The sequence below is a fragment of the Manihot esculenta genome, chromosome 13, assembly GCF_001659605.2.
Source record: "Manihot esculenta cultivar AM560-2 chromosome 13, M.esculenta_v8, whole genome shotgun sequence".
NCBI classification, from domain to species: domain Eukaryota; kingdom Viridiplantae; phylum Streptophyta; class Magnoliopsida; order Malpighiales; family Euphorbiaceae; genus Manihot; species Manihot esculenta.
In genome coordinates this window covers 36284276-36416706 of record NC_035173.2, presented here as the reverse complement: position 1 = coordinate 36416706, position 132431 = coordinate 36284276, and the positions used below count along the sequence as shown (strand labels likewise).

The 132431-nt window shown below is 38.0% G+C and overlaps 9 protein-coding genes and 1 non-coding gene across 16 annotated transcripts; 5 read left to right on the top strand and 5 right to left on the bottom strand.

The window, feature by feature from the left end:
- The first annotated feature begins 9794 nt into the window (after positions 1 to 9794).
- LOC110630213 (probable polyol transporter 4) lies at positions 9795 to 12747 on the top strand. Its single transcript, XM_021777583.2, has 2 exons — positions 9795 to 10214; positions 10866 to 12747. Exons 1-2 carry the CDS (start codon positions 10010 to 10012, stop codon positions 12227 to 12229), a joined length of 1569 nt encoding a protein of 522 aa, XP_021633275.1. The 5' UTR covers positions 9795 to 10009; the 3' UTR covers positions 12230 to 12747.
- Positions 12748 to 35674: 22927 nt separating this feature from the next.
- Positions 35675 to 38165, top strand: LOC110630384 (epoxide hydrolase A). The gene is made up of 5 exons (XM_021777860.1): positions 35675 to 35864; positions 35961 to 36175; positions 36483 to 36653; positions 36737 to 36972; positions 37739 to 38165. Exons 1-5 carry the CDS (start codon positions 35750 to 35752, stop codon positions 37986 to 37988), a joined length of 987 nt encoding a protein of 328 aa, XP_021633552.1. The 5' UTR covers positions 35675 to 35749; the 3' UTR covers positions 37989 to 38165.
- A 2428-nt stretch (positions 38166 to 40593) lies between these two features.
- Positions 40594 to 42736, bottom strand: LOC110630532 (lanC-like protein GCL2). The gene is made up of 6 exons (XM_021778068.2): positions 42435 to 42736; positions 42161 to 42339; positions 41927 to 42038; positions 41711 to 41827; positions 41308 to 41625; positions 40594 to 41095 (listed from the first exon to the last, which is right to left on the bottom strand). Exons 1-6 carry the CDS (start codon positions 42618 to 42620, stop codon positions 40757 to 40759), a joined length of 1251 nt encoding a protein of 416 aa, XP_021633760.1. The 5' UTR covers positions 42621 to 42736; the 3' UTR covers positions 40594 to 40756.
- Positions 42737 to 53485: 10749 nt separating this feature from the next.
- Positions 53486 to 55995, bottom strand: LOC110629377 (expansin-B3). Its single transcript, XM_043949276.1, has 5 exons — positions 55645 to 55995; positions 55155 to 55461; positions 54820 to 54949; positions 53770 to 54210; positions 53486 to 53736 (listed from the first exon to the last, which is right to left on the bottom strand). The coding sequence occupies exons 1-4, from the start codon at positions 55802 to 55804 to the stop codon at positions 54013 to 54015; spliced, it is 795 nt and encodes a 264-aa protein (XP_043805211.1). The 5' UTR covers positions 55805 to 55995; the 3' UTR covers positions 53486 to 53736; positions 53770 to 54012.
- A 6681-nt stretch (positions 55996 to 62676) lies between these two features.
- Positions 62677 to 67350, bottom strand: LOC110629952 (tetraspanin-19). Its single transcript, XM_021777177.2, has 6 exons — positions 66907 to 67350; positions 65928 to 66027; positions 65115 to 65195; positions 64885 to 64989; positions 64175 to 64363; positions 62677 to 62934 (listed from the first exon to the last, which is right to left on the bottom strand). Exons 1-6 carry the CDS (start codon positions 67071 to 67073, stop codon positions 62923 to 62925), a joined length of 654 nt encoding a protein of 217 aa, XP_021632869.1. The 5' UTR covers positions 67074 to 67350; the 3' UTR covers positions 62677 to 62922.
- A 77-nt stretch (positions 67351 to 67427) lies between these two features.
- Positions 67428 to 67500, top strand: TRNAV-UAC. The gene has a single exon. It is a non-coding gene; the product is annotated as a tRNA-Val (tRNA).
- On the top strand, positions 67444 to 73525 carry LOC110629950 (mitotic checkpoint serine/threonine-protein kinase BUB1). Of its 4 annotated transcripts, none has more exons than XM_043949623.1 (15): positions 67444 to 67972; positions 68083 to 68218; positions 68821 to 68978; positions 69113 to 69203; positions 69882 to 69992; positions 70090 to 70177; positions 71074 to 71177; positions 71253 to 71324; positions 71408 to 71497; positions 71579 to 71736; positions 72243 to 72297; positions 72369 to 72503; positions 72586 to 72707; positions 72899 to 73113; positions 73216 to 73525. In XM_043949623.1, exons 1-14 carry the CDS (start codon positions 67905 to 67907, stop codon positions 72945 to 72947), a joined length of 1437 nt encoding a protein of 478 aa, XP_043805558.1. In that variant the 5' UTR covers positions 67444 to 67904; the 3' UTR covers positions 72948 to 73113; positions 73216 to 73525. The 4 variants fall into 4 exon arrangements, with proteins under 4 accessions (XP_043805558.1, XP_043805557.1, XP_021632867.1 ...); XM_043949622.1 differs by having other exon boundaries at positions 67447 to 67972; positions 72859 to 73113; positions 73224 to 73525; XM_021777175.2 differs by having other exon boundaries at positions 67448 to 67972; positions 72859 to 73113.
- Positions 73526 to 77657: 4132 nt separating this feature from the next.
- LOC110629991 lies at positions 77658 to 81013 on the top strand. Of its 2 annotated transcripts, XM_043949832.1 has the most exons (5): positions 77658 to 77923; positions 78378 to 79538; positions 79716 to 79979; positions 80314 to 80433; positions 80515 to 81013. In XM_043949832.1, the coding sequence occupies exons 2-5, from the start codon at positions 78432 to 78434 to the stop codon at positions 80563 to 80565; spliced, it is 1542 nt and encodes a 513-aa protein (XP_043805767.1). In that variant the 5' UTR covers positions 77658 to 77923; positions 78378 to 78431; the 3' UTR covers positions 80566 to 81013. The 2 variants fall into 2 exon arrangements, with proteins under 2 accessions (XP_043805767.1, XP_021632952.1); XM_021777260.2 differs by having other exon boundaries at positions 77658 to 79538.
- A 6714-nt stretch (positions 81014 to 87727) lies between these two features.
- On the bottom strand, positions 87728 to 90866 carry LOC110630125 (E3 ubiquitin-protein ligase RMA1H1). 2 transcript variants are annotated; one of them, XM_021777451.2, is made up of 2 exons: positions 90639 to 90866; positions 87728 to 88718 (listed from the first exon to the last, which is right to left on the bottom strand). In XM_021777451.2, exon 2 carries the CDS (start codon positions 88683 to 88685, stop codon positions 87891 to 87893), a length of 795 nt encoding a protein of 264 aa, XP_021633143.1. In that variant the 5' UTR covers positions 88686 to 88718; positions 90639 to 90866; the 3' UTR covers positions 87728 to 87890. The 2 variants fall into 2 exon arrangements, with proteins under 2 accessions (XP_021633143.1, XP_021633142.1); XM_021777450.2 differs by having other exon boundaries at positions 87728 to 88714; positions 90639 to 90865.
- Positions 90867 to 98931: 8065 nt separating this feature from the next.
- LOC110630492 (thioredoxin 1) lies at positions 98932 to 103451 on the bottom strand. Of its 2 annotated transcripts, XM_021778013.2 has the most exons (3): positions 102899 to 103447; positions 99144 to 99463; positions 98932 to 99069 (listed from the first exon to the last, which is right to left on the bottom strand). In XM_021778013.2, the coding sequence occupies exons 1-2, from the start codon at positions 103155 to 103157 to the stop codon at positions 99150 to 99152; spliced, it is 573 nt and encodes a 190-aa protein (XP_021633705.1). In that variant the 5' UTR covers positions 103158 to 103447; the 3' UTR covers positions 98932 to 99069; positions 99144 to 99149. The 2 variants fall into 2 exon arrangements, with proteins under 2 accessions (XP_021633705.1, XP_021633704.1); XM_021778012.2 differs by having other exon boundaries at positions 98932 to 99463; positions 102899 to 103451.
- Positions 103452 to 132431: the final 28980 nt, after the last annotated feature.

Genomic DNA, 132431 nt, shown 5'->3' with positions numbered 1-132431 from the left:
GCAATGAGGAAAAGTGATTTGGCCAAGTGATTTGCCCAAATCACTAGCCCAAATCATCCTGTCAAAGAATCCAGAGGACCAGCAATTAATGATCAGGGCAGTTCAACCGCCCAAATCACTTTAAGTAATTTCTCTTTCATTTTATTTCTTTTTCCTTACGCAATCTTTGTTTCCTCTTCTCCTTCTCTTTCAAGATCCTACCCACCGGCGACATCAAGAAGCACCATGGCCCGTAGCAAGATGATGGCCACCGGCGGCCCCGGAATGTGGAGGCGACGCGGAATGCCTAGGCCCGTCCGCCTCCCCACTGACAGCGACGAGGAAGCAATGGACAGCCCTCCATCAGTGCCAAACGACGACGACGTCAACATCGGAGTGACAGTCGAAGCAAGAAACTCAGAAAGCCCAGTGGCACAGACCTACCGCCGCCGGACTAGGTCGCCATTGAAGTCACCACCACCACCTCCTTCCCCACCAGTTGCGACGGACATTCAAGAAGGCAAAACGCCTCAAGAGACCACGCCTTCCACCACCAGTGGTCCGAAAAGACTCAGGACACCGTCACCACCACCGCCTGACACCGAGCAACATTCAGACATCCACATTGGTACACCTCCCGCAATCAGTGAAGGGGACGAATTACCCAGTGACTTGCCCAAGCCGTCATGCCCTGATCACATCAGCAAGGCACTCACATTCAACAAAGCCTCAGAAAGGGCCAGGCTTGCCAGAATCTCGTCCCTACCACACCATCCAGGTAAATGCCTTCATCATGACACTCTTGCCACCCTGAGACTCCATGCCCAGGTACGCTCTCTAATCACTGCCATTGGTTGGGACAGGTTCTTCTACCTTCACCTCCCTTCTTTCACTGAACTCACGCAAGAGTTCTACACTACATTTTACTTTGATAAGCATGCAATGCACAATCTGTACACACATGATGTAATTGGATTCAGACTTTTGGGACAGCGATTTTGCTTGTCCATGCATGAGTTTGGCGTTGCCATGGGCTCTGAATGCCCTGGATCCACCTGGGATTTTCCTACTGACTTCAATCCCAGCAATGCCTATCTGGAGTTATGTGATAACCCTCCAGATTCTTACCTGCCCACCAGGTCCAAAGACCTGTACCTGAGGAATCCCAGCCTCAAATACCTGCACAGATTCTTGGCCTATACCTTTTCTGGGAGAAAGGATGCACCTAACGTCCTAACCAAAACAGAACTTTACATTCTGTGGTGTATGCACACACAACAGAAAATTCACTTAGGATATTGGGTAGCAACACAAATCTCAAGCATCATACAATACAATAGGCCACTGATCTTTGGGCATCTGATCACTGCCATAGCAGTGAATCAGAAGCTGTTACACCCTGCCCATACTGACCTCACCCCCACTGGTAAGCAAACTCCACTGGACCTTCGATCATTAGATGATATGGGGTTGCTACGCCAAGTGGGGGGCATTTTTTCTCTTTCCCATGCAGGACCACTCACACCACGCCATGAGCGTGTGTTCAGGAAAAGGAAAGCCAGTCAACCATCCACTTCTCAGCATCCTGCACCTCACGAAGCAACAGCAGAAGTGAGAATCAATGAACCAGCACAAGAAGCACCTCCAGAAGCACCACAGCAGGAACAGAATCAAGTCCATGAAGACGTAGCCCCTAACCAGTCAATACAGGCTCGTCTTGATAGAATTGAGACCAGAATGAACAATGTGGAGCACTTGCTTCAAATACTGGTGAACCACTTCCTGCCCACAGAACAGCAAAGACAGTGATTTGGCTGGGTGATTTGCCCAAATCACTGGGGCACTTTGCCCAAATCACCCACATCCCAGGCAGTCCCTTTCCTTCTCCTTATTAATTTTTTCATATTTATGTTTAAACATTGAGGACAATGTTTGGGATAGGTGTGGGGGTATTTACTGCTAGGTTATATTTTTGCATTGATTACATTATATTTTTGCTTTCTTTTTTGTTTCATTTTGCATCTTTTTGCCCCATAAACACACACCAAAATTTTTCACACATTTTTTCACTTTTTGCACACACACACACAGAATTTTGACTTAGCTTTTGCTCTACTCAGCATAGATAACAAGGTTAAAAGAGCTTCCTATCTCATGACCCCATTGATTATCCAACCCTTTAAACCTAAATTGAACCATGCACAGTGTGTAGCCTTTACTTAGGAAGTTTTTCTTCTTGAATTGAGTTCTTGAAACTGCTGTGGCCAATAGGAAAGGAAAATAAAATACATGCAATAAAAGTTAGTGTAATTCTCTTTGAGTTGATTTGCCCAAATTGATATAAAAAGGAAAAAGAAAAAAAAAAAAAAAAAAAAAAAAAAAAGAAACTCAGCAAATCAAAAAGCACAACCTGTTCCTATGATCTAAGGCTATGAACTGAGCTAATAGTCACTTGGACAAGTGACCAACTGAGTAACCGGAGGTGTATTACCCATGTGCACCGTCGCGTAAAAAGGTTGGTGACTTTTCAAGCATAAAATAAAGTTTCGATGGTCTAAGATTATGAACAGAGCTAGTAGCCACTTGGACAAGTGACCAACTGAGTAACCGGGGGTGTATCACCCATATGCACCATCGCGTAAAAAGGTTGGTGATTTTTTCAGGCAAGGATAAAAAGTGCTGGTAATTAAAAATACTTAAGATAGGGCAAGTCACTCTTAAGGGATTGCATTAAGCCTAATATAAATTAATAAGCATGATCAAATAAAAAAACTTTCCCTTGGCCATGGTGTGTGATAGGAAACAAGGAAAGAAGGGGGCAACCTTAGTACATGCATCCTACACTGTAGTGTTTCAAATTAGGAGTCTAGGGGGGCTGATTAAGTGGTACTTAGGATCAAAAGAAAAAGGGGCTTGATTGACTAAAGTTGTTTGTTGCTTGAGGACAAGCAAAAAGCTAGGTGTGGGGGTATTTGATCAAGCATAATTTAGCCACATTTTTATTATATTTATTACTGTTTATTTACACATTTTTCTAGCTTAATTTGTGTTTTTGTCATGTTTTTGCAGAAAAGGAAGAAATTGGAAAGTTGGAGAAAAAGTGAAGAAAAAGCTGGAAAAGTGATTGGGTCTGAGTGATTTGGCCAAATCACTCGCAGGAACTGGCCAAATCACTCGCAGAGACAGAGACAGAAACTGGACTGAACCCCAGGAAGCGATTGGGGCAAAATGGGCAAGTGACTTGCCCAAGTCACTCGCAGGATTTGCCCAAGTCACTTTAATAGCAGAAAATACAGAAGAGGCGGGAAAAGAGCAGAAATTAGAAATTCAAAGAAAAGAAGTCCAAGTCCACTTCAAACACCACAAGATCAGTCCCAAGAGCCACGCCCTTCACTTAGAGAGTTCCATTCTCAATCAAATACAAAATCCAAAGAGGAATCAAAGACTACAAAGAAGACCAAATCAAATTGAGATTCCAAAACCCTAATCAAATTGGAATTGGGATTCTCCAGCTATATAAGGGCAACATCCAAACCAGCATAGCATCATCTTTCAGCATCTGCCATCATCGGAAATTCTCCAGCAACACAGCAGAAACTTTCTTTCTTTCTTTTCTTCTTTATTTTGTGTATTTTAGTCACCATGAGTGGCTAAATTCATTATTTTCTAGTTGAAGTTGAGAATATTCAGATTTGTGATGAATTGGGAGGTTTAATACTCCATTGTTGAACTCTTGTTTGTTTCAATATTTATGCAATCTGACCTTTTCTTTAAATATTACTTTGCTTTTAGAATCAATAAGGGCCCATTGCTTTTAAATTGCTTAGTAATATTGTTTGAATGATTTAGGTCCGTAATTGCTTAGATTGTTCAAATACACATTTAATCAGGTTGTATGATCTAAACTTGACCACGCGGTTGGCAAGGATAGAATTGGGTTTCTCTAAGTCTTAATGCAATCAACAGTTGTTCGATGCTACAATGCCCCAAGGACGTTCCTTGGCAACTTGTTGATTAGTGTTTGATTAGCGAACGTTTCCTAATCAAACTAGAACTAAGGAGAAATTTGGATTGTGAGAAGCGTCTTCCACAACCAAAACTAATTTATTGAAGTCAAACAGGAGTCTTTAATAATCAATGATCAATTCTGAACAAACTGAATTAGGCTCATACTTCAGCTAGAATCACTTTCCCATTGATATTCTCACTTATTTAAATTATTGTTCTCTTTTGCTTTTAGTTTTTAAACTCATCAAAACAAACCCCCTCTTTTACTTATTTGTTATTACTTGCCTTAGTCATTATTAGGAAGATACTTGGTGTCAATTCCCTGTGGTTCGACCCTATTGCCACTATCTACAAATTTATTTGTTGATTGATAATAGGTTATTTTTGACGGCTTCGACAACCGCTTATCACTGGCACTATGTAAGAGAAAGACCAGGATCCATTCTACGTTCTGGCACAGTTGGACTGTTATGTTATGCTATGTAAGAGAAAGACCAGGACCCATTCTACGTTCTGGCACAGTTGGACTATGTAGAGGGCTATTGGTGACAAGTTCATCCTTGATGTGATTAGCTGTGATGTGATGCATTCCATGTTATCATATGTTTTGAATGTTTTATTATTCTGCTCACTGGGCTCTAGTAGCTCACCCCTCTCCCTAATCCCCCAGGTTTCCAGGTACAGGGTAGACCAGGAGGTCGGCAAGAGTCATGAAGTCATGTGTTGTAATAGATAGTGTGGACATGATAAATGTATTTGATGTTATGTAAAAGTATAGTTAGACATGAAATATAATGAGGCTTATGGATGATAGAGGTGTGCTTGACCATAGAGTATTGTTATCCCTTTTAATACATGATCTTAGATGTTTTATGATGTTTATGTAAACCAACTCAACATATGTTGTACCGCCCTTTGGGGCATTGATGAGATCCCACAGAGGGGTCATAGTTATGATTATGATTATGTTCAGTGCATGCACAGGTTGAGTTTGGTGTATGAGAGAATGTATGAAAGAAAAGTTTTAATTTTTATGTATGTTCTTGATCATGTATGGGATTAAACAGGTTTTTAGGTTTTATGTCAGGCTTGCTACGGGTTCCGGCGGCCTTAAGCCGACCTGGATCCTAGCGCCGGTAGCGGTCCGATTTTCGGGTCGTTACAATTATGGTCACAAATCATGGAGATGCGCATTGGCTCTCGTAATAAGGCTAGATATCTCACTAGAGAAGCGAAGAAGCCACCATCCGAAAATCCTAGTTACGCAATATAGATCACCGAAAATCACAAAGTGAAAAGTTGACTTATTGATTCAATGAATCCATTGCTGATGCAGCGGTTCATTCGTCTTTCCATGGCCAAGGAAATTTGGAAAACTGTTGCAAAGACCTTCTATGACGGATCATATGAGACTTGTCTCTTTGAATTGAATCAGAAATCCTTCTCCACTACACAGAATGGTAGACCATTATCAAAATATTATAATGAACTTGTTGCTATTTTCCAGGAAATAGATCACAGGATGAACTCTAAGGAAGAAACCGTTGAAGGGGTGGTCCAATTGCATTCCGCAATGGCTAGGCTTCGAGTTCATATTTTTTGAAGTGGGCTTGATCCTGAGTTTGATCATGTTCATGGAGAAGTCCTTCGAAAAGACCTCAAACTTAATCTAGAAAGCACTTATGCATATGTACGAAGAGAATACCAGCAAAGAAAGACAATGGGAGGTTCTCGACCTATCTCTAAAAACTCTGTTATGGTAGCCAAACGAACTCAGCACGGACCATCATCTGGCTCATCAAAAACTCAAAATGCCCAGTCTAATAATTTTGTCTGTAGTTATTGTGGCAAGACAGGACATTCAAAACAAAGATATTATGAAATCATAGGCTATCCTGAATAGTGGGACTTTACAAAAAAACCAAGGAAGAAGGTTTCAGGAAAGCCTACGATGGTAGCCACAACAGAGGTCCAAAAAAATATGGAGGACAAATCACAACCTACAGCTAACGTTACCCATCCAGGTATTGTTGGTAAGGTAAATGTACTCTCTGCAACTTCTAAGAATAGTACTTGGATTATTGATACAGGTGCATCTGATCATATGACTAGAGATTCAAGGCAATTACAATCCATTCTTGCTTCTTCACAATCTGTTATATCTACAGCTAATGGTGGTACTTCTCAAATTACTGGAGAAGAATGAGTCATCTTGTCTAATACTCTTACTCTAGATACTGTCTTGATTGTTCCATCTCTTGAATATAACCATTTGTCGGTTAACCAAATAATCTCTTTTCTTGCGTGTACTGTAACTTTTTTGCCCTCATTTTGTGTTTTTTAGGATATTCTGACCCGGCAGATTCTTGGTTATGATGTTAAAAGGGGAAAACTCTATTACTTGGATCTGACAGAGAATGGAAAACAGAAAAATAACATTACATGTCAAATGAGTAGTAGAGACAAAACTCAAGCAACTGTTTGGTTATGGCATTGGCGATTAGGACATATTTCATTTGGATATCTTAAGAAATTGCAACCACATCTTTTTTCAAATTTGAATATTTCAGACTTTCATTGTGATATTTGTGAACTGGCCAAAAGTCACCGTATCTCTTATTTACCATGCTTAAATAAATGTTCTGAACCATTTATGATTATACATTCGGATGTTTGGGGCCCTGCAAAGATTTCTTCTATTTCTAAAGTATGATATTTTGTTACATTCATTGATGAGTGCACACGAATGACTTGGGTGTCTCTACTTCACAAAAAAAATGATGTTCTTACAGCATTTCAGGAATTCTACAATAGGGTGGGCACTCAATATCAAAGGCAGATTCGTGTTTGGCAAACTAATAACGCACTAGAGTTTTTGGATACAAACTGTGGGAAGTTCCTAAGCGAAAAATGGATTCAACATCATACTTCTAACACCTATACTCCACAACAAAATGGCTAAGCAGAAATGAAAAATAGGCAAATCATAGAAGTTGTTCGTGCTTCTCTCTTTGGCATGAATATGCCTCGGGTCTACTGGGGAGAAGCAGTGAAGTCTGCTATTTATCTAATTAATCTAGTCCCCTCTCGCGTACTTGATTTTTAAGCTCCTCAATAAAAGATGCAAGCTTTCTTCTCACTATCACATGTCCCAAATTTTGAACTAAGGGTTTTTGGTTGCACAGTATATATCCATATTCCAAAAATTTTGCGGAATAAACTTGATCCTTGTGCTAAACGATGTGTATTTGTTGGCTACTCCGATTTTCAGAAGGGATACCGATGCTATGATCCACATACAAAAAGATTACATATGACCTTAGATATGTCATTTCGTAAATCAGAACTATACTATTCAGGGGGAGTCACACTTCCTTCTCTTCAGGGAGAGAGTTTTAGTGAAGAGAATATGCCACAAGAAAACATGATAGATTTCTTAGAACTAGAGAAAGTAAGTAAAAGTTTTCAGCATAACAGTCAGCAAGGTCTCCCTGAAAGATGTGATGAAGATTTATTAATTCCTTCTAGAAAATTACAAATACCAACGTCTGCTGAAGAATCACCAACATCTGAGGAGTTGCCCATGATAATACCCGCTGAAGAATCACCAACATCTGAAAAGTTGCCCATGATAACACCATTGACCAAAGAATCAACTCAGAATGCCCTAGACACCAACATTTCTACTCAGGTAAATCCGAGTCCTATACTTGATGAGTGTAATAAAACAAATAACTCTTGTGACAATTTGACTCCTAAATATCCACAAAGATCAAATAAGGGTGTACCAAGGAAACAGTATGAACCTGACCTTAAAATTAATGTCAAGTATTCAATTAGTAATTATCTTTCTATTCATAGATTGTCCAAGTCGTATGCACTTATTATTAATCAATTATCTAAAGTATCTATTCCTAGTAGTGTGCTGGATGCCTTAGCAGATCTAAAATGGACAAAGGCTGCAATTGAGATTATACAGAATCTCGAACAACACGATCACACATAATACCCGCTGAAGAATCACCAACATCTGAAAAGTTACCCATGATAACACCATTGACCAAAGAATCAACTCAGAATGCCCTAGACACCAACATTTCTACTCAGGTAAATCCGAGTCCTATACTTGATGAGTGTAATGAAACAAATAACTCTTGTGACAATTTGGCTCCTAAATATCCACAAAGATCAAATAAGGGTGTACCAAGGAAACAGTATGAACCTGACTTTAAAATTAATGTCAAGTATTCAATTAGTAATTATCTTTCTATTCATAGATTGTCCAAGTCGTATGCACTTACTATTAATCAATTATCCAAAGTATCTATTCCTAGTAGTGTGTTGGATGCCTTAGCAGATCTAAAATGGACAAAGGCTGCAATTGAGATTGTATAGAATCTCGAACAACACGATCACACCAAACATGTTAAAGTTAATCGGCATTTCATCAAGGAAAACCTAGACCAAAAGATTATATAGTTCCCGTTTGTCAAGTCAAAAGACCAATTAGCTGATAAACTCACAAAAGCAGTGTCTGGAAAGATATTATATGATATAGTTGACAAGTTGGGCATGATAGATATCCATACTCCAACTTGAGGGAGAGTGTTGGAATGAACTGCCTAATTAAGAGTAAATTACGTAATCATAGGGATTTACACAATTAACAGATCTGATATATATTATTTCTTGTATAGTCTTATCCTGTTTCCTAAGAATAAAATTACTTTCTTTTTCTCTCCTGATTTTGTATTATAAATGTATCTATATATAACCTCCTTTCCGGAGAAAAATACACAACAATCGAATTATTCACAGATTCTATCATTCAACAAATCAAATTATATAAATTTTATTAATTTATTCGTTAAAATATTAGCAACACGTGAAACTTGATGTAAAGAAAGTTGCCGCATGTTTCAAGAAATCTGTCAGGATAAATAAGACAATACTAAAAATAGAATAGTAGAATCAACCTCACAAATCACATAATAGAGTCATAATATTTCCAATTGTCGTTGAGTAATACCAAATTTGTTTAACCAATCATCAACTATATGACTAGAGACAGTTTGCACATTCAAGAAAATATTGATTTCACCAAAGACATATCACAATTAAGTTTTAGAAAATAGGAGGAAGAGATTGTTATATTAAAAAATTATTATCATGAGTGATGGAGGGAGTGAATCCAAAAAACATTACAATATTGCAAAACAGAAATTTCAAAATTACAAATCTGATCGTACAAGCAAGATCAAGTTGAAGATTAGAAAAAACATACTGATTATGAGATTTCTAAACATGTCAAAAGCATCAAAGATATTAAAGCTAAAATATAATCCTTATCATATGACCAAAACAATTCCAAACTTTGGCTCATTAATGAGAGAAGCCTGGAAAATTTGTTACATTTGGCTTGTATCCGTAATAACTAAGAAACGAGGTGGCTAAAGTATGTGAACGCTAAAATAAAGTATGTTTAAAAGACTTTGAGCTGATATAACACAAAGTACACTAAGAGAAAAGAGGAGTACCCATATATTTATTAATTTGAAAAGTTAATTATAAGAATTTCAAAATAAAAATAGTTTGATTTAAATAATTTTTTAAAAAACCTTTTTTTTAACCCGAAAACCTCGACTGCTAAAACGGACTTAATATTCTTTATCATTTCTAAATTAATTAATATACTGTGTCTTTGCTTTTAAAAAAAAAATCCATTTTTCAGAACACCTGTGCATTTTTGCTGTTAGCTTAAGAGCGCCAGTAATTCTAATATTTAAAGTAAGAGGTCAATTCAAGACTTAGCTTAGTTTTTAGCAATTGGCTTGCGTGCTTAACAAAAAGAAAGACCCCACTGGCTCAAGACTTGTCTTCCTCCTCCCCCCTGTTCAGTTTCAGATCTAAAACCACCAACCCAAATCCTTGTTTCAGTCAAAACCCACCAAGAATTCTTTCTGGGTGTGTTTTGTTTCTGTGTCGTTTGATTGCTTTTACACAGAAAAGAAACGAAGCAGGGATGGGCTTGATGGGTGTCCAAGAAAATGGGAATGGGGAAATGGATGTGTCTTTGGGAGGGAAGAACAAGTACAAGAGAATGGATTCTGAATTCACGCAGGATATTGATGATGCTTCACATCATCAAGATAGGAGTTCAAGTACTAGAAAATATGTTCTTGCCTGTGCCATTTTTGCCTCTCTAAACTCTGTTCTTCTTGGCTATGGTAAAAGAATATTTTCTTTTGACTGCTCATGAGTAAATGATTGTGGTTGCTATTGCTGTTGCTACTGTCTTACAATTTTTTAATTGTGTTGGTTCTATATTTGATCTACCTTTATTTTTTGGGTCCCGCCATTGGCTGTTGTGCTTAGCAGTTGGATTGTTTTCTCATTTACTGGAAATTTCCCAGATTTCTGTAATTCTTATGTGGCCTAGAATTAGTTTAGAATGCTTTCCAAGCAACCTAAATGCTTGCGATTTGAACAATATTGATGTTGTTTTGGGGGCGCCCGAAAGGGGGGGGGGTCTTTCCGCATGATTGATCTATGATAAATGAAATGGTTTTTAATTGTTGGATGAAGTGGTAATTAGAATTTGTATTAGAGGATGATTAGTGCAACCAAATCTTCCATCATTACAATGCAAATTGATTTAGGGATCACATAGCCCTGATTGTGTCAAATTTTGATCAACATGTTTGTTTCTGGTTATGGTAGTTAGAAGAGGCATTTTGACTCTTTTCAGCTTCAAAATCTTGAATTTTTCCAGGCATATATTTTGAGACTCATCTTGGAACAAACTCCTACAGAAATGACATTATTACTATCTTTGAAACCTCTACTTGTAGTTATAAGCTAACACTTATAATCTACAGATGTAGGTGTCATGAGTGGAGCAATCATATTCATCCAAGAAGATTTGAACATAACTGAGGTGCAGGAAGAAGTTCTGGTTGGTTGTTTGAGCATCGTCTCAATTTTTGGTAGTTTAGCTGGAGGAAGAACATCAGATGCAATTGGTAGAAAATGGACAATGGGCTTAGCTGCTGTTGTCTTTCAGTGTGGTGCAGCTATGATGGCACTTGCTCCTTCGTTCCAAATACTTATGGTTGGAAGAATTTTGGCTGGGATAGGAATCGGCTTTGGAGTCATGATTGCCCCTGTATATATTGCAGAGATTTCACCAACTATTGCAAGAGGCTCTCTCACCTCCTTCCCTGAAATTTTCATAAATCTTGGAATTTTACTTGGTTATGTTTCAAATTATGCATTTTCAAATCTTCCTGTGCACACATGTTGGAGGGTAATGCTTGCTGTTGGAATTTTGCCCTCAGTCTTCATTGCAGTTGCCCTTTTCATAATCCCCGAGTCCCCAAGGTGGTTGGTCATGCAAGATCGAGTTGAAGAAGCAAGATCAGTGCTCTTAAAAACAAATGAGAATGAGAGAGAGGTAGAGGAGAGACTTGAAGAAATACAAAAAGCTGCAGGAAATACCAATGGAGATAAGTATGAAGAAAAAGCTGTGTGGCGTGAACTGCTCAGCCCTTCTCCTGCACTTCGACGAATGTTGGTGACTGGTTTTGGAATTCAATGCTTCCAACAAATCACAGGAATAGATGCAACTGTCTATTACAGCCCTGAAATCTTAAAAGGTGCTGGGATTCAGGATAATTCAAAGCTTCTTGCTGCAACAGTTGCAGTGGGCATTTCAAAGACTGTTTTCATATTGGTTGCTATACTTCTAATTGACAAACTTGGAAGAAAGCCCTTGCTATATTTGAGTACAGTTGGAATGACTATTTGTTTGTTTAGCTTGGCTGCTACACTCACATTTCTTGGGGAAGGACACGTCGGGATTGCGTTGTCAATCTTATTCATTTGTGCAAATGTAGCTTTCTTTTCAGTGGGAATTGGTCCTATATGCTGGGTTTTGACAACTGAAATCTTCCCTCTGAGGCTGCGTGCTCAAGCAGGTGCACTTGGGGCAGTGGGTAACAGGGTGAGCAGTGGTTTGGTTGCAATGTCTTTCCTCTCTATTTCCCGTGCAATTTCTATGGGTGGAACTTTTTTTATTTTTTCAGCAGTTTCAGCACTTTCTGTTATCTTTGTTCATATGCTTGTCCCAGAGACAAAAGGAAAGTCATTAGAACAGATTGAGCAGTTGTTTCAAAATGAACGCGAATGGCAAGGGGGTGAAGTGGAGCTGGGAGATGTTGAGCATCTTGTGCAGAAAGAATGACTCGTCCTTGATTGGAAAAGCTAATTAAACAGGCCTTAATATTCCAACTTTTGCCTGTCAGAAACCATTGTAGTTGATGCATTATTTGCTAAGTACCTAGCTACTCACTGGTGTTGGATCAACACCTGCAAGTGTTTGCAACCAGAGTTCGCAGCAGGGGAGCATTTATAACATGGAATTCAAGTTGCATTTTTTGTAATCCAAGTGAGATTCAGTCCTGAAATTAGTTTGATCTGTACATCTTTCTTATAGGATTGATTCATTTGAATTCCACGAGGAAATCATATTGATAAGAGAATTACAGAATTGCATCCTAGGCAGAATTATTTATTGTATTGTTATCTGGAATATTCTAAGTTGAATCTAAACAAAGTTCACAACTACAAATGAGGGAGGCTGAGATGTAGAAATTTTTCCAGGTTTGCATTTCTTTAGGGTTGTCTGAACTATATCTTGCTTAGACTTTCTTGAATGTGTTGGAGTTACTTGTGCTACAGTAAACTTGGGAATTCATTGTAGATTTTATGTGCTGAGGTTTATTTTTAAAATTTTTTTCCTGCATGGTCAGTTATTGATTGCTGTAAAAAACTTGGGATTCAAAATCTCCAATTAGAACTGTTTGGTTCAATTATTGTGGTCAGCGGTTAGCAGTTTACAGTTGAAGGGTCAAAACTGGCATTAAAATCTCAACCTTTGACAAGCATATCCAAAAGTTGTGTTTACCGAACATAGCAGTTGGAAGCTAGCTTTCAGCTTTCTTAGGCTTTCAACGTGTAGCTCTCTAAAATTTTCAATCAGAATATTAGATGCAGAGAACATGTGCAGACCTTTAAAAAAAAGAAGAAGGAATAGGTGAAAACAGATGTTCAGCTATGAAAACAGTTGAAATCATTTACAGAAACATATGGCATATGTAAGTGGAAAGGGTCAAAACTACAAACAACCATGGACTCCAGGCCCTTGAACTCTTCTTCTCTTGCTCACCCCACCTTTCAGCCATGGAACAGATCAAGCACAACCATATACAAGTAAAATGATTGAAGCTACATGTAGCAGAGATTGGATCTGGTAATACGCTTATATGGATCATTCTTCTAGATCTTGTTATTTTCTTGCTTGTTTATTTCCATATGCAAAATCATATGGGCACGTAGGTATACAATGGATTCTCTAAGCTTTATCCAGGTCCAAAGGTGGCGTTATTCCTTCATAGATACCCAGAAGTCTGGTGTGCATGGAAATGGAGGCATCAGATGATTGTTGTTGATTGTTGCTGATGCTGGTTACTGAGCAATTGCTGTTGACATAAGGGGCTATGGAATCTTATAACACCTTGATGATAGGTGATTTATTTTCACCATAATATGTATTTATACTGTTTTTGGGACAGCGCTTGATACAGATAGCCCAAAGCCTTTGGGCGTAGTCAGGTGGTCATCCTTTAGGTTAGTTCTGCACATGTGTATGACCAGTATTTTATTAGCTTTTGGGCCAAAATTGTCATCATAGAGCTTAAGATACCAACATTGCTCTCAGGTCGTCATTATTTTTTACAGTTTATTTGTATTAATTTAGAATAAACCTATGAAAACTCATCGATCTAAAAAGAAATATATAATTCCATTAATTGGATGTAACTAAAACTTATTTTTTTTTATTCTCAAATCACCAAAAATCACAGAAAAAATAAATTATATCATAATAATTCGAGGAAAATGGATAAAACTCACCTACTCAAGTTTGGAGCATTATTAAATTTTTGAACAGGATATTAATTTAAAATAGGATCTAACAGAGAATTTTAAAAGTTTATGAGTTGATTGGGTTGAGGAGAGGAGATTTGGGTTAAAAGAGAAAATTTTTTTTTTTTAATAACAGAGGTTGTTTTGTTTCTGCTTTCTTTGGGAGGAAGAGAGCTTGCTCTGGTTTCGGGACGGAACTTTCCCGAAACCAGAGTTTTTTAATACTCTCTATTTTATTTTATTTTATTAATTATTTTTATTATTTTATTCATAATAATTTTATATATATATATATTTGTAAGTTATGGGCCTTCTCTTCATTTTTTTTTCTTTTTAATTTTTATGGGCTGGGCGTGATACAGAGAAAGGGTCTGGAGTCTGGACCTTGTTAATGCTTTTACACTCTTGGCATAGATAAGGTTAGTGGAATTTCCCCCAGCGCCCACTCCTTTTATTGGTAGTGCTTTTGAATTTTGGTTCAAATTTACAAAGAAATGCTAAAATTGGTGCTTTCAGTTATTCTGGTATCCTGTCAGAATATTCAAAGTTATTGGAATCCAATGTGTTGCGCAAATGACACACATCAAGATTTTACCAATTGACTAAACGAAAGAAAACAAAACAATGGCAAAATAAAACAACTAAACCTCCCCTGACAAGAAAGAGCTACCTACTCTTCTTCCCCTGCAAGTGTGTTCAGTATCCGTACCATTCTAATCAGGTCTATGGTCGGTCATGCCACAAGTACTAACTTGTCAAAGAGGGAGTTTCTTTAGCCGTATTCAAAGATTTTCAAAAGGTGATTATCGAAAGAGATTGACAAGTTCTCATTTTATTATTTAAATGACAAGATTTAATTCAGTTTCATTAGAAATTCAACATATTCTCAATAATGTCAAAATTATTAAATTATAATTGTACTAAATTTGTGGACTGATTTTAGTTATTATTAATGAAGTTTTCCTTCGATTAAAAAAATCTATATATTTACAATTTCTAATTTAATTGATTTTTTTATCATTTTTAACAAGTTAATATATTCCTTTTAATTTAAAATAACTTATTTATTTAAATGAAATTCTTTTTAAAAAAGTCATGGGCGTAAAACTTGAGTTTTTTTTTTTCTTTTTTCTATACAACTTATAAGAAAACCTACAAGAATTTATATTCGATTGTCAAAATTATGCCCGTAAAAAAAAAATTGTGCTATAAAATGAATGATTTTATAACAAAGCTAAGAACTATCTGACCAGATTGTCATGTTGTGTTGGATGTAATGGAATCTTTGTACAATTATGTCATTAAAGAACTAAATCACCACATGCTACATCCAGTGGTAATACAAAGTTGGTAATATTTTTTCAATTTTTTAATTAATAATTGATAGCTGGCACAGATTCATCTGCCAATCATCACGTGGATAATTTTTTATATTTATTATTATTATTATATAATATATTATATTAATATTTATTTTCATAAAAATTAAATTTTATTTAATAATGTTATTTATAATTTTAATAAAAAATTACTTTTTCATCACAAAATGATAAATAAATGTGTGCTAATATTTTTAAAACTAAATATTTTAATATTCAAGTTTTAAATCCGTCTTCATTTTTTTTCTATTAAATCAATGAAGCCCGCAAAGTAAAAAGTGAGAAATTATATTTTATTAATGAAAATGCATTATTTTGATTTCCTTTCTCCCGTTTTCTTTTCTCATTTTTATGTTAAATCAATGTTGTTCTTTCCTTCCTTCTTTTCTCCTTTCTTCTTCTTCACTCTAAGCTATAACAGGCAACAAGTATTAATAAATATCTAATTAAGGTAGTGGAGCTTTACCACGTGGCTTCACCGATGGGCTTCATTACTCTATTCGACATCTTCTGATTTCATCATCATAATCTAAGATTGAAACCGTCACTACATGTCTTTCACTGGCCTCTTCAATATTTTTAAATTACTTAGGAGTACTTAAGTCATTTTCTAAGAAAAATTATTAATAAATTTCTAAATTTTTTAACAATTCATTATTTCATCCTGTTTGAAAATTATATAATTAAAATTTTGATTTATTATTAACATTTTTTTGCACATTTGCTGAGAGTGAAAATCTCAGGTGGCCTACGATCGATTGGAGAGTTTGTTATGAAATAATCATTAATTGTGATTTTTGTGGAATTAATTTTTTTATTTCTTTTGGAATTGATTTGTAATTACTTGATTTTGTAGCATAGGAAATCACCACTGTTCTTGGGGATGGTGTTTATATCATTTTGTGTTGGTAACGAAGTAAAAAAAATTGATATATTGCAACTGAGGAAAATATTAAAACATAGTTTTTTATATGAAAATTGGTTTTAGATTTGGGATTTCACAATTTGTTTTTTCTTGTCATGCTCTTCTTCGCTGTAAATCGGAAAATTTATAAAAAATAATAATGGATATTTTATTATAAAATTATTATTTAAAACTACAATAACTAAATAATATTATTTAAAATTATAAAAACTAAATAATATTAAGCAGTAGAAACAAAAACGGAAAATGGTTGGATACAATAATGCAACCCACTTCAGTTTGAAAGAAAAATTCATATTCAATTCCCTTAACATGGTAAAGCTTAAGCTACGCAAAACTTTTTATCCATTTTTTTTTTTAATAATACAAAACTTACATTTTATATTGTTTTGATACATTTTTTCTGACTAATGATTGCATAAGAAAATTAATTTATTTTGAAAATTATTTTTTTTAATATAAAAAATATATTATTATAATAAAATTGATTGTGAGTAGTAGTTATAAAATATATTTTATTATAAAAATTATTTTATTTTTCTCTATCTTTCAATAAAAAAGCTATTTAGGAAAAAAAATTATATAGTAAAACATTATATCACATAATATGCTTATATAATATAATAAATAAATATAAAAAATACACTAATAGATTTAACCCGATAATAAGTGTATTTGAGTAAATTTGACTCAGATTTTAGTTCTGACTCAGATTCGACTTCTCTAATTTTCAGTTAAAATAAATAAATAAATAAATATGAAAAATATTTAATTTTTTAAAAAAAAATTATATTTATCCTATTTTAGAAAAATTATATTTATCCTATTTTAGAATTTATTTATCAATTTTATTTATTTATTTATTTTTATTACTTTATTATATTATGCAAACAATTCTCTATAGTACAACGGCTTTTGTGTATAATTTCTGTTAGGAGTGAAACAAAAGGGCCGCTTTCTACCAATCCATTAGTCATCGGTCCTTGTCTTCGATGGCTGCTAACTGTTGTGAAAAAACAGGGCAATCGATAAGGACTAGCCGCTAACTCTGAAAGTTGAATCCAAAGATGGAAAAATCATGCAAGCAATAAAATCTTGCAAGATGTTTCAAGATTATATAATTAAATCTGGGTATTATATTGTGATTCATTTATTGAGGAATTAAGCGGTCCAAAACGCAGCAGGGGCTGAGATTATCAACCGTTAATAATCTTGAGGATTTGTGGCAATTAATTTGAAAACTGAAGCTTCCCCTCTAGCAACCACCTCCACATAATTTGAAAACTGAAGCTTCCCTATTTGACGAGTATAGCAATCGCATGTTGACTTTAAATGTCTTAACGATAGAATTCACCTTTACGCGACGTCACGCTAATCAAGAAGCACATTTCTTGGTTTTATATCTATCAAAAACCCAATTTTTCTTTTGAATCCAATATACTAATTTTTAATACTCTTGTTTATGGAAGTAACTTTTATCTTTCAAAAAAAAAAAAGTTTCAAAATAAAAGAAAAAAAAATCTTGTCCACCGACACATTATTGGTTAAAATGTGTCATAAAAAGTATTATTTTAAAATTATTAAATAGAAATTAAAAATTATTCTTTATTTTAAATAGAAAAAATTATTTTTTAGTTTTTAAAATATAATATAATTAATTGATTTATTTTTTTATTTTTAAAATCCAACAATTTTATTTTTAAGTTTAATTATGTCAAAATTTAAATTTACTCTATCACAAATTTCTATTACGTAAATTATTTCCATATGGATAAAGAAAACAGAATAAATATATTTTTAAACATACTTTTATTAATAATAAAATAAAAAAATTACTACTTAATTCTTATAATATAAAAAATTATTATTTAATTCTTCAATTTTAAAAATATATTAAAATATTTTTTATATTTTAAAAAGTCTACTAATTAATTTTTTTATTAATTTTATTATTAAATATTTTATTATTTATGTAATATCCGGCTCGAGTCCGGCACCGGAATTCCAATTGTCTGATGGAATCCAGGGTGCTGGGAGTCGAGAAAAAGGGTAGGAGTTTTGTTTGCTAAGTGTTATGATGTGTTTTATGAGATGTTTTAAGGGTAAGGGAAGTGAGTAATGAGTTGACATGACCTAAGGCAATTGAGCCAAGTTCGGCCGCCGAAAGTAAGTTCGGCCGCCGAAAGTGTTTGGCTTCCGAAGGGAAGTTCGGCCTCCGAAGGTTTCATGGTCTTGCCTGTGATTGGGCAGCCGACGATGAGTTGGCCAGTGAGCTGAGTCATGGTTTTTGACAGGTGTTGGCTTCAGATTCTTGCCATGAGTTAGCCACGTCTGCTATGACTCCTCAGTAAGTGTTTTGAGCAGCTCATGCAGGAGTTTGCTCATTTACCACGTTTTTGAGAGGTTTAGCAAAAAGTGGGTTTGAGAGAGAGTTTGAGAGTGTGAGAAGAGGTGATCCGTTTTCCCTTGGTCAGAGTGTGTAACTACAGAGGTAAGTGATGCTTCTGACCATGGTTTTATGTGTTCTGAAGGTTTTATGGACGTTAAGGGAGAGAGATGCATGTTGACGTGAGAAGTAGTGTTTTTGATGATTTATGCATGATTATATGTGTCTGTGTTATGTTTGATTTGTTGTTTGGGGTATTAGATAGTTTTGGACCCCTGTGATCTTCTACATGAGTATATGTATGTTGAGTAGATGAGATATGCATGTTTTGAGAGTTTGAAGGGAAGGAGAAGATGGTTTGCCGTTGAAACTGAGTTCTGGATGAACTCAGGTTCGGCAGCCGAAAGTTCATTCGGCCGCCGAACCTCCTGCATGGTAGCTGTAATACCCGGCTAGACTCCGGTATCGGAATCCCTACCGCCCGGTGGGACCTCAGATGTCGGAAACCTCTAGAAGGGTAAAACTCTGATTTTATGAAATGTTTTCATGAATTTCATGTTTTTAAGTAAGAAATTAAATGAGTTTTTGCATGAATGTAGCTTGAAGGAAAACCCAGGTTCGGCCGCCGAACTTGACTTTCGGCCGCCGAACATGCATGTGATTAGGAGGCACGTTAGGCCCCCGAAAGCATGAGTGAGGGAAGTGCAGGTTCGGCCGCCGAACCTTATGTTCGGCCGCCGAACATTGCATGGATACGGAGGCACATTCGGCCCCCGAACGTGGCCTGGCCAGCCACATATAAAAGGGTCCCTTTGGTCCGCACGGGTGAGCTTTTTCTCTCCCATTGTCGGCCAAGGTGAGTCTCCGCCGCTCCTCCCTCAATCTTGAATGTTTTCCCTAGATCTTTCATGGTTTTCACGAGTTTTAACTTCCATTTTGAAGATTTGTGAGCTAAGAGCAAGTTTGGAGCTTGGAAGTCTTGGAGCTAAATCCCTCCATTTTCCGAGCTAGGGTCGTTCTTCCTCTCGATCTTCAAGAGGTAAGCTTCGATCTATGCTTCTTTTATGTTTTATGAAAGTTTTATGCAAGTTGATGGGGTAGAATGCATGTTTAGGCTTGTTGTTAGGTTTATGGGTTTATGTTGTGATTTGAACAATGTATGTTGATGTTTGTGTGTTTGAAGTGTTGTAGTTGGGGTATATTATAGTTTGAGACCCCTAGGTGTGATGTATGATGTGTATGCATGTGTAGAAACAAGTTTATGCATGTTTTGAGGCGTTTTGGAGGCTGTGGACACAAGGGAACCAAGTTTCTGCCCTTCGGCAGAAACTCAGGTTCGGCCGCCGAACCCCCTTGTGGAGGCAGTTTCGGCTGCCGAAGCCTGCCCCCGAAACTCAAGGTTCGTCTCTGTCTGGGAGGTTCGGCCGCCGAAGGTGCCGCCGAACCTGCATGACCTTCGGCTGCAGAGGGACTTTCGGCCGCCGAACCTGCCGCCGAAAGTGCCCTGTTCAGCCATTTCTTGCATGTTTTCATGTGATGTTTTCAGGATGTTTTAGGGGGTTTTTGGGGAATATTTTAGAGTCATATTCAGGTATGTTTGGTCCCTCACTTGAGTCCACCTGTGTAGGTTCGGACCCGAGGAACCGAGACCCCCAGCAGTGAGCCAGCTGCTTCAGAGTCTCTTCAGAGCTAGCCAGAGGTGAGTGGAATAAACTCTAAGTTTTGAAGCAAATTAATGAAATGATTTAGCATGATTCACGCATCATGAATGCCATGAGATATATTAGGTTGATTGCATTAGAATTCACGAATATGTTGCATTGCATACTTTGCTGTTGATGTGGATGAATGTTGAATGATCCATTAGCCCTTTTATGTCATGTTAACCTATGTGAGTCCAGGTGTGCCTGCTACGGCTCTACGCCCCCGGCATGTATAAGTAAGAAAGATAGGGGCTAAATGGTGACAAGTTCATCCTTGATGTGAAATGTTTGTGTTATGGCGCATACATGAAAGCATGATTTAAATTGATGTTTTATTATTCTGCTCACTGGGCTCTAGTAGCTCACCCCACTCCCTTTATCCCCAGAGTTGCAGGTACAGGATAGACCGGGAAGTCGGCTAGCGTGAAGTTAAGTCATGTATGTTGTAATAGATAGTAGTGGACATGAATATGATGTAATGAGTATTTATGACTATGTTAATGTAATGAAAGAGTAATGTATGGTTATGTAATGATGAGGATGATTGAGGATTAGTATGTGCTTGACCCTATGTTATGGTTATCCCCTTGACACATGATCTATAGAAATGTTTTTATGATGTATTTGATAGTCCAAGCTTATCGAATGATGAAATACCCCATTGGAGCATTTGAGATGAGGACTCCAGTGGTGGTTATGTTATTAGATGTGCACATGTTCAGGTTAAGCTTGGAAAAAGAAAGAAAAAGTTTACAGTTTTAAGTATGTTGTTGATCATGTATGGGATATTACAGGTTACAGGAAGTATATTTGGCTTGCTACGGGTCCCGGCGGCCTTAAGCCGATCTGGATCCTAGCGCCGGTAACGGGTCGGATTTCCGGGTCGTTACAGAGTGGTATCAGAGCCCTAGGTTCATATGGTCGGACCTAAAGTGTCGGGCTCATAGATGTTCTAGAAGGTCAAGCACACTAGGAAAATCATGTCCACTAGGATAGGATGTAGAGTCCTGTCTATATGATGATATGATATGCCATGATGATATGCATGTGCATAAATGTTATGATATGATGCTATGTATGTGATGAGGGTTCAGGTGTTTCCACATGAACCATATGATGCTAATGATTGTTTATGCTATGTGCTGTTTTTCAGAAAATAGAATGAGAGGAACTCGTCGATCTGCACGATTGACTGGAGTACCACCTCAGGACGAGGGCGCTGATGCCCGTCCTTCAGCTTTGCCTAGGGCAATGTCCAGTAGGTCCAATAGAGACAGAATAGCTAGAGACCCTAGAAGGTCTTTGGATCTGGGTAGAAGCAGATCAGTAAGGGGAACAGTGCAAGGAGGAATGTCTGAGGATATGGAGGTAGATCAGAGGAGGGATGGCAATCTTGGTGTGAGTATGCCGGAAGAGGGCATGGGAGAATCAGAAGGAGGCACTCAGGCCTCGAGTTATGTCCAGCCACATCACTACCCACCCTATTCACACCATCCAGGGTATTCGATGGGAGGTACATCGGATAACCCCAGTTTTAGCCCTTATCCTCCACATATGCCATACCCACCTTACTACCCACCATACTCTCAGTATCCCATGTACCCACCTCCACCTCCCTATACCGGTACAGCAAACCCTACCCCAGGGGATGTTGCACCTCCACCACCACCAGTACCTACTGTTCCGGAAACACCAGTACCCAAACCTACCTCATCTGGAGGGAGCAAGGTCAAGATGACCGATTACATGAAGTTGGGTGCTCCTCAGTACAGAGCAGGTGATGACCCATTTGAGTATCTGAGCAGGGTCAAGACTATTACAGATGAGATAGGGGCTGATGACAGTAGAGCCATTCAGATGGCTGGGTTCACACTGGAGTGCAAGAAGGCACGTGGTTGGTTTAAGAACTATGTGAACCCGAGAGCGGACAGTATGTCCTGGGAGGAGTTCGCAAATGAGTTTGCAGGATGGGCTTTCCCTGAGAGCTCCAGAGAGCAGAAGATAATAGAATTCGAACAGTTGAGGCAGACTGAACAGATGAGTGTGGAGGAGTACACAGACAGGTTCCTGGAGTTGTTGCCTTACGCTGGGCAGAATTTGGACACAGATCAAAAGAAGTCAAGTAGATATATTATGAGGCTGCACTCCAGGTATTCCTCTTTGATACAATCAGCAGAGAGGGAGAGTTTCCATGCCATAGTGGATATGGCTAGGAGAATGGAGGCTTGTGCCATCGTTCAAGGGAAGGTAAAACAGTCAGTGGCACAGTCTTCTGGTTCCAAGACCCCAGGTGGGGAAAGGTTAGACTCTTCTTCTCTGAGTGCAGCAGTTGCAAGCAGTAAGAAGTGGGACAGAGGCCACAGAAAATCTAAGAAGAATAAGTTCTGGAACAAGATCAAGTCAGGTCTGGGTTTAGGCAGTGGCTCAAGCTCTGGCGCAGAGGTTACAGCATGTATGAGATGTGGGAGACCACACAAAGGAGTATGTCTGGCAGGGACAAACACGTGTTTCAGATGCGGACAGGCGGGTCATTTGGCTCGAGACTGTCCTAGAGCAGCCTTTGCAGCGCCGTCTCAGCAGACAGCCTCCGGCAGTGTGGTGCAGCCAGTAGCTCCAGCCGCAACACAGGCCAGTGGCAGAGGCAGAGGGAGAGGGTCAGCCTCTTCATCAGCAGGATACAGAGGTGAAGGTCCATCAGCTCCGGCACGGATCTTCACTATGACTCAGCAGGAGGCCAATACATCCAACACCGTGGTGGCAGGTAATCTCATCATTGGTTGTTCTGATGTGTATGCCTTAATGGACCCGGGTGCATCTCATTCTTTTGTTGCTCCGAGAGTCGTGGAGAGGGTAGGATTGATGGTCTCTGGGTTAGAGTGCCCCCTATGGGTCAGTGGACCCAAGTGTGACCCATCAGTGGCAGAGGCAGTCTGCCAATGTAGTCCAGTTTTCATAGAGGGAAGATGCCTTTCCGCCGACCTCGTGGTTCTAGACTTGACAGACTTTGACGTCATTCTAGGGATGGATTGGTTATCGACCCATGGTGCTACCTTGGACTGTAGAGACAAGGTAGTCAGATTCAGAGATCAGGATGGGTCAGAGGTCGTCTTCAGAGGAGACAAGAGGGGTACACCTAGAGGTCTGATCTCAGCTCTTCAGGCTCGTAGGTTGCTTAGGAGGGGATGTCAGGGGTTTCTAGCTCATGTGAGGGAGTTAGATAGTCATGTCAGAGTGCCCGCCTCAGTGCCTGTGGTGAGTGAGTTCTTAGATGTTTTCCCAGACGAATTGCCAGGGTTACCACCTGCTAGGGAGATAGAGTTCGAGATTGAGTTAATGCCTGGTACCAGACCGATCTCTATCCCTCCCTACAGGATGGCACCAGCTGAATTGAAAGAACTGAAGGAACAGTTGCAAGAGCTGGTAGATAAGGGTTTCATCCGACCGAGTACTTCACCTTGGGGTGCTCCGGTTTTGTTTGTGAGGAAGAAGGATGGATCCCTCAGACTTTGTATCGACTACAGACAGTTGAACAAGGTCACTACCAAGAACAAGTACCCTTTGCCGAGGATCGACGATCTATTCGACCAGCTAGCAGGAGCAGGTTGTTTCTCCAAAATAGATCTGAGATCAGGGTACCATCAGTTGAGGATAAGGAATGAAGATGTACCAAAGACAGCTTTCAGGACCAGGTATGGGCACTATGAGTTCCTTGTGATGCCGTTTGGGTTGACCAACGCCCCTGCAGCATTCATGGACCTCATGAACAGAGTATTCAGTCAGTATCTGGATCACTTCGTTATTGTCTTCATAGATGATATCTTAGTGTATTCCAGAAATGCAGAGGAGCATGCCCATCACCTGAGGACAGTTTTGCAGACCTTGAGAGAGCATGGCTTGTATGCCAAGTTCTCCAAGTGTGAGTTTTGGCTTAGGAGCATATCATTCTTGGGGCACATTGTGTCAGAACAGGGTATTGAAGTAGACCCCAAGAAGGTAGAGGCTGTAGCTAACTGGCCTAGACCCACCACAGTGACCGAGATCAAGAGTTTTCTGGGTTTAGCAGGTTACTACAGGAGGTTCGTTCAGGACTTCTCAAAGATTGCTGCTCCTATGACCAAATTGACAAAGAAGAATCAGAAGTTCATATGGACCGATCAGTGTGAGGAAAGCTTTGAGGAGCTTAAGAGGAGGTTGACTTCAGCACCGGTGTTAGCTCTGCCAAAAAGTGATGATGACTTCTCAGTATATTGTGATGCGTCCCGTGTGGGACTGGGTTGTGTGCTAATGCAAAATGAGAGGGTGATCGCTTATGCTTCTAGGCAACTGAAGAAGCATGAGCTGAATTACCCCACACATGACCTAGAGATGGCAGCAGTAATCTTTGCACTCAAGATGTGGAGGCACTACCTCTATGGGGTAAAATGTGAGATCTTCACAGATCATAAGAGCCTGCAGTACATCCTGAGTCAGAGAGAACTGAACATGAGGCAGAGGAGATGGGTAGAGCTGTTGAGTGACTATGATTGCAAGATTCAGTACCATCCGGGTAAGGCGAATGTTGTGGCAGACGCCTTAAGCCGAAAATCACTCGGCAGTCTATCCCACATTTCAGCAGAGAGGAGGCCGGTGGTGAAGGAGTTCCACAGACTTATGAGTGAGGGATTACAGTTGGAGTTGTCTGGCACAGGTGCCTTAGTGGCTCAGATGAGAGTGACACCCGTGTTTTTGGAGCAGGTAGCTCAGAAACAGCATGAGGACCCAGAGTTGGTCAGGATAGCCAGAACGGTTCAGTCAGGCCAGAGTAATGAGTTCAGGTTTGATGATAAGGGGATCCTCCGCTACGGGAACAGTTTATGTGTGCCAGATGACATTGGTCTGAAGGGAGATATTATGGGGGAAGCCCATAATACCAGGTATAGTGTTCACCCTGGGGCCACCAAGATGTATCAGGATCTGAAGAGAGTGTATTGGTGGCCAGCTATGAAGAAGGACGTGGCACTGTTCGTGTCAGCCTGCGATGTGTGTCAGAGGGTGAAACTAGAGCATCAGAAGCCGGCTGGAATGTTGAATCCACTACCGATTCCAGAATGGAAATGGGAGAACATAGCCATGGACTTTGTAGTGGGGTTACCGGCGACGTCCAACAGATTAGACTCCATATGGGTGATTGTGGACAGACTCACCAAATCTGCTCACTTCATCCCTGTCAGGAGTGGCTACTCTGTGGATAAGTTGGCGCAAGTGTATGTAGATGAGATTGTCAGACTGCATGGGGTCCCGGTATCTATAGTGTCAGATAGAGGGCCCCAGTTCACCTCCAGGTTTTGGCGGAGTCTGCAGAACGCTATGGGTACCAGATTAGACTTCAGTACTGCATTCCACCCACAGACGGACGGACAGTCAGAGAGGACCATCCAGACAATAGAGGATATGCTCAGAATGTGTGTGCTAGATTTTGGCGGTTCTTGGAGGCAGCATCTACCTTTGGTGGAGTTTGCCTACAATAACAGCTATCATGCTAGCATAGGGATGGCTCCTTACGAAGCTTTGTATGGGAGGAAGTGCAGATCACCAATCTGCTGGGAGGAGGTAGGAGAGAGGACTCTTGCGGGTCCGGAGTTAGTAGAGCTTACCAGCAGGGTGGTACCCATAATCAGAGAGAGGATCAAGACTGCTGCTAGTCGGCAGAAGAGTTATGCAGATATCCGTAGAAGACAGCTAGAGTTTCAGGAGGGGGATTTGGTTTTGCTCAAGGTGTCTCCTATGAAAGGAGTGGTTCGGTTCGGGAAGAAGGGTAAGTTAGCTCCACGGTACATCGGTCCCTTCGAGGTGCTTCAGAGGGTCGGTAATGTGTCGTACAAGCTAGACTTGCCTGCTTCGATGGAGAGAATCCATCCGGTTTTCCATGTTTCCCTGTTACGGAAGTATGTGTCAGATCCGAGAAAGGTTCTTAGTGAGCCTGATGTAGAGATCCAAGAGGATCTCACCTATGTAGAGCAGCCAGTGCGGATTCTTGACACTCAGATCAGAAAGCTGAGGAACAAGGAAATCCCGATGGTGAAAGTCCTTTGGAACCACCACAATATTGAAGAATGCACCTGGGAGACACGGGAGTCCATGCTCCAGCAATACCCCCATCTGTTTTGAGGTGAGTGTCAGTTGTGCTATGTGTTGCATGTATGATATATTGTATGCTATGTTCTATGTTATGATTGATGCCATGCTTTGTATGTTAGTTGAGGAACATTCGGGGACGAATGTTCTTAAGGGGGGGAGAATGTAATACCCGGCTAGACTCCGGTATCGGAATCCCTACCGCCCGGTGGGACCTCAGATGTCGGAAACCTCTAGAAGGGTAAAACTCTGATTTTATGAAATGTTTTCATGAATTTCATGTTTTTAAGTAAGAAATTAAATGAGTTTTTGCATGAATGTAGCTTGAAGGAAAACCCAGGTTCGGCCGCCGAACTTGACTTTCGGCCGCCGAACATGCATGTGATTAGGAGGCACGTTAGGCCCCCGAAAGCATGAGTGAGGGAAGTGCAGGTTCGGCCGCCGAACCTTATGTTCGGCCGCCGAACATTGCATGGATACGGAGGCACATTCGGCCCCCGAACGTGGCCTGGCCAGCCACATATAAAAGGGTCCCTTTGGTCCGCACGGGTGAGCTTTTTCTCTCCCATTGTCGGCCAAGGTGAGTCTCCGCCGCTCCTCCCTCAATCTTGAATGTTTTTCCTAGATCTTTCATGGTTTTCACGAGTTTTAACTTCCATTTTGAAGATTTGTGAGCTAAGAGCAAGTTTGGAGCTTGGAAGTCTTGGAGCTAAATCCCTCCATTTTCTGAGCTAGGGTCGTTCTTCCTCTCGATCTTCAAGAGGTAAGCTTCGATCTATGCTTCTTTTATGTTTTATGAAAGTTTTATGCAAGTTGATGGGGTAGAATGCATGTTTAGGCTTGTTGTTAGGTTTATGGGTTTATGTTGTGATTTGAACAATGTATGTTGATGTTTGTGTGTTTGAAGTGTTGTAGTTGGGGTATATTATAGTTTGAGACCCCTAGGTGTGATGTATGATGTGTATGCATGTGTAGAAACAAGTTTATGCATGTTTTGAGGCGTTTTGGAGGCTGTGGACACAAGGGAACCAAGTTTCTGCCCTTCGGCAGAAACTCAGGTTCGGCCGCCGAAGTGACTTTCGGCCGCCGAACCCCCTTGTGGAGGCAGTTTCGGCTGCCGAAGCCTGCCCCCGAAACTCAAGGTTCGTCTCTGTCTGGGAGGTTCGGCCGCCGAAGGTGCCGCCGAACCTGCATGACCTTCGGCTGCAGAGGGACTTTCGGCCGCCGAACCTGCCGCCGAAAGTGCCCTGTTCAGCCATTTCTTGCATGTTTTCATGTGATGTTTTCAGGATGTTTTAGGGGGTTTTTGGGGAATATTTTAGAGTCATATTCAGGTATGTTTGGTCCCTCACTTGAGTCCACCTGTGTAGGTTCGGACCCGAGGAACCGAGTGTAACGACCCGAAAATCGGACCGCTACCGGCGCTAGGATCCGGGTCGACTTAAGGCCGCCGGGACCCGTAGCAAGCCTGACATATAACCTGAAAACCTGTATAATCCCATACATGATCACAACATGCATAAAAAAATTAAACTTTTCTTTCATTTCTCATATACCAACTCAACCTGAACATACATGTACATAGTCATGATCATAATCATGATCCCTCTGTGGGATCTCATCAATGCCCCAACGGGCGATACAACATAAGATGAGTTGGCTTAAACATAAACATTATAAAACATTTCTATAAATCATGTATCAAAGGGATTACAAAACTCATAGGGTCAAGCACATCTATAACCTCAATAAACCTCATTACATAGCATACTGTAATCTCTTACATTACATCATCATACATTTGTCATGTCCACAAACTAACTATTACATACACTCTTCATATCTCTGGCTAACCTCCTGGTCTACCCTGTACCTGCACATCTGGGGTTAGGGGAGAGGGGTGAGCTACAAAGCCCAGTGAGCAGAATAGTGGAAACAATATATTAAAATTTCATGCTTTCATGGAATGCAACATATCACAACAAATCACATCTCGGATGGTATTGTCACCTATAGTCCTCTACATAGGTCCAACTGTGCCGGGACGTAGAATGGGTCAACCGGTCTTTCCCTTATCATAACATATCATATGGACCAACTGTGCCAGGGACGTAGAATGGGTACAACCTGGACTTTCTCTTACATCGTGCCAGGGACGTAGAATGGGTACAACCTGGACTTCCATACCATAACATGCCATAACATCATCATATCATATGAGGACTAAAGGATCATCCAATAACCAATCCACATCAGCATTAACATCATAAATGCAATGCAACATATTCGTGAATACTAATGCAAACAACCTACTATAGCTCATGGCATTCATGATGCATGGGTCATGCTCAAAATTCATATTTCATTTATTTTAAAACTTAAGGTTTATTCCACTCACCTCTGGCTAGCTCTGACAAACTCTGTAGCAGCTGGCTCACTGCTGGGGTCCTCGGTTCCTCGGGTCCGAACCTACACAGGTGGACTCCAATGAGGGACCAAACATACATAAACATAGCTCTAATATATTCCCCAAAACCCCCTAAAACATCAAGAAACAATCACATAACAACATGCAAGAAATGGCTGGACAGGGCACTTTCGGCGGCAGGTTCGGCGGCCGAAAGTCCCTCCAGAGCCGAAAGTCAGGCAGGTTCGGCGGCACCTTCGGCGGCCGAAACTCCCAGACAGAGACGAAACTCATGCATGTTCGGCGGCACCTTCGGCGGCCGAAAGTCCCAGACAGAGACGAAAGTCTCCCTTCGGGGGCAACTTCGGCAGCCGAAAGGCCTGCCTCACCAGCCATGTTCGGCGGCCGAAAGTGCCTTCGGCTGCCGAACCTGGTTTCTGCCGAAGGGCAGAAACTTGGCTCCCAAATGCATTTTCGCCTCCAAACACACCAATCATGCATATACCTCAGTTAAAACATGCATACAAGTTCCTAGGGGCCTCAAAACAACAAATACCCCAACTACAACACTTCAAACACACAAAAACAACATACATTGTCCAAGATATCAAGATTAACCCATAACTCCACATATAACCTAACATGCATTTCTACCCATCGATCTAGCATAAAACTTATTGAAAACACATAAGGAGCTTAAGATCGGCTCTTACCTCTTGAAGATCGAGAGGGAGACGACCTAAACTTGGAGATTCAAGAAGATGAGCTCCTGAGTTCCCAAAGCTCCAAAACTTGTTTCAAAAGTTCAAAACCTTCAATGCAAGCTTAAAACTCAAGAAAAATGGTGGGGATTTGGAGGAAGAACACTAGGTTTGCAAAGGGAAAGTCGGAAGCTTGCTGTGGCCAAAAATGGGAGAAAGCTCGCCCATTTCGGCCAAGTGCCCCTTATATAGTGGCTGGCCAGGCCACGTTCGGGGGCCGAATGTGCCTCCGCATCCATGCAAATGTTCGGCGGCCGAACTTGACTTTCGGCGGCCGAACCTGAACTTCCCTAACTCATGCTTTCGGGGGCCTAACGTGCCTCCAAAACGCATGCATGTTCGGCGGCCGAACTTGACTTTCGGCGGCCGAACCTGGGTTTTCCTCCAATGCTATTTTTCATGCAAAAACTCATTTTATTTAATGCTTAAAAATCATAAAACTCATTAAAACATTTTTATAAAACATGATTCTACCCTTCTAGAGGTCTCCGACATCCGAGATTCCACCGGACGGTAGGAATTCCGATACCGGAGTCTAGCCGGGTATTACATTCTCCCCCCCTTAAGAACATTCGTCCCCGAATGTTCCTCAACTAGCACATGCATAGCAAACAACACAACATACAAACATTAGCATCATATGGTTCATGTGAGCACACATGAACCCTCATCACATACATCACATAGTAAATCATATCATTAATGCACATGCATAAAGTCATGGCATTTCACATCATCATGCAAGACAGGACTCAACATCCTATCCTAGTGGACATGACCTTCCTATTGTGCTTGACCTTCTATAACATCTATGAGCCCGACACTCTAGGTCCGACCATATGAACCTAGGGCTCTGATACCATTCTGTAACGACCCGAAAATCGGACCGCTACCGGCGCTAGGATCCGGGTCGACTTAAGGCCGCCGGGACCCGTAGCAAGCCTGACATATAACCTGAAAACCTGTATAATCCCATACATGATCACAACATGCATAAAAAAATTAAACTTTTCTTTCATTTCTCATATACCAACTCAACCTGAACATACATGTACATAGTCATGATCATAATCATGATCCCTCTGTGGGATCTCATCAATGCCCCAACGGGCGATACAACATAAGATGAGTTGGCTTAAACATAAACATTATAAAACATTTCTATAAATCATGTATCAAAGGGATTACAAAACTCATAGGGTCAAGCACATCTATAACCTCAATAAACCTCATTACATAGCATACTGTAATCTCTTACATTACATCATCATACATTTGTCATGTCCACAAACTAACTATTACATACACTCTTCATATCTCTGGCTAACCTCCTGGTCTACCCTGTACCTGCACATCTGGGGTTAGGGGAGAGGGGTGAGCTACAAAGTCCAGTGAGCAGAATAGTGGAAACAATATATTAAAATTTCATGCTTTCATGGAATGCAACATATCACAACAAATCACATCTCGGATGGTATTGTCACCTATAGTCCTCTACATAGGTCCAACTGTGCCGGGACGTAGAATGGGTCAACCGGTCTTTCCCTTATCATAACATATCATATGGACCAACTGTGCCAGGGACGTAGAATGGGTACAACCTGGACTTTCTCTTACATCGTGCCAGGGACGTAGAATGGGTACAACCTGGACTTCCATACCATAACATGCCATAACATCATCATATCATATATGGACTAAAGGATCATCCAATAACCAATCCACATCAGCATTAACATCATAAATGCAATGCAACATATTCGTGAATACTAATGCAAACAACCTACTATAGCTCATGGCATTCATGATGCATGGGTCATGCTCAAAATTCATATTTCATTTATTTTAAAACTTAAGGTTTATTCCACTCACCTCTGGCTAGCTCTGACAAACTCTGTAGCAGCTGGCTCACTGCTGGGGTCCTCGGTTCCTCGGGTCCGAACCTACACAGGTGGACTCCAATGAGGGACCAAACATACATAAACATAGCTCTAATATATTCCCCAAAACCCCCTAAAACATCAAGAAACAATCACATAACAACATGCAAGAAATGGCTGGACAGGGCACTTTCGGCGGCAGGTTCGGCGGCCGAAAGTCCCTCCAGAGCCGAAAGTCAGGCAGGTTCGGCGGCACCTTCGGCGGCCGAAACTCCCAGACAGAGACGAAACTCATGCATGTTCGGCGGCACCTTCGGCGGCCGAAAGTCCCAGACAGAGACGAAAGTCTCCCTTCGGGGGCAACTTCGGCAGCCGAAAGGCCTGCCTCACCAGCCATGTTCGGCGGCCGAAAGTGCCTTCGGCTGCCGAACCTGGTTTCTGCCGAAGGGCAGAAACTTGGCTCCCAAATGCATTTTCGCCTCCAAACACACCAATCATGCATATACCTCAGTTAAAACATGCATACAAGTTCCTAGGGGCCTCAAAACAACAAATACCCCAACTACAACACTTCAAACACACAAAAACAACATACATTGTCCAAGATATCAAGATTAACCCATAACTCCACATATAACCTAACATGCATTTCTACCCATCGATCTAGCATAAAACTTATTGAAAACACATAAGGAGCTTAAGATCGGCTCTTACCTCTTGAAGATCGAGAGGGAGACGACCTAAACTTGGAGATTCAAGAAGATGAGCTCCTGAGTTCCCAAAGCTCCAAAACTTGTTTCAAAAGTTCAAAACCTTCAATGCAAGCTTAAAACTCAAGAAAAATGGTGGGGATTTGGAGGAAGAACACTAGGTTTGCAAAGGGAAAGTCGGAAGCTTGCTGTGGCCGAAAATGGGAGAAAGCTCGCCCATTTCGGCCAAGTGCCCCTTATATAGTGGCTGGCCAGGCCACGTTCGGGGGCCGAATGTGCCTCCGCATCCATGCAAATGTTCGGCGGCCGAACTTGACTTTCGGCGGCCGAACCTGAACTTCCCTAACTCATGCTTTCGGGGGCCTAACGTGCCTCCAAAACGCATGCATGTTCGGCGGCCGAACTTGACTTTCGGCGGCCGAACCTGGGTTTTCCTCCAATGCTATTTTTCATGCAAAAACTCATTTTATTTAATGCTTAAAAATCATAAAACTCATTAAAACATTTTTATAAAACATGATTCTACCCTTCTAGAGGTCTCCGACATCCGAGATTCCACCGGACGGTAGGAATTCCGATACCGGAGTCTAGCCGGGTATTACACCGAGACCCCCAGCAGTGAGCCAGCTGCTTCAGAGTCTCTTCAGAGCTAGCCAGAGGTGAGTGGAATAAACTCTAAGTTTTGAAGCAAATTAATGAAATGATTTAGCATGATTCACGCATCATGAATGCCATGAGATATATTAGGTTGATTGCATTAGAATTCACGAATATGTTGCATTGCATACTTTGCTGTTGATGTGGATGAATGTTGAATGATCCATTAGCCCTTTTATGTCATGTTAACCTATGTGAGTCCAGGTGTGCCTGCTACGGCTCTACGCCCCTGGCACTATGATTGACTATGGTAGTCCGGGTGTGCCTGCTACGGCTCTACGCCCCCGGCATGTATAAGTAAGAAAGATAGGGGCTAAATGGTGACAAGTTCATCCTTGATGTGAAATGTTTGTGTTATGGCGCATACATGAAAGCATGATTTAAATTGATGTTTTATTATTCTGCTCACTGGGCTCTAGTAGCTCACCCCACTCCCTTTATCCCCAGAGTTGCAGGTACAGGATAGACCGGGAAGTCGGCTAGCGTGAAGTTAAGTCATGTATGTTGTAATAGATAGTAGTGGACATGAATATGATGTAATGAGTATTTATGACTATGTTAATGTAATGAAAGAGTAATGTATGGTTATGTAATGATGAGGATGATTGAGGATTAGTATGTGCTTGACCCTATGTTATGGTTATCCCCTTGACACATGATCTATAGAAATTTTTTTATGATGTATTTGATAGTCCAAGCTTATCGAATGATGAAATACCCCATTGGAGCATTTGAGATGAGGACTCCAGTGGTGGTTATGTTATTAGATGTGCACATGTTCAGGTTAAGCTTGGAAAAAGAAAGAAAAAGTTTACAGTTTTAAGTATGTTGTTGATCATGTATGGGATATTACAGGTTACAGGAAGTATGTTTGGCTTGCTACGGGTCCCGGCGGCCTTAAGCCGATCTGGATCCTAGCGCCGGTAACGGGTCGGATTTCCGGGTCGTTACAGTAGCTTAGGCTGCCATAGCTTGCCCCCGTGAGTTTTGCATGTTCGGCTCTGTTTGGGGACTTCGGCCGCCGAAGGTGCCGCCGAAGGTAGAGACTTTCGTCTCTGGAGTATGTTTTGGCCCCCGAAACTTGCCCCCGAAAGGGTTCGGCCGCCGAAGCTTGAGATTCGGCCGCCGAAGGTGCTTGAGTTTCGTCTCTGGAGAGGACCTTCGGCCGCCGAACCTGCCGCCGAACATGTTCTGTCCAGCTTTTCTTGTACATGCTTTGCATAGCTAGTTAAGTGAGTTTCAGGGGATTCTTGGGGAGGATAATAGAGGTCTTGATAAGTTAGTTTGGTCCCTCATTTGAATCTTTATGTGTTACAGACCAGAGGAACCAGAGAGAACAGCAGTGAGTACTGCTCCAGAGGTAAACCTGCAGAGTCAGTCAGTTCAGATAGCCAGAGGTGAGTGGAACTAAACTTATGACTTTTAATTGAACTACAAACTGTTTTTAGCATATCTCATGCATCATGATTATGCCATAGGTTGATTGCATTAGTATACACGAATATGTTGCATTGCATTGTTATTTGGTGATGTGAGTAAATGCTGAATGATCCAATAGTCACAGACAGGAAGTCCAGGAGCCTTTGACTACGCCCTGGCACGTATAGCAAAGACCAGGAGCCTTTGACTACGCCCTGGCAGGTATAGCCAAGTCCAGGAGCCTTTGACTACGCCCTGGCAATGGTAAGTTCACAGGTGTTATCTATGTTTTTCTGTATGTTGTATAACCAGGCTTAACAGGTATGAATTAACCCATCTAGAGCAAGCTCTAGTCAGGGATACAGAGTACAGAGTACATGAGTACAGAGTACAGAGATAGTGCATGCACAGTTTAAGCCTTGGTTCAGAACAGAGTTTTATTTTCACTGAAAATGTATGATCATGTATAAGGTTTACAGGTACACAGAGAGTATAGCAGGCTTGCTACGGGTTCTGGCGGCCTTAAGCCGACCTGAATCCTAGCGCCGGTGGCGGTCCTTTTTGGGGTCGTTACAATTTAATTCTTATAATTTAAAAAAAAATAATTAATTGATCTTTTAAATTATTAAAAAATTTACTAATTAGTCTCTTGATATCAGAGATATTTTAGAATTTTTTTATAATATTTAACGACTAAAATTAATGAAAAAATTAACTAGTAAACTTTTTAAAATGTTAAGAATATTTTAATAAATTTTTCGAATAACAAACAGTGATCTACCGTAAATAGTATCACAAAAATAATTTTTATTAAGTTTTAAATTTTATATATTTTAATTTGTATTATTTTTATTAAATTATAAATTTATTGAAAATTTTATTTATTTATGGAGATTAAATTTAAGATTTTCTTTTTTGAATTTTGATGAAATTAAATTTTAAAAATTAAAATATTAAATTTAAAAATAGAGAGATAAATTTATTAATTATGTAATATTTTAAAAGTAAAAATATATTTTTTCTTTAATTCTTTAAACGAAATTTATAAATTTATAAAAATTAAATTTTGGGTATTAAAATATTAAATTTTAAAAAGAATAGTTAAATTATTTTTGTTATCATTAATAATAATTTTTATAAAAATATCTCTCATTTTAATGAAATTAAATATAAAAATAAAAATATTAAATTTTAAAAACGGAGTGATTAACCTATTAATTATATAGTATTTTAAAAATTAGAAAATAATTTTTTTAAAATATATATATTTATCAACAACAAGACAAAAATATTAAACAATTTTTCAAATTGTTTTTAGTTACATGTGAAAAAGATGCAGTTATTTCAAACTCGATGCCGTATCCAACTATATCCTCACCTAACATTTTTAATTTTATCCTCACATACAACTGATATTTTAAGAGTCGTTCTTGGCAGATGCCCTATTCCTTCCACTTCATCTCAGTCTTTGGAAGATCAGCCATGGAACAGATCAAGCACACTCATGTTCAAGTAAGAGGGCTAAAGCTACATGTGGCAGAAATTGGCATTGGTAATCTTCTTACATCAACAATTTTTTTTTCCTTCAGTTCTTTGTTTCATTTGAATCATCCAAATGATTTGATAATGATGGGGTTCTTGCGAGCAGGTACTAAGGTGGTGTTGTTCCTTCATGGATTCCCAGAAATCTGGTACACATGGAGGCACCAGATGGTTGCAGTTGCAGAAGCTGGCTACAGAGCAATAGCTATTGATTTCAGGGGCTATGGACTCTCCGATCAGCCGCCTGCGCCGGAGGAAGGAACCTTTATGGATCTCGTTCATGATGTTGTTGCTCTTCTTGACACTCTTGGCATCAGTAAGGTTAGTGGGCCTTCCACAAAATCGGTTCTTTCCTCGAATTCTTCACCCAAATTCACCACACAACTAGTAATCTAAATCTTGGTAAAATTAGTGATCCATTCCAAAAAAAAAATAATGGTCCTTGAATCCAATATTTGCAAAGATCTTCTAGAGAACATAGCCGGGTAAACGCTGCCATAACAATTACCAGATTTGGTTAAGTTACAAAACTACAGTATTTAAATGGTAATAATTAGTTCACAAATTCATAGATGGGTCTGCCATGGGATCAATATCTAATCAACTGATGCATATATTTTGGTAGCAGGTTTTTGTAGTTGGGAAGGATTTTGGGGCTGTACCAGTGAGCATGCTAGCTGCTCTCCACCCCGACAGGGTGTCTGCGTCGGTTACACTTGGTGTCCCTTTCTTGCTTCCTGGTCCTAATGCTGTCCAAAATCATCTCATGCCAAAAGGTTTCTACATAACAAGGTGGCAGGTAAATTCTCACTTTCTTCTGTGTTCTAACCATTAGTGGGAGAGGCCTATTGTGTCTAGCAATTGACAATTGTATGTCTCCAGGAGCTAGGGAGAGCTGAAGTAGATTTCGGCCGGTTAGATGTCAAGACAGTGGTAAGAAACATCTACATTCTTTTCTCTGGGGTTGAGCCACCAGTTGCAGGAGATGATCAGGAGATCATGGACCTGGTTGATCCTTCTACTCCTTTACCACCTTGGTTTTCTGAGGAAGATCTAGCTGTTTATGCTTCTCTTTACGAGAAGTCCGGATTTCGATATCCTTTACGGGTTCCATACAGGTATATATGCAAGATACTCCACGCTTGAACCTACCTATAATGGTTTATTTTTCTTTATTTTTTGAAGGAAGAGTTCATACTCAAACCGGCATTTTAAACTAAGGCACTGTTCCGCATATTAACTGTTAACTGTTTCACTAGCTATTAACTATTAGATATTAGCCGAAGGTAGTTAGTTATCTGTATAATAATTCAAAGTAAAGTGTTTAGTATAAAATAAATATTGGATTAGTGGTTAAATACAAAAAGAAAATAAATGACACGAATGAATATGTAAATTTATAAAAAAAATAAAAGGATATAAGTGTAAAAGAAAATACAACTAGTAGTTGCCAACTACTAAATGGTATATCTACTAGTTAACCATCAAACACTACTATAAAATAATAGTTATTAAACAATAAATAATAAAAACTAGTGTTTTAACTTAACCTAAACACTAGACACTATTGCCGAACAAGGCCTAAGTGCACTAACTAAGCATTCCTACTTAGTCTCTGATCAGTCGGAATCCGGTCTAGATGCCCTATCCTAAAGGTCAAGGGCATAAGCACACTGTTCAAAATAGCTTTCGAGGGACATTGCAGAACAAGTAAGAATAGATGCAGAGAATCCCTCTATGGAGAAAGTGGAATCTCTGTAATGTTAGATCATGCATTGTCTGGAAGGAGCAAATCTCTTTCTATCATATGTTGCCTACCAGGCTAGTAGATCATTAATGCAGATCATGCTCTTCAAGCTTTAACTGGTTGATACATGTATGCAGGAGTATGGGAATAGATTGTGGGGTAACTGATCCAAAAGTAAAATGTCCAGCATTGTTGATTATGGGGGAGAAGGACTACGTCCTGAAATTTGCAGGTATGGAGGATTACATAAGAAGTGGACAAGTGAAGCAATTTGTGCCTGAATTGAGTATCTTATTCTTGGAAGAAGGATGCCATTTTGTTCATGAACAACTACCAGAGAAAGTGAATGCGATTCTCATCGAATTCCTCAACAAACATAGTAATTGAAGTTGATGTCCTTTGACCACCTCAACTATAGTAATGGTTCCACTTCAGAAAATGAAGTGTATGCTTCTTATGAGGCAGAGATGATTGATTTCCATGTAATGTATTTGGAGATATGAATTTCCCTTTCAATGATATGGATTTTCACTTACAAAAATAAAAGGACTATTTAATTCTAAACTTTTAATATTTATTATATTATAATATATTTAGCTATACAATAATGAAAATATTAATATTTTATAATTTTATTATTATTATGATTGTTTAGATTGAATAAGAATGATTTAGTAGTTGTTTTAAAAAAGATAATACAAATTTAATAAATATTTTGCATAAACAATTATACTGATTGTAAACAAATAAAGTTCAACATATGAGGATTAATGGCATCCAAATGCCCTTCTATAGCACATCTCTCCGTCTGATTCTAAATTTATCTCAATACTCATTCTGCGTTTTTGTGGATAACAAAAACTATTTTACATCCCTCAGAATTTTTCTTGTTTAATTCTGAAAATTTAAAATATATATATATATACAAAAAAATTTAGAAAGAGAAAACTATAAATTTAACACTGATATTTATTTTTAAGAAGGAAGATGAGTGTTTCTTTCTTTCACTCTTTTGGATTGACAATAATAGATTCCCAATAATGAAAAGTAATTGATAATAATGGAGTTATGTTTGCAAGTCCTAAGATCATGTTATTGGATGTGGTTTGTTATTTTATATAGTTTGAATTTTAGATATGTTATCAGGAGCCGGGGAGACCTGAAGCAGATTTCGGCCGGTTAGATGTCAAGAGAGTGATAAGAAACATCTATATTCTTTTCTCTGGGGTTGAGCCACCAGTTGCAGGAGATGACCAGGAGATCATGGACTTGTGTTGATCCTTCTACTCCTTGACCACCTTGGTTTTCTGAGGAAGATCTAGCAGTTCATGCTTCTCTTTAGAAGAAGTCCGGATTTCGATATCCTTTACAGGTTCCATACAGGTATATATGCAAGATACTCCAAGCTTCAACCTACCTATAATGGTTTATTTTTCTTTATTTCTTGAAGGAACGCTTCATACTCGAACCTGCATTTTCCATGTAAGATTAAGTGTACAAACTGAGCATTCCTAATTAGTCTCTGATGAACACACTGCTCAAAAAGGGTAGAGCTGCAAAATTGCAGATCATGTGAGAATAGATGCTAAAAGCGTTCTCCGGCATGTCCACTCCAAAGTTCCAGTCAGCAGAGAATCGTTCTAAGAAAAAGCAGAATCCCTGTAATGTTAGATCATACATGGTCTGGAAGGAGTAAATCTCTTTCTATCATATGTTGCCTACCAGACCATAGATCATTAATGTTGACTGCTACTGCTCATCAATTGCAAGAGAATTACCATTTAGATTTGTGGACTTTTGGAAATTTTTTCAAGCTTTAACTGGTTGACATATGCATGCAGGAGTGTTGCAATAGATTGTGGGGTAACTGATCCAAAAGTAAAATGCCCAGCATTGTTGATCATGGGGGAGAAAGACTATGCCCTGAAGTTTGCAGGTTTGGAGGAACAACTTGCAGAGAAAGTGAATGCGATTCTCATCGACTTCCTCAACAAACATAGTAATTGAAGTTGATGTTCTGCGACCACCTCAAGTGTGGTAATGGTTTCTGTTGGAAATTGGAATGGATAACCTACGTGAATCTTAGTAATGATTTCTGTAGAAAATTGAAATGGATCACGAAGCAATCCAATTCCATAAAAAATATATTCCTAAAATGGATCAAGAATCAATCCAATTCCATCAAAAAATATATTCCTAAAGGACTAAATATAGCGAGTCACATCTTTTCAATGTAACCTTTCACAATATATATATATATTATCTATTGACTTGCCATTTCATAGTTTTTTTGGATTGACAACAATAATGGAGAGTAATTGACAGTGACAGAATTGTGTTTGCAAGTCCTAAGGTCAGGTTATTGAAAGGGGTTTGTTATTTTAAAAGGTTTGAATTTTAAATAAGCTTTTTCATAAACTAAATTGTGACTTGATCTCCCATTGCTTAAATGAATGTTTTGTCAGATTAATATAAATATTGTATTTTTTTGCATATTACAACGGTATTCTGAGAATTTCAAAAATAAATATTATATTTTGTGCCTGAAAATTTTGAGAAATATAGTGAGACGAGAGTTTAAGTTTTGAAGGAGATGATGAAGGTAACAGTCGCGTCATGAATAACCTTTTCTCCACCAAACCAAAGAGCTTTGATACGGCTAGTTTCCCTTTTCCTTGCGGTGAAATTGGCTAAGGATTGTTGACAGCTTGTGCAATATAAATAAGAGACTTCCCTACTCAACAAACTGAATTTCCATATTCTCATTCTTCTCCTTTTCCTTTCAATCTCATCTTTGTCTTCCTTATTCGCTTTTGTTTGTTATTCTTCCCTTTTGATCTTCATAAACATGATTATTTATTAACTATACGGAAATTATTCACTAACAACTGAACAAGACAGATTAATGATGTGATAAAAACTACTCAAGTGTAAATTAATTTTTATCTGCAACTAAAATTAGCTTCTACAATGAGGTAGCAAAGACATTAGCTTTCTGATGAAAATAATGTCCTTTAGAACACATCCCATACAGAGTATAATATCATGAGTCAAACTCAAACCAACATATAAAGCATATTCCACACGAATTTTACATTCCAATATTGCACTCGAAAGATTGAACCCCCACTAAACTATGCAAAAGATTCAGAATTTCAGAGTTCATAAGCAGGGAATCTTGCTCCGGAAGGATCAATCATATCTAGGAAAAGATTGGCCATACCTCCATTCCCTTCAAACAGGGAGTATGGGCTATCGCCTCCATGCATCTCTCCTGCTGATATAAGTTTGTGACCTCTATCAAGTAGAAAGCAGGCAAATGCTTTGGCCCTGTATAAGAACTCTATGTTTCCTGTCATTTGGTACAATGAAAGGAACACATAAGCATTACCACTGATGCCATGGCAAATACCAATTCGCTTGAGTAGCCCCCTGTTCCATACTACCTCTGCTGCATCTACAGCTGCTTGCAGAAATTCTCTCTCTCTAAAAACCTGAAACATAATACACAACTTATTTTTTGGAAAATGAGAAAGCACTTCAGGAAGGGGAGGAAAGGAATTTAAAATTGAAGGGGGGAGTTGAGAACAGTTTCAAGAATTAACAACCGATAGATTTAGGTTATATAAGTTGAGGAAACAATCCATCAAGAAATTCCACGAAAGGAAACTCCAGTATAATAAATTTATTAACAAGAGAATTTTACCTTGGCTGCCTTGACAAGTGTGAGGGCAATTCCGGGAGCTCCATGGCACCAATGCACAAGAACATCCCTCTTGCGATCTTCTTCACTAGCAGGGTAGTTTCCACTGGGAAAGCGATTCTTGATCATATACATAAGAGAGGCCTTGACATCCTCAACTTCGTCCTGTTTCAGCTCTACATCCATCAAAACATGCATAATGCCTGCTAATCCATGAGCAGCACCCCAATATCTCTCGCCATACCACTCATACATTAACGGGGGGCCTCCTCTCTTGGCCAATGATCGTCCATTCTTAATAATTTCACCAACAACTGAACGCTACATAGAGTTTCTCCCAATATTAGTACACTGTTTAACAGAACACAAAATAAGAAAGCAAATGAAGTTATAATGGGAATCTTACTATAGTTGTGTGAGGGATAGTGCCTTCGCCAATGTGTTTGTTTAAGAACAAACAAGCCCACAAGTAGCCACTTCTTCCATATAATAACTCGTTAGGATGATGTTTTGAAAGCTTAACCTGTTTCATCTACCGTCCATAAATTCCAGAGCAAAAAACAGGGGGAAAAATGTTGCAAAATAATGGCTGCAAATTCAAGCAATCGAAGGGTTAAAGAACCTCTCCAAATTGATTAAGATAGTAATTCTGCAATGCTGCATCATTAGCATGATTTGCTGCAACAGCCCCAAGAGCAGAAACACCAGCTCGTCCACATATGAAAGTGACATCCCTATATTATGATATATATCACTTAATTGAGCTTAATTAGCAGCATCAAGTGTAAAATAAATCAAATAGACATAACACAAACATATGAAGCGATTTATTTTACGGGAGAGGGAAAGAGAGCACCTAGAAGCAAGAGAAGCAGAGTCACAGGCCTTAATAATTTGTAAGCAAAGAAAGAGATCATTTTTATTGTTGGTTACTTGATAGCTTCTAAAAAGAACGAAAGCGGTGCCTAGCTTGCCGCTATAGAGAGTGAAGTCTTGCACGCTTTGTCCACTCAACCCCCACGTCTCCACCACTATCTGGGACAAACCAACAAACACCTGGTGGGTCAGCCCAAAATTCCATAAAAGAACAACACCCGGGAAAATAAATAAAAACTAGAGAGAGAAGGTACAGTTTCTTTGAGATCCAAGGCAGCACGTTGAAATCGCTGGGAGAGAGAAGAGTAAGGCATGGAGAGCAGATGCATAAGAGAATCTCCAACACTAGTCCCTTCTTCTTGTGGTTGTTGGGTTGAAGCTGCTTCTGCTTCTTCCTTCACAAAGTCTGGCATTACGTTCGGAAAGAATCGATCAGCCATTTTCTTTCTCGCAGAATCTTTGATTCCTCCAACGGAGAAAGATAGGAGTTTGCAGTTTGCACAGAACACCCACAAACTCTCGTATTCCTTACACGTAGAAAAAACAACGTGTTAACGTGGCAGAAAATCCTTAAACTAACCAATAAACGACAGCATTTCGTCAGATCGCATCATTCAGACAGATCGGCAAAGTTTGACCTTAGTGCCCAATCTAATTAATTATTAATATACTATTAAAATAATAAACATTGCAAAAATATGAATTTTTTCCACTCTTATTATAAGAATACCGAGATAATATTAATTTTATTTTTTTTATAAATATTAAAATTTTAAATTATTTAATAAAGGATATTTTAGATAAATTATTATAATTTTCTTAAATTAAAGTTAATGATCTGAGATTCAAAAAATAGGGTTTTACAATGGGTTCTGTAAAACTGGAAAAAACTTAGAGTTAGAGGAGAGTATTTCTCATTTTATATGTTTTCTTTTGTACGCTAGTGACATGTAGCAGAATGTACGTCATTGGGTCACTTGTCCCTGTCACGTTGATATGAACGTACGAAAAAATCAGATCGCTGTCTCATACGTAACAACCCCTGATTCTCCCCGGGCACGCATGTGAATGGTCTCACAAGGCGAATGGGCTGAATTCCTTCTTGGTTCCGAGCTGGACCGGAAGGTAAGGTTAAGACTAGGCCCAGAGGGGATCTGTTCATTGGGCTGAAAGAGCTGGGCCGGCCTGATTGAAGAATCTGACTGGAGCCCGGTCTTTGAGCTGAGCGGGCTGGACCTGGCTCTTGGAGGAGACTTAAAAGCATTCAGATTATGGGCTGTCCTAATGGGCCTGGCCTTAGACCGGGACGAAGAAATCCAGCGGTCATCAATTGCTCATTTACCTCCTCGTCAGTTATTGCCCGACTGAAGAGGGGGTAAATATCGAGAGTCATCATGACCGTGCCGCCCAAGGACAAAACGGTTCAAAACATCTTTTCGGCTCTTTATTGTTTCAAATTTCACTTCCCGTCAGTCTCCCCAGAACGTTGGCTCTTCTCTGTTCTACTGCTCTCTTTGCTTTCCTCTGCTCATTTGCCCTAATCACTTTTCAGGTACGCCTCTTCTTTTACCATGGATAGTTCTAGTCTCCCCGATGTCGTCAACCAGGAGTCTAGCATCACCCCGTCTAACATTAGGAATTTCATTTCTAGGGAATACCTGGATACCCCTCTTTATCACATCTGGGCTCCTTACCGAAATGAGAGGATCGTTCTTCCTGATCCTTCTCCCCCTGGCCTAATCGACCCTCAAAGGGATGTCAGTCTAGTCTTCTTCATCAAACAGAGGGAGTACGGTCTGTCCTTCCCCTTTTCTCCTTTCTTCAAAGAGGTCTTCCAGTATTTCGAGATTACCCCTCGAATGCTAACCCCTAACTCCGTTCTTTTCATGTCTTGCTTTGAATCTGTGTGTCTGAGCTAGGGGTTTACACCCACGGTTCAGCTGTTCGTCAGCTTCTTCAGGCTAGTCAAAGCGAGCCAAAAGTTTTATTACTTTGCCCCTCGCGGAGGGTTGTCCATTTTCACGGGTTATAAAGACTCTATCAAGGGCTGGGTAGAGGGGTTTCTGATGGTGGATTTGAAGAAGAATACGGGGTTGGCTTGGGAGCTCGGTCTTGACTGGGAGGATGTCTCTCTGGGTTGCAACGACTTGCCCCAATTGGGCCTTACCGAGCAGGTCGGATTCCTTCGACTGACTTCTGTGGATAGGAAGTATGACGTCGAAAAGTGCTTGTACGCGTCCAACCTTAGGGATATTAAGGACGCGCGTACCTTATTCTATCTGCCTGTGTTAATTTTTGCTTACGCGACCTTTGCTCAGAACTGTTCTGATTTGCTTTGATTTTTAATTTTGTAGCCTCCGAGGTGAAGATGGATCAGATTAAGCCTCCCAAGAATCTCATACTGTCCCGGGAGAGCATGGATATTGCTCTGGATGCCCTCCTGGCTGGGCAATCTTAAGGGAGGCTACTCGAAGGGTGGCCGAGGTTATTTCTTCCAGATCGGTTACCCGACCTCCTCCTCCTCCGGTCTCCTCACAAGCTCCTAGACCAAGCTCCCGACGTAGTAAGTCGTCTCGGCCCTCTAGTCGTAGCAGATCGAGCTCGGCTCACCAGTCCTCTCAAGCCCCCCAGCCTCGACGCTCTTCTACTGAGGGGGCGGAAGAGACTCCAAGAATTATTTCTGAAGTGGCTGAGGACGCCGGGCTGGCGAGGACGGATCCCGCCCTTCCTCCTGTGGGCGCTTCTGATGTGGGGCTTGAAGTTCCCACTGTTGCTGAGGAGGAGGTCACCAAGGTGGGGTTTGAGGCCCCATTACTGAAGAGGAAGCTCCAGGAAAAAGTAGGGAGGTTATTCTTGTAGACGAAGATGTCCAGGAGGCCCCTATCGGAGATGTTGAATCCGGCCCTGCTAGTGAAGGAGGAGTCATAAAGAAGGCTGGGGACAAGCGCCCTACCTCCCCTGAAATGTCTGCCCCAGCTCCTGCTCGGAAGAAATCCAAGGCTTCCAAGGGATCAGCTCCAGCTCTCCCTTCATCGGAAAGAGAAAGGAAGCTTCCAAGGGATTAGCTCCCGCTCTCCCCCCTCTTGAAAAGAAGAAGGATGTTCCTGTGATACCCCTGTTGTCTGCTCCTGACAACAACATTTTGAACACTGAGGACATCACTCATCAAACTCTGGCGAGCGTTGTAGCGGAGATCTTGCGGGAGCGGATGTTCGGGGGAATCACGGAGGCTTCGGACTCTCGTCTGCTTACTTTGACCGGCCATTTGGCTGGCTTCACACGAGAGCAAGCAGCCTTCCGGTCTCTACCTCGAGGAGAGCTCGGAGATAGGATTAGGGAGATGCTCCTGATGGCAAGTTGTTACGTTCCTATTTATGTTCATATTCCAATTTTCTTTGTTTCTTTGTTCTAACAGTTTTCTCTTTTTGTACTAGGTGATGGGCCTCTTCATGGAGGTGGACGCTCGTGACCTCTCTCTCCGAGAATCTGTTGATCGCCGGATCGAGGAGGCGCGTCTGAAGGAGAACCTGTCTGCGACCAGTGATGCCAGGAGCAACCTCGCGGCAGCTCAAGAGCATTCTAGGTCCCTAGAGGCGGAGTTGTCTCACGCTCGGAGGGTTCTTAAAGAGTCTGACGATAGGGCAGCTGCTGCTGAAGTCCACTGTGAAGAAGTCCTAAAGCAGCTGTCCTCCACGGTGGATGCCCTTCATGAAAGGGACGAGGCTATGATCCAGAGGGACGAGGCCCAGCGTCAGTGCGAGGCCTTGAAGGCTGATTTCGAAGGAGTCCAAGCTCGTCTTAACAAGGTGGAGGTCCAGAAAGAGGGGGCACTAGCTCGGGTCGAGGTTCTCGAACAGGAGTTGAGTAAGAGTTCAGATCGTATCAGAGACCTGGCTTCAGCGGCAGAGGAGTTTAAACTTCATAATCAAAAGCTCTGCCATGAGGTCAGGACTTTGGAGCATAAATGCTAGGCCTTGCTCGAGGATGCCAGACTCGCTGAAGACAGGGTCCAACTGGAGTGTGAGAGGCGCCTGATGTAGTATAAAGAGTCTCCCGAGCTGAAAAAAGAGATCGAGCAGGCCTGTGAAGCTCGCCTCCAGGATTATAAAAGTTATTTTGAATTTAAAGCCAAGATAGCTGAGGCCTGTGAGAAGCGACTTGCGGAGTTCCAAGGCTCTGATAAGATGAAGACAGCCATATGGAACAAGGGCTTTCGCATGTTCGTCTCTGGATACAACCGGGGCCTAAGGACAGCCAGATACGCTCCCTCCACCCCGTTGGCTGAACTTCGAGCTGCAGAGGAAGACTCTGATGGTGAGGCGGTGCTTTACGGGGAGGATGACAGACCTCTTCCCAAAAGAGCTTCTCACATTGCAGTTGGGCCTTCTGAGGCAGAACCCGAGCTGGGGAATGACGATACTGGGCCTCAAGGGCAGGAGATCGTGCCTTTCGTGGGCATTGAGGGATCTGGGCAGGAGGATGCTGGGCCTCCCATAGACAGTAATGTAAATAATGTAAGTATAGATAGTACAGGGGATAATGTAGATGATAATGCCCCTAGGCATGTAAGTCCTTTAAGGACTGTTTTTTCCTCAGTAGAATAGACTGTAAAGTAGGTTGTAATTATTTTTTCTTTTTAATGAAATTTAATTTTCAAATTGCGTTGGTGTTTTGAGTTATTTTGATTGTTATTTATTTCTCTGGCTTTATTCGTACTTGAGCTGTTCCTACCTTTGCTTGTTCTTCCCTCCTTATCAGGCTACTTATTCTGTTTAGGCAGTCTGACTTGTTTAATTTTAAGATTTGAGAATGAGACACTTAAACTGTGCCTAATAAACTTGGTAAGGAATCGACTAGATCGTCTTTCATTTCTTGCCCCTCAGTCAATCAGGGCTGAAATCTTAGCCAGAGACTTAGTCTCTGACTTATAATCTTTCCTAATTTCACTAGGGCGTTCTTATCTATAAATTTTCTCCGAGCTAGATTTGTCTTAAGGCCAAGATCGTCAAGCTGTACTTTTATAGATTTCGACCTCATTAGGTCTTCACTATGAGCTCGGTTTTTAACAACTGACTTAATGTCTTCAACTTTTCTTTCCATTATTTCACATGTACGAGCTTGGGCATGTAGCCCTTTATAACCAAAGAGAAATGTATCACGTACCTTTTAAAATGGTGAGCAGGATTGGCCTCCTTGTTTTTAGTTCTGTTCGGACGAGAACTGAAGCTGGGGTCTTATCTGCTCACGCCATTGGATTTCTCCTCGGGTTGCCCATTTACCTCCTCAGCAGTTATTTCATGGCTGGTGAAGGGGTAAATACTTGGGCTCCATTAATGACCGTGCAGCTCGAAAACAGTTTTTGTCAAAACGTCCTTTACTTGCATTATTTCTTTATCTTTTTACTTTGGTGTTTAAATGTATGGCGATCTGGAGATGTGTTCATGATGATGAATGATATTTCACCTCGGCCTGTGCCTCATCATTATTTTGTACTCAGACTGTCTTCTGGCTTTGTCAATTTTACTCATTTGATGGACCAGGCTGGCTTTACTGGGACCTTGCTAGTCGAACTAACCCGGGCTAAGAGCTCGGAGTCTGGTTAAGCTTCTAACTTGCGAGTTTTTCTTATTCCCATGAGGGCATTTTTGTTTTTGACTCACTACCTCGTCCTTGTTGCGAGCTCGGATACATAATATCTTGTTCCTCTGGAGATAACCTTCTGGCAGTCAGTGCGATTTGAGCTGCGTGCTCCACTGGGATAGAGAGCTTGGTCTTTTGTCGTTTTCCTCTTCCTGGGTTATCCTTGTTAAATGTTTGTTTATGCTGAGTTAACCCGAGCTGTGAGCACGGTCCTTTGCCTTCGTTTATCCTTTTATGTGTTTCTGCATTTGTGGGCCTTTTCATAGAGGGAGCTCGGTTCTCTGTTATTTCTTCTATACTTATCTTTATTCATGTTGCGAGTTCATCCGAGCTGGGAGATCGGTTTTTTGCTTTTTGCCTAGGCTTTTATGCCTGTAGCCTGTGACGCTGCCTGTATCGTGAGCTCGGGAGTTCGGAATTTCACTTTCTTCACTTTGGTGCCCCGAGCTCCTTTGTGAAGTCGGACTTAATTTCTTGTTTTCTTGTCGAGCCTTATATGGGCTATGTCTCAGTCTGACTGCTTATTTGTTCGGCTTCAGCTTTCCTTTTATAAACTTGTAGCCTCGCCTTAATTCGGTCTGCCTATTGGATTTATCAGTACCGAGCTCATTTTTTTGAGATCGGCATGGTGCTTTGGCGCTTTGGCACCGCGAGCTTTGTATTGGCCGTTAGTAGGTCGTATTGCTACATGATACGGGTGTTGGGGCGCCTTAGTATAATTTCGTTATATGCTGGCCATTTTGCGAGATCTAGGTCTTATTAGCCTGAATCCGAGCTCTTCTGAGAGGTTGGATTCGAACTCTTTTATTTATATTCTAGCACCCTCTTGAGGTCAGCATGGCATTTTGGCGCTTTTGGCTATTGTGTGAGATCAAAGTCTCTTTACCTTATGACTCGAGCTCTTTTGGGAGGTCGGAGTTTAGCTTTTTCATTTAGGGTCCCGTGCTCCAATCTTTTATGTGAGGTCGGAACTATATTCTTATGAGTTATTTTTGTGTGTTGTCATTGTATACCGCTGTTTGCTGTGAGCATACGACGCCGGAGAATTCTTTGGGGTTCCCGGCCTTTGTCGCTCCGGGAGATCTTTGAGATCTTCGCCGGCCGTTTTTGCTCCAGGAGATCTTACGGGATCCTGGCCGTTTTTGCTCCGGGGAGATCTTGGTGATCCCGCCGGCCGTTTTTGCTCCAGGAGATCTTACGGGATCCTAGTCTTGAATCCGGGAGATCTTGGGGATCCCGGTCTTCTACCTCCAGGAGGTCTCTATGTCTCAAGGAAGTCTTCTGATATTTGTTCTTTTCTTTTTCTGAGAGAGTTAATATTCATAATAATAGAGATAATCATTGTATTATTATATGATGGTGTTATTCCATTTACTCATGTTTTCATAGTACAAGAATTTCTTTTCACAAATATTCTAAGGAAAGTACCTCTTCTGCTTCACCAGCTCATTCAACTTTTAGTTCCTCCAACGATCATGTTGATGGTTCCACTGGACCTATCATTCACTGGCCCTGCTCCCATTCTCTTGAGTGTCTGCGCTGCTGGGTTCGGCTGAGGCCTTTGTTTTTTCGGTTTCTTTATAAAGTTCTTGAGGTGTCTCCTCTTTATCAGCCTCTCGATCTCAGCGATCAACTGGAAGCAGTTATTGGTGTCGTGGTCGTGCGTGCGATGGTACTGACAATATTTGTCAGGATCTCGCTGGTTTGCTTTCGTTTTCATAGGCCTGGGCCATTGGAGGAACTCCTTATCCTGGACGGCCATAAGCACTTCGGCTCTAGAGGCATTGAGTAGGGTCGGCTTCTCTGAAACCCACGGAGGGAGTGGCCTCTGTTCTGAGACCCGAGGAGGGAGAGATATTTGGTCCCTTCGCTCTCAGGGTTGTCTGTAAGGCTCAGGCCTCTTGCCATGCTTTTTCTCTTGTCTTTTCGACCTCCCTTCCTCCGGTGCTTTCCTCTTATCTGTCGCTCCCCTGGCGAACCTGCTTGTCACCAAGGCATCATCCTGCCTTATGTATTTTTCAGCCCGCTTCATCAGCTCGGCCAGTGAGGTCGGGGGCTTCCTGCTCAATGAGCCAAAGAACTCGGCAGAGGTCGTCCCCTTTTGCATGGCCTCCACCGCCCTTCCCTCATCGAGCTCGGAAATCTGCAGGGGCTCCGTGTTGAAACGAGCGACGTACTCCCTGAGCGATTCGTCTCTCCTCTGCCTGATCGTCTCCAGATAACTCGTCTTCCTATCTGCGGGCACCCCGGCGATAAATCGGCTGATGAAGCGAGTGGCCAGATCTCCAAAGCTGCTAATACTTTCGGCCTCAAGGCTGTTGAACCACGCCCGTGCTGGCCCCGAGAGCGTCGTAGGAAATACCTTGCACATCAAGGCATCTGAAAGAGTTTGCAGCTCTATGAAGGTCTTATAGTTCAAGACGTGCTCCCGGGGGTTCCCAGCTCCGTCGTACGCGGCCGTAGGTGGCATCATAAATTTCTTGGGAATAGTCTCTTGTTGCACCCACTTCGAGAAGGGTGAAGAGGTGGGCAGAAGAGTTTGGTTCTGATCCTTCATTCCCAACTCGGCCAAGAGTTGCTCTCTCATTTTTTGCAGCTTTTGGTCTACACTTTCCTCCTCCTGCCTGGGTTTCTTCTCCAGGTGGTACTCTTCCTCTTTCATGTCGCTTCTCGTCCATCTGGTTGTTCCGACAGAATAACTGTCGGCCCCATCATTCTCAATCATCTCTCTCATCCTCCTTCCATGAACCCTGGCCTCCGGTTCTTCCTCTTCCCCAGCTCTTCTCTCCCTCTCTCCGGTTTCGCGGCTAACTGTTTGGGGATGGTTGAAGGTAGGTTGATGTTCATTGGTCTGGGGCTCTTCTACCACTGGCAATACATTTGCTGGGGTGCTAAGGCCCCGTTGCTGCATTATCTGCCCCAGCCAGTGGGCGGTGTTTTGTAGTTGGAGGGCGATAGTTTGGAGGTCCTGGTTGGACAAGGTAGCGGCGGAAGCATTCCCTGCCAGGCTTGGCGAGGGGTTGAAAGGGATGGGTGGTTGATTGTTTGGAGTTGTAGGACTGGAAAAGGAGAACTGCTGCCCCTCTTGGGCAGAGCTCAGGTCATTTGGAGTGACGTTGTTTTCGTTGTGATTAGCCATCGTGGATCTCAGTGGGTTTGTTTAGAGTGGAACTCCGGTGATGAAAAGATCTCCTTCATCCCCACAGACGGCGCCACTTGATGATCTGAGATCCAGAAAATAGGATTTTACAATGGGTTCTGTAAAACTGGAAAAAGCTTAGAGTTAGAGGAGAGTATTTTTCCTTTTATATGTTTTCTTTTGTCCGCTAGTGACGTGTAACAGAATGTACGTCATTGGGCCACCTGTCCATGTCACGTTGATATGGACGTACGAGGAAATCAGATCGCTACCCCATGCGTAACGACCCCTGATTCTCCCCGGGCACGCATGTGAATGGTCCCACAAGGCGAATGGGCTGAATTCCTTCCTGGTTCCGAATTGGGCCGGAAGGTAAGGTTAAGACTAGGCTCAGAGGGGATCTGTTCATTGGGCCGAAAGAGCTGGGCCAGCCTGATTGAAGAATCTGACTGGAGCTCAGTCTTTGAGCTGAGCGGGCTGGACCTGACTCTTGAAGAAAACTTAGAAATTTTCAGATTATGGACTGTCCTAATGAGCTAATCTTAGACCGGGGCGAAGAAATTCAGCGGTTATCAAAAGTTATTGATTAACTTTATTAGTTTTAGTGAAATAAACTTTAGAAAAAAGATATTGTAGAATGGATATAATAATAAATTTTATTGTAATTTATATTTTCAAATTTCAATTAATTAAATATATAAAATTTCATACAAATAAAATGTTTCCATTCTATTTCTTATGATTACCTTCTCATTTCTTTTTATTTTTTTTTTGCATTGCCTTTAAATTTAACTTACAGTAAATTTTAAATATATAAATATTTTTTTTCTTTAAATAAATATAAATATTTTTAACTAGACTAACATTAAAATTATCGTTTTAATTTAAATAATTAAATTTAGTATTTATATGTATAATTTTTTTTTTACTATACAAATGTGATTAAATTGAAAGCCAATTGGACAAGAAGTCAGGAGGTCATTTAAATCCAGAAGAAGCCCAATCCAAGAAAAGCTCACAACCTCTTCTTGAGACTTTTGGAACCCAGCCTTTTTGCAACCACCTTCGGAGAGCAGGCGAAAAATTTTCTTTTCCCTCTCCACCGTCGGGGCTCAGCTTCTCCCGGTCGACACTCATGGATTGTTGCGCACTTATCTCTTTTAAAATATTTTTTTAAAATTATTTAAACTGAAACTATTTGATACCAACATTTATTAAATAACGGATTTTAATAAAACTAAAATATTTTTATTTTTGGTGCCATACTTATAATATTTTAATTAATTAAAGTAACATATTTAATTTTATTTCCTTTTATGTTTTAATCAAGAATAAAATATAATCATGGTACATTATTTGCCATTAAATCAAATTGCTTTCCACATTGAGGAAAAGGAAAATTCAAAAAAAAAGTGTTTCATGTTTTTTTCCATTTTACCACCTCCTTTCTTCCTAGTTCACACATTTTCTACTTGTTTTATCTTTATTACTTTGATAAAGCTTATCTTTCTCTGGCATTAGACTTGGCTAACCAAGAGAAATACAGCGGAGGCAGATTTAGCTTAGGGCCAGGCAATTTCCCTCAAACTCTAAATAAACAAAACTCCAATCCCTTCCATAATTGCTGCCCATATTCATATCTAGATAAATTTGATTGCCATATTTCTGGATTTGCCATTTTAGCATTTACAAGTTATGTGCCTATGTGCCAAGGCAGAGCCACGAGCAATTAAATGCCATGCCTGAAACAGAGATAACGCAAAAGAAGGTCGAGAACAGGAACCAAAACAGAACTATAAAAACTAATAATTGCCACAGTTCCCTTCATCACCAGACAAGCATCGTTAACACCGTTGTTGTGAATTTATTAAAGAAAACAAATATCTGAACCTTGAAAAAGAAACAAAACATCATCCAACTCTAGACATCAACTAACCGTTGTTCTAACTAACTGCCTCATCATTTCTCTCTCTCTGTCTGCTGCAATTCAGGAGTCTTTGTCATCGTCGTCATCATCATCTCAGCCAACAACAAGGGTATTCATTGATCCAAATACTTTCTCATTATAAGAAGTTCTGAAAAATTTTTCTCTTATAATTACATGCTTTCGTCGTGCATACCTCACCTATTAATTTTGAGTTGCTATTATTTATATGGAAGAATAAGTTTGATATGATTGCATAAGTTTCAATAATTTGAGCATCTATCTCCAGTGTATCACATCCTAGCGTTGAAATGTAATTAGCTCTGTGCTTATTATGCGCTTGAGTTGATAATAGTGCAATTTTGGGAATGGAAACCTTCTTGTTTCCACTCAGCAGCCGCCGGCAGAGTAATAATCACCTTTATGTTTTTTATGGATAATATGAGATTTTGTATAAATCTCATTATTATTTCATATAGACCCATCCTATACTGAGAATATCCTCCATGTTAAATTCATTTAGCTTGAATTGAGAGTGGAAATTCAAGTTTTTATATTTTAAACCAGTATATCACAGAGCAAATTATGGGCAATCATCCAACTAAAGTAAATAGTGGATAGTGTCCCACAGGGCAAAGCCTGTCTACAATATTATTGTTTTTAATACCTAATGGGGTCTCCAAATTGACTACACAGATACCACTGAAAATTCCAAATTAATTAACAACCAAACAGGGCCTACATACCCCAGACATTACAAATACAAATACAAATACAAATACAAATACAAATACAAAGTACACTATACGCTCTCTCTCCTTTGGAGAGGGCTACCTCTAAAAACACTTGCACAAAAAAAAAAAAAAAAGAAAAACAGAGGAAAAACAAAAAGAAAAAAGCAAGAGCATTGGATCCCAAACATTATGCAATCCAATGGTTACTTTTCTCCTAAAAAAAGGGTGGGGAAAAAAATAAGAAAAGAAAAGAAACAGCAAACATGGGACACTTTCTGTGTGAAGGGGACAAGGGGAGGCTTTGTTCCTTGTTTCTTGTTCCTCGTTTCTTGTCTTGCTTGAAGCCAAGTTTCAGTTCAGAGCAAGAGGAAAGTGAGGAGCTTATCATATGATGATTAGGAGTAGAAATTGAGGCGAGAGGTATAGGTGGCCTTTGGAGACCAGTTTCTTGGAATAACATCTCTCGCAGAAAGTGTTCTTCCTGTTGAAAGTGTTGTTAGCTTCACTGAGAATGGTCCCTTTAAAGGTCCCCTAACAATACACCAATTTGCTCCCCATATATGATTCATCTCTAGCCACTCACTGCCACCTTCCTGCCATTACAAACATTAAATCACAAGTTGTAATTAAAACTCTAGATTTTGCAGCTTTCCCTTGATGGAGAAAATATCTCAAAAACTTAAAGATTTAAGCTTGTGGCCCCTATGTCACATGCAATAAGTCCAATACCAATCCGCACAGGATTCAAGTCTAATCTTAGAAAATACCATATACATTAAAATTATGATAGGTACCACTCATAAAGATAAGTATATAAACACCTCTCTGCAGGTAAGAAAATAATACAAGATGGAATTAATTAGGTAAAGGAAGATTAGGGCTGTGTTTTCTTTGATGAAGTGGCAAAGCATAACGTGATTAGTGACTAATATAACCGTAATCATAGGAATTGTCTACTCAGAACAACATACTTATCATTGCTTTTATGGAATGACCTTTACTTTTTTTAGCACGTTTAGGCATCAATTTCTTTTAGGTAAATGAGAAAGGTAAGATCTAGAACATGCACCCAAAACTATCTAAAGCTGCCTTAACAAGCTTTACACTTTATTGACCCAACAAGTATATTTGCTTTCTCACTTTAGATTCCTAATAAAATGTGCAAAAGGTGCTCTAGGTTTCTTTATATAGTTTATACTTACTTCTCTTATATGCATGGATCCAACATCACCATCACCATCCTCAAATTCCACTAGAAGAGATAGCCAATAATCTGTTGAACCTTCATTTACATGGAAGGCAATGTTCTTCCCTGGATATTTACATGGAGTCCTGCAACCATATGGATATCAAACAAATTTAAGTTTAGTCAAAATGAAAACAAAAGGATACTTGGGTCATGTTCTTGGAAATATAATTAGTAGTAATTTTTCCCAATAAATAAACAAAAGGTGACAGAACAAAAATGACAAAGACAAAACAGAGAGAGACAGAGGCCGTTAAAACAGAAAGCTACCAAAAAAAGCCAACTACATACCGGCGGTAAACAACGGGGAGCTCTCCTCGGTTCCTCAGCTGGCCATTCTCACCGGTGATAGCCATGCGACCAAAGGCTGCACCGCTGAGGTCAAAGTGGACGCGTCCATTGGAGCAGTACCCACCTGGGCACTCATCTGTTACAATTATGGTCACAGCTCTTCTTGAGCATATGCTCTTGTCTAGGCACTTCACTTTGTAACATGCGCCGCAACCTTCTCCATTCTTGAACAGTATTGGGCTCACTGCACCAACTCTGGCCCTCAGCGGCCTCACGTCCACCAGTGACCCATACCCACATGCCCCTCCTGCACAAAACATATACATAACCAGAAAGGGGTCACTTTCGAGTTAATTATGGAAAAAATAATTGATTTTTTTTTCTTAATTTGGAATTTTCTTTCCAAACTCAATGTTAATTAACTAAAACCCACCAGAATCTGATCCAAACTACAATCTATGACAGAAAAGTAAATAGTGCTGGGACATACCGTCACTGCCGTCGCCCTCGGGGCTGCCGTACCAGGTGGCGGTAGCTGGATGCCAATGTAGGTCGGCTACACGGTGGGGAACTTGCCCGGAGACCACCAAGCACTTAAAGAACACCATAACGAAGAAACCCAAAAGCCGGCTGGAGCTGAGGTGCTGCATTGTTAGAAGCAAGAAAGAACGAACGAAAGAAAAAAAGCAGCCGCTACCAGCCACCAAGACCACCACCTTGATGACCAGTACAACGTCACTTTCACGGCGAGCGGCGGACAACTGCAAAGGAACAGTTAAAACGGAGTTTGCCGACACCTTTCTTTTGTTGTTTGCGTTGAACTCTGGTGTCGGGAGCAGTGCACATATATAGAGTACAAAACGATGGCTTTTTTTTTTAATTATTATTTAATATTATTTATCTAACATTTTCTTGTGACCGTGTGGCCCATGAGATTTGGGCGTATTTACAAGAATTGCCGCTCCGATTAGAAGTTGGGTCCCACCGACCGTTAAGGCGTTAATTCCGCTGGCCGTGCTAGTTAGAGGGCATTTTCGACATTTAAGAAAAAGATTAGTATAGGAGCGTTGTTTAGTTTCGCTTCTGCCGTTATTATTGTTGGTTTGTTTTTTATTACTACATGCACGTGGGATAAGGTGGAAAAGAGTCGTTAATTGGCAGCGGCTGCGATTGGTGGTGACAGTAAACACCCTAGATTTTGATTGGAGGAAGTGAAACAACGTCGTTTAGTGTAACTAAATATGAAAAGAATAAGCCGATTTCTTTGAACGTTTCTCCTCATGTACTAGATTAATCTCATTGAATAATAAAAATGTTTATTTAATTTATTTTTAATTAAAGAGATTCCTTAATTGCCATGAAAGCACAAATTACGGAATAATTTTAAAAAATTAGTCTAAAAAGCAAAAGCTCATAAATTAGGCTAATTAACAAGGTAAATTTTCATAAAGTAGTGAAATTCAAACCCGTACTTACATCCAATCATCCATAATTTTAAAAAACTATTAATTATATTCAATATAAAAAATTTAAAATCAAAACGTTACAATAAAATTATAAAATTATGCAAACATTTAATTTTTCATGCTCAATTAACATATTTTATAATAATTTTCTTCTGGCTAATCTTGTTGAAACTTTTTTTTAAAGGTAAGTTTTAAATTGGTTGAAAGATAATAACTTTAGCAGCATTGATGTTAAAATAGATATGAAGTTAATTGTGAATGCTTTTTTTTTCGGTGCAGAAGTATTGATTATTATATAATTTTTTAAAATTAAGAGTATTAATTAGTTTTATTAATTTAAGTCATAAATATTATGAGATAATTAAGAAAATTAGAATGAGAGGATGCCATGGGCATCAAAAGTACTCACTAAGTGAATACGTAGAATTTTTTTTTTTTCAAATGAAAATTATAGGAATAAAATTTGATATTTTTTAAATTTATTCAAATGTATTTATTGTCAGACTAAATATGTGAGTGCTGAATAAGGAGTATTTTAAAAGAAAGGTTAAGATGTGTATTTAAATGGCATGCCAATATTATTTTAAAAACATAAAATGGAAATACCAAATTTTATCCAAAAGGAGAGGACCAAAAGTCACGAATTATTGGGTTTTTGTGGACCAAAGAGAGGAAAGTTTATACGTCTAGTCTTTGTGACCTTTTTCTATTTAAAAAGAAAAGAGAAAAAAAAAAAAAAGAAAGTGGACCACGCATTTTAGAAATTTTGATACATAGATAGGAAAAAAAAAGCATAACTTTGATTTTTTTTTTTTTTTTACAAAGAAATGATATCTCAACAAGATTAGTGTTTACATGACTCATTCATATTCTATTATTGTAATCACATTCATAAATTCTTCCTTAATTTTAAGTAGAGTTTGATAATGCATAAATGAAATATAATCAAACTTACCCTTTTATTATAATTATTATTATTATATTTAACTCAAAATGCAAGTTTTCTAGTTTTCTGTAACTCGATACTCTCGCTTTTTCCTCTTTCTTAAATCTAACTCATTCTTTTCTTTTCTCCCATGAAAGATAATCTGCGTCAATTGACTATTGATAAAGAAAAATATATTGTTGTCCCTATTAAGAACTCCAGAGATATTCCGATCGTCACTTATGATTTTTGTATGGTGAAGATATTTCTCACATACAATTCAATCAATTTTCAGAATATGCAGACTTCTTTGATAGATTTATGATATCCTTTAGAGGGGTATCTATTATAGAATTAGAGGCAAAAAGATATATGTTTCGGTTTTTTAACAATGTTGATTTTTCTTCCTCTCAACAGGATGATGATGCTACAAGTTTTTGTTCCTCTCAATAGGATGCCTCTAACCACATCCATGTAAATGTTAATTTGACAGGTAATAATGAAGCGGCTCATCTCGTCAAAGGTCGGGATAGCCGAAAGTAATGATCGTCCTGTGTTGGAACTGCCGAATATTCTGCAATCCTCGGACAGTTAATGCATTGAAGAATTTGATTACTAGTTACAAGCCGGATATTTTATTTTTTATGGAAACAAAAGTTTTAGCTCTTCGTCACTGTTTGCTCTTTGCGATGGAATTTTTGCCTTTCAATGGCTACATTCTTATGAACTGTTTGCAAGTGGTTCAATCTCTTCAGTCTCCACATTTAAATATTTCTGAACTGGATTTGATTTTAAATGATTGTAAATCTTTGTTAAACTCTAGAACTGATATTTCTGTTAGATGGGTTCGTCGTCATGCCACTCTAACTGCTCATATTTTGGCTAGAGAATCTATTAGGCATTATCGTCTTTCTGTTTGAGATGATATCTCTTTTTGTTTGATGGAATTTCATTAATACAATCAGTAGTTTTGCTTTAAAAAAAACAAAAACAAAAAAAAAAACTCAAAATGGCTTTGCATTATTTCAATAATCAACAAATGTTGTTGGTATTTCCACTCAATATTTTTGTGCATAATTCAATTAAGCAACAACTAACTTCATAAATTTGGCCTTGATTGTGGAAAAGTGTAATTTTTTTTAAAAAATTTTAAACTATCTTACATTTAAATTTTAATTATTGAATTAAGTCAAATTTGCATCGAATGAATTCATTAAAAAAAATAAAAATTTATAATTTAGTTTTTAAATATTGCAATTATTAATAAGTTAGTCATTATATTTTCAGAAATCTATTAAAACGTTCTTATATTTTTTCTCCATCAACAAAATAGTCTTTCCATCTATTTTTGCCGTTAAAAATATAGCAAAATACCAAATTACCTCCTTCTTTTCTTCTTTCTCCTCCTCCTCCTCCTCCTCCTCCTCCTTCTTTATTGATTCTTCCTCCTCCTCTTCTTCTTCTTTGGTTCTTCTTTTTCTTCTTCTTGTTTGATTCTTTTTCGATTTTTTTTTATTCTTCTTCTTTAAGGAGTTGGAGGAGGAGATTTTTCTTTTTTTTTTTTCTCTTTCTTTTTCTTTTTCTTCTTTTTCTTCTTTCTTCTTTTCTTCTTCTTCTCCTTCATCATCATCGTCATCATCTTCTTCTTCTTTTTTTTTTTTTTTTTTTTTTTAAGAAAGAGGAGGAAAAGGAGGAGGGACTATTTCGTTGACGGAAAGAAACGATAAGGATGTTTTAATAGATATGAGAAAAGATAAGGACGTTTTAATAAATTTTTAAAAATGTAGGGACTGACTTGTTAATGATAGCAATATCCAAAAACTAAATAAGGATTTTATTTGAGGGCAAAATTGGATTTTTAAAATTTTTCTCTCTCATCCTTTATTTATTTTTAACGGAAAAAATGATAGAAGGACTATTTCGTTGACGGAAAGATAAGTTAGGACGTTTTAATAGGTTTTTGAAAATGTAGGGACTGACTTATTAATAATGGTAATATCAAAAAACTAAATTGTAAATCTCCCTTAAAAAAATAAAGTGTGTCTTTTCAAAATTTAATAGTGATCTATACTCAAAATTTGAATTTATAATTACTAATTAAAAAAAATTCTGTTATTTCATATTATCTTTTGAAATAAATTATAATTAGAGAGATTTATAATTTAGTCTCTGGGTATTACTATTATTAATAAGTCAGTCTCTGCATTTTCAAAAATCTATTAAAAACGTCTTTATCTTTTTTCTCCGTCAACAAAATAGTCTTTCCGTCTATTTTTACCGTTAAAAATATAGCAAAAGACTAAATTACCCCCTCTTTTCTTTTTTTTTTTTTCTTCTTCTTCCTCCTCTTCTTTTTCTTCCTACTCCTCTTCTTCTGCTTTGATTCTTCTTTTTCTTCTTCTTCTTTTATTATTTTTCGATTTTTCTTTTTATTCTTCTTCTTTAAGGAGGAGGGGATTTTTCTTTTTCTTTTCCTTCGTCATCATCATCTTTTTCTTTTTTTTTCTTCTTTTTCTTCTTTTTTGAAAAGGAGGAGGAGAAACTATTTCATTGACGAAAAGAAACGATAATGATATTGTAATAGATATAAGAAAAGATAAAGAAATTTTAATAGATACAAGAAAAGATAAGAATATTTTAATAGATTTCTAAAAATATAGGGACTGACTTGTTAATAATAGCAATATCCAATGACTAAATAAGGGATTTTATTTGAGAGCAAAATTGAATTTTAAAAATTTTTTCTCTCATCCTTTATCTATTTTTAATAGAAAAAAGGACGGAAGGACTATTTCGTTGACGGAAAGAAAAGATAAGGACGTTTTAATAGATTTCTAAAAATGTAGGGACTGACTTATTAATAATGACAATATTTAGAGACTAAATTGTAAATCTCCCTTATAATTATTTTATTTTGTTTTGTTGTTTGTAGTGATGTAATCTGTGACATGATCCAATGCCCAGTAAGTATGGAAGATGAAGCTGATTCCAACAACAATAGAAGTAGAAAATCTGAAATCTCCACAAATTTCAAAAGGGGATTTTATATAAAGATTTCTTCTTTGTCCATAAGCTTAGACACTACATGTGACAACTTGCCCCCAATGCCATTTAATTTATTTGCAAATTCAATTTCTTCATTATTTTGATAAAATATTCAATTATTTGCAAATGTTTTTAAGGCTATTCAATTGAATATATATTTAAATAAAATATAAAAATTCTTATGTGATTACACGTAGCTCTTTTCACATGTTTTAATTCTTATGATAAGTTATTTAAACAAGTTTAAAGCTACCTACTGGGAATCCAAACCATGTCTAAAGGCTTTAAAACAAGGCATAGGGGCAAAAAAAAAAATTATATAGTGCTCTTGTAAAGAAGATTTGATAGACGCTTTTCTAATTTTTCCATTAATTTCTTCTTGAAGATCTTCTTCAACCCTAATCATACTTTTACATAAAATCACATGTAATTCATTTATAAAGAAAATTCATGATTTTATCAAGTAATGTATTTTGATCCTTATATATGTATTAAATATTTTTTCATAAAATATCACAATATTTAATAAGAATGAATTGGTGAATATAAATTTAGTTTAACTCGTATAAATCTCTGGTTAAAACTGGTCTCTTTAAAAATTTCATAGATAAAATGTGTACATAAATTAACGTGTTTAGATAAAATTATTATAATTTAATAAAAAAATTGTGCTTTAATTTGATATATGTGTATATTTCTCTAACTCTGAAAAAAGAGAAAAAAGGTGAATGTGGTGTATAATGTTGAACCACCATGAAACGATAGGGGAAAATCCTATTGAAAACACAAAGAATGGGGTATGTGAATAAAGAAATAAAGAGAATGGTTAATTAGGATTTGATAATTTTTTAATAGAATGGCTTGTTAATTGGTAGTTAAAAGGAAGGTAGCTACAGTTGGAGGAGATACCTTTGAATCTTTTCGGTCTTCATTATAATACTGATTTAGAAGCTCACTAAATGAGTACCCAAATCAAGCTTTTGAAAAACCCAATATCAGCAAGAGGGAAAAAGGCTCAATTAGACCCTAATTTAGCCATTTTTATTTCTAGCTTTCACTTTTTATTTTTATTTTTATTTTTCTGCTTTCAGATCTTTAAAACTCTTTAGTTGTATGAGCTGGCTAAAGTCTGATCCTATTTATTTATAAAAAAAAAAATTTACTATTTAATTTATATACTATAAAAAAATTATCTAATTAATTTTTTAATTTTAAAAAATATATTTAAATATATTTAATATTTTAAAAAATCTACTAATCAATCTTTTTATTAATTTTAATTGTTAAATATTATAAAAAAATTTTAAAATATATTTAATATGCAGAGACTAATTAGTAGAATTTTAAAAAATTTAAAAGTTAATTAATAAATTTTTTAAAATTATATAAATTAAATAATAAAATATTTAACGATAAAATTAATAGAAATGAATGATAAAATTAAATTTTTTAAAATATTAAAAATATTTTAATATATTTTTAAAATTAAAAAGTAAATAAATATATTTTTATTTATTATAAAAATTAAATAATAATTTTTTTTATTGATTATCGGTCTTTTAATTTTATTTATTTATATTTTAAAAGGAAAAACTTTTGGGCAAATTCTTAGTTGGTTGGCATCTGTCACTTTGACAAAAATCTTCAATTTGTTTTTTTTTTTTCTTTTGGTTGGTGATAGACTTGTGATAGATGTTCTGTCATAAATGTGGGCAGATAAGCATTAAACATAATAAATAGTGCGTAAGAGAAAGTTGATGGTTAGTGCTTTTATTGGATTTTGAACCGAAAATTTTTATTTTTCTTACCAACAATTTTAATATAAATATGTATGTTTGCACATAATAGGCCACTCAGATGTTCCTATCCAAGGCATTCACGCATTTTCTTGAACCTATGCAAAATCATAGTTCAGGGAAATAATTTTGTGAAGATCAGTAACTATAAGGATCATCGTGCTATAAACCATTTGCAACTCTACAGCAATTCGTCTCGTCAGAAATCAGATACATTCGTCAGCATAAACCAATGTATGAATTATAGTAACTAAGATGGGTGATTAATTTTTAGTAAAAAGAGAGAAACATTTAAAAGAAAAACAAAAGTTAATTATATGAAATGAAGATGGTGTCATTAGTTTTTGAATACAGGTAATGAAAGGAATCACACATGTACAGACAGCTATATTCACCAATAGTACAATAGTTGTATGCTTTTCTATTTTCAACCTTCAGACATTCATAAGCTCTTACACATAAAATATTACATGCTTCTTCTGAGTCTTCAGTTCCCATCTTTTGAAGTATCCAGCCTAGATCTCGGGGAAATACAGTTACCTGTTGGCCTGATGAAAAAGAAACTAATCATGAGTAATTTAGAAGTGTAATCACAATTTCCAGGCAAATTTTCTAGCAATTTTACACGACCAAAATACTTTAGAAACTGGAATGGAAGTCGACGACTTTCGTTGATCATTAGATACTACAGCAACAACCATAAAAGAAATATTACACTTTGTTACAGAGAGAATCAAGCTATAACTTGCACTGGATCATGCAAAAGCCTCAAGAACTAGGACTTAAAATATCCCAAGTGACTCAAAATGAGATAACTGCAGAAATTTGCGACTAAAAGGTGCAATATAATTACAAGATTAAAATTAAAAAATATACAAGGAAAGAATAATTCATGTAGGAGTTCGAATGAGAAAATTGTAGAGGCACATGTTAGCCATTGGGTATTAATCTGATTTCTGGTGATTGCTAGTTGATTACAGGTCACTTAGACAGGAGTTTGTGGCAAGTTACTGTCCAATTACAGAGACAAATCAAAACAAGTTGACTTAGATGATTTCTCCATTGCAATAAAGAACAATATAAGAAAGAAAGACCACGGTAAATTACATTCCTGTCATTAGGGTTCGACTAGAAGTAAAATAGTCAGAGACAATCTCAGAAGTACAATTTTGTTTGATGACATAATTACCACTATTGGACCACAATCTGTCATTTCATATGGTGTGTTTGTGATTCAAACATAATAAATAAATAAATAAAAACTAAATTTCTTCAGCCTATTGGATATCTCTTTGAGTTCACTGTATATTTATTTTGCAAGTCTCACATAGCCCCTTGTTCAGTTATCCCCTCAGTTCTCCCTGTGGCACAGAAGCTAAAGCATAAAGCTATCCTATGCATTTCTCATTCTTCAATTCATCCATTTAGTAGACCTTTCAATTTGAATCTCACACATAACAAACCCCAAACCAAAATCAAAATGCAATAGCTACACTTCAAGAAAGCTTCAGTCTTGCAACTTACACACGTTCACATCATTATTATTATTTTTTGGACATTAATAATTATTAACAATGCAGACAATTGTCTCAGATTAAGACAAAGGTGTAGAAAGAGACTGCATATAAGAAAATATAGATCATCTTAGAGATGAAAATGTAATTTGCCCAAAAGGTAGAGACGGGAGGTTTTTGAGGGAATTGAGAAATCCTAGACAAATTTGCAGTTCAGCTAAATATAGACTTGCCTAAGAGCTACACGGTTCCCAGAAGAATTAGGCTTAACTACCTTTTCTCTGATGTTTATAGTCCAAGCTCCGCTTTTGGATCCAACAACAGGGTTACCAACAACATAAGGAGGTGGGAGAATAGCATTATTTATGAGTGGAACCCTCTCCGGAATATATTCATCATCACTATCATAATACTGATGTGGTCCAAAAGCTTTGAGTATCAATGCTAGTAAGAAAGACAGTCCCTGCAAATTAAAGGCATAGGAGTTAACAAGTTGCCCACCGCAAAGGTGTCAAAGAAAAAGTTCAATATTTAGCCCTATATATCTTGCTGTTGAAAATAAGTATTGAAAAAAAAGAAGAAAAAAAAAAGAAAGACTTGAAAACTTAAACTTTATCTATGTGGCAAAATTTCATTCTGAATATGGACATACAAGACAGTAATGTTGATTTCCAAACTTAAGACGCTATAGGAATCACTATGTTAAACAATCAAATTTGGCAAAGGTCCAAGCCACACAAATGCATGGAACGTAAAATAAGAGGTGGGATGCAATTAAACTATTTGGGAATTTTTATAAAGCTGATGGGCACTTTTGGAAATTGGAATAATTAACAATATTGCTTTCTACAGGTTGCTAAGGTTGAATAGGTTAAAGGATTAATTTATCTCAAAGTTTGCATCATACAAATGTAACCAAATAGATAATCCCTTCGGATGAGATATCACACACATTAAGAGAGAGAGAGAGAGAGAGAGAGAGACCTGCACAGATACAATTGACAAGCCTATCCATTTGCATATCTCAAAGTTTGACTTGACGAAATCCTTGAACTGACTAAAACTCCCTGTTGGATCCTTTGGAAAGTACTGGTACCAAGTTTGATCGAATTGGCAGAGCAATCATATAAAGTATTAATAATAATTTGTTGAAAGTTGTCTTGTAACCTCAAAAGTCATTGGATAACAAATGAGTTTATACACATGAAATATACCTCATCCCAGTCACGGTTTAGAAAAACATCAGCAGTCACCCCAGCTTCCAGCATTAAGAGCAAGAAGACAAACAACATATACTGAACTTTGTTAAGGCCAAAACTGAATCAATACACCTATCATTCTGAATAAGCAAAGCTCCTTGGATCTCAATTCTTTTTTTTTTTAGGAATTAATTAAAAATTTCTATGTTGTTAGAATTTGAGCAGTTGTCAGAAACACTAGACTGGGTAGCCTTAGTGCGAGTTTTGTGACCATTGACAACTGTCTGGTCCAGGGAACTAAAAAAGTATGTTTTGTTGGATCAAATATATGCTACGAAATGCTTTTATATTAGAAGATGCCACAGAATGATTCAAATACAGTGTGTCCATTCAAGACTGACTTAAGTAATTTGATCATGCACAATACAATAGTTTCAATTATAAATCCAGATTTTTTTTATGCAAGTTTTCACTGTCATTAGAATGAAATGGAAAAGAAAAAAGTTTCTAGATCCAAGATATTTATTATCACAACTAACACAAAAGAGAGCTAACCAGGTTAAGTAGACTATGGGAATGAAAGGACCAAGCATTCAAAATAATATGACCGTCCATTTGGATACATGTGCATTTGAAATGAAGAAGGACTTGACTTTGGTGCTATCATAAATACCTAGTGAAAAATCACAAATTTCAACATTCATGTCCCTTCATTCCAAATCTTCATTTATCCAAATGGTCCTTGAACATAGAGACAAAATTCTCCAAAGAAAATATAGTAATGAAGGGATGCTGGTGTTCCATTTACTAGATTTGAGAAAAGGATACTAAATAAAGGCAACAACCGTTTGCAGTTTCAGCAGCAACATGACCTATGCATGTAATAACACATAAAATAACCCCGAGGCCGAGGAAAGTATAAATAAACCTGCATTCCATGAGAACACAAGGGCTTAGTTAGTTGCCTTAGAGTAATCAAGAGGAAAGCATCAACTTATCAGTTCACTTTAAAGGACAAAAATTACAAAGTGCTAAAGTGAGTATCCTTCATAGTTGAGAATTTGCCGTAAAAATGATGAAACCAACATACCCTGCTTACTTGCCATTTGAACTGATGCTTGTGAAAAATGCTCGAAAGAAGATAAATGAATTAATTAATTAAAGAGTTTGAGAGTTGAGACCTAAAGAAATGACTAAAGGTAAAGAGAAACATTATTTTCTCTTCTGCTAAATGAAGAAGCAAAACAGGAAACAGTTTAATAGTTCATATAAAAAGGTAAACAACCAAAAGTTGTAAAAAGTTTTAGTCCAGTTGAAAGGATAAGCCCACTACAATAACAACAAACAAACTTGCTTTTCAAACTATTACCTATATGCACCAAAACTTCTCTTGTTTCCAAGGAAAAGAGTTGAATTATGAAATATGCAAAGGTTACACCACAGACGATGAAAAACCCAAATTACCATACAACAAGCTGAATTTATGATGGTGTTGAACGACTCTAAATAACTAAAAATTATAATCCTCAAAAGAATTTCAAAAGCTACTCCCTCCACCTTTTCCCAATCTCAAAAATAATAGTCACTATATATACATACTCAACAATTCAAAAATAAAATGAGTACATAAACGTATAATAACAAAGCATCTCAAAATTTGATTTCTATTCCGCACATTTTAGTATTTCTATTCTTCTACACTGTCTCTATTGCCTTCATTTCTGTAACTTACCCGGTAACAAACCAAGCAAAAATTTACGAAAGAACCCAGAAAGGAAACAGAAAAAGAAAATTGAAAAACACATACCAGGGAGCCAGACGATCAGAATCATCAAATGGTAAGTCCCCCGTTTCCTTCTGCCAAACCCTAATGAGCCAAACTGCATACAATATCATCCCCAACCCAACCATTCCTATGACAGAATTCAGTAATTTCAGCATCGATTGTACGCAACTCCTCATTAATCTCACCATGCTTCTTGATGCCTACCAAAACCCTCCAAAGTCCTAAATTTGATCAGCTTCACTCGGTAACGATATTACAAACAAATAAATAAAGAGTCTTTAGATTGCGAGCTTAGAACTTATGAAGCTAAAGGCAGAAAAAGAATGCTCCTTTGATGGTTTAGCCGCTGGATGTCGGAGAGACGAAAGATTTTATCGTTTTGGGGGCTGATAACTGATGAGCTGGATTCGCCGTATTCAAGCTGGAATCTTCATAATTTTAAATAGTGGGCTGTTTTCTGTTTCGTTAAATCCAAAAATAATCAACAAGAAGGTCTGAACGAAATCTATAATTAAATAAGAACAGACATGCGAATCAACGAAGTTGCTGTGGTGTAGTGGTTATCACGTTAGTCTTACACACTAAAGGTCCCCAGTTCGATCCTGGGCAGCAACATTTTTAAAAATTGCTTTTGAAAAGCTGTGAGTTGAAACCCATGAGACCAACATTTTGAAAATCAGAATTGGTTGATTTCCCGCTCCTTTTGTTCTGTGCTCCGCTTTCTTCCACCACCTCCATCTCTCTCATTGAATCTCCAGTTCCTAGTCGCAACTCGCTAAAGGTCCCCAGTTCGATCCTGGGCAGCAACATTTTTCAAAATTGCTTTTGAAAAGCTGTGAGTTGAAACCCATGAGACCAACATCTCCTAGCTGTTAAGCCCTTATCATAGAATGAGCTATTATTGAAAATCAAAATTGGTTGATTTCCCGGCTCCTTTTGTTCTGTGCTCTGCTTTCTTCCACCACCTCCTTCTCTCTCAGTGAATCTCCAGTTCCTAGTCGCAACTCGCTAAAAAGCATATGACCGTCATGTTGACGGACTCCAACAACGCCTCCTATGCTCACGATCCTCTCTTTCCTTGGCTACTGTACGTGTTTTCTCTTTCTATCTGCCTGTGTAATTTTTTTTTTTTGTTTTTTGTTTTTTTTTTTTTAGCGCTGTTGGTTCTAGATTTGACGAAATCGGTGGTGATTCCAGGTCCATCAAGAAGGCACTTGATAATAAAGCCTTTGGTGGTGATCTAAATAATCTTCTATTAGACTGTATAAGGACTTTCAAGCACAATACCCAGTACCGAAACGATCCCAGATTTCTCAAAATTTGGCTCCTCTACGTAATTTGCTCTTTGCTCTGAATTTCTTACTCTTGAGTTTTTTATTCATTCTTCACCGTAGTTTGATTGGATTCTGCCCTAAAATTTGGTAGCTTTGATGGGTTTTTATTTCTTCATTCAATTGCTTGTTGTTTGCGGGCTTTGATTGTTTGATGAGTTAGTTAAGTTTTTGTTGCTTAGTATTTATTTTATTGTTTAAGAGAAATGAAGAGAAGTAAAACATTTACTTTTCCACCGTTACTGTTCTATTGAGTCCTTCCGCTTCATTGGCTCACTTCCTGTTTGAAAATTGGATCTCCAATAGGATTGTCATTTTCTTTTTATTTTTGGTATGGAGGTGCATTGAATGATTATTAGATGAGATGATGTGGTTCGGATCATTTTAGCTTCTTATAGTCAGAGGGCAGTGTGAATTTGATAGCATTTTTACATAATTAGAATGAGCAACATTTGCTGGGCCTCGCTTCTTCAGTTTGCTAATATTTAAGAGCTTGCATGTTGTGTGAGATTTTGAATATGTGATGAGTTAGTTTAGGTAGTCGTTTACTCTGATGTCTGTTTGATTGTTAGATGGATTAAATTGTTTTTGTTGGGTGCTGTAGTTGGAAGGCAGTGATGACACCGAATTTGTCTTCAAAGAAATGGAAGAGAACAAGATATGTAGCGACCATTCTTTGCTTTATGAACTGTATGCGGGACTTCTTGAAGCGAAAGAGAATTGGCAGCAAGCGCAAATGATTTATCAGAAAGGCATTTTAAGGTCTCTTCCTTTAGTTTGCCTATGTCTTTTGGATGGATGTTGGCTGGCTTCTCTCTCTTTGACATAGATGCTTTGCTCATTTGGGTGATTAACCTTTGCTAATTTAAAGAAATGGTGATTATATTATGTAATAGGAAAGCCAAACCTCTTGAAAGGTTGAAGGGAGCACATGCTTTATTCCTCGATAGGATGTCTCACAGGGTAAATGGTTGTTCACTTCAAAAGGTATGCAAACACCCTGTAGAAGATACAAAGCTGTGCTGCTTGAGTTTTTCTCTGTTAATTTAATTGTTTTTTCCTGTGAAATATTATTAAGTTGTCTAATACTGTTGATTTATTCATAACTAAGTCCAAGTCTAATATTGTGCGTACTGTCTGTTTTGGACATGTTAATGCTGGTTGCGCATTTTTGACAAGGAGTACACAGCGTCCGTACAATGGATGAATTAAGAAGATTTTTTCTTCTTCTTTTTTTTTAGAGGTCCCCTTTTCAATGCTTTTTCACACTTTCATGCTTGTTTGTTCGAATCTCAAGTTAATTTAAAGGCACCTTTTCCTTGCTCCATTTTTCTTATTTATTTTTCTTTGCTGTAACTTTTACGTATAACACATCTAAATGGTAATTCTTTTCCCTGTAGTCCTCCTTTCACATCACTTATTTAAACATCTCCATTTTAGCTGCTCTAGTTTTAAGGACATTTATTTTTTGAGTCTAACTTAGTGTTGAAAGCATATTCTTTCACATAGTCAATTTAGTGTAGCATCCCAGTTCTCTAGAGCTTACGTCACCGATGTTAATAATCAATCTACGAGTTTACTTTCTGTCTGCTTCTCTTTTGATAAGATTTATTTTCTTTGAAATGCTGATTTAGTGAAATTTGTATCTGAATTCCCATTTTACAGATTGATGGTGATGAATCAATTGGGTTGGTAAAAAATCGGGTTCATCCATGGTCCGGTTCAACCATGGAAGAGCTATTAAAGAAGATAAACCCCCAAATCATGAGATATGATGTAAGTCCATTCCATTTCTTGACTATTATGCCCATGATTCTTAATTGATCCATGCCAGTAGTTCGTATTATAAGAGTTCTCCTTGCTCTTGTTTTAGGGATACCATCAACGTAACAAAGCTTACTCTGGGAAAGTGGACTTGTCATCTCTAGGAAATGCATCCAGAAACAAGATCGTTAAGATAGGTTATTCCGATTTTTAAATTCGCATTGATATCCTAAACTGCTTTGAGTCTACAGTTATTGGAATCTTTCATGTTGGTAACAAGCTTAAATTTGTGAAAAAACTCATTATCTTTGTGCTTTAAAATGTAAGTGAAGGTAAACTACTGAGTGGTTTTGAAGAACCAGGGTGATGATAAATACAAGAATTTAGTTTGATTCTGAAACCAAATAAATCCATGATTGGAGCCTATTGTCTACTTTGCTTGCTTGAAAAGGGTTATTATGCAATCCTACTTTGTTTCTATTATCAATAGAAAGACTTATCATGTCAAATATCTTTAGAATTAACCTTGGATACACAGCAGAAATGGCATTTTCATTATGATGTAAAATTGTAGTTGACACATGATACTGAAATCATTTGTTGATCCTAATAGGAAGAGCACTCTATAGTATGATCTTTTAGGGTTGTAAGTGTTGAAGTTAGAATAATAAAGAAGAAAGAAGAAAATAATACACTGTTAAAGTTAAAATAATAAAGAAGAAAATAACATGATAATTATGTGATTGGCTGCTAGAACCGACATACACCAATCCAAAATCTTTAAAGACTACATCTTTATTAAATTGGATTCTACACCATAATACAAAAACTTGCTTATTATAATGGAAGACCTAAGACATATATAGTATAGAGATTCTCCAACTAAGTAGGAATATATAAAATTCCCTAATATATTTAGGAAAAGTTATCCTACACAAACAACATTCCATAATATTCCTTAATTGGAGCTTGGAATCTCATCAATTCCAAGGTAAGAACGTTGCAGCATGTAAAATCAATCTACAGAATCTTAGTTTTTATACATGATTCAAAATTTCTTTTTCTACTCATACCATTACTGTGATGCTTAAAGGCGGAAAGGAGTACCAGATCAAAGGTTGTGCTGGTGAGGGGGGTTTTGCTAAAGTATTTAGAGCATCTGTTAACAGTAATCCTGATGATATTGTTGCACTAAAGGTAGTTATTATAGGCTTTTCATTATAGATTTTTATTTCTGTTTTGGACTGTATAATTATATCAGATGTCTTGCAGATACAAAAGCCTGCTTTTCCTTGGGAATTTTACATGTATCGTCAACTTGATCAGCGGATCTCAACTAAGCAAGTAATGCGTTCTTGACATTTTCATTATTTTCAGCATCTGTTGGTTAAAGAAGGTTATTGTGCTTGACATTACAATTCTATCAGAGGTCAAGCTTTGGTGTTGTTCATGGAATGGATGTCTATTCTGACTATAGCATACTTGTGTGCGACTACCTATGCCATGGGACACTTCACGTAAGTTCATTATGTATCTGCTCTTTTATTCTTATCAGGCAAGTCATACTAATGGAAGTTCTCGTGTTCAATCTTGTGCAGGATGTCATAAATTCTTATGTTATTGTTGGTAAGTCCATGGAAGAGGTTTTATGCATATATTACACCACAGAAATGCTATACATGCTGGAAACTTTACATGATGTTGGGATTATTCATGGTGATTTCAAGCCTGATAATTTGCTTGTTCGCTATTCCAGGTGAAATTTGTTTTTCCATAATGGATTGTGACAATATATTGCAAATTGTTGGAAACTTGAGTTTTCTAGGCATTATTGTAACACAGAAAAAATGGGACGATTGCATCTACATCTGGAGTATCATAGGATAGAAAGGGTAATTTTTGGCTGCTGTGAAATTATTAAGACAGTAGTGTAATTCACTGTTTTTCAAACTGTTGTGGCGAAGTCCCTGGAATTTGAAATTATAACATGCAAAACTATATTTTATCTCCTAATCTTAAATGAAAATTTTCAATATTTTGTTGATATCATCACTATTTGTCTCTTAGACATGCTTAAGGCACTAATGGATGATTTTCTGATTCTTTTAAGACTATGTTTTGTAGTTCTCCAAGGTTCTTTCCTTTCAATGATATGATTTAATCTATATAGAATTATACTTGCTTGTCCTTTTCTTTTAAATGGCGTGCTTTCATGTGCGGCATTTTTGTGGTGTTTGAAATTAAAAACTGGAATTTCGGCAGGGATGACCTTTCTGAAGATGGATTTGAGGACCGAACTGGCTCTTGGGGCAATCAGGTTTAATTTTGTCATCAGAGATTACTTTTAGTTGAGTAAGTTACAATTGTGCTTAGAGTTTTCCTTTGTAGGGCTTGTGCCTTGTCGATTGGGGTAAGGGAATAGACCTGCATCTCTTTCCTGATGACATAGAATTCGTGGGAGATTGCCGGACTTCTGGCTTTCGCTGCATCCAAATGCAAGAAAATAAGCCGTGGAGATTTCAGGCCAGTATTCTGTTAATAAGCATTCAAAATGCAGTTGCTATTTTTGTTAGACTGACACAGATTTCTCGTTATTCACTCTTAGGTGGACACATATGGCCTCTGTGCCATTGTTCATTTGATGTTGCATAATTCTTATATGGAGATTGAGAAGAAAGCAACATCTGATGGTGGCTACATTTATCTGCCAAAAAAACCTTTTAAACGGTATCTCTTACAACTATATATATCCAGGCATTTCTTAATTTTCCTAATAACTCTGTAGTTTGTGCAGAGCTGTGTAATTGCCCCATTAAAGTAGAAATTTACTATTTCTAGCTCATTATACCTTCTTTATGCCTGTAAAATCGCCCTTCAGATATTGGAACGTTGATCTATGGAGGGAACTGTTTTCACAGCTGCTTAACAACAGCCCTCATAATGACAAGAAGTTACTCCAGAACTTGAGGGAACGATTCCAGGATTATTTTTGCTCTAATCGTCAAATGTTTAAGAAACTAAAAGATTTATTAGCAAAGCAACGGCTTTCCATGTGTTCTTCATAGCATGAATTCAACCATTCCTCCATCTTGTAGTTGTCAAATGTATATGCAGCTCAGTGGAACACATCAAGGTGAAAACTCCCAGTTCAACCTCACTTTGAAATACATGTAAATCCTTCAATCTTGCTTTCTACTTTTGATGGATTGTTCTAATATTTGATTTCCTATTGAAGCAATCCAGTGCGGCAAATGAGCTTGTTCTTGGAGAGCTTGCAAGCTGTAAGCAGGAAACAAGCTTATCTTCAAAACAGATGGTGTTTGATCCTCTATGTCAGCGAAGATATATGATGGATGCACGCATGTAAGTTTGTTGTATGATTTGCAAGATATGGTCTTCTTCAGTGGAAAGCATTTATTGTATAATGAAGTGCAAAAAGAAATGCTTCCTATTTGGTGTTTCTCTTGGTTCAGAATGTTTGCTAAATTATACTCATATCCATCAAATAACGCTAGTAATTTGAGTAACAATGTTGTTGGATTTAAGTCAAAACCACATCAACTTTGGCATGGATCTAAGTAAGTCTTGTTTAGTCCCTGCAACCACTAGATTCAAATCCTTTGACCAGATGCATAGCACTTATATAGTAAATTTAGATTTGAGTCTCTATTTTTTAAAAGAAAAAAAAAGACTTGAGTGTTTTTAAACTTATTTATTTCTGTGCAAATTCAATTACTATAGCTTGAACTTGTTTTTTTTATTATATGTAAAATTGATAATTAATATATAAACACACATATTTAGTTAGTACATTTTATAAACCATTTGAGATAATGAACAATTGAACATCTAATGTATAAATTCAACTTAAACTCAGTTCAAATTCAAAATATTTACCAATTATGAAATCCAAATCCACTTCAGATTTAATAGCATAACATCAAACATCTAAAAATATTTAATCATTGTTATTCCTAAATTTAAAATATCTATATATCTATATTAAAACTGAAATAAAAAGAAAGTTTAAAGACATTTTCTATATTCAATATTTTATTTTATTTTTTGAAAATTTTAAGGTTTTTTTTTATTGGTCAATTTTAATTTAATATTTAATTTATAATATGATAATGGATCATTTTTAAAATGTAACTTAATCTAATTATCTAAGGGTAACATAATCCAATTCAATCATCTCATTTAATCCTGTTAAATTTTAACTTTTAAAATTCTAAAGTATATGAATTTTAGCATTCTATTTTTCTTTTTTAATAAATTTTCAAATTTATTTATTTATTTTATATTTTAATTAACCAATTTAATTATATTTTGTAATTGATAATTGACGAATTTTTAAAACGTAATTTAAATTTATTCCTCTATCCTAATTTTACAAAAACTAACATAATTTAATTTAATTTTACTAAACTAAACATTTAAAGTTTTAAATTATTTTAATTATTTACATTTATAAGATATATAAATCGAAACAAATACAAAGTTTAAAACATTCTTTTTGTACTCAATGCAGTTGGAAAATTTTAATGTGCAATCATGCTTCAAGTTTAAAACATTCTTTTTCTTACTATTTTTGTTCAGTTTTTTAGAGGTATTAATTCAATATAATTTTATAAATATTCACATATATAGTGTGAGAATTCGACTAATTTTATTCTTATATATATATATAGTAAATTTGTTTTTACTAAAGTAAAATTTACTGTTTTCATTATTTTTTAAAATGATATGATAATTTGAATTAATAATGATGAAAAAAATTTAAACAAAGTAAAAGAACACCTGTAATTTTTACTAATGGTTATAATTCAAACAAAAATTTCCTTTAAATTTCTTTTTTTAAAATAAATTTCATTTTAAAATTTCAAATGATGATCTGATTGATATGAAATATTTGGGACATCCATCAAATAGAATTCCAACATAAACAAATACGCTTATCTTTTCCTTTTTTTCTACGCTTATCCAATTTGGATCAAGTTCTTATATAATTTTTTTCTCTTGGATTTTCTAATTGGGGGTAATGATGGAATAATATACCGAAATGGCGAAATTGCACCTAGACAAGGAGCCAGCTTCGTGGTACTGGTGAATAGGAGCCGGGATGCAATAAAAGGTCAAATTGGTAATTTAAGCCGAAACAAAACCCTAGAAATCTACCCTCCGTATAAGTAGAGAGAGTCTCGTCGTTTCCCCTCACAGTTAGGAGGTCGCTTGTGTGCTGGCGCTCTCTTACTCCTGGCAAATAGACTATTAAAAAATTAATAACTATTATATTTAAATTTAAATTATTGAAAAAAATTATATTTTTAATTTTATTATAATTATATTATATATTTTTTAATAAATCTTACACATTCAAATATTTAAAATTCAAAAAACGATTTCACCTCATCAATACAACTTGAACGGCAATGGCAGCAAATAAAAAATCTAAGACAGCACATAAAGCCTATAAATACATGTCTTCAAGGACTCCCTCTTCTTCTCTTCAGATTCGACGCACTTCTTTTTCTCCAAAGCTTCAGCCACCTCTTCTCCTTCTTCTTTTCTTTTATTTTGTATATTATTTTAATTATATTATATCATTATTTATATTATTAAAAAATTAATAAAATTTTTTTTTTTGTGAATTGTAGAAGTAACGTTTTTAGAGAAATCGTTTTGAAGTTACATATTATGGAGCACATAGTTTATTCATCTTTGAAAGAGTTAGCACTCTAGAAGAATAAAAAATGTTCATGTGCATACCATTAAAAGTGTTTATTTCAAAAGCAGTACCATCAGATCGGAATAGTATTTTCTTGTCGAATCTAATAAGTTAGTCGCGTATCATTCCTTTCGAAATAAACAAATTTAAACACTTCATGGCAAGAACAAAAAGAGAAAGAGATAAAGGGTCCTGATGCACTTCTCGTATAGGAGAAAAGGCCTTTGTAACACTATTATTCCATAAAATCCATATAGAAAAAGACTCCAAATAGATTTGGATATGATCAACCAAACAGAAGAAAAGTGAGCAAGACAGACAAATCTAATAGAAAAGGCTATTGCACCTTATCATAAGATTTCTCTAAATTAATATTCAATACCATCCACCCATAACTCGATCTCTAACTATGCATAAAATGAACAAGGAGGACAATCACATTATCATGAAGTTTTTGTTCAAGAATAAAACTACTCTAATTAGTCGAGATCACATGCAACAATGCTTTTCTCATTCCGTTAGATAACATCTTGGTGATAACTTTATAACTAATATTGTAGAGACTGAAGGCTCTGAAGCAGAGAAACTTTTGAAATTAAAGTAATCAAAATTTTCTCCATGGTTATTTAGGATATCATGATAGAGAAAATTTAACATTGTTTTAATTAGGACATTATCAATTATATGTTAAAATCTCTTATAAAAATAAGTTTGAAAGTCATTTGGGCCTAGAGTTTTATATAGACTCATGTCAACCTTACCTCATCAGCATTAAAAGGCTAAGCAAGAAACACACTGAAAGTAATCATAAGGATAAGTAGTTAACTAATAATGGAGAAGTGAATTACACTATGAAAAAATATATCCATACTTACATATTCAATTTTTTTTTAAAAGAAGGAATAATTTATACTATTTTAAATTACTAAAAAATCCATTGATAGACGGAAAGAACAAAACTCAAAGGAAATAAAAGTACTCTAAATAAGAAAAGAATATATCTTTAATACAAATTTGATATTTACATGAAGAAGACATAAAAAAATTTAAAAAAAAATGTCATAAATTTCGGTGAAAAGGCATAAATAGCATTAGTAACAAAGTTTTTATAACAGTCTTGCTGAATAGTCTTTTTCTTAATAGTTAAGATAAATTATTTAATAATTTTTTATTTTAATATATAAATCTCATTAATTTTTTTTATTTCTCAGCAATTTAGAATAGAATCCCTCAACTGTTAAAAGAGAAGTGATAAAAGAGAGAAAGATAAAAAAAATAAAAAATAGAAAAAAGCAGAAATGATTTATTTAGCGCCTCTCTTTAAAATTCTAAGAGAATTAAATCATTCCTTAAGAAGAGTAGGTAGTAATGTTTATGTAAGTAGATTAATTAACAAGCCATATTAGGTTAATCATATGTTTCTTATTGTTAATTTAAATTATTTCTTAAATATTAAAAAAATCTTCCTAAAATTGAACAAATTGAATTAAATTAAAACTGAAATATCAGAAGCACGAAATAACCTTAAAGCCAATTGAGATTCATACCCCAATAAATAGGAAACGTCCATGACTAATTAGGTATTTATGCAATTACTATTTAGATCTAATTTATAATGGGTTTAATAATTTTTTGTATAAGGAAAATCTTAACAAACAATTTAGTATTGTATGAAAATCAGAATTAAAGAATATGCTGTCCTAGTCTTATCCCGACCAGCTTAAGATGGGATCCAAATCTGAAAATTCGAACGAATCGAATCTTCTCCTTCTCTTAACTAACGGTAATCGCTTACTGCACTTCCATCACACATCGTCACCGTTCATTACCATCAACGCAAACATATTACATCCATCACACGGCTGACCATTCATCACAGCACAGTAAAGCAGTGCTCCGCGCAACACGGTTTCCGTACTAATTGCTTAAGACACGCGTATCTCGCGCTTCTCTGTTGTGTTAAGAAACTAAATTTCTGTTAGCAGTCGTTTCTCTGCATCTCTCAGCTCTGTTTCAATCGTTTCTCGCATCTCTTTCTTTCTATCCAAATAATCTCATAATTTTTTCTTCTCGGTTAGAAATGGAGATGTCAATGGAGGATTCCTGTTCACATCCTCTAATGCTTTCCATGGTTTGCGTCTCCCTCTCTGTGGCTGTACGGAGTCGACCATCTCTGCCGAATTCTCCTAGACAGACCACGATACGAATATGTCAAGTTAGAATTAACTGAACATTCTGGTTTAGTTTATTTTCAAGTTGTTTCTTTGGTTGTTTTTCTTATGCTTTTTCTTGTGGACCTGGAACTCCAATAATTGAAGGTACCTTAGGGTTTTGTTTTGAATTTTGCTCCTTTCGAGTTTGGATCTCATTATTTGTTGGAATTTGGAGATATTTCATGGTGATTCGAGCTCTAGATATTGAAATTCAGTGTTTCTACGATATTATGCATTTTGAGCTCCTTAGGGTTTCATGTGATTCCTGAAAACTTTTTTTATGCTGTCGTCTTCAAGGGATCGAATAGACTTCTGGGAGTCTGAATTTAGAGTTGGGGAAGATTATCTTGAAATGTGAATTTTCTATGTGGTATTTGGTTCTTTAAAATTCTCTGCTTTCAAAAACTCAAAAAACAAACATTGAATTTGCAAAGTTTAGTTTGGGGCTATTTGCAGGAGTGAACTGTGTAATTGAATTAAAATTTAGAACTTTTAGTGGGATTTTTTCGGATGGCTGGAAGGTGGCAGTTAGGGTTTCCAAAGACGGGTGCCAGCAGTTTAAAGGAGCAGTTAGCTAGAACTACTATTCACAATGTGAGATCGCAAGGACATCCTTATGTGGAGCTTCGTGAGGATGGGAAGCGGTTCATATTCTTTTGTACTTTGTGTCTTGCACCGTGTTATAGTGATTCTGTGTTGTTTGATCACTTAAAGGGTAATCTTCACACTGAGAGGTTATCTGCTGCTAAGCTTACTCTTCTAAAACCAAATCCATGGCCTTTTAGTGATGGTGTTCATTTCTGTATGAACTCAATTGAGAATGACAGACCTTTGGCCATCACAAATGGTAGTCAGAGTAGGTTGTTGGAGTCTAACAGCAACGGTAACAATCTTGCTATTGTGAAATATGATGTAAATTTGACATCTAGTGGCAATGGGCATGTTGGATGCAATAAGGATTTGAATGGCAATGAAGGAACTTGTGATCTAGTGATTCCATGTGTACTTGTTAAGGATGAAATTTGTAACTTGAAGACCAGGTTTGTGGGTTCTGGACAAATTGCTGCAAGGTTCTGTGAGAAGGATGGCAATGTAGACGAGATTATTAGGATATGGTGTGAGTGGTTAGGGGAAAATAGTTCTGGTCATGAGGACAAGGTCAAGGTTCTGGATCATGAGTTTGCTGTTGTGACATTTTCTTATAATTATGATTTGGGAAGGAAGGGGTTGCTTGATGATGTAAAGTTGTTGCTGTCATCTAGTCCTACAACAGAGTTGGAGAATGGGAAGGGGACTAATAGAAAAAGGAAATCTTTTTCTGACCCTGAGGATATCAGTGAGTCTTTGAGTAATCACTACTCTTCATCTGGTGAAGAATCTTCACCTTCAAATGGTGGCTCTTCTAGATTGCTGTTGGATCAATATGATGACCAGCTTCTTCATTCAAGGTTTATATCAAACAAGACCATAAGACGAGAGTTGAGACGGCAACATCGTATAGCAGCAGAAAGAATGTGTGACATCTGTCAGCAAAAGATGCTTCCGGAGAAAGATGTAGCAAGCCTTATAAACATGAAGACGGGAAAACTTGCCTGCAGTAGCAGAAATGTGAATGGGGTAACAATGTCTACATTACCTTTGATTTCTTCAAGTTTTTCTTCTGTTCTTCTTGTCTTTTGCATTGAATTATGTATTTTGGTCCCTTTCTCTGAGTCATGAAACTTATTTCACTAATTTGATTGCAAGCAAAAAATTTGGAACTTGTTTAATGGTGTTTAATGTTTTCACATGTAGGCATTTCATGTTTTTCATACTTCCTGTCTTATACACTGGATACTTCTTTGTGAGTATGAAATGGCTAGAAATCAATCAGTTGGTCCAAAAGCAAGAAGAGGATCCAAGAGAAAGAGTGGAGCTAAATCTAATAAAGCAGGCAAGGATGGAAAGGTGAAAGCTTTAAAACACCAAATTGATTCTGTGTTCTGTCCAGAGTGCCAGGGCACTGGGGTGAAGATTGAGGAAGATGAGCTGGAGATGCCAACTATCCCTCTCTCAGAGGTTTGCTTGCTGTCTCTCATTGTTGTGGTTCCATTGATATTGATGGGCATTTCATGCCTTAGATATTTCATATTACAAATGCTAGAAATTTCTGAAAAATGAAAATTTACAAATTAAACAACCAACTTGAAGTGTATATTCTGTTATATTGACAGAGGGATTCGAAAAGAGAAAATAAATTGCTTTCAAATCATGGGGTTTCTTGGGGATGCCCTTAATTAAACTCAAAGAAAGATCTCCCGAGGATAAAAAGGAAAATGAAGCAAATATGTATTTGTAGGTGAAAATTAAGCAATCTTCATTCTCAATACCATAGTTTTCTTTCTTATTTCAGATGTTTAAATACAAGATTAAAGTGAGTGATGGACGCAGAGCATGGATGAAAAGTCCTGAAGTGTTGCAAAATTGTTCAACGGGTTTCCATTTTCCATCCCAATGTGAAGAACCTGTTCAGGTATTTGAATCTCTGCATACAACATTTGTCAAAGAAGAACCAAAGTCATTTTGGTTGAACTTTCTTCTCAATTTTCTGCAGGAAAAGGTGTTACCCCTGAAACGTCTGCTTTTCTACAAAGCTGATGAGTAGAGTTTGGCAACTTACAGGTGCTGAATCTTGCAATTCACTTTAGTTTCGTTGGTAGGATATAGGAAATGTCTAACATTTTGTGAAGCTGAAAGATAGAGGTAATGATCCTCTGTAGGACTTGTAGTAGAAATAGGTTTACGAAGTGTATACCTTTGTGGATAGCTGTGTTGTATAGCAGTGAATAGGGCTGTTGTCTAACCGGGGGTAGGTGAATACATGGGTGTACATTGCTGACATTTGACTGCTCTGTAAATGAATTGTAATGTTTTATCAGGTGTGGATTTGACTCTGAAATGTTGAATTTTTCTACTGGAATAGAACACATAGCTGGTTGAAAAATACTTGTTGAATCAGCCATTTATTTAGTAAATTATTTGAATGGGTTATTCTCTGCCTGCCTGGCCTCATGCTGGCTTAAGGTTAATAATTCCATTTGCTTATGCAGTCAGCACAGATGTTATTACTTTTTTTTTTGTTTCCCTTTTCTTCATTGGTGAAGCCTCTCAACTTTGTAAAATTGTATTGTGCTATATTTGTTCATAGAGCTTCATATATTTATAAGGAGAAGCATCTGCTCTAAAGAAATGAGGAAAATACATAAATAGGTTTTCACTTCCACTGCAAATTATACGACAGAAATTTACATTAATCGTTTAGAATTTTTTAAAATTTATTCTTCTTTTTTTTTTTTTCTAAATCATTTGGCATGGATTCGCTTCATACCAAAATTTGAATGTGAGACCAATAATTAATTTGGATGGGAGTAAAATAAGTTATTTTGTTTAGATTGAAGGAAAATATGGGTGAAAAACAATAAATAGAAGTTGCATTCTAAATGAGTGGAAAATATTTATATTATATCTAAAAAGAGAGAGACATCGACATATTTAATATCAAACAATACACCTAATCATCGAAATACGAAGTGCTTGATGAGTAAAGTGATATCGAGCGCCAATCCAAATCATTTCGATTATTTCAAACTAAAGAAGTTGTAAGGTTGTAATTGGATTGATTAATAAATAAAAGCCAGTAATGCTAAAATCATTTGGAATTCGAACGGGTCCAATGAGCAAATGATCCTTAATTTAAAAGTTGACGGCCATGAAACGGTAATGCTGGAGAAGTGGAGCCATGAACATGTCCAACCTTAAACTTGATTTAAGTTCATGAATCAGAAACATTAATTAATTAATTAATTCAGAGGTCAACTCATATTATACAACTCTAGGGTCAACGGTTTTACGCTTACATGGATGGCGACCCATTACCTGCGCAGATGATATCTTTTATTAAATTACTAACCAAAAATAAACAGTTATTTCAAACTTAATATTTCTGAATTCATAATGTTTTAGTTCTATATATGTGAGCTCATATATGAAATAAATAGTCTGTCCAATTATCTCAGGGTAGAAATACAATAACAAGCCGGCCTCTTCACATTCTTGATTCTTACAGGATCATCATCATCATGAAGAAGAAGGTGGTAACTTACTGGCGCGCCATTTTGCCGGCCCACCTTTCATGCATGCAAATCCCTGACCATTTCCCACCACCCCTTTATAAATATACCATAAACTTCTACCTCTCATCATATTCCTCAGTGCAGTGACTAAATGCTAAAGAAGATGGGTTGCTCATCAAGCTTCAGCTTCAACAGTTTCATATGTTTCTTCATTACTCTGGCTTTGATTTTTGCTCTCCTTGAAGCTTCTGTTGAGGCTCGGCCGCTGCCTCAAAAGGTTTTAGGATTCACAACTGAGAATTCATTTGAGTCTAGGGTTAATACTCTTGTGGGAATGCTGCCAAAAGGACCCTTACCACCATCAGGACCCAGCCCTGGAATCAACTGATCTGAGCTTTTCTGCCCTTGTCTGTTATATTGGTCAAGTCATATTAGAATTTTTCCAATCCTTTGTTTTAGATAATAGTCTACTTCTTCTTCTTCTTTATTCGTAAACCTATACTACTTTTCTTGATAAGAGGATGGCAATGTACTTGTACAATAGATTTTATGCAAGCAATTTCTGCTCTATCTGATCTATACAATTGTCAATCATACATATATATATATATACATATATATATATATATCTGAATCTTACTCCATATTCATATATTTTTAGTTAATTAATTATTTATGACTTTGATAAGTTATTTTCCTTTTATTTCGTCTCATTGTCTGTCCATCGATCTTTGATATTAAAAGTGAAATCTGCAAAATAAAGAAAAGTGATAAGATCTATCGAAAATGTTTTTAGTAGAAATTCTCTCGCTTATATGTTCTCATAACTTAAATAAATTTATTCTATATTAATTTGTGAGTTATAACTATTCATTCAAAATCAAATAAATAAAAAGTTAAAAAGCCTAATATATCTAGGCTGTTATGAGTTTTTTAATTATCGATTATTTTATTAATTTCCCTTCGATTAATCCAAGGATATTGGTGTTATGATTATGGATTTTCACTAAATTAATAATTATTTTGCAATTAGAAAAACAGCCACTCTAATACTAAATTAGTAAAAGGTTTAAAATGAGAATATAAAATTAATTTAAAGAGTTTAATGAGTACTAGAGAATTACAAACATAGTACGTTTAAGATTTATTGTTTATTAGTATAAGTGTACAATCGTTTTCTTAAAATTTAGTATATTTGAAAATGCTTTCTTTTTTATTTTTATTTTTATTTTATAAGTTAGAAATTAGGTGTTTTCAACAATTTTTTAAGATTAAAAAAGAAAAAAAAATATTGATTTAGATACTCAAACAACCAAAAATAAATAAATAAATAAAGTCAGCAGCCTAGAGTTTCCTACCTTATTTTATTTTTGAAGTTAGAAATTAGGTGTAAAAGAACAAAGGGATTATTTTAATTTGGAAAGTTTTCATTTCCATCAATGCCTAACTCAAAATTGTTGGTGAATTTTCCACATAGGGGTTGTAATCCTTTTATTTCTGTTTGCTAAGCAAATTTGTAGTTAGTTGTTTCTGCCTGGCTAGAGTTGAGCATCAATCGGAGATTAACTCCAAATTGCCATTTTAGACTGTGTTGTGCGGTTCTTGTTCGCTGCATTAGGTGATCATATGATTAGTTTATGAGTCCCAGAGCATGATTTGATGTGTCTTAGGCATCAATTATTTCAATGGCTTATCCTGACCGACCGTTGATCACTAAAGCACATTGAAACAGAGACAAGAGAATCCTCAGCTTGGTCTTGACTGGAAAGTCTGTTCAATGGCTGCAAGTGGTTACCAGAAAATCGAATCAATTGACGAAGCTTTGATGATGTTAAGGAAAATGGATGGTGCTCCTTCAGCATTTTATTTTCTTCTGATCATGCCCCATTAGCAAATCCTTAAACATGCACTCTTCTCAACACTTGTACATAAGATTAGTTTATGAGATATATTTTTGTAATACATGAGAAGAAATAGAGTTTAGAACTTAAATTTTTTGCATTGGGAAATTAATTTGGTCTGCCATTAAAAGACTAGACCTGCAAGCAAAACTCCAGGGAGGTTAAATTTTTTTGCAATGGTTATTGCATGTCTTGATGACCCTTAATATAGAATGGTGGAAGAATTCTGCCCACCATCCTCTGAAGTCTGTAAATCATTGTTGCTTCTTTAATTTTCATCGATCTTTATTTTGTGGATCTTATCAAAGTATTTTGCATGTAATAGAGAATGGCCGAGTATTGGCTTCTGTGGCTCCTTTCAGCTAAGATTTGGGCAACTCTCATGCGGATGCTTCATCAATTTGGTTACCTACTTTTTCAGTGTGTACTTTTTTTGGTGCTACTTGTCAGACGGTGTTTTATGTCACAGGCGTTTTATATTACTGTGCCTAGGTACCACTTGGAAAAAGTCATAGCTCGTCAGGTTCAGCTTATCAAAAAATCTTGTCAAACTTATTGGTCTTGTTCTATTTTAAACTCATAAAAGGAGCGATTTTAGCTCTTGACTAGTGTAATGATGATCTCACACACAATGGTCTTTCCGAGTAATCAACAACTAATTTTTATGGTAATATTTTTTTTAGTATAGTGTTGTACATTCCAAAATTTATAAATATTAAATGTCACGTAAACTCAAAACCGTAAAACCAATCATATCATTAGAAATTTACATTTTAAAATAGATCTTCACCTTTTTATATTAGTGATTATTTTTATCAAAAAAATTTAAATTTATAATTTTATTTCCAACCAATGAAAAAGGTAGAATTTTAAATTGATATGTGAGTTTCATAATATTTTAATTTTTTTTATTTTAAATTATATGTTAATATTATATTAAACTGATATATATATTCAGATGCATAAAAAAAGTTTATCATTATATCATCAAATTCATCTTCATCGATCTTGACTAAAATAGCATTCTAAATAATAATTAAATATAAATTTTTTTAAGAATATTAAAAAATCATAAAAGAAAAAAAAAATCAATCCATCAATTTAGATTAATTTTTTAAAATTTACAAAAATTTTGTTGTAAGGATCTCCTAAACATAAATTCAAAAAGGGAGATTTATAATTTAGTCATTGGATATTGCTATTATTAACAAATCAGTCCCTGTACTTTTAAAAACCTATTAAAACGTTTTTATGTTTTCTTTCCGTCAATAAAATAGTCATTCCGTCCTCTTTTCCGTTAAAATTAAATAAAGGAGGAGAGAGAAAATTTTTAAAATCCAATTTTACCCTCAAATAAAACCATTTATTTAATCCTTAGATATTGCTATTATTAACAAGTTAGTTCTTAGATATTGCTATTATTAACAAGTTAGTCCTTACATTTTCAAAAATCTATTAAAACGTTTTTGTCTTTTTTCATATCTATTAAAACGTTATTATCGTTTTTTTCCTATCAATAAAATAGTCCCTATCTTTGCTCATATCTATTAAAACGTCCTTATCATTTCTTTCCGTCAACAAAATAGTCCCTCCTCATCGTTTCTTTCTGTCAACGAAATCGTCACTCCCTATATTTTTAGAAATATATTAAAACGTCCTTATTGTTTCTTTTTGTCAACGAAATAGTCCCTATTTTTTTTCAGATCTATTAAAACGTCCTTATTGTTTGTTTTTTGTCAACGAAATAGTCCTTGTCTTTTCTTTCCTCCTCCTCGTCCTCCTCGTCCTCCTCGTCCTCCTCCTCCTCAAAAGAAGAAAGAGAAGAAGAAGAAGAAGAAGAAGAAGGAGAAGAAGAAGAAGAGAAAGAAGAAAAAGAAGAAAAAAAGAAGAAGAAGAAGAAGAAGAAGGAGAAGAAGGAGAAGAAGTAGAAGAGAAAGAAGAAAAAGAAGAAAAGGAAGAAAAAGAAGAAGAAGAAGAAGAAGAAGAAGAAGGAGAAGAAGGAGAAGAAGAAGAAGAGAAAGAAGAAAAAGAAGAAAAAGAAGAAAAAAGAAGCAAAAGAAGAAGAAGAAGAAGAAGAAGAAGAAGAAGAAGAAGAAGAAGAAGAAGAAGAAGAAGAAGAAGAAGAAGAAGAAGAAGAAGAAGAAGAAGAAGAAGAAGCAGAAGCAGAAGCAGAAGAAGAAGCGGAAGAAGAAAGAATTGATGAAGAAGAAAAGAAAGGAGGAGGAGGAAAATAATGGAGGGTAATTTAGTCTTTTACTATATTTTTAACGTCAAAAATAGACGGAATGACTATTTCGTTGACGGAAAGAAAACATAAGGATGTTTTAATAGGTTTCTAAAAATACAGAGACTGATTTGTTAATAATGGCAATACCCATGAACTAAATTGTAAATCTCCCATTCAAAAACTACAAAAATATTAACATGAGTTTGCTAATATTTCCCTTTCAATTTTGGTCGATATTATCTTTTTGTTTGCAATAAGATAAAAGCCACTAATACAAGCAAAGCTAAACTTTATTTTTTCAAACCTAATTTAACCAAAATCAAATTGAAATTTTGATTAAACACACCTAATGCACTTATATATATATGGTAATTAAAATTTAGTGATGCATCAAATCAATCTTAGCTTAACACCAACCATTTCCATATCACACTATCAGTTGCTTGATGAGATAACTATATTTCAAATCTAAAATATAATATAGCATTTATAGATAAGGAAAAAAAATTTAAAATATAAATATATATATATATTTACAATAAATATAAGAGTCAAGAGTAAGACACTTATAGACTTAGTATGATCATATATGTATTTAAGTAAATATCTGAGAGGTCTCAGTTCTATTTGCTCAATCCCGATTCCCAGTTAAATAATAAAGAAAAACAAAAATGAAGAGCCGTGGACTTCTTTATAAAATAGCCAAAACCCTGACAAGCTATTTTCGGAGTGTTCTCAAGTAGTACTGTTTCTTCTTCTTCTGTTGAATACTTGTGGACAAGAGAACGACAATGACCATACAATTACTTGTAAGAAATGAACCCAAATTCACATTGAAGAATTTTAATCCAATTCCTTTGAAGAAAAAGGACTGCACACTGACAAAGAGGGAAAAAAATTTGACATTTCTTGAAATGGACACCCTATACTTAATTTTTTTCCCATGGGAGTCCCTACTACCATAACTTAGCCCAAAAAAAAAAAAAGGAAAGAAAAGTATTATCTTTCTTGAAATAGACCCCTAGACTTCATTTTTTCCCCCTTGGGAGTCCCTACTTATCCCATACATTAGCAAAAAACTATATTCCACTTCTATCAGAGGAACTAGGCAATAAAGCTTTTGCATTGATGGTGATTATCATGGTCATCTAACCAATTAATTCAGGGACAGTGACTACTCAGATACTCGTTACCATTGAAGGTGTGGGCATTTAACCCTTATCCTGGATGACGACGATGATGATCATCATCATGATAAAGATAGATGATTATGATAAAGAAAGTTTCCTGAATGTGCCGGATCAGGATAATAAGTTCATCTTCTGAGACCCATTATCCCATTCCTTAAGCAGAGCAACTGCACCTTACGCCCATGCCTGTCTTAACATTCTAGGAAAATGCATGAACCAACTCTTATTATTTGGTTGGCCAACCAAAGCCAATTTCATTTGCAAGTAATTGATAGAATCACAAGTTGGTTTGACAATGAACTTGCGTGCATTGAGATTTAAGTTTTATTTCGTAATGCTGGCGACAGCAACTCTTGAACATCATTAAACTAAATCAGAAAGACTAATTCAATCATTAATATTATAGAAAGACTCTTAAGTAATTACAAATGCGCAGCACAGGCAGGATATGTAGTAGCTAGAGCATCTTACATCCGGCTGATTCTATGTATACCATGTACTTGGTGGGTTTTTTTTTTTTTTCACAGAATATACGTATATCAAAATGAGAGGAAACACAAAAATACACAACAGAAGAGGAAAAAACAGATTCTGCTAAGCGACATATCAGCCTGCAAAATGTGCCTTCTCATTCTAGGGCTGGTGCTTCCTGCAAGATTATATGAATTTGGGTAGCTGTATATATTGGTTATGGAGTTACCAAAGACCCTTGCATAGATCATTTCCCCAAACATTCCAATCATTGGATCGTACATATTTGTTGTTGCAACTCGTGGAGTAAGCATTGAAGATGCAGGGTAGCTCATTCCTCCTGGCTGAGAGTAGTATAATTGAGAAGGATGAGGTGAATAATCACCATTGTAAATTTGCTGGGTTGCTCGTGATCGGACACTGCTTGGAGTCGAAGGTGATCTCGGTGAATCAAATCCGCATGCAAGACCAAGAGGTCTTCTTGGAATGATTATTCCCAGATTGGGGGCTTTGCTTTTAGAAGGTTTTGTAGGTTGGCCACGTCCGAAGAGTGGAACCAGGGTGCCTTCAGAAACTTCAGCCTTGCATACAGGACATTGCTGCTGTATCTGCATATCGTTTTCTGCAGAGATGTTCTGGAAATGGAGCCACTTGTATATGCAAGGCCAGCAATAAAGGTGACCACAAAGTGTCACCACAGGATCCTGCACAGAATCCAGGCAAATATTGCAATCGAATCCATTACAAGGGCTATCATCGGAATCTCCAACGTTGTCAGAAGATTTGCAAGTATTTAGTGGAGATTTATCCTCTCTGATATAATCATTTTCAACTGATTCTTCAATATACTGCTCTGTGGCCATTGCGTCCGTTTCTCGAAGGCTTTTCTTTGCTGCCTTATTTGAAAGCATATGCCAAAACATAGATGTCAGACATAAATTGTCAAAACTAAGTATGATGGCCCTTCAAAAACCCAAGAAAATAAACTAATGAAAACTCTAAATATGGCTATTTGCTTAAATGTCTAAAGGAGATGAACAGAAAAACATGGGTCACCACCAGCCATATCAGAGAAACATCACCAAATTAAACAGAATATTATTAGCAAAATCTTGCAATGATCTGTCTATTATGGACCAAAGACGCAAACATGAAATCCCACCATCATGTTTTGAGTTGAGTCCACGATGATGATAAACCTTAACATCTGTTGATGTCAGTCTTACAGGAAACTTTCTGCCTAAATTTCAACAAAATAAATTACTATTCACAAGAGTTAAACCGACAGATTGATCTACTCAAGTTAAGTGGTAGTTTCCCATTTGTTCTACCTATTTGTGAGGCTTGCAAATTATTTTTCTCTGCTCTGTGTAGAAAGAGGGCCACACTAGATGGTTGGTGAGCATTCAACATTAAATCAAACCAACCAACCACAAAGTCTGCGTGGTTCATCGACCATTCATCAACTTCTGAACCAATTAATTCTTCGTAACAAATAATAATCAATGATTTCTTTTCTGGTATATCAAGAATAAAATATTAAAATGGGGAAATCTCTTATTTCCAAAAGATCGGTTGCATAAGTCTATTGCCTTGAAAAGCATGTCCTTCATTTGAATTTTGTCATTGTCATTAATTTAATAGCAGAGAAGGCCCTCCCAGGAGAAAACTACAAGTTGGATGTCAAAGAATGTTCACAACATCAGTATAATCAAAGATTCAAGTTATATAAAACACATGTACATCATCCTTAATTTATTGTTAATATTATATAATATCTACTGTATCAAGATCCAGGCAACTTGTTAGTTTGGAACAACAGACACAATCTAGATAAAGCACGACGCAGAAAGAGATGAGAAAAAACAGCTGGAAAATGGTTTTGTAAGGCAAAACAAAATTTCATGCAAGCTCTGTGAGAAGATGATCACGTCACTTTCCTACACAAAATGCCAAGATTTCCTTTGGTTTTCGGATAATAAAAATAATAATAGTGTCTTGTAATCATCGAGTGATAAGGAAAAGGACAAAAAAAATAAAAGAAAAAGATAAGAAACATACATATAATAGAAACAGAAATGATATTGAAACCAAAGCAACCTTTGAAAGAATTTACAAATTTCAAGCCGCCTTAGAAAAATAATGGCCTCATATTGAAATCAATCGGCAGAAAACCATAAAATTCTTGGCATGAATAATGAATATTTCCATGAAGCAGGACTCTTCTTCGAAAGGTAAACAGTAGACGGTGATTTAATTACATCCCACGGTCCAGACAACCACCCACATAGGCCCCCCAACAAAACTAAAATATTATTAAGGGATTCTCATAATTTCCTGGAACTTTGATCATTTTGATTCCATCTACATAAATGAAGCCATGATAGAAAAAGCTTTAATGATACAGCGGAAAGAAGCCAAACTAAAATTATGTAGGAAGCAAAGAATTATGTCTTTTCAATTCGTTGTAACAAAGGAGCCAAAACGCAAACATAAACATAACTTACTCATGTAAGTAACAGGGAATAAACATGAAACACTAATCATTGAACAAATTTTTAATGATTGAAACAGAGAAATTGCAAGAATCGCTTCATATATAAATCCAAAACGTGAAAATCCCCAAGTTTGAGAGAGACTGAAATTACATGTAGAATTCAGTTTCATCAACTTTAAGGAATTCTAAAGCAAACCCAGAAGCTCCAAGTTATGCAGAGAAATCAAACAAGATCCAAACTTTCCTTTTGCCTTTGCGTGCAGATAAAAATCTATGAGCAGGAAGAATAAGAACACAGAAAAGGGTATAAAGAACATACCAATAAGAGAGGAGTGTAGATGTTATGTGGGCAAAAGAAACCCGCAGCTCTGTAATCGGAATCTCTTCTAGCAGAAGCAGAGCTTCCGGCGCTGAAAACAATCACACAGAGACAGAGAGAGACAGCTGGAACAGAAAGAGAGAGAGAGAAAAAAGAGTGAAGAGTTGTAAGTTTTACGACAATGGCAGAAAGAGACGATGAGGAAACGCTCGAGAGACGAGAGAAGAGGGAGCCGAGAAAGAGATTTATAAGAAGACAAACAACGGATAAACATTGCACTTGGTTTCACGCTCTTTCTTTCTCTAACTTAATGACGTGGCACATTCTGATTGCTCAACCATGAGGGAATTTCTCTCTCTTAATTAGTTTAATTTCGGTTGGATAATGATTCCTTATTAAATATTTAGATAAATTATAATTTAATCCATCTAATTTAATAAAATATTTATTTTAATTCATATATTTTTAAAAATTTATAATTTAATCTTTCACATTTAAAAAAGCAACAAAACAGTCTTTACCATCAAATTTTTAATTAATTTTCTATTTATTTTAATAAAAATAATTAAATTGCCCTTTAAATAAAAAAAATCAAATAAAATATTATTCACTCCATCCCACTGTCTCCCCTCCCCAATCCTCTCCTCCTTCTTCTCCTCGTCCTTCTCCTTCTTCTTCTCTTCATTCTTCTTCTTCTTCTTCTTAGTTGCGGCTGCTCTCTTTCTTCTTCTTTTTCTCATCCCACTACCTCCTCTCCCCAATCCTCTCCTTCTTCTTCTCATTCCAATCCTCACCCTTCCTTAATTGATTACCCTTTAAGTGAAAAAACTCAACTAAACACTATTCACTCCATCCCACTACCTCCCCGCCTCAATCCTCTCCTTCTTCTTCTCCTCATCCTTCTCCTTCTTCTTCTCTTCATCTTTCTTCTTCTTCTTTTTAGTTGCAGCTGCTCTCCTTCTTCTTCTCCTCATTCCAATCCTCACCCTTCCTTAATTGTCAATGAGGAATCTTTGATTCACCCTTCTCCAATTGCATGAGATCAAACACAAAAAAATAAAAAGAAGAAGAAGAAGGATGAGGAGAAAAGGAAGAAGATGATCGGGAAAAGAAGAAGAAGGATGAAAAGAAAAGGAAGAAGAGGATCGAGAATGAGAAGTAGTGAGATGGGCTGATTTGGAAGTGAAAAATAGTGTTTGATTTGATTTTTTTTATTTAAAGGATAGTTTAATCATTTTTATTAAAATAAATGAAAAATTAACTGAAAATTTGACGGTAGAAATTATTTTACAATTGTTTTAAATGTGAAAGATTAAATTATAGATTTTTAAAAATATAAGAATTAAAGTAAATATCTTATTAAACTAAAGGGATTAAACTATATTTTACCCTAAATATTTTAACTCGTATTAAGTTTTTAAATTTTTATCTAATTTCTTAATTTTTTTTAATAATAGATTTTATTTAATTTAGACGGGACTGAAAAAAAAAACATGTTATGCTTCTTTTTTGTTTTTTCTTTATATTTTGTTTGAGATAATTTTGATCAAAAAGAAAATCAAAAGCATGTGACTATTATGTTAAACCAGTGCCATACTCCTTTTTTAACGGTGATGAGAAGGTCAAGTTAAAAGTCTCTTTTTAATTATTTTAAAATTATTCATTTTCAGATAGTAGAGTTTAATTCTGTGAATAGCCGCCAAGAATAATCAATTCAAAAATGGTTTGCCTTTTTGTTTTTTTTAATTGACTTCAATGCTAATTAAATGGCACATGCTATAAATTGAAAAGGAAAAAAAATTAATTAATTAATTTTATGACTTTGAAAATATTTTTTTATATTTTGTATGTTTTATCATAGTAACTAATTAATAAAAAAAAATACTTAAAAATATTTAGCTAAACAAAACATACTAAATCTACTTGAAAATAAAAAAGTCAAATTGTTAGTTGCATCATATATCTAATCTAAAATGTCAATTTGAGTAACTACTTGTGTAAAAAATTATTTGTTAATAATAAAATAATTAACTTTCCCAGAAAGATTACGTGGATGGGATCTAGGAAAGTTGGCAATAATGAATACATTGTTTTGCAGAGAAAACAGCAGCAGCTATCCAATTTCATACACAGAATACATGAAAACAAGCATCAATTCATGGGTGTTGTACTAATCAATATATTTATTTATTTATTTATTTATTAATAATAAAATTTAATTAAAATAAGATTAAATGAGAATCAAGAGTTGAATCGCTCTTTAACTCGGGTCGTTACTGAGTAGCTCACCGACTATTTGCTAAAGGATGCACCAAGAAAAACGTGATTGATGAATTCAACGAACGAACACAAAGCTGCAGGGTCCCAACGTCACTCAATAAACAACAGTCTTCGGTTACACTACACACCCGTTTCTTTATCTTTTCTTTTTCCGTTCCTTTTTTTCCAATTTATAATAAAATTCATAAAATTTAATAAAATTTATATTCAATATAATTTTTTTAAAACAAAACTACAAATTTTATCGGATATCAGTCTAATAAATTTTCAACTCAAAATATGAGCAGTTAGAATAGCATGATCCTAAATTTATTTTTAAAAAAATACCAGTTCTAAATTCTAACAAAGATTTATAATAATCTAAAATCAAATCCAATTCAGAAATATCTAAATATAAAAACGGAAGAATTTGAACCACCTGCAAACAGTTCATAAGAATATAGCTATTAAAAGAAAAAAATTCCATCGCAAAGAGTAAACAGTGACGGAGAGTTAAAATTTTAATAATTACCGGCATATCATTATCTATCTGATGATTCTGAGTTCTTGACAGTTTCAACACAGAACAATAATTGTTTTTGGCTATTATGATCTTTAACGGGATGGACCGCTTCGATAGTCAATTGACGCAGATCGTCTTCTATGAAAAAAGAAAAGAAAAAATTAAATTTAAAAAAAAAGAAAAGCGAGAATATCGAGTCACAGAAGGAAACTTGATAACCGAGTCATAAAATTTTTTATATTCAATATAGTTATATAGGCTAAATTAATTAATTTATAGATTTAATTTGATGTTAAGTATATCAGTCAATCTGAGATATTTCATGTTTTATTTCCTAATTCCTAATTTTTATTTCAAAAAATAGGCTAAATTAATTATAATTCAATAAAAATTAGATTTAGTAAGGCAAAAATATGTCAAAACTATTTTTGCACCTCTCTATAATGAGTATTTGATAAGGCAAAAAAGAGATTTTTTTTTTTTCCACCTCTCTCCTCTCTTTCTTCTTTTTCTTCTCATCCTCTGTTATTGCAACTTTATTTATGAGATAATCCTTTTATCTTACAATTTCTAAATCTAATTTGAGTCATGGGTCTTTTTAGTAGCATTCTCGATAGATTTTTAACCTTTTTCTTTTTCTTTATTTTGCCAAATATTATTTTAAGATCATATATCGTGGGACCAAAATACTTGATCACTGTCTGCCTCCATAGGTCCACTGCCTCTAAAGCAACAACTCCAATGGCTAACTCAGTTAGCTGTATAGTTTCATCTTCGGTTTCGGTCATATCCATACTTTTTGAATATCATTAATGATATATATGTCAACCAGGTTTTACACGTTAAGATGAGTTGTTTTGGGTAAGAGAATCCAAGGGCGTGATCCCTACGTAAACTTAATGAATAATTATGGGATACCATGCATGCTCCCCTACGGAGTCAACCCTTATTAATAAATAATGAGGACTTTTTATTTGTATCCACTGTGGTAATTCCATTTGATTGAAAGGTGGCGACTTAGCAATCAATGCATGCATGGCGATTGAAAGGGATCCAAGGGTTGGTTTCTTAACTAATGAGCAGGGTGAAAAGTTTTCGATTTAAACCGATGGAATCAAATTATATTAAAGATTTAGTTTAATTTTTTTTATTTGATTTAATTTAAATTTTATTTTTAAAAATTTTAATAAAAAAATTTGAAATAATTAAATAGAATCGAATCAAACCAAACATAACCCAATCATATTAGGTTCATTGCACAACTTCTCCATATATAATAAGAAAGGCAAGAGACAAGTGGAGGGTGTGTTTTGCGTGTTGGCTTATGTAACCATATGATATGTGGACCCAATTAATTTATCAATTTTTCTTTTTGTTATTTAATATAGAGTTGACGAATCTAATCACAATTAATACGTTATCAAGTCATAATCTTTTATTAGCAGTGTTTAATTAATTAGATTAAACTATCTACAATTAATAGAAATTAGCAATTTAACTATAGTTTCATAATTCAATGTAATTAAATATCCAACTTTATGTCGTTTTCTTGCCTTCCCATTTCATCACCCTTTATTTCTTTTCCCAGTGTGGAATTTGTAAATTTATAAATCAATTTTTATAATAAATAAATTCAATTATTTATATATTGTCAATAGATAACAGTAGTGAATTATTTTTAAAATTATAAAATTTTAAATTTAATCAAAACTAATTATATCATAATATTGCTAAAGTTGTGTGGATTTATATGAAGTTTTTACTCCTATTTGAAATTAAAAATTTTGTAAAAGTTTAATTTAATTAATTTTTTTTAGCAAATCTCTCCTTTGACATAAAAATATTTAGTTTTTTTATAATTTTTATTAAAAATACATTGGAGGGTATTTTAAAATATCACCAATTTATGGATTATTTATTATTTTCATACCATTTTTAAAGTTTAAGTATCCCTCCTTTATTTATTTGGATTTGGATTTTACTTTCAATGGCATTATGAATATAAATGACCTCACACCTTTTTAAAAAAAAACATTTTATCTATAATTTTATATTTATTCCTTTTAACTTTTAAATATTAAAATCTTATATTTTTTGAAAAGTTAAAATTTTTTAATGAAGTTATATAATCAGACAAGGATTTAATCGTGTAATTATTTAATCTTATGAGTAAAGAAAAACATGTACACAAGAGTTTGTCTATCACAATATATTTTATTAGTACACTTAAAATAAAGGAGCAATAAATATGAAACAAAACTTAGACCGAATAAAAAAATAAATAATAGATAATTTAAAAATAAATTAAAAGAAACAGAGAGAAATGAAAAATTATTTTTATTTGTTTGATATTTTTTTAATTTTTAAAAAATTAAGAAATTTTTTTTTTAATTATATACATTTAAAATTTGAAATAATCACAAATGGTTGATGTGAGTTGAGGATAAAATGAATGCTCAAATAATTAAAACGAGAGAGGATGCAGTGATTCATAATGGTTTTTATTAATTTTTTTCTTTGGGAGATGCGTGTATATGTGCACATTTGAAAAATAATGTTTTTTTTTTTTTAATGAATTTCTTTTATCTATTATAATTAGTTTAGTTAGTAAAATTACGAACTTTTCTATTAATTGAAATTTGACTCTATTACATAATATTTTAATATTATTTCAAGATTCTGAATACATTAAAAAATTTAAATTCTGACGTTTGTGTGTCGAGAAGATGGATCCCTTTGATAGTGGCAGAAGGCATCATTTTGCTTTTATGTGGGTATATGTCCTGATTATTAATTCATACTCTTTTTATTTAACTATTTTTTGTTTAAAATAAATATATTGAAATCTATACCACATCATATATACATAAATTTCTGTTGGTTGGGTTTTTAGTTTTTATTTTATAGAAATTCATAATTATCTAAATTAATAAGCTCATAAATATTTATTAAACATAATCATACTTAAATATTCTGATTTCGGTTTCAGGGCCATGAGAATCAGACAGACTATCACCGTTTTTTTTTTTTTTTTAAATAATTTTAATGTTATTTTCATCAACTTAATTAAATTTAATGATAATTTTTCATCTTTTTAAAGAAAAATTCTGTAAGATCTATCGGTTTTAATGCAGTTAAAGTGGAATATTATTTTTAAATTGAAACTGATTCAATTTTTAAATATAGTTGATAAAATTAAATAATAAATTAATTCATTTTCTAAATTTTAATAAAATTATTGAAGTTGTAAGATATATCGGTTTTAATGCAGTTAAACTAATTTATTTCACTCTATAGCTCATCTAGTAATAATTTATTGAATATAAAATAAAACTTAAAATTAGTGTGTAATATTCGATTTAAACTGAAAAGTTTATTAAATTAAATTAATAAAGAAATTTAATTTAATTTTTTATTTATTTCAGATTGATTTTTAATTTAAAAATTTTTAGTTATTTCAAATTCAATTTTAATAAAAAAAAATTAAAAAAATCAAACCGAACTAATTAATGATAATAATATATTATTTTTAATAATATAGAAATATTAAATCATATTTAAGATATAAAGATTTTAATTAAATTTTAAAATATTAAAAATAAAGTGTAAAAAATAAAAAATTTATCAAAAATTTAATAATTAAAATTAATTCAATTTAATTTTTATAAATATCAAAATTTTAATTTTTAATTTATTTAATTCAGCGTAATTTGAAACTGAAGCGACATTAATTATCATAAAATTATAATTCTACAACTTTCCACTTTTTTTTATATTTATACCTCTCAATTTTAAGAAAATTTATTTTATTTCACAGAACCAGACTTCAATATCATTCTATAAACAATACTTGTATTGTTTAATCATTGTAATTTTAGTTTTTTTTACTAAGACTAAAATTTTTTATAAAAAAAATTAAATTATTTGATTTTATAAAATATAAAATCATTTTAATATAGTGATTTTAAAATGAACACAAAGTAATAAATTTCTAAAAAATTCAAGATCTAATAATAATTTTCCCTTATACCTTTATGTAATTTTTCTAATATTATTTTCTGAAAGGAAGAGAAATTAAATAAGAGTATAAGTAATTATATCATTTTCATAATAAGAAGTGTTGCTTTCCCTTTCTTCATACTTGGAAAACGAGATGATAATGACAAATAAATATCCATACTTGTTGACAACTCTTAATCACCAATTGCACAAGAAAACAATATCACTACATCACCTAAACCCGATGAAGTAGCCATCGTTTTCACCTCTCTTCATGATCTATTAATTATTACTTTTATATACTCTCTCAATACTAAGCATAAACTTGTTTTCATATTATATATTCAGAAAATATCTAGTTAGGAAAGAAGAATTTTCCATACAATGTGGCTATGCTAAAGACATTTGGGCGCATTTCACTCACAATTTATACTTTTGGAGGCTCCTTTTGTTAATAAGTAAAAATTTTCACTATCAGGTTTTTTATTTTTCTTTCCAACTGGACCATCAGTTCATATTCTAATGGGTTTTGATTTCTATTTATTCTGAGTTTGAATTTTTTTTGTACCTTCACAAATTTCCACATCAAATTTCCTCTGTAGGATGATGTTATGATTATGATTGCTAACAGCATGTTCAATGGTGAGATTGAAACCTGCTTTTCTAAGAGGCTGCTTAGTTATTTTGGGTTTTTCGGGACTAAATTAATGAGCATTTTTGCTCACAACAGCTCATACAGTAACATCAAATAGACCCAAATATCTTATTCCTATTAGTTTCTAGGAATTTTGAGGACCATAATGAGTAGTGAATTAGTCTGATAATGAGGGAAAGATTTGATCTAATGGTCACGTTTTCCGCAGTTTTTCTTAAGTTTTCTATTCGCTTTTGGTTATTTACCCTTCTTAAGAATTCAATTTGATTGCTTTCTTTTTTAATAATTTTCTTATTTAAAATGAAAGAAATCAAATCTTTTTAACTTAAAAAATTTTCACTTCAAAATAAATTTAAATCTTACATTATTCTATAAGAATTTATTTGATTTTAAAAAAAAAAAGAATTATAGTTTGAGTGAGTGTCTGATATTCACCACTACTGTGGATTGTTTAAAACCAAATAAAAACAAATGAAAAGACGATAAGGAAAATATGGGATCAGCTTCCTGGAAAAAGCCAGGTGCACCTCTCGAGTCCAACGCATCAAAATCAAGAAAGCAAAATCTCTACCAAAAGCAAGAAAATAAAGCACAAAGGACCTAGGAGAAACGGAAAAAATTAGTAAGTAGATGAATAGTAAAGTCCATTAGGAAATTGCAACCTTAACCAGCATTCTATATTCAATGCCGGCAATTGAAAGCAATAGAAGCAGTAGCTTTTTTGGACCAACATGGAGTCAACATCCAATTTCATTGAATCCACTAGAAGAATTAATGAAATTTCAAGATAAAAGCTTTGGAAGATGGGCCTTGTGTCCATACTGAGGAGTAATGAGAGAAAATTTTCAAACCAGACATTGACAAAAGATAATACTTATTTAGTGGAGGAAATCTTCAGGCAAGATAACACTTATTCTCACAGAAGTAAAACTTCAACAGAAGGTTAAGGACGGGCAGGATCCATAATTATACAAGGAGATTAAATTTGCGAACTCCTAGAGAGAAAGGGAAACAAAAGTGAGGCTCAAAGGATATAAAACAGAAAATGTTGGTTAAAAGAGTATGTTACCTTCCTCTACAAGAATTTCCCAATGGTGGTAGTTAGAGTTGTTTTGGGCACAGCACCAATGACTGCATCTTTCTTCTCACCATTGCTAAAGATCATGATTGTTGGAATGCTTCGTATTCCATATTTGCTTGCAATAGATGGACTTTCATCAGTATTCAATTTGAAGAACTTGAGTTTTCCAGCATATTCCACCGATAATTCAGCTACTACTGGATGAATCATTCGGCATGGCCCGCACCAAGGAGCCCAAAACTCAACCAGCACAGGTCCATCAGCCTTGAGGACAAGTGACTGCCACGTTGCATCAGTCACAGCAGGAACTGAAATTTGCAAGTCAAAAGGAAAGAAGTCGATTCAAATATTCTACAATGAAATGATAACGTGCACTTCATACAGGAATTTATAACATTACATGATAGAAAATAATAAAGGACAACGTCTTCAACAAAAATGATTCATACACTTAGAAAAATTCCTGAGAAAGAAAAATGAAAGCACAACAAAAAAATTTGAAAGAGCTTTGATCTAGAAACTTCCACTTTACAGAACCCACCCACCTCCCAAAACACACACACACACACAAAAAAAAAAACTCGGGCCAAGAATGATGTCCAAGAATAACCAATTATATGATGGTAAGCTAATTGGAAGTTTCTCCTCGCATAAGAAAGGAGGATCACCATCACCCTGAACCTAAGGGTTTTACACAAATAGTTGGAGGATTGCTCATTAAATCACTTAAGATCCCTAGCAGAAAACCAAAATAGTTGCTTGTCTGAATACTTACCGTTAAATCTATTTAGCAGGACAATCAGTCAACCATATTTGAGAACTATTTTAAGATGATGCCTGCTATCAAAGTGAGTTCAGTGCTCAGTTGCATTTCACAGTGAACTCCAAAATGCCCATCTTGGCTCAAAAGTTTGGGACAGCCAAGACAAAAATCTAAACATTCTCTTGAAACACCAAAAAATTTACAGGAAGTCTCCACCCTTTTTGAAAATTTAAATTAAATAATCATTGTTCGATTTGTGCAAGCAGCAGTAAAAAGCTTTAGGCCCCTTTCTCATATTCTTTTTCTTTCTATAATTTTTCTCGTGCCACATTTGAAAATTCAATAGATTTAAACCCCCAAGCATAGGATTCGTAATAGCTTTGAAGTCATTAAAAAAATTAATTGATTTTCACATTCATCTTCAGGTTACAGCTATGAGAAGAGGACCCCCATAACAACTTTTCTATACAAGCCTAACTACCCTATCAACTGTAATAACCCAAAACTATCTGTCCTTAAAGACATTTAGGATTTTGGTCCCAAATCAAGGAGGGTTTTTTCTAAGGTGCAAACTCCTCTCTAAACTTTCATTTCAGTGCCTCAGTTCCCAGCATACAAAGGAATGGGGAGGCCAAAAGATATCTGAGATAGAAGTATAAAAAATTAGTGCTATTTGAATATAGTGAATCTTGAGCCAGGTTGCAATCTAGCCACTAGCTAGACAGCAGATCAAACTTAAGTCACTCCTAAAACATCAACCTGGGAGTTCAGCAGACCTGTGCCATTTTGCATCAAATGGACAGAAAATTCATTAGCCCTTTGTTTGAATCCTTAATTATGCAGAGCAATAAGGAGAATTTAGGAGAACTGAGGAGAAAAAAAAGAGATTAAATTTCTTTTCCATTGTTTGGATATCTTACTACAGTAGAAGAGATACAAAAATTTTCGCAAAATACATGTTTTATCCCTTCAAATATGAGTCAATAGTTATATAAGCTCTTAATCTCTTTTAGGTCCAAGAAGTCCTTCAACTATTAAAATAAATTAAATAAGTCTTTCAAATCTTTAAGGCAGATCAAATAAAAACCTAGAGGCTTATATGCGCTTCAAATTTTTAAAATAGATTAAATAGGCTCTTCAAAATTTAAATTTAGATCAAGAAGCTATTACTTCCAATTAATATATTGTTTCATGTTCTACCTCATCTCTAGATGACTAACATTCTTTAGTAATGTTTGTAAGCTTATAATGCCAATTCACCTCTCATTAGAATAATTATAACCAAGTCTCATTAGATCATAATCAAATTAGCGATAATAACTATAATGAAAACAATGAACTTATAGAAAAGTCTTTTGAACCATTTGACAAAAAAAATCTCAATTTGCTCTAAGATGCAGCAAATATCCACCATGCAGAATAGCTAATGAGGATCTCGGGCACTAGATGATTTTCACACAAGGACTTGCCTAAATTTGAATTGAAAGCAAGTTATAGTCCAGTCTCTTCTGCCATAATTTTAAAAGTTGAACGAGTTATTTATCCCATTTTAAAATTTGATAAGTTTATAGGTCTTTAAGAGCTTACTTGATCTAGTTCTTTTTTTTTTTTTTTTTTAAAAAAAAAATTATTTGATACATTAATAATTGAGGTTCTTACTTGGACCTAAAAAAGTCTAAGGACTTATTAAACTATTGCTTATGTTTTAAGGGCTAAATTAGGTCTTTTGCCTAAAATTTCTCTCCTAATAGAATTACTTAATCATCATGAGTTGTGATTTTATTTTTTACATGATATTAAGAGTATTTAAGTAATTTTAATATAAATATTATTTATTTCTCTCTAAATTGAGAAGAAAGGTTTTGAGTTAATAATGGGAATTCAGAAAATAAGATTTCTCTTCCTTTCCCCTCCTTTCTCCTCTTTTCTCCCCTCTATTTACTGTCCAAAAAAGGAAGAATGATATAAATTCAATTTCTTTTCTTTTTTATTCTCTCTATTTCCCTCAATCCAAACAAAATGTGAACTTTTTAAATCAAAATTTCCCACCAAGCTAATTATTATTGAGTAAACCAAGATTTGTAGTAGGTTAAAGGTAGTTCTCATAGACTAAAATCTTAACCAATAACTTTTTTTTTTTTGGCCTTGTAAAAGGTTCACAAAAGAATTGCAGTTAAGTTGAATCCTTGGCAATGTTGGGCTTAAACTATTCAACCAACGCTTAAAAGTCGGCCCAGGCGCTCTACAAACTACGTCTCTGGCTTCTTCTCCACTAAACTCCTTTAACTCTTTGAAAAAAAAAAAAAAAAAAGCTCTCCTTTAACTCTCCTAGTTGCTGGTTTCTAGGCACCACCGACACTAGAAGACTAGGTGCCTGCTCTATAGGCCTCTGCTGAAGCCATAACCTTCTGTTCGCAGCATCACTGTGCAAGCTGCCTTACCCTTAGCAACCCAGCTGCTCAGAATTACGGCACCATCCCACTTCGATTACACGATTCCTCTACTTCTTCTCCTTTTACTCCCTTATCTATTACATAAACAAGTCATAAGCCAGTTCCCATTTACGCAAACGGCTGCCACATCCCACTTAACACTGAAAAAGTATGTCGCTGCACTATCACCCCCCCCCCCCCCCCTCCAAAAAAAAAACAAAAAAAGAAAAAAAGCTTGTAGTCATCTTAACACTAACAAACTTGTAAGAAGCTTTTATTCTCTTTTTCCCAGAAACATAACATGAAATCATTTCTAGCAAGAGAAATAATAAATTTAAATTGCCAGCATTCTTTTTGCTGCAGTTCGAACGATTTATATTTTATTCAACGGATCTGCCAAGTAGAAAGTACCTAACTTTGGCAGCCAAACAAGCTTAGGTACCATGATCGGAAAACTCAAGATTTCATAATTTCCTGTTTATAAGCTTAAACTTAAACTAAGCTAATCATATAATCACAAAAGCCTAAAACATTTTTTTTAAACTTACTGTCAATCGTAGTCTCCTGAGCTTCACAGACAACGCGGCCACCGCTCCGTCGAGAAACCCTAGAATTCCTGGCACCGGTGGAGAGCAAGGACAACTTGGGAGAAGGCATTTGGATCTTCAAGCCTCTGAATTCAGGGAAGGAAGCGAGCAAGCGGTGACCGGATGGAGAAAACGCAGGCGAGGGATGCGGAACGGAGGATTTTAGACGCGAAGAGGGAGAGAAAGCAAATGAAGAGTGAGCAGCTAAAGCGGAAGCCATCAGAGAGTGGAATTAGGAGATGGTAAGATCGTATCGGCTTATTTATGGTTAGAAAAGAAGTGATTGATGGTGAAGAACTGAAAATTAGCTATGGAGATCGAAGAAGAAAGAGCATGCGAAAGGGATGAATAGGAGAAGAAGTTAGGGATTTGAAGGTTAGCTAAAAAAGCTGTGTCCTGTGTCTCCGATCTTCGGTAACTGTTTTAAAACGATTCGTCGTTTGAACTTTGTCCAAATTTAAAACGCATGTCGTTTACAGTTTTATTGATGTCGTTTACTGCTGAGGTCTCCACCCAGGATTCAGACTGACGCCAACCTTTGTCAAAGAACTCTTTTTGGTGGCAAAGAAAATGTCGGAAAGGATTGCAAAAGATGGGAACTTGCGTTTTAATAATTTAAATTTTTTTATTCTGTTTGATATCTTTGTATTTAGTTCCGACTGGGATTTGATTCTACTGGCACAAAATGAAGTAAAAAGCTTGAATTTTGTTTTGATTGATTGAACATGGAGCAACTCTGCTGGAATGATCGGGCATTTTCCTGTTGAAAATTTTCATAGCCTGCAATTTGAGTTTGAGATATGGAAGTATCCTCACAAATAATTGCAATAAGCAGCCAAGAATTGTTGTGAGGCTTCAAAGCAATGTGCTTGCCCTTATGTTTAAGCCTTAGACTGCAACAGGTGCCAAAACTCTTCCTCAACTAGACTTCATATTGCAGCTACGTACTCATTGTTCATCACCAATGCTCAATGCTGGGCTCCTACTTTTTCCTTTTTGTCTTTTTTTGTCTGAAGATATAGTGTCTGAAGATATAGAGATTTATTAAAAGGGCCAAAATTCAAATATACAACTCATGTTATATAAGCCGAAATAAGAAACAGACTTTATAGCCCAAGCTCAATAAAGAAGAAGCCCACGGTCCAAAACAAACACATCCTTAGAGCTATGAGTTCTCCATCTCTTCACCACTAAGTATTGCCATCCTCCAAACATTTGTTGTTTGATTGTAAATGGTCCGTTGACTACCACCAATATAAAGCCAACATACTGAAGAACAAGGAAAAAGAAGTAACTGTGACTAACAGTTAAAAACATTGAAATAGAGAGCGACACAGAACTTCCACCAACTAATACTTTATACTAAATAAAAGAGAATTATAGATAAAGCACGATATAAACAGAATAAACTTTAAGCCCATGGCCCATGCAACTAAGCAAATTAGGTTTTGGGAGAAGAATAAAAAATGGCCAAGAAAAAAACACCTTTAAAATATTGCTAAAGGAGGGCGGTAACTAGAATGTCTTCACCATCTAATACACGATATATAATATAGGGAATAAAAAAAAAAACATAAAATTTACATAGTTGTAAAATTCAATTTCTCTTCTGCCAACATTGATTCCACAATATATCTTACTAGAATCTAACACTAGCTTTATGGGTGGGTCAAAAATGACCTAATAGCAAAACATATTAGAAAATTACATCATAGAGACAATCTTCTTTAATTATACATTGATATTTGATTAAACTCTCCTAATGTGAATTATTAATTATTAATTATATTGAAATTCAGAAATTAAGCATAAAATTGAATCTAATAACTCAATACACTTAAAAAATTAATAAGCTCAAAATTGATTCACTAGAGTTTCGATCGGATATGTACTTTAAAATATAATATAATATATATTGCCATACGTGTTAGTAGAATTTAATTTGGTGTAGGCAATTTTTTTTATAATACATATATAAAGGGATCAAAAAGAGCATTTGTGTTGTGTTATACATGATCCAAGCTCATTTCTTAAATTATATCCTTTTTAGTTAAAAAAATCTTGTAAAAACAATTGAAAAGAGTGGGATATGACCAATGTGGATAGACATGATTGGATAAGAAAGTGGTGGTATTGGGCTATGAACTGTGATTCTAGTTGTTAACTTATCCCCTGCTATAATTGAAGAGTCTGGTGTTATGTCAATGTTGTCTCTCTCTCTCTCTCTTTATTTGGAGCAATGGCATTGTAAAATGCAAGAATTGGGTCAGAAGATCTTGAGTTCTAAAGGAAAAAGAATATTATATGAGTGGACCACATTAGTGGATAATTGAATGAATTGCTTAGGCATCTTCCTTGTGCCTCTCTTTCACATGGCCATTCCTTGATCTTTTGCCTGCTAAATTGACAACTGAGTGGCACAATTTTCTCAGGATCTTTCACATCTCATGTCAAAAATTACAGTTTCTCTAATTTAATTATTATATTTTCTTTTTCTTTCTAGTTATTTGCATTGTGTGTCTATAGTCAGTCTTGAAGAAAAAATCTTCCCAATTTTTGTCTTGATATTTTTCCTGGAAAACAGTAAAATATGTATTGGATCTTATCCTTTTCTTTCAACCCTCAACTCCTATATGGAAGGAAATGTGGATATATATATATATAGTTGATGCTTTTTTTTTATTTTTTCAAGAATATCAATCAATTTTCAATCTAATCTCTAAAAGTGAGGATCTTTGTCATTTTTAAATTTCTTTTTCATATTCTATTATCTGATCTCTAAATAGTATTTGATGATTTGATCCATAACAAATAAGATATTAAATTATAAAAATATTATACTTTTTATAACATTTCACTAATTATTATCAGAATAATTAAAACAATTAACCGTTACTAAAATGGTCAGTATTATCGAACAAAACTTAAAATACTTTCTTTCTTCTTTAGTCATCTATCACCTTTGTTTTCTTTTTATCCTTTTCTGAAAGCAACGAAACAGACAACTCCAAGAAAGTATTGATATATAGTATAAATGTTTAAAGAGATGTACAAATCCTAACAGTTAAAAATATTTGATTAAATTTTAAAAATTCCATGTTACTGCACTGTATAAATCAAATTTGCACACCAAATCTAGACCAATCGAATTATAAATAAAACTCTTTTTTCTTTGATATTTAAATTTTTACAGTTTAATTAAATAAATTTACGGTGATTGTAGCTTAAGTGTATATTCACCTATATTATCATCATACAGTTTAAACAAATAATTATGTAAAGAAGTATTGTCGGCATCTCAAATAAAGAAAGCAACCAACAATTGTAACACCTAACATGGATGGAATCTCTATGTTTGGGTTAATTGACATGAAATTTATCAAGTAGAGCATGCCCATAGAAAAGTAATTTCAACTTCAAACTTCAATAATAGAAGCAACTTGCACCTTGAATGTCCTTTCCATCAAACTTCATATCTTTGAGGGAAAAAAATACTACAATCAATCTCGTGACAGATTTTTAAAATAAAAAATTTTATCATTCTATTGAATAATTTAAGTTAAATTTTAATTTAATTAATTAGATTTGATGGGATTTGAACACGTATTCTTTTTAAAGATTTGATTTTGCCCCATAATAAAAGAAGTCCGATGGTCATTGATGACCGCTGGATTTCTTCACCTCGGCCTGGGGCCCGACCCATGGTACCAGCCCATTATTTGGAGGCCTTCAAGTCTCCCGCATGAACCAGGTTCAGTCCGCTCAGTTTTAAGACCGGACTCCAGTTAGCTTCCTCAATCAGGTCGACCCAGTCCATACGGCCCATTAAACAGGTCCTATCTGGGCTTAACTTTAATCCTATCTTTAGGCCCAGCTCGGAATCAGGAAGGGGATCAACCCATCTGTCTTGTGGGTCCATCTGTATGCACGCCCGAGGGAAATCAGAGACCGTTACGCATGGGACAGGGATCTGATATTCTCGCACGTCCGTAGCAACATGGCAGGGACAGGTGGCCCAATGGCAGACAGTTTGTTATACGTCACTAGCGAACAAAAGAAAACAGATAAAAGGAGGATTGCCCTCCTCTAGACGGGGCTTTTTCTAAGTTTTACAGAACCCTTGTAAAATCCTATTTTTCTGGATCTCAGATCATCAATTGGCACCGTCTGTGGGTACGAAGGAGACCTTTTCGTCACCGGAGTTCCACTCTAAACACACCTACTGAGATCCATGATGGCTAACCACAATGAAAACATCAATCTTAACACTCCCAATGACCTGAACTCTGCCCAAGAGGGGCAGCAGTTCTCTTTTTCCAGTCCTACAACTCCAAACAATCAACCACCCATCTCTTTCAACCCCTCGCCAAGCCTGGCAGGGAATGTGCCCGCCGCTGCCTTGTCCAACCAAGACCTACAAACCATCGCCCTTCAGTTATAAAACACCGCCCACTGGCTGGGGCAGATGATGTAACAACGGGGCCTCAATACCCCAATAAATGTGTTGGCGGTGGTAGAAGAGCCCCGGACCAATGAACCTCAGCCTACCCTCAACCATCTCCAAACCGTCAGCCGAGAAACCGGAGACGGGGAAAGAAGAGCCGGAGAAGAGGAAGAGCCGGAAGCTCGAGTTTATGAAAGGAGGGTGAGGGAAATGATTGAGAATGATGAGGCCGACAGTTATTCTGCCGGAACAACCAAACGGACGAGAAGCGAAGTGGAGGAAGAGGAATACCGCTGGGAGAGGAAACCCAGGCAGCAGCAGGAGAGTGTAGACCGAAAGCTGCAAAAGATGAGAGAGCAGCTCTTGGCCGAGTTGGGAACGAAGGATCAGAATCAAACTCTCCTGCCCACCTCTTCACCCTTCTCGACGTGGGTGCAGCAGGAGATCATTCCCAAAAAATTTATGATGCAGCCTATGGCCGCATATGACGGAGTTAGGAACCCCCAGGAGCACGTCTTGAACTACAAAATTTTCATGAAACTGCAGACTTTATCAGATGCCTTTATGTGCAAGGTGTTCCCAACGACGCTCTCGGCGCCAACACGGGCATGGTTTAACAGCCTTGAGACCGGAAGCATCAGAAGCTTTGGAGATCTGGCCACTCGCTTCATCAGCCGATTCATTGCCGGAGTGCCTGCAGACAGAAAGACAAGTTATCTAGAGACAGTCAGGCAGAGAATGGATGAATCACTTAGGGAATATGTTGCCCGTTTCAATATGGAGGCCTTGCAGATTCCCGAGCTAGATGAGGGTAGAGCAGTGGAGGCCATGCAAAAAGGGACGACTTCGCCCGAGTTCTTTGGCTCGTTGAGCAAGAAGCCCCCTACCTCACTGGCCGAGCTGATGAAGAGGGCAGAGAAATACATAAGATAGGATGATGCCTTGATGACGAGCAGGTTTGCCAAAGGAGTGGCAGATAAGGGGAAAGCCCCGGAGGAAAGGAGGCCGGAAAGGCAGGAGAAAAAGCAAGGCAGAAGGCCTGAGCCCTACAGACAGCCCTGGGAGCGAAGGGACCAAAGACCCCTCCCTCCTAGGGTCCCAGAATAGAAATCACTTTCGCTGTGGGTTCCAGAGAAGCCGACTCCACTCAATGCCTCCAGAGCCGAAGTGCTCATGGCTGTCCAAGACAAGGAGTTCTTACAATAGCCTAGACCTATGAGAACGGAAGCAGACTTGCGAGATCCTGACAAATATTGTCAGTATCATCGCACACATGGCCACGACACCAATAACTGTTTCCAGTTGATTACTGAGATCGAGAGGCTGATAAAGAGGGGACATGTAATACCCGGCTAGATTTCGGCATCGGAATCCCTACCTTCCGGCGGAATCACCGTTGGAATCGGGAGTTCTGAAGATGCCAGAGGTTTCTAGAGGGGTAAAATGTGTTTTCTAAAAATATTTTCAAATGATTTTAAGGGTATTAATTGAAAGAAAATTGAGTTTTGAAGAGAAAAGGCCAAGGAGGAAGAACCCAGGTTCGGCCGCCGAAGGTGATGTTCGGCCGCCGAACATGAGATGGTTTCGGATGGACTTTTGGCTTCCGAAAGTTGAGTTGGGCAGAAACCAGGTTCGGCTGCCGAACCTCAAGTTCGGCTGCCGAACCTCAAGTTCGGCCGCCGAACATGGGGGACTTTAGGGTGCTGGTTTGGCCGCCGAATGTGGCTCAGCCGGTCGCCTATAAAAGGCTCTCAGACCGAAAATGGGCGAGTTTCTCCCCATTCTCGTGCCCAGGTGTGTTCATGTCCTCCCTTGGTCGATTTCACGTTTTCCTTCAATCTTCTATGGTTTTTATGAGCTTCATTCTTGGTTTTGAAGAGTTTTAAGCTTGGATCAAGGATTTGGAGCTTGGAGACCCCGAAGCTAGTTTCCTCCACATCTCCAAGGTTCGGGTCACACCAACCCTCGATCTCCAAGAGGTTAGTGTAGATCCTTGTTTCCCTTACGTTTGGTGAAGTTTTAAGTAAATTTTATAGAGTTTGATGTTGGAGTTTGGGTAGATATGCATGATAGGGTTTATGTGAGTTTTGTGCCCAATGTATGATTACATGATGTTTTGCTGAGGTTTTAAGTTAGTTTATGCCCTTTTATGCATGTGGGAGTGAGTATGCATGTTTGGGAGAGAGTATGTAAGGATTTGGGTGTATTGAGTTTGGTTTTTGGCTTGGCAGAATCGGACCTGTCGTCCAGAGGGGACCAGGTTCGGCCGCCGAAAGGAGTTTCGGCCGCCGAACCTGCATGGGAGGCAGTCTTTCGGCTGCCGAACGTGCCCCCGAAAGCTGAGTTTCGTTTCTGTCCTGGGGTTTCGGCCGCCGAAGGTGCCGCCGAACCTACCCGAGTTTCGTCTCTGGAAGGGACTTTCGGCCGCCGAAAGTGCCTGTCCAGCCTTTTCATGACTGTTTCCTATGTATGTTTCAGTGATGTTTAGAGGGGTTTTTGGGGAGTTGCTTATGAGTTGTTAGAATGTGTTTAGTACCTCATGTGAGTCCATATGTGTAGGATTGGACCTGAGGAGAGGTGTCTAGCTTCAGTGCTAGTTGACCCTGAGTTTGTTGAGCAGTGGCTTCAGGTGAGTAGAACTAAACCAAATCTTTTATTTTAAGAAATCTAATGCCTAAAGCATACTCATACATCATGTTATGTAATAGGATGATTGCACTAGTTTCACCATGCCCATGCACCATGTTTATATGTGATAGGATGATTGCATTAGTTTCACAAAGGTGTCGCATTGCATAATTTGCTGTGTATATCATGAGATGGGTGGACCAAGGCGACCTCAATAGCCCGCAAGTCTGTCATTGAGTCTTTGTTAGTCGGGCGAGTACATGTAGGAAAGCCCCATGAGAGCTCCTTCGGGGCCAAGTTTTGACAGAGGGAATGTTGGGGTCATGTCTAACCCTGAGGGGAAGGACGTTTCGTGAACCCTCTAAAGTCACCCGCGAGAGGAAGAGATTGCTAGCGTGAACTCAAGCGGGGGTGATATGTTTGTTGTGCAATAGTTGTGATGTGTTGCACTTCATGAAAGCATGAAAAAAGGAAGAAAGAAAGAATGAAATGATATAAAATATAAATAATATAAAGAAATAATAATAATAATAATAAAATGAATAATAATAATACACCTAAAAATGGAGGAATTAAATCAAATGTTTTCTCTGTTTCTACTCACTGGGCTCTTGTAGCTCACCCCTTTCCCTTAACCCCAGTTTTGCAGGGCCAGAGTAAGTAAGCCAGAGTTCAGTCAGAGTAAGCTATGGGGAAAGAAGAGGTTCAAGCATGGGTTGCCATGTTTGGTTGTAATAGCTTAGTTGTTTTTTTTTGTTATGTATAAGAGATGCTTGTATGTATATGTTTATGGGGATAGTGATAGTTATGTAAGGAAGTTGCTAAGAGATGATATGTTATGTAATACTATGTATGTTTGTTTGCTTGTATAGCTTAGTTATGGATATGATGATATATGGACATGATAGATGGACTTGATGTATGGTCCTTATGTATGTAAGGGATATGAAAGAATAGAAAGAGTAATGTTAAAGAGTTAGAACCAAGTTGAGAAAAGTATATGCATTGTGGCATAGAGTCGTGCTTTGCCTAGTGTTGGTTAATCCCTTGGTCATGCATGAGCTTGTTTTAAGGCAAGGTAAAGCTTTATAGACGTTTTTATATTGTATGCAAGGTTTTCAGAATGTTTTAAATCTCATGAGTTTTGAATGGCCCGTGAGGGAAGAAAGGGTTCCAATCCCTTGACCCAAAGCGGATAGGTTTTAAAGCAAGCTTGATGACCCTTTTGGTATGAGGTTCTATGTTTTCATGCATAGGTCAAGCTGAGGTAAGGAAAACAGTTTTAAAGGTTTTTTTTATGAGACCAAAGCTTAAGTTTTATGAAAAAGCTTGATCATGCACGGGATTATACCTAGAGTTCAGGATGTATAGAGGCTTACTACGGGTCCCGGCGGCCTTAAGCCGATCTGGATCCTAGTGCCGAGCAGTTGGGGCCGTTACAAGAGGTGTACCGGTTTCCGGGCTGTTAAAAGAAGAGGTTCAAGCATGGGTTGCCATGTTTGGTTGTAATAGCTTAGTTGTTTTTTTTTGTTATGTATAAGAGATGCTTGTATGTATATGTTTATGGGGATAGTGATAGTTATGTAAGGAAGTTGCTAAGAGATGATATGTTATGTAATACTATGTATGTTTGTTTGCTTGTATAGCTTAGTTATGGATATGATGATATATGGACATGATAGATGGACTTGATGTATGGTCCTTATGTATGTAAGGGATATGAAAGAATAGAAAGAGTAATGTTAAAGAGTTAGAACCAAGTTGAGAAAAGTATATGCATTGTGGCATAGAGTCGTGCTTTGCCTAGTGTTGGTTAATCCCTTGGTCATGCATGAGCTTGTTTTAAGGCAAGGTAAAGCTTTATAGACGTTTTTATATTGTATGCAAGGTTTTCAGAATGTTTTAAATCTCATGAGTTTTGAATGGCCCGTGAGGGAAGAAAGGGTTCCAATCCCTTGACCCAAAGCGGATAGGTTTTAAAGCAAGCTTGATGACCCTTTTGGTATGAGGTTCTATGTTTTCATGCATAGGTCAAGCTGAGGTAAGGAAAACAGTTTTAAAGGTTTTTTTTATGAGACCAAAGCTTAAGTTTTATGAAAAAGCTTGATCATGCACGGGATTATACCTAGAGTTCAGGATGTATAGAGGCTTACTACGGGTCCCGGCGGCCTTAAGCCGATCTGGATCCTAGTGCCGAGCAGTTGGGGCCGTTACAAGAGGTGTACCGGTTTCCGGGCTGTTACAGTTGGTATCAGAGCATAGGGCCTCAAGAGTACGGTGCTTTGATGCGAAGATGCTCAGACATCGGAAAGAGGTTGTGCTAGATGTTAGTGAGGCAAGCACATTAAGAAAGATTAAGAGTAAGATCATGTCCACTAGGATAGGATGAGGAGTCCTGTCTTGCTTGATGATGTGTAATGCTATGTGTGATGCATGTGCATTTATGTTGTATTATGGATGTTGATAATCCCTTAGCTGCGAGATGGCATGATATGTACTGATATGAGATGAGCTGAGCGACCAAGAGTGGCCCTTGGCACAGTTGGTCATGGCATGTTCTGCTATGTTGTAGGCTGTAGGTGACAGGTTCATCCATGATATATGTTGCATGAGGGGTCATGTGTTCATCACGTGGACCATATGATATGATGCTATGTTATGTGTTGTGAGTTCATGTGTTTGTCATGGACCATATGATATGATGCTATGCTATGTGTTGTGAGTTCATGTGTTTGTCATGGACCATATGATATAATGTGATGCTTATGTGTGCTTGTGTGCCTGTTGTGTTTCAGACAAGTTGAGATGCAAGGTGCTAGGAGCTCTATGGAGTCAGATCCATCTGAGTGGGATGGAATGGTGCAGAGGAGGGATATAGGTGTGCAAGTGAATATGGATGAGGACTGCATGGGAAAGTCTAAGGATTCTGAGAGTTCAAGTTCAGGGGAAGTTGATCTCTCCATGCTGAGTACAGCTGCCAAGAGAGGTAGAAAGTGGGGAAGAACCAGAACCCCTAAGCAATGGGGCAAGACTAGAGAGGGTAGGCTGTGGAAGAGGTTTAGGCTAGATGCTGAAGATGGTTCGAGTTCTGGTCGAGGCACTACAAGATGTATGAGGTGCGGAAGGTCGCACAAGGGAGTCTGCCGTTATGGGACAACAGCTTGTTATAGGTGCGGACAGGAGGGGCACATAGCACGTGAGTGTCCTACTGCACCCAGGATGATACGGTCCCAGCGGTTAGCTCCAAGTAATGTGGCTCAGACCAGTGAGCAAGGAAGAGGAGCAGACACATCGGACACAGTGGTGCCAGGTACACTCACTTGTTCGTGTTCTGATGTGTGTGTTTTGTACCTCTGGTGTGTTCTTGTTCGTTGCTCTAGGAGCCCTCAGACGATTGAATTGATAGCTTCTGGGTGTAGAGTGTTCTCTTTGGGTTAATAGACCCGGGTAGGATTCATCTGAGTAGAGGATCAGTCCAGTGTCTTTGAGAGTAGATGCCTTCCACCCGATTTTGAGGTCCTAGACTTGAGTGTCTGGATGTCATTCGGGGAATGGATTGGTTTTCTACTTGCGGTGCTAATGCTATCTGCGTCTGCAGCGCAAGGTAGTCAGGATCACAGTTCAAGATGGATCCGAGGTAGGTTCCAGAGGGGATCGTGTAGGATGCCTAGAAGTTTGATGTCAGCTGTCAGGCTCGTAGAGTGTATAGGAGTGGTTAGTAGAGAGTTCTAGCTCGGGTTTGTGAGCTGAGCAGGCAGGTCTAGGAACCAGCCCTAGTGCCATAGATAGAGCGAGTGTTCAGGGGTTCCAGGCTAGTATCAGGTTTACCATCGGTCAGGGAGGTAGAGTTTGGTTTAGAGGTGGTACTTGGTACCAGAACCGTTTCTCTCTTTCCTCACAGGATGGCACCTGCGGAGTTATAGGAGGAGTGTAGGAGTAGTAGAGTGCTTGGTAGACAGGGGTTTTATCTGACTCAGTACCTCACCCTGGAACGCTCCAGAGTTGTGAGGGAAAGGAAGGATGGATCCTTGAACCCTTGTAGCGACTGTCAGCAGTTGTGCAGGGTTACTACCGGGAGTAGGCAACCTCTACCTTGGATTGATGATCTACGGGATCAGCTAACAAGAGTCGGTTGTTTTCCTAGATCTGAGATTCGGTTTTAGGTTGTGAAGCTTAGAGAAGAGATTAGTGGCAGAGTAGAGGGTAAGAGTATAACAGAGAAGAGTAAGAGTAGAATAGAAAGCAGAAGAGAAGAGCAAGATCAGCGAAGGAAGAAGATGAGAAGAGAAGAGAAGAGTAAGGATCAGAGTAGCGCAACGGAAGCCAGTGGAGTTCAGGAGTAGGTTGGGTACTGCTAAGGTGTTTCTTTTGGAGACCCGGGAATTTTACTTCAGTAGTGCCTGTGTCTCTCTTTCAGGAGAGAGATTTTTAGGTTTTGCTTGCTTGTTCATGTATGATTGATGCCATGTTTTTATGTATGTATGTTTGTGGAACATTCGGGGACGAATGTTCTGTAAGGGGGGAAGAATGTAATACCCGGCTAGATTCCGGCATCGGAATCCCTACCTTCCGGCGGAATCACCGTTGGAATCGGGAGTTCTGAAGATGCCAGAGGTTTCTAGAGGGGTAAAATGTGTTTTCTAAAAATATTTTCAAATGATTTTAAGGGTATTAATTGAAAGAAAATTGAGTTTTGAAGAGAAAAGGCCAAGGAGGAAGAACCCAGGTTCGGCCGCCGAAGGTGATGTTCGGCCGCCGAACATGAGATGGTTTCGGATGGACTTTTGGCTTCCGAAAGTTGAGTTGGGCAGAAACCAGGTTCGGCTGCCGAACCTCAAGTTCGGCCGCCGAACATGGGGGACTTTAGGGTGCTGGTTTGGCCGCCGAATGTGGCTCAGCCGGTCGCCTATAAAAGGCTCTCAGACCGAAAATGGGCGAGTTTCTCCCCATTCTCGTGCCCAGGTGTGTTCATGTCCTTCCTTGGTCGATTTCACGTTTTCCTTCAATCTTCTATGGTTTTTATGAGCTTCATTCTTGGTTTTGAAGAGTTTTAAGCTTGGATCAAGGATTTGGAGCTTGGAGACCCCGGAGCTAGTTTCCTCCACATCTCCAAGGTTCGGGTCACACCAACCCTCGATCTCCAAGAGGTTAGTGTAGATCCTTGTTTCCCTTACGTTTGGTGAAGTTTTAAGTAAATTTTATAGAGTTTGATGTTGGAGTTTGGGTAGATATGCATGATAGGGTTTATGTGAGTTTTGTGCCCAATGTATGATTACATGATGTTTTGCTGAGGTTTTAAGTTAGTTTATGCCCTTTTATGCATGTGGGAGTGAGTATGCATGTTTGGGAGAGAGTATGTAAGGATTTGGGTGTATTGAGTTTGGTTTTTGGCTTGGCAGAATCGGACCTGTCGTCCAGAGGGGACCAGGTTCGGCCGCCGAAAGGAGTTTCGGCCGCCGAACCTGCATGGGAGGCAGTCTTTCGGCTGCCGAACGTGCCCCCGAAAGCTGAGTTTCGTTTCTGTCCTGGGGTTTTGGCCGCCGAAGGTGCCTCCGAACCTACCCGAGTTTCGTCTCTGGAAGGGACTTTCGGCCGCCGAAAGTGCCGCCGAAAGTGCCTGTCCAGCCTTTTCATGACTGTTTCCTATGTATGTTTCAGTGATGTTTAGAGGGGTTTTTGGGGAGTTGCTTATGAGTTGTTAGAATGTGTTTAGTACCTCATGTGAGTCCATATGTGTAGGATTGGACCTGAGGAGAGGTGTCTAGCTTCAGTGCTAGTTGACCCTGAGTTTGTTGAGCAGTGGCTTCAGGTGAGTAGAACTAAACCAAATCTTTTATTTTAAGAAATCTAATGCCTAAAGCATACTCATACATCATGTTATGTAATAGGATGATTGCACTAGTTTCACCATGCCCATGCACCATGTTTATATGTGATAGGATGATTGCATTAGTTTCACGAAGGTGTCGCATTGCATAATTTGCTGTGTATATCATGAGATGGGTGGACCAAGGCGACCTCAATAGCCCGCAAGTCTGTCATTGAGTCTTTGTTAGTCGGGCGAGTACATGTAGGAAAGCCCCATGAGAGCTCCTTCGGGGCCAAGTTTTGACAGAGGGGAAGGACGTTTCGTGAACCCTCTAAAGTCACCCGCGAGAGGAAGAGATTGCTAGCGTGAACTCAAGCGGGGGTGATATGTTTGTTGTGCAATAGTTGTGATGTGTTGCACTTCATGAAAGCATGAAAAAAGGAAGAAAGAAAGAATGAAATGATATAAAATATAAATAATATAAAGAAATAATAATAATAATAATAAAATGAATAATAATAATACACCTAAAAATGGAGGAATTAAATCAAATGTTTTCTCTGTTTCTACTCACTGGGCTCTTGTAGCTCACCCCTTTCCCTTAACCCCAGTTTTGCAGGGCCAGAGTAAGTAAGCCAGAGTTCAGTCAGAGTAAGCTATGGGGAAAGAAGAGGTTCAAGCATGGGTTGCCATGTTTGGTTGTAATAGCTTAGTTGTTTTTTTTTTGTTATGTATAAGAGATGCTTGTATGTATATGTTTATGGGGATAGTGATAGTTATGTAAGGAAGTTGCTAAGAGATGATATGTTATGTAATACTATGTATGTTTGTTTGCTTGTATAGCTTAGTTATGGATATGATGATATATGGACATGATAGATGGACTTGATGTATGGTCCTTATGTATGTAAGGGATATGAAAGAATAGAAAGAGTAATGTTAAAGAGTTAGAACCAAGTTGAGAAAAGTATATGCATTGTGGCATAGAGTCGTGCTTTGCCTAGTGTTGGTTAATCCCTTGGTCATGCATGAGCTTGTTTTAAGGCAAGGTAAAGCTTTATAGACGTTTTTATATTGTATGCAAGGTTTTCAGAATGTTTTAAATCTCATGAGTTTTGAATGGCCCGTGAGGGAAGAAAGGGTTCCAATCCCTTGACCCAAAACAGATAGGTTTTAAAGCAAGCTTAATGACCCTTTTGGTATGAGGTTCTATGTTTTCATGCATAGGTCAAGCTGAGGTAAGGAAAACAGTTTTAAATGTTTTTTTTATGAGACCAAAGCTTAAGTTTTATGAAAAAGCTTGATCATGCACGGGATTATACCTAGAGTTCAGGATGTATAGAGGCTTACTAGGGGTCCCGGCGGCCTTAAGCCGATCTGGATCCTAGTGCCGAGCAGTTGGGGCCGTTACAAGAGGTGTACCGGTTTCCGGGCTGTTACAGGACACCTCAAGAACTTTGTGAAGAAACCGGAGGGACAAAGGCCTCAATCGAACCCAGCAGCGCAAACACTCAAGAGAATGGGAGTGGGGCCAGTGAATGATGGGTCCAGTGGGACCATCAACATGATCGTTGGAGGAACAAGAGGTCGAATGTGCCGGTGAAGCAGAAGAAAAGGGTGGTAGGAAGGGAAAAGCAACAGGCCACCAGGGAGGAGGTACGAAAGCTAGAGGAGGCCGGGTTTATTAGGGAAGTGATGTACCTACAATGGTTAGCAAATCCTGTATTAGTCAAGAAAGCCAATGGCAAATATAGGATGTGTATAAACTTCACTGACCTAAATCAAGCATGTCCTAAGGATTGTTACCCCCTCCCTGACATTAATAAAATGGTCGACTCTACGGCCGGTCTTGATTACATGTCTTCTTTGGATGATATGTCTGGTTATTACCAAATTCCAATGGACAGGTCGGATGAAGAAAAGACCTCGTTCATAACAGAAGATGAGACTTATTGTTATAAAGCCATGCCCTTCGGGCTGAAGAACGTCGGGGCGACATACCAAAGACTGATGAACAAAATCTTCAAAAGTCTGATCGGCAAGAACATAGAAGTTTATGTAGATGATATGGTGGTCAAAAGCCCAACTTTCCAACAGCACATGGTAGATCTAAGGGAGGCATTCGAGGTGCTAGAATAGTACAGAATGAGGCTGAACCCAGCGAAATGTGCCTTCTTCATCAGGGGAGGAAAATTTCGAGGACACATGGTAAGTGGGAAAGGCATTGAGCCCAATCCTGAGAAACCTAGAAGCTACTGGAAAAAGAGCGGCAGAGGAAAGTTGGCACCGACCTAGGAGGGCCCATTCAAAATAGCAAAGGTGGTCAAGTCAGGGGTATATCGAATTGAAGATATGCAGGGAAATCCTGAGCCCTATGCCTGGAATATCCAGCACGTGAAAAGGTACTTCCCCTGAGGTATTATCAAAGGTAAAAAACCTATCGTATTTTAAAGCATGATAATAAAACAGACGTTGATTACCGTCCCAATTCATTATTTGTCTCTACTCACATTGCTTTCATGAAAGAAACAAAAAAGAAAAAAAATATATAAAAACATGTATAAATGCCCGAGACCTCAGGGAGGTAGAAGACCGGGATCCCCAAGATCTCCCAGAGCTACAAGTAACCGAATTGAGACATAGAGACCTCAGGGAGGTGGAGCTATAAGTAACCGAACTGAGACATAGAGACCTCAGGGAGGTAGAAGACCGGGATCCCCAAGATCTCCCGGCACCAACATAAACTGAACTGAGACATAGAGACCTCAGGGAGGTAGAAGACCGGGATACCTAAGATCTCCCGGCACTAACATAAACTGAACTGAGACATAGAGACCTCATGGAGGTAGAAGACCGGGATCCCCAAGATCTCCCGGCACCAACATGAACCGAACTGAGACATAGAGACCTCAGGGAGGTAGAAGACCGGGATACCCAAGATCTCCCGGTACCAACATAAACCAAACTGAGACATAGAGACCTCAGGGAGGTAGAAGACCGGGATCCCCAAGATCTCCCGGCACCAACATAAATCGAACTGAGACATAGAGACCTCAGGGAGGTAGAAGACCGGGATCCCCAAGATCTCCCGGCACCAACACAAACCGAACTGAGACATCAAGACCTCAAGGAGGTAGAACACTAGGATCCCCAAGATCTCTTGGCATAACAAGACTGAGATCCCCAAGATCTCCCAGTGCGGGAAGCCGAGCTAAGAAGACAAAGGCAACAAGAGGCCAAAAGTGCCGGCCTGAAAACACGCGAACATAAACAACTCGGAAAACCAAGCAAGAAGAAGAACCGAGCTCAGAAAGCTCAAAAAACAAAATGAAGACAACCAACCTCCTATGAGCTAAAAGAAAGTTCAACGGCGTGAGCAGATAAGAAACAGAACTGAAAACAAGAAGATCAACCCTGCTCGTTGCTTTAAAGAGGTACATAATCCTTTTTACTTCGGTCATGTAAAGGCTACACGCCCGAGCTCATACATATGAAACAATGGAAAGAAAGTAGAAGATATTAAGTCAGCTATTAAAAACCGAGCTCAGAGTGAAGACCTAATGAGGTTGAAATCTATAAAAAAGTACAGCTTGAAGATCTTAGCCTTAAGGCAAATCCAGCTCGGAGAAAATTTACAGATAAGAATGCCCTTGTGAAATTAGAAAAGATTATAAGTTAGAGACTAAGTCTCTTGCTAAGTTTTCAGCCCTGATTAACTAAGGGGCAAGGAATGAAAGGCGATGTAGTTAATTCCTTACAAAGTTTATTAGGCACAGCTTAAGTGTTTTATTCTCAAATCTTTAAAATTAAACAAGTTAGACTGTTTAAATAGAATAAGTAGCCCGATGAGGATGGAAGAACAAGCAGAGGTAAGAACAGCTCAAGTATGAATGAAGCCAGAGAAATAAATAACAATCAAAACAACTCAAAATACTAACACAGTTTGAAAATTAAATTTCATTAAAAAGAAAAGTAATTACAACCTACTTTACAGTCTACTCTACTAAAGGAAAAACAGTCCTTAAAGGACTTACTTGCCTAGGGGCATTATCATCTACCCTAGCATTTGCACTGTCTACACCAATATTATTTACACTGCTTGTAACGACCCGGAAATCCGACCCGTTACCGGCGCTAGGATCCAGATCGGCTTAAGGCCGCCGGGACCCGTAGCAAGCCAAACATACCTCCTGTAACCTGTAATATCCCATACATGATCAACAACATACATAAAACTGTAAACTTTTTCTTTCTTTTTCCAAGCTTAACCTGAACATGTGCACATCTAATAACATAACCACCACTGGAGTCCTCATCAAATGCTCCAATGGGGTATCTCATCATTCGATAAGCTTGGATTATCAAATACATCATAAAAACATTTCTATAGATCATGTGTCAAGGGGATAACCATAACATAGGGTCAAGCACATACTAGTCCTCAATCATCCTCATCATTACATGACTATACATTACTCTTTCATTACATTAACATAGTCATAAATACTCATTACATCATATTCATGTCCACTACTATCTATTACATCATACATGACTTTACTTCACTCTAGCCGACTTCCCGATCTATCCTGTACCTGCAACTCTGGGGATAAAGGGAGTGGGGTGAGCTACTAGAGCCCAGTGAGCAGAATAATAAAACATCAATTTAAATCATGCTTTCATGTATGCGCCATAACACAAACATTTCACATCAAGGATGAACTTGTCACCATTTAGCCCCTATCTTTCTTACTTATACATGCCGGGGGCGTAGAGCCGTAGCAGGCACACCCGGACTACCATAGTCAATCATAGTGCCAGGGGCGTAGAGCCGTAGCAGGCACACCTGGACTCACATAGGTTAACATGACATAAAAGGGCTAATGGATCATTCAACATTCATCCACATCAACAACAAGGTATGCAATGCAACATATTCGTGAATTCTAATGCAATCAACCTAATATATCTCATGGCATTCATGATGCGTGAATCATGCTAAAACATTTCATTAATTTGCTTTAAAACTTAAAGTTCATTCCACTCACCTCTGGCTAGCTCTGAAGAGACTCTGAAGCAGCTGGCTCACTGCTGGGGGTCTCGGTTCCTCAGGTCCGAACCTACACAGGTGGACTCAAATGAGGGACCAAACATACATGAACATGACTCTAAAATACTCCCCAAAAACCCCCTAAAACATCCTGAAAACATCACATGAAAACATGCAAGAAATGGCTGAACAGGGCACTTTCGGCGGCAGGTTCGGCGGCCGAAAGTCCCTGTGCAGCCGAAAGTCATGCAGGTTCGGCGGCACTTTCGGCGGCCGAACCTCCCAGACAGAGACGAAACTTGAGTTTCGGGGGCAGGCTTCGGCAGCCGAAACTGCCTCCACAAGGGGGTTCGGCGGCCGAAAGTCACTTCGGCGGCCGAACCTGAGTTTCTGCCGAAGGGCAGAAACTTGGTTCCCTTGTGTCCACAGCCTCCAAAACGCCTCAAAACATGCATAAACTTGTTTCTAAACATGCATACACATCATACAACACACCTAGGGGTCTCAAACTATACTATACCCCAACTACAACACTTCAAACAACACATATCCAACATACATTGTTCAAATCACAACATAAACCTAACAACAAGCCTAAACATGCATTCTACCCCATCAACTTGCATAAAACTTTCATAAAGCATAAGAGAAGCATAGATCGAAGCTTACCTCTTGAAGAAACGAGAGGAAAGGCGATCCTAGCTTGGAGATGGAGAGATTGAGCTCTTTGAACCTCCAAGTACTCAAAACTTGCTCTTAGCTCACAAATCTTCAAAATGGAAGTTAAAACTCGTGAAAACCATGAAAGATCTAGGGAAAACATTCAAGATTGAGGGAGGAGCGGCGGAGACTCACCTTGGCCGACAATGGGAGAGAAAAAGCTCACCCGTGCGGACCAAAGGGACCCTTTTATATGTGGCTGGCCAGGCCACGTTCGGGGGCCGAATGTGCCTCCGTATCCATGCAATGTTCGGCGGCCGAACATAAGGTTCGGCGGCCGAACCTGCACTTCCCTCACTCATGCTTTCGGGGGCCTAACGTGCCTCCTAATCACATGCATGTTCGGCGGCCGAAAGTCAAGTTCGGCGGCCGAACCTGGGTTTTCCTTCAAGCTACATTCATGCAAAAACTCATTTAATTTCTTACTTAAAAACATGAAATACATGAAAACATTTCATAAAATCATAGTTTTACCCTTCTAGAGGTTTCCGACATCCGTGGTCCCACCGGACGGTAGGGATTCCGATACCGGAGTCTAGCCGGGTATTACATTCTCCCCCCCTTAAGAACATTCGTCCCCGAATGTTCCTCAACTAACATACAAAGCATGGCATCAATCATAACATACAATATATCATACATGCAACACATAGCATAACTGACACTCACCTCAAAACAGATGGGGGTATTGCTGGAGCATAGACTCCCGTGTCTCCCAGGTGCATTCTTCAATATTGTGGTGGTTCCAAAGGACTTTCACCATCGGGATTTCCTTGTTCCTCAGCTTTCTGATCTGAGTGTCAAGAATCCGCACTGGCTGCTCTACGTAGGTGAGATCCTCTTGGATCTCTACATCAGGCTCACTAAGAACCTTGCTCGGATCTGACACGTACTTCCGTAACAGAGAAACATGGAAAACCGGATGGATTCTCTCCATCGAAGCAGGCAAGTCTAGCTTGTACGACACATTACCGACCCTCTGAAGCACCTCAAAAGGACCGATGTACCGTGGAGCTAACTTACCCTTCTTCCCGAACCGAACCACTCCTTTCATAGGAGACACCTTGAGCAAAACCAAATCCCCCTCCTGAAACTCTAGCTGTCTTCTACGGATATCTGCATAACTCTTCTGCCGACTAGCAGCAGTCTTGATCCTCTCTCTGATTATGGGTACCACCCTGCTGGTAAGCTCTACTAACTCCGGACCCGCAAGAGTCCTCTCTCCTACTTCCTCCCAGCAGATAGGTGATCTGCACTTCCTCCCATACAAAGCTTCATATGGAGCCATCCCTATGCTAGCATGATAGCTGTTATTGTAGGCAAACTCCACCAAAGGTAGATGCTGCCTCCAAGAACCGCCAAAATCTAGCACACACATTCTGAGCATATCCTCTATTGTCTGGATGGTCCTCTCTGACTGTCCGTCTGTCTGTGGGTGGAATGCAGTACTGAAGTCTAATCTGGTACCCATAGCGTTCTGCAGACTCCGCCAAAACCTGGAGGTGAACTGGGGCCCTCTATCTGACACTATAGATACCGGGACCCCATGCAGTCTGACAATCTCATCTACATACACTTGCGCCAACTTATCCACAGAGTAGCCACTCCTGACAGGGATGAAGTGAGCAGATTTGGTGAGTCTGTCCACAATCACCCATATAGAGTCTAATCTGTTGGACGTCGCCGGTAACCCCACTACGAAGTCCATAGCTATGTTCTCCCATTTCCATTCTGGAATCGGCAGTGGGTTCAACATTCCAGCCGGCTTCTGATGCTCTAGTTTCACCCTCTGACACACATCGCAGGCTGACACGAACAGTGCCACGTCCTTCTTCATAGCTGGCCACCAATACACTCTCTTCAGATCCTGATACATCTTGGTGGCTCCAGGGTGAACACTATACCTGGTATTATGGGCCTCCCCCATAATATCTCCCTTCAGACCAATGTCATCTGGCACACATAATCTGTTCCCGTAGCGGAGGATCCCCTTATCATCAAATCTGAACTCATTACTCTGGCCTGACTGAACCGTTCTGGCTATCCTGACCAACTCTGGGTCCTCATGCTGTTTCTGAGCTACCTGCTCCAGAAACACGGGTGTCACTCTCATCTGAGCCACTAAGGCACCTGTGCCAGACAACTCCAACTGTAATCCCTCACTCATAAGTCTGTGGAACTCCTTCACCACCGGCCTCCTCTCTGCTGAAATGTGGGATAGACTGCCGAGTGATTTCCGGCTTAAGGCGTCTGCCACAACATTCGCCTTACCCGGATGGTACTGAATCTTGCAATCATAGTCACTCAACAGCTCTACCCATCTCCTCTGCCTCATGTTCAGTTCTCTCTGACTCAGGATGTACTGCAGGCTCTTATGATCTGTGAAGATCTCACATTTTACCCCATAGAGGTAGTGCCTCCACATCTTGAGTGCAAAGATTACTGCTGCCATCTCTAGGTCATGTGTGGGGTAATTCAGCTCGTGCTTCTTCAGTTGCCTAGAAGCATAAGCGATCACCCTCTCATTTTGCATTAGCACACAACCCAGTCCCACACGGGACGCATCACAATATACTGAGAAGTCATCATCACTTTTTGGCAGAGCTAACACCGGTGCTGAAGTCAACCTCCTCTTAAGCTCCTCAAAGCTTTCCTCGCACTGATCGGTCCATATGAACTTCTGATTCTTCTTTGTCAATTTGGTCATAGGAGCAGCAATCTTTGAGAAGTCCTGAACGAACCTCCTGTAGTAACCTGCTAAACCCAGAAAACTCTTGATCTCGGTCACTGTGGTGGGTCTAGGCCAGTTAGCTACAGCCTCTACCTTCTTGGGGTCTACTTCAATACCCTGTTCTGACACAATGTGCCCCAAGAATGATATGCTCCTAAGCCAAAACTCACACTTGGAGAACTTGGCATACAAGCCATGCTCTCTCAAGGTCTGCAAAACGGTCCTCAGGTGATGGGCATGCTCCTCTGCATTTCTGGAATACACTAAGATATCATCTATGAAGACAATAACGAAGTGATCCAGATACTGACTGAATACTCTGTTCATGAGGTCCATGAATGCTGCAGGGGCGTTGGTCAACCCAAACGGCATCACAAGGAACTCATAGTGCCCATACCTGGTCCTGAAAGCTGTCTTCGGTACATCTTCATTCCTTATCCTCAACTGATGGTACCCTGATCTCAGATCTATTTTGGAGAAACAACCTGCTCCTGATAGCTGGTCGAATAGATCGTCGATCCTCGGCAAAGGGTACTTGTTCTTGGTAGTGACCTTGTTCAACTGTCTGTAGTCGATACAAAGTCTGAGGGATCCATCCTTCTTCCTCACAAACAAAACCGGAGCACCCCAAGGTGAAGTACTCGGTCGGATGAAACCCTTATCTACCAGCTCTTGCAACTGTTCCTTCAGTTCTTTCAATTCAGCTGGTGCCATCCTGTAGGGAGGGATAGAGATCGGTCTGGTACCAGGCATTAACTCAATCTCGAACTCTATCTCCCTAGCAGGTGGTAACCCTGGCAGCTCGTCTGGGAAAACATCTAAGAACTCACTCACCACAGGCACTGAGGCGGGCTCTCTGACATGACTATCTAACTCCCTCACATGAGCTAGAAACCCCTGACATCCCCTCCTAAGCAACCTACGAGCCTGAAGAGCTGAGATCAGACCTCTAGGTGTACCCCTCTTGTCTCCTCTGAAGACGACCTCTGACCCATCCTGATCTCTGAATCTGACTACCTTGTCTCTACAGTCCAAGGTAGCACCATGGGTCGATAACCAATCCATCCCTAGAATGACGTCAAAATCTGTCAAATCTAGAACCACAAGGTCGGCGGAAAGGCATCTTCCCTCTATGAAAACTGGACTACATTGGCAGACTGCCTCTGCCACTGACGGGTCGCACTTGGGTCCACTGACCCATAGGGGACACTCTAACCCAGAGACCATCAATCCTACCCTCTCCACGACTCTCGGAGCAACAAAAGAATGAGATGCACCCGGGTCCATTAAGGCATACACATCAGAACAACCAATGATGAGATTACCTGCCACCACGGTGTTGGATGTGTTGGCCTCCTGCTGAGTCATAGTGAAGATCCGTGCCGGAGCTGATGGACCTTCACCTCTGTATCCTGCTGATGAAGAGGCTGACCCTCTCCCTCTGCCTCTGCCACTGGCCTGTGTTGCGGCTGGAGCTACTGGCTGCACCACACTGCCGGAGGCTGTCTGCTGAGACGGTGCTGCAAAGGCTGCTCTAGGACAGTCCCGAGCCAAATGACCCGCCTGTCCACATCTGAAACATGTGTTTGTCCCTGCCAGACATACTCCTTTGTGTGGTCTCCCACATCTCATACATGCTGTAACCTCTGCGCCAGAGCTTGAGCCACTGCCTAAACCCAGACCTGACTTGATCTTGTTCCAGAACTTATTCTTCTTAGATTTTCTGTGGCCTCTGTCCCACTTCTTACTGCTTGCAACTGCTGCACTCAGAGAAGAAGAGTCTAACCTTTCCCCACCTGGGGTCTTGGAACCAGAAGACTGTGCCACTGACTGTTTTACCTTCCCCTGAACGATGGCACAAGCCTCCATTCTCCTAGCCATATCCACTATGGCATGGAAACTCTCCCTCTCTGCTGACTGTATCAAAGAGGAATACCTGGAGTGCAGTCTCATAATATATCTACTTGACTTCTTTTGATCAGTGTCCAAATTCTGCCCAGCATATGGCAATAACTCCAGGAACCTGTCTGTGTACTCCTCCACACTCATCTGATCAGTCTGCCTCAACTGCTCGAATTCTATTATTTTCTGCTCTCTGGAGCTCTCAGGGAAAGCCCATCCTGCAAACTCATTTGCGAACTCCTCCCAGGACATACTGTCCGCTCTCGGGTTCACATAGTTCTTAAACCAACCACGTGCCTTCTTGCACTCCAGTGTGAACCCAGCCATCTGAATGGCTCTACTGTCATCAGCCCCTATCTCATCTGTAATAGTCTTGACCCTGTTCAGATACTCAAATGGGTCATCACCTGCTCTGTACTGAGGAGCACCCAACTTCATGTAATCGGTCATCTTGACCTTGCTCCCTCCAGATGAGGTAGGTTTGGGTACTTGTGTTTCCGGGACAGTAGGTACTGGTGGTGGTGGAGGTGGAACATCCCCTGGGGTAGGGTTTGCTGTACCGGTATAGGGAGGTGGAGGTGGGTACATGGGATACTGAGAGTATGGTGGGTAGTAAGGTGGGTATGGCATATGTGGAGGATAAGGGCTAAAACTGGGGTTATCCGATGTACCTCCCATCGAATACCCTGGATGGTGTGAATAGGGTGGGTAGCGATGTGGCTGGACATAACTCGAGGCCTGAGCGCCTCCTTCTGATTCTCCCATGCCCTCTTCCGGCATGCTCACACCAAGGTTGCCATCCCTCCTCTGATCTACCTCCATATCCTCAGACATTCCTCCCTGCACTGTTCCCCTTACTGATCTGCTTCTACCCAGATCCAAAGACCTTCTAGGGTCTCTAGCTACTCTGTCTCTGTTGGACCTACTGGACATTGCCCTAGGCAAAGCTGAAGGACGGGCATCAGCGCCCTCGTCCTGAGGTGGCACTCCAGTCAATCGTGCAGATCGACGAGTTCCTCTCATTCTATTTTCTGAAAAACAGCACATAGCATAAACAATCATTAGCATCATATGGTTCATGTGGAAACACATGAACCCTCATCCTATACATAGCATCACATCATAGCATTTATGCACATGCATATCATCATGGCATATCATATCATCATATAGACAGGACTCTACATCCTATCCTAGTGGACATGATTTTTCCTAGTGTGCTTGACCTTCTAGAACATCTATGAGCCCGACACTCTAGGTCCGACCATATGAACCTAGGGCTCTGATACCACTCTGTAACGACCCGGAAATCCGACCCGTTACCGGCGCTAGGATCCAGATCGGCTTAAGGCCGCCGGGACCCGTAGCAAGCCAAACATACCTCCTGTAACCTGTAATATCCCATACATGATCAACAACATACATAAAACTGTAAACTTTTTCTTTCTTTTTCCAAGCTTAACCTGAACATGTGCACATCTAATAACATAACCACCACTGGAGTCCTCATCAAATGCTCCAATGGGGTATCTCATCATTCGATAAGCTTGGATTATCAAATACATCATAAAAACATTTCTATAGATCATGTGTCAAGGGGATAACCATAACATAGGGTCAAGCACATACTAGTCCTCAATCATCCTCATCATTACATGACTATACATTACTCTTTCATTACATTAACATAGTCATAAATACTCATTACATCATATTCATGTCCACTACTATCTATTACATCATACATGACTTTACTTCACTCTAGCCGACTTCCCGATCTATCCTGTACCTGCAACTCTGGGGATAAAGGGAGTGGGGTGAGCTACTAGAGCCCAGTGAGCAGAATAATAAAACATCAATTTAAATCATGCTTTCATGTATGCGCCATAACACAAACATTTCACATCAAGGATGAACTTGTCACCATTTAGCCCCTATCTTTCTTACTTATACATGCCGGGGGCGTAGAGCCGTAGCAGGCACACCCGGACTACCATAGTCAATCATAGTGCCAGGGGCGTAGAGCCGTAGCAGGCACACCTGGACTCACATAGGTTAACATGACATAAAAGGGCTAATGGATCATTCAACATTCATCCACATCAACAACAAGGTATGCAATGCAACATATTCGTGAATTCTAATGCAATCAACCTAATATATCTCATGGCATTCATGATGCGTGAATCATGCTAAAACATTTCATTAATTTGCTTTAAAACTTAAAGTTCATTCCACTCACCTCTGGCTAGCTCTGAAGAGACTCTGAAGCAGCTGGCTCACTGCTGGGGGTCTCGGTTCCTCAGGTCCGAACCTACACAGGTGGACTCAAATGAGGGACCAAACATACATGAACATGACTCTAAAATACTCCCCAAAAACCCCCTAAAACATCCTGAAAACATCACATGAAAACATGCAAGAAATGGCTGAACAGGGCACTTTCGGCGGCAGGTTCGGCGGCCGAAAGTCCCTGTGCAGCCGAAAGTCATGCAGGTTCGGCGGCACTTTCGGCGGCCGAACCTCCCAGACAGAGACGAAACTTGAGTTTCGGGGGCAGGCTTCGGCAGCCGAAACTGCCTCCACAAGGGGGTTCGGCGGCCGAAAGTCACTTCGGCGGCCGAACCTGAGTTTCTGCCGAAGGGCAGAAACTTGGTTCCCTTGTGTCCACAGCCTCCAAAACGCCTCAAAACATGCATAAACTTGTTTCTAAACATGCATACACATCATACAACACACCTAGGGGTCTCAAACTATACTATACCCCAACTACAACACTTCAAACAACACATATCCAACATACATTGTTCAAATCACAACATAAACCTAACAACAAGCCTAAACATGCATTCTACCCCATCAACTTGCATAAAACTTTTATAAAGCATAAGAGAAGCATAGATCGAAGCTTACCTCTTGAAGAAACGAGAGGAAAGGCGATCCTAGCTTGGAGATGGAGAGATTGAGCTCTTTGAACCTCCAAGTACTCAAAACTTGCTCTTAGCTCACAAATCTTCAAAATGGAAGTTAAAACTCGTGAAAACCATGAAAGATCTAGGGAAAACATTCAAGATTGAGGGAGGAGCGGCGGAGACTCACCTTGGCCGACAATGGGAGAGAAAAAGCTCACCCGTGCGGACCAAAGGGACCCTTTTATATGTGGCTGGCCAGGCCACGTTCGGGGGCCGAATGTGCCTCCGTATCCATGCAATGTTCGGCGGCCGAACATAAGGTTCGGCGGCCGAACCTGCACTTCCCTCACTCATGCTTTCGGGGGCCTAACGTGCCTCCTAATCACATGCATGTTCGGCGGCCGAAAGTCAAGTTCGGCGGCCGAACCTGGGTTTTCCTTCAAGCTACATTCATGCAAAAACTCATTTAATTTCTTACTTAAAAACATGAAATACATGAAAACATTTCATAAAATCATAGTTTTACCCTTCTAGAGGTTTCCGACATCCGTGGTCCCACCGGACGGTAGGGATTCCGATACCGGAGTCTAGCCGGGTATTACACTGCTGCTCATGGGAGGCCCAACACCCTCCTGCTCAGACCCTCCAGTGCCTACGAAAGGCACGATCTCCTGTCCCTGAGGACCAGCATCTTCATCTTTTAGCTCGAGTTCTGCCCCAGAAGACCCAACTGCGGTGCGAGAGGCCCCTTTGGGCAAGGGCCTGTCGTCCTCCCCGTAAAGCACCTCCTCGCCATCAAAGTCTACCTCTGCAGCTTGGAGTTTAGCTAACGGGGTGGAGGGAGTGTATCTGGTTGTCCTTAAGCCCCAGTTGTATCTAGAGACAAACATGTGGAAGCTTTTATTCCATACGGTTGCCTTCATCTCGTCAGAAGCTTTAAACTCCGCAAGTCGCTCCTCGCAAGCCTCAGCTACCTTGGCTTTAAATTCAGAAGAACTCTTGTAATCCTGGAGGCGAGCTTCACAGGCCTGCTCGATCTCTTTTTTCAGCTCGGGGGACTCCTTATACTCCATCAAGCGCCTCTCACACTCGAGTTGAATCCTGTCTTCAACGAGTCTAGCATCCTCGAGCAGGGCTGAGCATCTGTGCTCCAAAGTCTTGACCTCATGACGGAGCGCTTGATTGTGAATTTTAGACTCCTCTTCCGCTGAGGCCAGATCTCTGATACGATCAGAACTCTTACTCAGCTCCTGCTCGAGAACCTCAACCCGAGCTAGTGCTCCCTCCATCTGAATCTTCACCTTGGCAAAATGAGCCTGAGCTCCGTCGAAATCAGCCTTCAGGGCCTCGTACTGACGACGGGCCTCGTCCCTCTGGCTCACAGCCTCGTCCCTTAAGGGTCTCCACCATGGAGGACATCTGCTTCAAGACTTCTTCACAGCGGACCTCAGCTGCAGCTGCCCTCTCGTCAGATTCCTTAAGAACCCTCCGGGTGTGGGACAACTCCGCTTCCAGGGACTTGGCATGCTCATGGGCCGCGGCTAGGTTGCTCCGGGCATCGCTAGTTGCCGACAAGTTCTCTTCGAGACGCGCCTCCTCAATACGGTGGTCCACGGAGTCCCGGAGAGCACGATCCCGAGCATCCATCTCCATAAAAATGCCCGTTGCCTGGCCAAAGAGAAGAACAAATATAATCAGAAAGAGAACATAGGAAGAAACCAATTAAAACAAAAAAGAAATGAGAGCAAAATATCATCAAGAGTAGCTCCCGGGCAGTGTCCCCAAGCCAATCTTTGGACTGAGCCCAGAAGGCCACCTGTTCTCGAGTAGAGCTGGCCAAGAGGCCAGAGAGAGCCAACAGGCGAGGATCTGAAGCCTTTGCGACTCCACCAAACATCCGCTCTTGAATTATTTCCGCGACCACGCTCGCGAGTGATTGATGGGGGATATCCTCTGCGTTGAGAATGTCATTATCGGGGGCCGAGAGTAGAGGCACCACTGAGGTCTTCTTCTTCTCGAGCGGAGGAAAAGCTGGGGCAGTATGTCCGGAGGCCTGAGGTCTCTTTGGAACTGGGGCTGGAGCGTTGGAGAGAGAAGGACGCTTGCTCCTAGCCCCCTTTGCCATGCCCTCGAGGCAACCAACGACTTCGCCTGAGGGAGAACTTCATCCGCAGGCTCAGACTCAGCCATCTCGATGACAGGAGGTGTAACGACCCGGGAATCGGGCCGCTACCGGCGCTAGGATCCAGGTTGACTTAAGGTCGCCAGGACCCGTAGCAAGCCTGCTATACTGTCTGTGTACCTGTAAAATCCCATACATGATCATACATTTGCTGTAAAAGTATAAAACTTTGCTCTGAACCACGGCTCTACCTGTGCATGCACTATCTCTGGACTACAGAACCCCTTACTAGAGCTTGCTCCAGACGGGTTAAACTCATACTCTGGTAAGCCTGGTTTTCATTCTCATAAAAACATTTACATACAATAAACAGATCATGTATACAAAAAGGATTTACAACACATCTAGGTCAAGCACAATACTGAACTCTATACAATACTATTACATCTCTTCACAATAATACATGTCCACACTATGCTATTACAAAACTCTTTACTCTTTCTGTACTCTTCTGACTCCCCCTGTACTCTGATCCTGCAAAACTGGGGTTAAGGGAGAGGGGTGAGCTATACTAGCCCAGTGAGTAGAACAGTAAAATATGCTCAAATGAAATGCATCATATCACAGACAATTCACAGCAAGGATGAATGTGTCACCAATAGTCCCGACATCCTATCCTCGTGCCAGGGCGTAGAATGGGCACCTGGTCTTCCTGTCTTACCTGATAACTCGTGCCAGGGCGTAGAATGGGCACCTGGACTTCCTCATAACTAGTGACAGGGCGTAGAATGGGCACCTGGTCTTTCTCAGAGACTAATGGATCACTCACATTCCATCCACATCAACAACAGAAAATGCAATGCAACATCTTCATGAATTCTAATGCAATCAACCTATTGCATAATCATGGTGCATGAAACATGCGAAAAAGTATTTGCTTACTAAAAGATTCAGTTTAGTTCCACTCACCTCTGGCTGACTCTGAATTGACTCTGGAAACTCTGAAGCAGTGCTCACTACTGATCTCTTTGGTTCCTCTGGTCCGTTCCTACACAGGTGGACTCAAATGAGGGACCAAACAAACTCAAGAATATTTCTAAAATACTCCCCAAAAACTCCCTAAAATATCCTAAAACAATCAAGAAAAACATGCAAAGGAAGGCTGGACAGGGCACT

Coding starts and splice junctions, on each gene's coding strand:
- LOC110630213 (XM_021777583.2), top strand. CDS start 10,010: ATGGGCTTGATGGGTGTCCAAGAAAATGGGAATGGGGAAATGGATGTG. Junction 10,215..10,865: donor CTCTGTTCTTCTTGGCTATG/GTAAAAGAATAT, acceptor TATAATCTACAG/ATGTAGGTGTCATGAGTGGA.
- LOC110630384 (XM_021777860.1), top strand. CDS start 35,750: ATGCCCTATTCCTTCCACTTCATCTCAGTCTTTGGAAGATCAGCCATG. Junction 36,176..36,482: donor ACACTCTTGGCATCAGTAAG/GTTAGTGGGCCT, acceptor TTTTGGTAGCAG/GTTTTTGTAGTTGGGAAGGA. Junction 36,973..37,738: donor CCTTTACGGGTTCCATACAG/GTATATATGCAA, acceptor ACATGTATGCAG/GAGTATGGGAATAGATTGTG.
- LOC110630532 (XM_021778068.2), bottom strand. CDS start 42,620: ATGGCTGATCGATTCTTTCCGAACGTAATGCCAGACTTTGTGAAGGAA. Junction 42,039..42,160: donor TCTGCTTCTCTTGCTTCTAG/GTGCTCTCTTTC, acceptor ATCATAATATAG/GGATGTCACTTTCATATGTG. Junction 41,828..41,926: donor ATCTTAATCAATTTGGAGAG/GTTCTTTAACCC, acceptor TAGATGAAACAG/GTTAAGCTTTCAAAACATCA.
- LOC110629377 (XM_043949276.1), bottom strand. CDS start 55,804: ATGCAGCACCTCAGCTCCAGCCGGCTTTTGGGTTTCTTCGTTATGGTG. Junction 54,950..55,154: donor CTCCCCGTTGTTTACCGCCG/GTATGTAGTTGG, acceptor ATATGGTTGCAG/GACTCCATGTAAATATCCAG. Junction 54,211..54,819: donor GATCCATGCATATAAGAGAA/GTAAGTATAAAC, acceptor TTGTAATGGCAG/GAAGGTGGCAGTGAGTGGCT.
- LOC110629952 (XM_021777177.2), bottom strand. CDS start 67,073: ATGGTGAGATTAATGAGGAGTTGCGTACAATCGATGCTGAAATTACTG. Junction 64,990..65,114: donor TAAACCGTGACTGGGATGAG/GTATATTTCATG, acceptor ACTTGGTACCAG/TACTTTCCAAAGGATCCAAC. Junction 64,364..64,884: donor TGTCAATTGTATCTGTGCAG/GTCTCTCTCTCT, acceptor TTTAATTTGCAG/GGACTGTCTTTCTTACTAGC.
- LOC110629950 (XM_043949622.1), top strand. CDS start 67,905: ATGACCGTCATGTTGACGGACTCCAACAACGCCTCCTATGCTCACGAT. Junction 67,973..68,082: donor CCTCTCTTTCCTTGGCTACT/GTACGTGTTTTC, acceptor TGGTGATTCCAG/GTCCATCAAGAAGGCACTTG. Junction 70,178..71,073: donor AAACAAGATCGTTAAGATAG/GTTATTCCGATT, acceptor TGATGCTTAAAG/GCGGAAAGGAGTACCAGATC.
- LOC110629991 (XM_043949832.1), top strand. CDS start 78,432: ATGGCTGGAAGGTGGCAGTTAGGGTTTCCAAAGACGGGTGCCAGCAGT. Junction 79,539..79,715: donor GTAGCAGAAATGTGAATGGG/GTAACAATGTCT, acceptor TTTCACATGTAG/GCATTTCATGTTTTTCATAC. Junction 80,434..80,514: donor AATGTGAAGAACCTGTTCAG/GTATTTGAATCT, acceptor AATTTTCTGCAG/GAAAAGGTGTTACCCCTGAA.
- LOC110630125 (XM_021777451.2), bottom strand. CDS start 88,685: ATGGCCACAGAGCAGTATATTGAAGAATCAGTTGAAAATGATTATATC.
- LOC110630492 (XM_021778012.2), bottom strand. CDS start 103,157: ATGGCTTCCGCTTTAGCTGCTCACTCTTCATTTGCTTTCTCTCCCTCT. Junction 99,464..102,898: donor TCAGGAGACTACGATTGACA/GTAAGTTTAAAA, acceptor TGCAAATTTCAG/TTCCTGCTGTGACTGATGCA.